General features: G+C 39.1%; 1 long non-coding RNA gene and 1 pseudogene across 1 annotated transcript; both read right to left on the bottom strand.

The window, feature by feature from the left end:
* Window positions 1-36,993: 36,993 nt before the first annotated feature.
* On the bottom strand, window positions 36,994-91,517 carry LOC129144019 (uncharacterized). Its single transcript, XR_008548086.2, has 3 exons — window positions 91,316-91,517; window positions 37,757-37,856; window positions 36,994-37,283 (listed from the first exon to the last, which is right to left on the bottom strand). It is a non-coding gene; the product is annotated as an uncharacterized LOC129144019 (long non-coding RNA).
* Window positions 91,518-128,059: 36,542 nt separating this feature from the next.
* LOC462084 (heterogeneous nuclear ribonucleoprotein A1-like) lies at window positions 128,060-134,257 on the bottom strand (annotated as a pseudogene).
* Window positions 134,258-139,649: the final 5,392 nt, after the last annotated feature.

Genomic DNA, 139,649 nt, shown 5'->3' with positions numbered 1-139,649 from the left:
AACCAGGAGGGACTTCTCCCTGTGGGTAAAAGATAAACAGATCCCAGCAGCCCCCATTAATACCTGGGACACCTACAGTCCTTACCACTAGGGACCCCTGCAGTTCTCACAGTCACTAAGGCCAGCTGAGGGATCTGCCTAGAGCCACACAGCTGTGTTTCTCCAAGGGAAGGAGCTGACACTGTGCCCCAACCCTGTGTGGCCCATGTGGCTACTGCACTATGCCATCTTGGAACTGGAACTACTGCTGGAGTGTGTTCTCCTCCAGGAGTGAATGGCCACAACACCATTCCATTCCTGCGTTTTAGTCACCACTGAACCTCCCCTGTCTGGTGGCTCACCATCTCTCAGCCAAGCTGCCGCTACATCCTAGCCCATGGTGGCACGTGGCCTTGAAGCTGCCTCATCTACCCTTCCTAGTCACTGCTGTGCCTTGCCCCTCAGGGCCTGAGCTGAAGCCGTGCACTCTCTCCTGGAGAAACATGCCTTGGCTGAGTTGCTCCATCTACCTGACCCCTGCCACCCAGTAACTTCTGCACCTTATTTCTTGGGACTAGAGCTGAAGCTGTTCACTGTCTCCCAAGGAAACAGCTCCTTGGCAGAACTGCTCCATCTACTCCTCCTAGTCGCTGTATGTCTTGTCTTTCTGTGTCTGAGCTGAAGTGGTGCCTGCCTCCTGGGAAGATGGTACCTTGGCTTCCCAGAGAAGTCATGTCCCCAAGGCCTGGGCTGAAGTGGCCCATTGCCTCTTGGAGATGAGGCCAAGAGGCTTGCTGAGCCAAGCAGTCAGGCATCCCAGGACTGAGATGATGTGGTACCCCTCATCCAGGGAAACAGAGAAGTGGCTGAGCTGAGACACTGGTCCTCAGGCCAAACAACTCTAGTGCCCTGCTTCCTTGAACTTGAATTAGTCTTCTAGAGTCTGAGCTGAGACACCCTCCTCCATGGGGAGTGAAGTCATCACTGTGCTCACTGCCCTCCACAGCTCAAGTGACGGCTGTGTTCTGCCATTCTGGGATCCTTGTTGCTACCGTACCTACCTCAGAAAGTCTAGGGTACTTCCAAGTCATATCATGCCTGGGTGATGAGGTATTGTATAGGGTCCAGAGTGATCAGTATACAATAACTCATCCCTCAGGATCTGAATTGCCACAGTGCCCTATTGGCTCTGGTTCCTGAATTGTAGCTGTAGCTTTCTGGGCCCAAACCTCCAAACCACTCATTTTTCCCCAAAGTTTGGCCAGTGCTGTGCCCCACCCCATATGGTCAGATTCACAGCTATAACCCAGCCCCAGTGCCCAGGCTGCTTTAAGGGGCCTCAGAGTCATAGCTAACTAGCACTATAGACAATCTACATTCAGCCCTGCCTCTAAGAGTGAACCTGAACCTTAAGTCCCAAGTACCACAATAGGTTCATGAGGCCCTGAGCCTAAGACCCTTCAGTTAAATCTTCCCATTGCAGGGAAAACAAGAATAGGAGGGTCCCAAAAGCCCTTGCCACTGTGGACCCTAACAATCTATGCTGCTGCCATTGCTGCCATAAACTCCTACAGCCTAGGCCACTAAGACACTCACAGTCCTCACTGATATTGGTTTCAGTTGAAGAAACTGCATGGAGGCTATACCACTGCATCTACTCAAAAATAGAACCACTACACCCTTCCCAACCAGCACACTAAGACCTTTCTCCATGTGAAAGTCTTTCTTGAAAAAATCCACCCTGTAAAGTTCCGAAGAGATAACTGTTCCATTGGATGGGGAGACATCAATGCTGGGACACAAGAAACATCAAAAATCAAGGGAATATAAGAACACCAAAAGTACATAATTATGCTCTAGGAATTGACCTCAAAGAAAAAGAAATCTATGAAGTGCCTGAAGAGAAACTCAAAATAATGATTTTAAGGAAACTCAGCAAGATACAAGAGAAGACAGACAATTCAACAAAATCAGAAAAAAAAATCATGATCTGAATGAAAAACTTAAAAGTTACATGTCATAAAAAGGAATCAAACAGAAATCTTTTATTTAAACAATTCATTGAATGAAATAAAAAAATATGATAGAGACCTTCAACAGCAGACTGGATCAAGCAGAAGAATCTCTGAACTTGAAGATAAATCTTTTGAAGTTACCCAGTTAGAAGGAAAAAAAAACGAATGAAAAAGATTGAAGAGATCCTACAGGATTTATGGAACACCGCTGAGCAAACAAACATTCATAGGAATTCAAGAAGGAGGAAAGACAAACATAGGAACAGAAAGCTTACTTAATGAAATAATTGTTGAAAAGTTTCTAAGTTTTGGAAGAGATGTGGACAGCCAGATGCATAAAACTCAAGGATTCCCAAACAGACTTAACACAAAGAAGTCCTCACTGAGGCACATTTAATTAAATTGCCAAAAGTCAAAGACAAACAGACAATTTTAAAAGCAGCAAGAGAAAAGCATCAAATCATGTATAAGGGAATCTCTATTAAACTATCAGCTGATTTCTCAGCAGAAATCCTCCAGGCCAGGAAAGAATGGGATGATGCATTTAAATGCCAAAAGAAAAAAAAATTGCTAGTGAAGAATACTATACCCAGCAAGGAGGTACTTCAGAAATAAAGGGGAAAAAAAAAGTATTTTCCAGATAAGCAAAAGTTGAGAGACTATATCATCACTAAACCTATCCTATAAGAAATGCGTAAGGGAGTTCTTAAAGTAGAAATGAAAAGATACTAATCACTAACATGAAAACATATGAAAGTAAAAAGTTCACTGATAAAGGTAAATATATAGTGAAGTCCAAAATAGACCAATACTGTTATGACGTTTTATAATTCACACATATATCTAGTGTGAAGGTTAAAAGTCAAAACAGTCAAAAGTAATAATAGTTGCAACAAATTGTTAAGAAATATGTAATATAAAATATAAATTGTGACATCGAAATTATAAATTGTGGGGAGAAGGGTAAAAGCATAGAGTTTTTGTATGTGACTGAAGTTATCAATGTCAAATTGTCTATTATTAACTATAAGATGTTCTATGATATCCTCATGATGTTTATGAGGCAATAAAACTATAGCAAATACATGTATAATAAAAAAATCAAAATTAACACTGAAGAAAATCAGCAAATCACAAAGATAAACAAGAGAGGAAAAAAGGAACAAAGCATTTACAAAACAACCAGTAGGAAATTAACAACCTGACAGTAGTAAGTTCTTACCTATTAATAATTACTTTGAACGTAAATTAACTAAATTCTCCAATCCAAGGACACAGAGGGGCTAAATGCATTTTACAAAAAGAAGATCCAAATATATTCTGCCTTTGAGAGATTCACACCTAAACCTTAAGGACACACATAGGCTGAAAGTAAATGGGAGGAAGAAGATATTTCATGAAAATGGTAACCAAAATAGAGCAGAGGTGACTATATTTATGTCATGTAAAATAGACTTCAAGTCAAAAACTGCCACAAGAGACAAACGTCATCATTTAATGATGAAGCACCGGCTTATCAAGAAGACATAACAATTGTAAATATATATGCACACAATATTGGAGCACCTAATGAAGCAAACGTTAATGAACATGAAGGGAGAAACAGATAGCAAAACAATAATAGTTGTGGACTTCAATACCCTACTTCCAACAATGGACAGATTAAGCAGACAGAAAATTAAGAAACTACTGAAATTGAGCTATACTTAAGACAAAATGGACCTAAGGATATATACAGAACTTTCCATCCAACATTAGTAGAATATACATTATTCTCTAGGGCACGTGTAACATCATCCAAGATAAACCATTTAGTGGGCCACAAAATAAGTCTCAACAAATTGTAAAAAATTGAAATTGTATTAAGAATTGGTGCTTACTACAATGGTATGGAAGTAGAAATCAATAACAAGAGGAACTTTGCAAACCATACAGATACATGGAAATTTTAAAAAACATGCTCCTGAACAACGAATGAATTATAAAAATATTAAAAGCGAAATTTTAAAAACTTCTAGAAACAAAAGAGAATGGAAGCACACATACCAAAACCTATGGGATACAGCAAAAGTAGTACTCAGAGGGAAAATTTATAGCAATGCATTTACATCAAAGAAGAAGAAAAGTCTCAAATATAAAATCTAATATTGCACCTCAAGGAGTAAGAAAAACAAGGACAAACAAAACCCTTACTTAGTAGAAGGAAATAAGTCATAAAGATAAAACAAATCAATAAAACTAAGAATTAAAAGTGCAAAAGTTAATGAAGAGTTGCTTTTTAAAAAAATAAACAAAACACATAAACTTTTAGACAGACTAATTGGGGAAAAAAAGAAAAGACTCAGATAAATAAAATCAAAGACTAAAAGGAGATGTTATGACTAATTCCACAGAAATACAAAGGATCATCTGAGGCTATTATTAACAACTATATGCCAGAAAATTAGAGAACCTATCAGAAATGGATAAATTCCTGAACAAATACAACTTACCAAGATTGAATCATGAAGAAACAGAAAATCTGAACAGACTAATAATGAGTTACAAGATTGAATTATTAATAAAAAAAAATTCTATCAAAGAAAAGCCCAGGACCTGATGGCTTCATTGCTGAATTCTAACACTTGAAGAACTAATACCAGTTATTCTCAATCTACTCCAGAAAATTAAAGAGGACAGAATTCTTCCAAAATCATTCTATACGGCTGGCATTATCCTTATTCCAGCTATACAAGGGCACAACAATCACAAAAAAGAAATCTGTAGGCCAATATCTCTGATAAATACAGAGGCAAAAGTCCTCAACAAAATAGCAAACTGAATTCTATAGCACATTAAAAAAATAATTCACCATGATTAAGTATGGTTCATCCTATGGAAGCAAGGATGGTCCAACATTTGCAAATCAATAAATATTATTCATCATATTAACAAAACGAAGAGCAAAAATTATACTATTATTTCAATAAATGCAGACAAAACAATTGACAAAATTCAACATCCCTTCATGATAAAAAGTCTCAACAAATTAGGCACAGAAGATATGTGCCTGAAAATGATAAAAGCCATATATGACATATCCATAGCTAATATCTCAGTGAATAATGAAAGGTTGAAAGTTTTTCTTCTAAGGTCTATAAGTGTCAGGCCTCTGAGCCCAAGCCAAGCCATCGCATCCCCTGTGACCTGCATGTATACGCCCAGATGGCCTGAAGTAACTGAAGAATCACAAAAGAAGTGAATATGCCCTGCCCCACCTTAACTGATGACATTCCACCACAAAAGAAGTGTAAATGGCTGGTCCTTGCCTTAACTGATGATATTACCTTGCGAAAATCCTTTTCCTGCCTCATCCTGGCTCAAAAAGCACCCCCACTGAACACCTTGCGACCCCCACTCCTGCCCACCAGAGAACAAACCCCCTTTGACTGTAATTTTCCTTTACCTACCCAAATCCTATAAAACAGCCCCACACTTATCTCCCTTCGCTGACTCTCTTTTCGGACTCAGCCCGCCTGCACCCAGGTGAAATAAACAGCCATGTTGCTCACACAAAGCCTGTTTGGTGGTCTCTTCACGCGGACGCGCATGAAATTTGGTGCCGTTTTTTGTTGCTCACACAAAGCCTGTTTGGTGGTCTCTTCACAGGGGCGCGCATGAAATTTGGTGCCGAAACATCTGGTTGTCAAAATAACCTCATGTGCTGGCTACTACAGATATTTCTAACCTCATTTTACAAACTTAAGGAACTTAGCCCCAGAGATGTTAATCTGTCTGTTTTTTTTTTTTTTTTTCACTCAACAAATACTTACTGAAAACCTACTAAGTGCTGTATGTTGCCCTAAGAGTTGTAGGGTGACAAACCATCCCAGCTTGCCCAGAACTAGGGAGATTCCTGGGATGCAGATTTTTCGTGCTAAAACGGGACTGTCCCGAGCAAACTGGGATGGTTGGTCAGCTTAACTCAATCTGGCCACCCTAACAGCACATCACAGTTCAAGTCACAAAATAAACCATACCAGATGGAGAGCTCTGTCTCTCTCTCTCTCTCATTATTTTTGCCTCACTTGGGACTTTTATTTCTGGACCCTACTCCCAGCATTAGACTAAAAGTTCTCCTTAATGTTGCCAGTGATCACCCAAGCACGAAAAATAGTTTGCTGCCCACTTATCTGCAAAATTTGACATTCTGACCACCTGATACTCTTTGGCCTTTACTCTTTCCCTTGCTTTTCTCTCTCTTCCATAATGCCCAATATCTTCCCATCTCAACTTTCATCATTAAGTGCATGGCACCCAAATGTATACCCATAGCTGCAATGTGATGGCTTTGACATGTGGATGTGTATGACTAAAAGGTATCTCCTTAACTCCTGGCTATCCCAAGTAGTCAAATAAACTAAATCTCAACAAAAATGTTGTTTTCTCCACCCCCAATTCTTCCTCAGCCTCCGCTCCTTCACCCTATAATCCTTCTACCACCTCCCCTCCTCACACCCAGTCTGGCTTACAGTTTAGTTCCGCGACTAGCTCTTCCCCACCTGCCCAACAATTTCCTCTTAGAGAGGTGGCTGGAGCTGAAGGCACAGTCAGGGTACATGTACCTTTTTCTCTATCAGACCTCTCTCAGATCAGTCAATGTTTGGGCTCTTTCTCATCAGACCCCACTAAATATATATAGGAATTCCAATATCTAACTCTGTCCTACAACTTAACCTGGAGTGACTTAAATGTCATCCTGATGTCTACCCTCTCCTCAGATGCACGGGAAAGAATTTTTTCTCTGGCCCAATCTCATGCTGATAACTGCCGGCTTCATGAGCCAGACCTCCAGGAAGGCATTAGAGCAGTTCCCCGAGAGGACCCCCAATGGAACTACCAGGCAAATTCCCCAGGTATAGCTAGGCGAGATTACATGGTTTCCTCCCTAGTTGAAGAGCTTAAAAAAGCAGCGTACAAAGCTGTTAATTATGACAAACTTAAAGAAACTACCCAAGGTAAAGATGAAAACCCAGCCCAGTTCATGGCCCACTTAGGAGCAACCCTTAGACGCTATACCGCCCTAGACCCAGAGGGACCAGAAGGCCACCTTATTCTTAAAATGCATTTTATCACCCAATCCACTCCTGACATTAGGAAAAAACTTCAAAAATTAGAATCTGGCCCTCAAACCCCACAACAGGAATTAATCAACCTCACCTTCAAGGTGTACAATAATAGAGAGGAAGCAGCCAGACGGCAACGCGTTTCTGAGTTACAATTACTTGCCTCTGCTGTGAGACAAAACCCAGCCACACCTCTTGCATATGAGAACTTCAAAATGCCTAAGCCGCAGCAGTCAAGCATTCCTACAAGACTTCCTCCATCAGGATCTTGCTTCAAGTGCCAGAAATCTGGTCACTGGGCCAAGGAATGCCCACAGCCTGGGATTCCTCCCAAGCCATGTCCCATCTGTGCAGGGACCCACTGGAAATCAGACTGCCCAGCTCGCCCGGCAGCCATTCCTAGAGCCCCTAAAGCTCTAGCCCAAGGCTCTCCGACTCCTTCCCAGATCTTCTTGGCTTAGCGGCTGAAGACTGACACTGCCCGATTGCGTCGGAAGCCCCCTAGACCATCACGGACGCCAAGCTTCAGGTAACTCTCACAGTGGAAGGTAAGCCCATCCCCTTCTTAATCAATACGGAGGCTACCCACTCCACATTACCTTCTTTTCAAGGGCCTGTTTCCCTTGCCTCCATAACTGTTGTGGGTATTGACAGCCAGACTTCTAAACCTCTTAAAACTCCCCAACTCTGGTGCCAACTTAGACAATACTCTTTTAAGCACTCCTTTTTAGTTATCCCCACCTGCCCAGTTCCCTTACTAGGCTGAGACACTTTAACTAAACTATCTGCTTCCCTGACTATTCCTGGACTACAGCTGTATCTCATTGCCGCCCTTCTTCCCAATCCAAAGTCTCCTTTGCGTCCTCCTCTTGTATCCCCCCACCTTAACCCACAAGTATAAGATACCTCTACTCCCTCCTTGGGGACCGATCATGCACCCCTTACCATCTCATTAAAACCTAATCACCCTTACCTCACTCAATGCCAATATCCCACCCCACAGCATGCTTTAAAAAGATTAAAGCCTGTTATCACTCACCTGCTACAGCATGGCCTTTTAAAGCCTATAAACTCTCCTTACAATTCCCCCATCTTACGTGTTCTAAAACCAGACAAGCCTTACAAGTTAGTTCAGGATCTGCACCTTATCAACCAAATTGTTTTGCCTATCTACCCTGTGGTTCCCAACCCGTACACTCTTTTGTCCTCAATACCTTCCTCCACAACTCACTATTCCATGCTTGATCTTAAAGATGCTTTTTTCACTATTCCCCTGCACCCCTCATCCCAGCCTCTCTTTGCTTTCACTTAGACTGACCCTGAGACCCATTACGCTCAGCAAATTACTGAGGCTGTACTGCTGCAAGGCTTCATAGACAGCCCCCTACTTCAGTCAAGCCCAAATTTTATCCTCATCTGTTACCTATCTCGGCATAATTCTCATAAAAACATATGTGCTTTCCCTGCTGATCGTGTCCAATTAATCTCCCAAACCTCAATCCCTTACAAAACAACAACTCCTTTCCTTCCTAGGCATAGTGAGTGTGGTCAGAATTTTTACACAGGAGCCAGGACTGCACCCTGTAGCCTTTCTGTGCAAACAACTTGACCTTACTGTTTCAGCCTAGCCCTCATGTCTGCATGCAGCGGCTGCCACTGTTTTAATACTTTTAGAGGACCTCAAAATCACAAACTATGTTCAACTCACTCTCTACAGTTCTCATAACTTCCAAAATCTATTTTCTTCTTCATACCTGATGCATATACTTTCTGCTTCCTGGCTCCTTCAGCTATACTCACTCTTTGTTGAGTCTCCCACAATTACCATTGTTCCTGGCCTGGACTTCAATCCGGCCTCCCACATTATTCCTGATACCACACCTGACCCCCATGACTGTATCTCTCTGATCCACCTGACATTCACCCCATTTCCCCAAATTTCCTTCTTTCCTGTTCCTCACCCTGATCACGCTTGATTTATTGATGGCAGTTCCACCAGGCCTAATTGCCACACACCAGCAAAGGCAGGTTATGCTATAGTACAAGCCACTAGCCCACCTCTTAGAACCTCTCATTTCCTTTCCATAGTGGAAATCTATCCTCAAGGAAATAACATCTCAGTGTTCCATCTGCTATTCTACTACTCTTCAGGGATTATTCAGGCCCCCTCCCTTCCCTACACATCAAGGTCAAGGATTTGCCCCCACCCAGGACTGGCAAATTAGCTTTACTCAACATGCCCGAGTCAGGAAACTAAAATACCTTAGTCTAAATAGACACTTTCACTGAATAAGTAAAGCCTTTCCTACAGGGTCTGAGAAGGCCACCGCAGTCATTTCTTCCCTTCTGTCAGACATAATTCCTCAGTTTAGCCTTCCCACCTCAATACAGTCTGATAACAGATGAGCCTTTATTAGTCAAATCAGCCAAGCAGTTTTTCAGGCTCTTAGTATTCAGTGAAACCTTTATATCCCTTATGGTCCTCCATCTTCAAGAAAAGTAGAATGGACTAAAGGTCTTTTAAAAACACACCTCACCAAGCTCAGCCACCAACTTAAAAAGGACTGGACAATACTTCTACCACTTTCCCTTCTCAGAATTCAGGCCTGTCAGAATGCTACAGGGTACAGCCCATTTAAACTCCTGTATAGACACTCCTTTTTATTAGGCCCCAGTCTTACTCCAGACATCAGACCAACTTAGACTGTGCCCCCCCCAAAAAAAACTTGTCATCCCTACTATTTTCTGTCTAGTCATACTCCTATTACCGTTCTCAACTACTCATACATGCCCTGCTCTTGTTTACACTGCCGGTTTACACTGTTTTTCCAAGCCATCACAGCTGATATCTCCTGGTGCTATCCCCAAACTGCCACTCTTAACTCTTGAAGTAAATAAATAATCTTTGCTGGCAGAACTCTGCCGAATCTCCTTAAGCACTCTCTAATCAGATATCCTGAGTTGTCCCAATTCTTAGACCTTTTATACCTGTTTTTCTCCTTCTGTTATTCCATTTAGTTTCTCAATTCATACAAAACCGTATCCAGGCCATCACCAATCATTCTATATGACAAATGTTTCTTCTAACATCCCCACAATATCACCCCTTACCACAAGACCTCCCTTCAGCTTAATCTCTCCCACCCTAGGTTCCCACGCTGCCCCTAATCCCACTTGAAGCAGCCCTGAGAAACATCTCCCATTCTCTCTCCATACCACCCCTCAAAAATTTTCACCACCCCAACACTTCACTATTTTGTTTTATTTTTCTTATTAATATTAGAAGGCAGGAATATCAGGCCTCTGAGCCCAATCCAAGCCATCGCATCCCGTGACTTGCACGTATATGCCCAGATGGCCTGAAGTACCTGAAGAATCACAAAAGAAGTGAAAAGGCCCTACCCTGTGTTAACTGATGACATTCCACCATTGTGATTTGTTCCTGCCCCACCTTAACTGAATGATTAACCCTGTGAATTTCCTTCTCCTGGCTTGGAAGCTCCCCCACTGAGCACCTTGTGACCCCTGCCCCTGCCCACCAGAGAACAACCCCCTTTTACTGTAATTTTCCATTTCCTTCCCAAATCCTATAAAATGGCCCCACCCCTATCTCCCTTTGCTGACTCTCTTTTCGGACTCAGCCCACCTGCACACAGGTGATTAAAAGCTTTATTGCTCACACAAAGCCTGTTTGGTGGTCTCTTCACACAGATGCACATGAAAATAAGGATGCCCATATTCATCATTTCTATTCAACATAGTACCAGAAGTCCTAGCCAGAGCAACAAGACAAGAGAAAGAGATAAAAGGCATCCAAATTGAAGAGAAAAACGTCAAAACGTTCCTGTTTGCAGACAACATGATCTTAGAGACGGAAAACCCTAAAGACTCCACCAAAACCTGTTATAATTAATAAACAAATTTAGTAAAGTAGCAGGACACAAAATCAACTTATGATAATCAGTAGTATTTTTAGATGGCATTAGTAAACTATCTTTAAAAATCAAGAAGAAAATCTCATTTACAGTACAATAGCACAAAAAATAAGATTCCTAAGAATAAACCTAACACAGAAGGTGAAAAATATCTACAACAAAAACTATAAAACATTGATGAAAAATGGAAGAGGACACAAATAAATAGAAGAATACAGAAAAATACCCCCATGTTCATTGATTTAAAGAATTGGAATTGTTAAAGTGTCCATACTAACCAAAACAATCTACAGATTCAATGTAATACCTATCAAAATATCCATGATATTCTTCATAGAAATAGAAAGAAAAAGCCTAAAATGTGTATGGAACCACAAAAGACCCCAAATAGCCAAATCAATCTTAAGCAAACAGAACCAAGCTAGAGGGATCACATACCTGGCTTCAAAATGTACTACAAAGCTGTAATAACCAAAATAGCATGGTAGTGGCATAAAAACAGGCATATACACCAAGGGACTAGAATACAGTTAGAAATAAATCCACAGACTTACAACCAACTGATTTTCAACATAGATGCCAAAAATACACGTTGGGGAAAGGGCAATTCCTTCAATAAATAGTGTGGAGGAAACTGAGTATGTACATGCAGACATGGAACTAGACCCCTATCTCTCACCATATGCAAAAATTAACTCAAAATGGATTAAAACTTAAATATAATGTCAAGCCTCTGAGCCCAAGCCAAGCCATCGCATCCCCTGTGACTTGCATGTATACGCCCAGGTGGCCTGAAGTAACTGAAGAATCACAAAAGAAGTGAAAAGGTCCTGCCCCACCTTAACTGATGACATTCCACCATTGTGATTTGTTCCTGCCCCACCTTAACTGAGTGATTAACCCTGTGAATCATTCTCCTGGCTCAGAAGCTCCCCAACTGAGCACCTTGTGACCCCCGCCCCTGCCCACCACAGAACAACCCCCTTTGACTGTAATTTTCCTTTACCTACCCAAATCCTATAAAACAGCCCCACCCTTAACTCCCTTTGCTGACTCTCTTTTCGGACTCAGCCCACCTGTACCCAGGTGAAATAAACAGCCATGTTGCTCACACAAAGCCTGTTTGGTGGTCTTTTCACATGGACGTGCATGAAATTTGGTGCCATGACTCGGATCGGGGGACCTCCCTTGGGAGATCAATACCCTGTCCTCTTGTTCTTTGCTCCATGAGAAAGATCCACCTATGACCTCAGGTCCTCAGAACAACCAGCCCAAGAAACATCTCACCAATTTCAAATCTGGTAAGCAGCCTCTTTTTACTCTCTTCTCCAACCTCCCTCACTATCCCTCAACCTCTTTCACCTTTCAATCTTGGCGCCACATTTCTATCTCTCCCTTCTCTTAATTTCAATTCCTTTCAATTCTTTTGGTAGAGACAAAGGAGACACGTTTTATCCGTGGACCCAAAACTCTGGCACCGGTCACGGACTGGGAAGGCAGCCTTCCCTTGGTGTTTAATCATTGCAGGGACACCTCTCTGATTATTCACATATGTTTCAAAGGTGTCAGACCACGCAGGGACGCCTGCCTTGGTCCTACACCCTTAGCAGCAAGTCCCATTTTTCTGGGGCAGGGGCAAGTAACCCTCAACCCCTTCTCCTTCACCCTTAGTGGCAAGTCCCACTTTCCTGGGGCAGGGGCAAGTACCCCTCAACCCCTTCTCCTTCGCCCTTAGCAGCAAGTCCTGCTTTCCTGGGGCAGGGGCAAGTACCCCTCAACCCCTTCTCCTTCACCCTTAGCAGCAAGTCCTGCTTTCCTGGGGCAGAGGCAAGTACCCTTCAACCCCTTCTCCTTCACCCTTAGCAGCAAGTCCCATTTTCCTGGGGCAGGGGCAAGTATCCCTCAACCCCTTCTCCTTCACCCTTAGTGGCAAGTCCCACTTTCCTAGGGGGCAAGAACCCCCCAATCACTTATTTCCACACCCCAACCTCTTATCTTTGTGCCCCAATCCCTTATTTCCATGCCCCAACCTCCTATATCTCTGCGCCCCAATCCCTTATTTCCGCACCCTGATCTATCTCTGTGCCCCAACCCCTTTTCTGGAAGGTGAGAACCCCTGAACCCCTTCCCTCCGTTTCTCTACTCTCTCTTTTCTCTAGGTTTGCTTCCTTCACTATGGGCAAACTTCCACCCTCCATTCCTCCTTCTACTCCCTTGGCCTGTGTTCTCAAAAACTTAAAACCTCTTCAATTCACACCTGACCTAAAACCTAAATGCCTTATTTTCTTCTGCAATGCTGCTTGACCCCAATACAAACTCAACAGTAGTTCCAAATAGCCAGAAAATGGCACTTTGAATTTTTCCATCCTGCAAAATCTAAATAATTCTTGTCATAAAATAGGCAAACGGTCTGAGATGCCTGACGTCCAGGCATTCTTTTACTCATCAGTCCCTTCTTAGTCTCTGTGCCCAGTGCAACTCGTCCCAAATCTTCCTTCTTTCCCTCCCGCCTGTCCCCTCAGTACCAACCCCAAGCATCGCTGAGTCTTTCTAATCTTCCTTTTCTACAGACCCATCTGACCTCTCCCTTCTTCCCCAGGCTGCTCCTCGCCAGGCCGAGCTAGGTCCCAATTCTTCCTTAGCCTCTGCTCCTCCACCCTATAATCTTTTTACCACCTCTCCCCTCCTCACACCTGGTCCGGCTTATAGTTTCATTCCCTGACTAGCCCTTCCCCACCTGCCCAGCAATTTACTCTTAAAAAGGTGGCTGGAGCTAAAGGCATAGTCAAGGTTAATGCTCCTTTTTCTTTATCCCAAATCAGAAGTGTTTAGGCTCTTTTTCATCAAATATAAAAATCCAGCCCAGTTCATGGCTCATTTGGCAGCAACCCTGAGACACTCTACAGCCCTAGACCCTAAAAGGTCAAAAGGCCGTCTTATTCTCAAAATACATTTTATTACCCAATCTGCTCCCGACATTAAATAAAACTCCAAAAATTAAATTCTGGCCTTCAAACCCCACAACAGGATTTAATTAACCTCGCCTTCAAGGTGTACAATAATAGAAAAAAGTTGCAATTCCTTGCCTCCACTGTGAGATAAACCCCAGCCACATCTCCAGCACACAAGAACTTCCAAACGCCTGAACCGCAGTGGCCACGCGTTCCTCCAGAACCTCCTCCCATAGGAGCTTGCTTCATGTGCCAGAAATCTGGCCACTGGGCCAAGGAATGCCCGCCGCCCGGGATTCCTCCCAAGCCACGTCCCATCTGTGTGGGACCCCACTGAAAATCGGACTGTTCAACTCACCTGGAAGCCACTCCCAGAGCCCCTGGAACACTGGCCCAAGGCTCTGTGACTGACTCCTTCCCAGATCTTCTCGGCTTAGCAGCTGAAGACTGACACTGTCCGATCGCCTCGGAAGCACCCTAGACCAACACGGACGCCGAGCTATGGGTAACTCTCACAGTGGAAGGTAAGCCTGTCCCCTTCTTAATCAATACGGAGGCTACCCATGCCACATTACCTTCTTTTCAAGGGCCTGTTTCCCTTGCCTCCATAACTGTTGTGGGTATTGACAGCCAGGCTTCTAAACCTCTTAAAACTCCCCAACTCTGGTGCCAACTTAGACAATACTCTTTTAAGCACTCCTTTTTAGTTATCCCCACCTGCCCAGTTCCCTTACTAGGCTGAGACACTTTAACTAAATTAGCTGCTTCCCTGACTATTCCTGGACTACAGCTGTATCTCATTGCCACCCTTCTTCCCAATCCAAAGCCTCCTTTGTGTCCTCCTCTTGTATACCCCCACCTTAACCTACAAGTATAAGATATCTCTACTCCCTCCTTGATGACCGATCATGCACCACTTGCCATCTCATTAAAACCTAATCACCCTTACCCCACTTAATGCCAGTATCCCATTCCGCAGCAGCTTTAAAAAGATTAAAGCCTGTTATCACTCACCTGTTACAGCATGGCCTTTTAAACCCTATAAACTCTCCTTACAATTCCCCCATTTTACCTGTCCTAAAACGAGACAAGGCTTACCAGTTAGTTCAAGATCTGCACCTTATCAACCAAATTGTTTTGCCTATCCACCCCGTGGTGCCAAACCCATATAATCTCCTATCCTCAATACCTCCCTCTACTACCCATTATTCTGTTCTGGATCTCAGACATGCTTTCTTTACTATTCCTTTGCACCCTTCATCCCAGCCTCTCTTTGCCTTCACTTAGACTGACCGTGACACCCATTAGGCTCAACAAATTACCTGGGCTGCACTGCCGCAAGGCTTCACAGACAGCCCCCATTATTTCATTCAAGCCCAAATTTCATCCTCATCTGTTAGTCATACTCCTGTTCACCATTCTCAACTACTCATACACGCCCTGCTCTTGTTTACACTGCTGGTTTACACTGTTTCTCCAAGACATCACAGCTGATATCTCCTGGTGCTATCCCCAAACTGCCACTCTAAACTCTTGAAGTAAATAAATAATCTTTGCTGGCAGGACTATGCTGAATCTCCTTAGGCACTCTCTAATCAGATGTCCTAGGTCCTCCCAATTCTTAGACCTTTTATACCTGTTTTTCTTCTTCTGTTATTCCACTTAGTTTCTCAATTCATCCAAAACCATATCCAGGCCATCACCAATCATTCTATATGACAAATGTTTCTTCTTACATCCCCACAATATCACCCCTTACCACAAGACCTCCCTTCAGCTTAATCTCTCCCACTCTAGGTCCCCACGCTGCCCCTAATCCCACTTGAGGCAGCCCTGAGAAACATCGCCCATTCTCTCTCCATACCACCCCTCAAAAATTTTCACCGCCCCAACACTTCAACACTATTTTGTTTTATTTTTCTTATTAATATAAGAAAGCAGGAATGTCAGGCCTCTGAGCGCAAGCCAAGCCATCACATCCCCTGTGACTTGCACGTATACGCCCAGATGGCCTGACGTAACTGAAGAATCACAAAAGAAGTGAAAAGGTCCTGCCCCGACTTAACTGATGATATTCCACCATTGTGATTTGTTCCTGCCCCACCTTAACTGAGTGATTAACCCTGTGAATCATTCTCCTGGCTCAGAAGCTCCCCAACTGAGCACCTTGTGACCCCCACCCCTACCCACCAGAGAACAACCCCCTTTTACTGTAATTTTCCTTTACCAACCCAAATCCTATAAAACAGCCCCACCCTTATCTCCCTTTGCTGACTCTCTTTTCGGACTCAGCCCGCCTGCACCCAGGTGAAATAAACAGCCATGTTGCTCACACAAAGCCTGTTTGGTGGTCTCTTCACATGGATGTGCATGAAATGTAAGACCTAAAATTACTAGAAAGAAGAAAGCTGCTAGAAGAAAACATTTGGGGAAATACTTTAGGATATTGATCTTAGCAAAGATATTTTGTATGGAACCTCAAAAGCACAGGAAACTAAAGCAAAAATAGGCAATTGAGACTAAATCAACCCGAAAAGCTTTTGAACAGCAAAGAAAGCAATCGACAGAGTGAAGAGATATCTCACAGAATGGAATAATATATTTAAACTATCCATCTGACAAGGGATCAGTAATCAGAATATATAAGGAATGCAAACAATTCAATAGCAAAACACAAAAACAAAACAAATAATCAAATTTCAAAGATGGGCAAATGACATAAATAGACATTTCTTAAGTTACAATTAGACAAGAGGAATAAGTTCTGGTGTTCTATCACATAGTAGGGTGACTATAATTAAAAACAATATATTGTATGTTTCAAAATAGCTAGAAGAGAGAATTGTTAAGGTTTTCACTACAAAAAAAGATACATGTTTGAGGTGATATATTTGCAAATTACCTTAATTTGATCTTTCACAATGTGCACATGCATCAAAACATCAAATGGTACCCGATAAATATGTACAAGCATTGTGTGTGAATTAAAAGTAGAAGAAACAAAAATACATTTGACTTTTATGTATTGAAAACAAGCCGTGATTACTCATACCTTTTTCCAAATTTCTGTGGACATCAGAGCTAAGGTACAGTCTGCAACTTAGAAAGTATTCACTTATTTCTAGCTATTGATATTATTACCAAAAGAGTTATAACCGATTGTAGGTACATCTGAGTGTTGTTGATAAAAGTATACCATTCCGTGAGTACTAATTATTCAATCGGATGGGCCACATTATACAAATGCAAATGTCATTAAATATTAGGTAGAAAGCACTACCGGAGACACAAAAACAATTCAGTCAAACTTTTTCTTTACTAGAAGCCCATAGTCAAGTGGATAAGACAGACATAGTAACAAGTACACCTAGCACAATGCCTGACACACAAAAATGTTGAACTATATTTATTGAATGATTTTCTCTATCATTTTTCTATTCTCCATTTTATTTCTGCCTTATCCTTTATTTCCTTATTTCTTATTTGAGGTTTAATTTGCTTTTTATTTTCTAGTTTCTTAAGATGAAAGACTAGGTTCTTTATTTGAGATCTCTTTTTTTAACTTTTATTTTAGGTTCAGGGTACATGTGCAGGTTTGTTATACAGGTAAATTGCATGTTGCGGAGGTTTGATGTACAGATTATTTCATCACCCAGGTAATAAGCATAGTACCCCAATAGGTAGTTTTTCAATCCTCATCCTCTTTTCACCCTTCCCCCTTCAAGTAGGTTCTAATGTCTGTTTTTCTCTTCTTTGTGTCCATGTGTGTTCAACGTTTATATGTGAAAACATGTAGCATTTGGTTTTCTATTGCTGCTAATCACTTAGAATAATGGCTTCTAGCTCCTTCCATTTTGCTGCAAAAACATGATTTTGTTCTCTTTTATGTCTGTATAGTATTCCATGATGTATATGTACCATATTTTCCTTTATCTAGTCTACTGTTGACAGGCATTTAGGTTGATGCCATATTTTTGCTATAGTGAATAGTGCTGTGATGAACATATACTTGCATGTGTCTTTATGGTAGAATGTTTTATATTCCTTTGGGTATATACCTAATAATGGGAATGCTGGGTCACATGGCAATCATGTTTTAAATTCTTTCAGAAATTGTCAAATGCTTTCCACAATGGCTGAACTACATTCCCATCAGGAGTATATAAACATTCCCTTTTCTCCACAACCTTGCCAGCATCTGTTTTAGGGTTTTTTTTGTTTTGTTTTGTTTTGTTTTTTTGACTTTTTAATGGTAGCTATTCTGACTGGTATGAGATGGTATCTCATTTCAGCTTTGATTTGCATTTTTCAAATGATTAGTAATTTTGGCCATTTAGTATATGCTTGTTAGCCGTGTGTATGCCTTCTTTTGAAAAGTGTCTGTTCATGTTCTTTGCCCACTTTTTAATGGGGTTGCTTGTTGTCTTGCTTATGAATTTGTTTAAGTTCCTTACAGATGCTGAATAGTAGACCTTTGTCAGATGCATAGTTTGCAAATATTTTCTCTCATTCTGTAGGTTATCTGTTTACACAAGCAAGTGGAAAAACATTCCATGCTCATGAATAGGAAGATAAATGTTGTTAAAATGACCAACTGCCCAAAGCAATTTATAGATTTACTGCTATTCCTACCAACCTACCAAAGATGTTCTTCACAGAATTAGAAAAAAACTATTTTAAAATTCATTCGGAACCAAGAAAGAGCCTGAATAGCCAAGGCAATCCTAATTAAAAATAACAGAGCCAGAGGCATCACATTACTTGACTTCAAACTATGTTACAAGACTACAGTAACCAAACAGCACAGTACTGGTAAAACAGACACATAGAATAGAACAGAATAGGAGCCCAGAAATGATGACACACACTTACAACCATCTGATCTTTGACAAAGTTGACAAAAACAGGCAATGGGAAAATGACAGCCTATTCAATAAACGGTGCTGGAATAACTGGCTAGCCATATGCAAATGATTGAAACTGGACTCAATTCTTAAACCATATACAAAAAATCAACTCGAGATGGATTAAAAACTTAAATGTAAAACCTTAAAGTGTAAAAATCCTGGATGATAACCTAGGAAATACCACTCTGGACATAGGACCAGGCAAAGATTTCATGAAAGAGACATAGAAAACCAAATGCAACAAAAACAAAAATTGACAATGGGATCTAATTAAACAAAAAGCTTCTGGACAGCAAAAGAAAATATCAACAGCAATCTTTCTCCTTTTTTAAAAAATATAAGCACTGATAGCAGTACATTTCTCTCTAAGCACAGCATTAGCTGTATTCCGTACGTTTTGGTATGTCATGTTTTGATTTTTATTAATCTCAAAGTATTTTCTAATTTTATATTTTTGACCCATTGGTTATTTAGGAGTGTGTTGTTTAATTTTACATATTTACAACTTCTCCAAATCTCATCATGTTACTGACTTCTAATTTAATTTATTTGTGTTTGTAGCACCAAAGCTGTATGATTTCAATTGTTTCAAATTTAGTGAGATTTGTTTTATAGCCTAATATATGGCCAATCTAGACAATGTAACATGAGAAGAATGGGTTTCTGCTGTTGTTGGGTAGAGCATTCTATAGATACCTGTTAGGTTTCGTTGCTTAATATACGTATTTAAGTCTTCTGTTTCCTTGTTTGTCTCTGTCTAGTTGTTCTATCCACTATTGAAAATGGGTCATTGAAGTATCTAACTGTTATTATTGAATTGTCTATTTCTCCCTTTAATTCAAAGTCAATTTTTGCTTCATGCAGCTCTTTTGTTAGATGAATATGGATTTACAAATGTATTTGTCTCTAGCATTAATTTTTGTATTAAAGCTTATTTTTTTCTGATTTTAGTGTAGCCATCCAGCTCTGTTTTGATTACTGTTTTCATGATATATCTTTTTCCATTTTTTTTACTTTCAACTTGTTTGTGTCTTTGAATCAAAAGTATGTCTCCAGTAGACAGTTCATGGTTCCCTGTTTTCTTTTGTTGACTCTACCACATGTCTCTGAGGCCTGTTCACTTTTCTTTGTTGTTTTTTCTTTCTTTACCTAAGAACATAAAACTCAATTAGCCCATAGTTATTCTGAATATGTGATATTGTGACCTTGATCATAATTTCTGCTTAGTTTTAGAGATTTTTAAGAAAGCCATAAATAACTTACCTCTGAAATCTTCAACCTAAGTTTTTTAAGTTCTTTTCCTAGCAATGTTTTGTTTTGGGTCTATTTTCTAAGGCACTTTGTTATATAAGAAAAAAAAATTACCTAGAGCTCAGCTTTATAAAGACTAACATAGTATCCATTAGTTGCAAAGAATAGAGCTTTTGAAGGTTGGCAAGAAAGTATTTGCCAACTCTCACCCCCATTTTTCTTGATATTTCTTCCCCCAGAAAATCTATGTCTATCTTTGCACATCTTAGTGGTTTCATTACTGCCTCTGCAACTGTGCTCAGAGTGGCTGATAAGTTTTCACGAGCCCTTTAATCTAATAGGCTGCTTACTCCCTCTCATTTCTTAGTAATCGGATTTCCAAACAAGGCTTAATTCTACTCAGTGATCTTCAGCTTCCTTCCCACAAACCTTCTTTCATTTCAGCAACAATCAAATGCTGTTTCTATGTGTTCTGTTATTTTGTTATTCTCATTTGATAGTGGGTTTGTGGACCATGGAATTTTGGCCACTCTCATCCAACATCCTTTGAATTATTACTTTTTTCATAAACCATTTTCTCAGATGGGTCTATTCACATCTGTATGATGATAAATATCTTCAGCAGAGATGACCTGAAGGGGTCCTATCTTTGTACCAACCCATTGTGTGAAGCTCTCAAGCACTAAGCTTGCTATTATTGAGCAGTTACAATATATAATTGCAGGGTTATTTTGTCCTGCAAATTCTATGAGAGGATAGTAATCAAAGAAAATAGTAGAAAGGAGGAGGCAGGGTGTAACTTAGGGGAAAAATCAAAAGAAGTACTCGAAGAACTATATAAAAAATACACAAATGAATTTTTTGAAAAGTTAGTTTATAAGAATTTAAAATAAAATTTTCCTTATGCTTTAGGAAAAAAAATGCACATTTATACTAACCAGACACTGACCAAATCTAGAAGGAATCTCCCACAACTACCACAACATGCCTAAAGAGAAAGAAAATCCTAATATAAGATTATAAATATGTGTATATATAGTCATATTCAGATTATATAAGAAATACACATATGTTTATGGGTGTGCATATATATATAGAGAAAGTAATAGAGATCATCTATATAGATCTCTGAATATAACCTCATTTATAGAGTCTCTCTCCTGTTTTATGTGTCCCCAAATAACGTCTCACTAAGACATTTTTGCAATATTTTTTTCTCCCAATTGGGATAGAGCCCAGCTACCACTGATACATTAAAAGTTCTCTTCTCTCAGCTTTCTAAACCAATGGCAAATACTCTGGCTTCTGCAGGTCACAGATAACTTTCTGACCAGGGCCTAGTTATAGTCACTTCCATCATAAATTTAGTATTTCTGCTGAGCACAGCGTAAAGAGAAGACATATTTCTCCAGGATACTTAAAGATAGATCTGAATCCTGTGCTCATCTCTTACAATACCAGTAATGCCAGACTATGACTTCAGAGGATATAGCATCCTCAAAAGGGCCACCCTTTGCTCCTCCCAAACTGTAGCAAAATGTATGGAACATTTAACTCAAATTTGATACCATCTATACCTCCCAAAAATGGCATCTGAGTGTTTTCCTCTAGCCAAGCATTTACAGGAGAAGAATGTAGATGTGCATATCGACTCCACTGTTGTGACAGTTGTCATTTAATGGAGAAATCTATCAGCAGCCACATTAAATTGTTTGGGGGCTTTCTTCACCTTTTAACTCAATGGAGAGAAAAGAGTTTTAGGCCAACTTCTATTGGTTGGGCATTACTTCTATTTTTTAAACTTTATTTTGAGTTAATTGTAGATTCAGAGAGATCCCATGTACCCTTTATTCATTTTCCCCCAGTAGTAATATTTTACTACACCCAGATATGGACATTGATATAGTCAAGATAAGGGAACCCTTTTATCACTATAAGGATCCCTCATATGGCCCTTTTATAGCCATATTCGTACTCTTCCCCCTACTTTTTCCTGACTTCTATTCTGATGCTCATGCAGAATTGTATTTATTCATCTATCCCTTTGTTCACGTATTCATCTAACAAATATTGGCTGGATGCGGTGGCTCACACCTGTAATCCCAGCACTTTGGGAGGCCAAGGCGGGCAGATCACCTGAGGTCAGGAGTTTGAGATCAGCCTGGGCAACATGATGAAACCCCGTCTCTACTAAAAATACCAAAATTAGCCGGGCATGGTGGCACATGCCTGTAATCCTGGCTACTCAAGAGGCTGAGGCAGGTGAATCACTTGAACTCAGGAGGCAGAGGTTGCAGTGAGCCGAGATCAAGCCACTGCACTCCAGCCTGGGAAACAGAGCAATACTGTCTCAAACAAACAAACAAACAAACAAAAAATATCTACTAAGCCCCTATATACAAGCACTGAAGATACAGTAATTGTGCAAAAATCAGACATGATTGATCTTCACAATTTAGTAGATGAAGCAGATACTAACCAAGTAAGCATTCAAATAAATGTAAAGCTTCAAATATGATAATTCTCATAATCGAGCCATAAATATTATGAAACCCACAATGAAGTTTAATGGAGAGAAGGAAAACATAAGCTTCCTAGAGGAAGGAAAGACTGAGCTGATATTTGAAGGGCAAGTTAGAGTAGCTAGGCAGAAAGAGTGTATGTACTGAGCATCCAGGCAGAGAGAATAGAGGCAGCATCCTGCAGGAAGGAAGGAGGGCCCTGGATAACTGTAACAGCCTCTGACAGTTTCCTATCTTCCTTTTATTTTTTAATTATTACTATTATTTATTTATTTATTTTTTGAGAGAGAGAGAGAGAGGGTCTTACTCTATCATCCAGGCTGGAGTTCAGTGGTACAATCATGGCTCACTACAACTTTGATCTCCTGGGCTCAAGAGATCCTCCCACATCAGTCTTCCAGATAGCTGAGACTACGGGCACAGACCACCATGCCCAGCTAATTTTTTTGTAGTGATAGGGTCTCACTGTGTTTTTCAGATTGGTCTCAAACTCCTGGCCTCAAGCGACCTTCCTGCCTCAGCCTCCCAAAATACTAGTATTACAGGTGTGAGCCACCACACCTGGCTCACCCTCTTTTTCGTTCTCATAATAATGTATTTTGTGGAATTGAAGTTTTAATTTCAATAAAGCTCAACTTATCTATCTCTTGCATTTCATTTAAGATTTTTTGTTCCTACTAGGTCATGGAGATATTTTCCCATGTTTTCATTTAGAGGATTTAATCTAGGTTCACTACTGTTTTCTTCAGGACTTTTCCTTCAATGTATGTTAGTGAGACTGGCTTATAAAATCTCCTTTTCCCTAATGTCTTTGTCGGGTTTGGTTATCAAGGTTATTCTGCATTAATAAATTAAAGCTACTCCCTCTTGACCGGGTACAGTGGTTCATGCCTGTAATCTCAGCACTTTGAGAGGCTGAGGCGAACAGATTTCTGCAGCCCAGGAATTCGAGACCAACCTAAGCAACATAGTGACACCCTGTCTCAATACAAAATTTTTAAAATTTTTTAAAAAGCTACACCCTCTTTTTTGATCTCTTATTTTGTAAAAGTATGGCATTATTTTTTAACTATTTTATAAAAATCACAAATGAAGTAGTCTCTGGAGTTTTCTTTCTTGGAAGGTTTTAAGTTATGGATTTAATGTCTTCAATTTTCTATTTTTTGTTCTTTGTATAAAGTTTTTTAAGAAATTGGCCAATTCATCTGAAGTTTTAATTTTATTGGCATAACTCTTTCATAATTTCCTTTATTTTTAAATATCTGAATAATATGAAGTCATATCTCCTTTTTATTGCTGACATCTTGGTTCATTTTGCCAGAGGTTTGTCAGTTTTATTCATCTTTAAAGAAACTTTTAACTTTGTGTATCCTAGCTATTGCATATTTCTTTTCTTGTTCACTAATTTCCGATCCTCCTTCTATGATTCCCCTCTTTCACTTCCTTTGGATTTAATTTGTTTTATATTTATCTTCTATTCAAGAGGATATTAGCCCATTGTTATTCCATCTTCTTCACACATGTGCATTTAAAGCTATAAATTGGTCTTAGGTTCACTTTAGTTTCCTCTTATAGGTTTTTATAACTTTATGTGAAGTATAACATATAAATATGTTCAACTTATATAGTTTAAATAATTATCACAAAGTCAACATACCCACAGAATTGGGTAGTATAATATATTACCAGTACCCCAGAAGTCACTTACATATCTCCTTCCAATCATCACTGCATGCCTTCTAAAAGGCAACTCTATTCAGACATTTAACTTAATAGACTACTTTTTCCTATGTTTGAATTGGACTTATACAGCATGCATTGTTTTGTGCCTGTATTCTTTCACTCAGTATTATATTTGTCTGATTCATTCCTATTGCTGCAAGTAGGTTTAGTTCACTGATTTTTACTGCTGAATGATATTTTGTTGCATGACTGTGAATTTATTGATGCACTCTAGAGATCACGAACGTTTGGGTTATTTCTAGTTTGAAGCTTTTATAGGCATTGGAGGTGAGGGAATATATACCTAGGAATGAAATTATTGATCATACAAAATGTATATACTCAACTTCAATGGAGAAATAGTATTGAAAGTGCTTTCACCAATAGCAGTTGAAAGAATTCCAGGTCCTTCACATCCTTGCTAAATATTTGGTGTATTGGTCAGTATTCTCTAGAAAGACAGAAACAATGTGATGTATATAGAGATGTATGAGAGGAGATTTATTAGGAGAATTGGCTTACATGATTATGGAGACAACAGGCCAGGCCCATCTACAAGCTGGAGACCCTGTGATACCAGCAGTGTGGCTCAGTTCAAGTCCAAAGGCCTCAAACTCAGGGAAGCCAATGATAAAATTCTATGTCCAAGGCAGAAGTCTCTCAGAACTTGAGGGAATGAGGCAGAGTCACTAGTATAAGTCCTGGAGTCTAAAAACCAGCGAACCTGGAGTTCTGATATCCATGAAGATGAGAAAAGTGTATCCCAGTTCCAGAAGAGGGAGAAAATTGTCTTTTTGTTCTATCCAGGCTCCTAGCTGATTGCATGGTGCTCACACACATTCAGGGCAGATCTTCCCCACTAGGCCCCCTGACTTATATGCCAATCTCCTCTAGAAACATCCTCATAGACATGCCTAGAAATAATCCTTTACCAGATCTATAGATAATCCTTAATTCAGTAAAGCTGACATCTAAAATTCACCATCACATTTGGCATTGCCAGTCTTTGCAATTTTATCATTCTAGTGGACAGGGAGTGTTAGCTCATTATGGTTTTTATTTGTGGAATCAGCTTTTGATCTTCCGCAAATAGTATTCTGAAATATTGACTAGTATTCTATTGAAATATAAGATCAAGTAAGGGAGATTACTTCTTTATAATATTGAGTTTTTCAGTCCATGAAAATAGTATATCCACCTATTTATTTAGTTATTTTAAAATTTCTCTTGATGACATGATTCTCAACATAGGAAAGCATTAACATTCTACTATGAAGTATGCTTGCAGTAGGTTTTTTTTTATAGTTATCCTTTCCCAGTTTAAGAAAGTGTCCTTATATTTCAAATTTCCTGAGAATTTTTTTAAATCATAAATGAAAATTTAAATTCCTCCTGGCTTGAAATTCTTCTTCCTACATGACCATTTCACTTCCCTTTATCCACTTTGGTCTGGCTAGTTTATTGTTACCTTTCAAGTTTCAACATAAATCCCATTTCTATGTGGAGGCCTTTGCAGGCCACTTGACTAGGTTCTGATCCTCCACTATATCCAATTACTCACCAAACTTTGTTTTAATTAATTATCTATCACCTTCACTAATTTGTAAGCTCCCAGAGCATAAGCTCTATGTCTGTTATTCACCTCTCTGTCCTCAGAGTCCAGAACACAACTTGACACACAGTATTGACCTAACAAATAAATAACGACCTACTTTGAAAAGAGAAATGATAAAAGAGAAGAAGGGAAAGAGGAGTCGTCTAAGGATACAAACTATAGAGAAGACTTTATTATAAAGCAGTCTCTGTCTCTTCCTACCCTCACTGATCTCTTGCCTTTCTCCAATCTAGATAAAGTGAAGAATTTTTCCTCTTTTGAAAACTAAGAGCAGATGGCTGAAATCCCAGAGTGAACTATTATTAATAGTTATGTAGTTTTACAGTAGAAAATATACAGACAATGTTATTTCTCAAAAACCAGTCTAACAGAGTAGTGAGCAAAGAAATGAATTATGGAATAGCAGAGAGAGTGTGTTTAGTGTAACAATGATCTGCCTTAACAGATTCTCATCAAGTCAACCAGGTAACAGCAAGATCCTAGAACAAGGACAATGAGAGGAGGATATTTGGTCTGGATATTTGTCCCCTCCAAATCTCATGTTAAAATGTGATCTCCGGTGTTGGAGGTAGGGCCTGGTGGGAGGTGTTTTGGTCATGGGGACAGATCCCTCATGAATAGTTTGGTGCCCTCCCCATGGTAATGAGTGAGTCCTCACTCTATTAATTCACATGAGAGCTGGTTGTTTAAAAGAGCCTGGCATCTGTCTTGCTCTTTCTCTCTCCATGTGACAAACTTGCTTCCCCTTTGCCTTATGCCATGATTGTAAGCTTCCTGAGACCTCAACAGAAGCAGATGCCAGCCCTATGCTTCTTGTATAGCCTGCAGAAGCATGAGCCAAAATAAACCTCTTTCCTTTATAAATTACCCACTCTCAGATATTCCTTTATAGCAATGAAAAATGAGCTAATACAGAGAGCAAAGCCCATTAAAGAAGTTATTACCAATCTTTATGGAGAGTCTATATGTGAGACCCTTGATTGCCACATTCATTGAATATGTGTCTAATTCTCCTACAAGAGAATTTCCAGAGGAAAGAACTCTGTTGTTGGTTGAGATATTGTCTTGCACAGCCTGCATTTCACTTGAACTTATTAGGCAGATTTAATATGTCAGCAATGTTAAGTGCCTTAACAATCATAATGGCTTTTGACCCTGTAATCCCATAAGTCTGTGACCTAAGGAAAAACCCAAAAATATAAAAGATTTACATGTAAACATTTCCATCTCATTGTTATTTACTGGAGCAAAAAGTAAGACATTACCTAAGTGCCACACAATAGGTCATTGATTAAATAAATTATGGAATAATCATATGACATAATGTCATTGCAACATTTTACAGTTGTATGTTCAAAGATTCTGTAATAACATGAAAAAATACTCTTGATCTAAGGTTAATCAAAGCAACCAACCAACAAACAAAACATTGGATAAAAATGTGTATACACATATAATTCCACTAATATTGAAGACAAAGGAAATGGAGCCAATTGTTAACTGTCATCATTTCTGGGTGGTGGAATTTTAGAAACTTTTTACTTTCTTATTTAGACTTTTCTTTATATATACATTATTTATTTTATTTCCCCTTTGCTTTATGCTATGATTGTAAGCTTCCTAAGGCCTTCACCAGAAACAGATGCCAACCCTATGCTTTTTGTATAGCCTGCAGAACCATGGGCCAAAATAAACCCCTTTCCTTTATAAATTACTCAGGTATTCCTTTATAGCAATGCAAAATGGACTAACACATATATATGTATTATATATGTATTAACATATGCCAGCAATATGATCAGTGGAATAAGTCATAATATGGGTTTAAGACTCACTTTTGGCTTGACTAATTTTGTTATTTTAGAGTAGCCTATTAGCTTCTCAGAGTCTCTGTTTCCTCACTTGCACATTGGAGAAATTGCCCTGGCTCTCTCTAAGAGTTGAGAATAAAAAGAGGAATTATAAGCAAGAAATCAAGCTCACTTGATAAAAATGCAAAGCCTCAAAAGCCACATCAATGACAGTATTACACTAAGCACCAAATGCTGCCCTCTGATTCTTTGACGTCTAAGATGAAAAAGAATGGAGGAAGCACAGAAATAACAGTAAGTAAATAAATAATGTACCAGCATAGTCATTTTAAGACTGACTCACATTCCTTTTTAGTTGGTGATAATGATCTCTAATTTCTTCACATATTCTTGAACTTTTATTCCAGTGTAGATGCTCAGCTCCATGATTCAATTTATGTAGATTTCATTTTAAAGCATTTTCTTAGTAAATTCTCAAAATTCTCAAAGAGTTTGGGGAAAGTTGTTCTCTCTTTCTTTTTAGATGAGTATTTGACAGCTTAAATATGTTTCCAGCTGAATACAAAACCTTAAGTTGTGCTAGATAAAACATGGCATGCATACCTCATTTAATGGAAAAGCTAGATACTGTAGATTTCTGAAGGGAAGGGGTTTGGAGAATTTCACCCTGTATGCTTAGAAGCCATAAAATTTCCCTATCTGCTGCTACTTTTATTTGTGAGATTACTCTGTTTGCTTTTCTTTTGTGAGAAATAACAGATGTATATACTTTTACTCCCAGTAAAGCCAGTCTAGTTACTGGTATAAACCAGCCTTTTGGGAAGCATGTCTGGAATTTGTAAGCGTGGCTATGGGTTAGGGGCAAGAGCATCTCAGACAAGCAGCGTGCTCCTTTTCAATAGTATCTCTGAGCCAGCAAGCTTAAGCCTTGGGGAAAAATTGCTTCAATTCTGATCCAAACCTTGATGATAATTAAGCAGATCAGCCTCTCTTGAAATAAACAAAGTTATTTATAAGAAGAGTGTAGAGGACATGGATAGGACTTAAGGTCGTTTTATAGCTGGGATCCTGGGTAAGTCACTAGACTCTCTGGGCATCCAAACCGTTATCTGAAAACAGGAAGTGACATACTTCAAAAGCTTATTATATGGATAAATAAAATAATGAATATGAAACATTTTGTTAATTCACAACTACTAATCAAATAATGAAAGGCTGGTTAGGGCCAGAGGAAGGTGATTATTTTAGGATCAGAGGACTTTATGCTTAATTAGTCTTTTATAAAATAATTAATTTAGGATTTCCTGCTGTGGTAGATTGAAAATAGCCAAATTCTTTGAAGCTTGTCCCATCAAGAGGTGGCATCTATTTCTCCACTCGTTGAGTCTGGACTGGTCTTATGACTTGCTTTAACCAAAAGAATATGGCAGGGATGACAATGTGGGACTTCTGAGTGTGGGTGTCAAGTGGCCTTATAACTTCCATTCTCTTGGAACCTTGTATCCATGGGAAGAAGGCTAAGCTGGCCTCCTGTAGAAAGAGAGACCATGAGGTGAGAGAAGACCAGACTTCCCTGCTATCCCAGGTGTCCCAGGTGAAATATCCAACTGACACCAAATGGAGCACAAATAAGGTACCCTTGCTGAATCTGGTCCTAATTTCTGACCCAGAAAATTCTAAACAAATAAACAAAGATTATCCTTTTAAACTTCTAGATTTTAGGATGGCTTGTTACATAACAAAAGCTAACCGATACATATTTCACGCCTCCTTTCTGACAAGAATAGCCTCTAATGTGCACGACTAAGCAAAAACAGCCTGTTTACAACTCGGTGATTTCTTTTGAATGGTGTTGAGATGGTTAGCAGTTCACAGGAAGGGAGGAAAGCAGCTGAGAAAGTTAAGCAAGATATGAGAGAAGTAAAATTCATTTACCACCATAGTGGGATCTCCTGTGTCAAGTCCAGTTCTAACAACCTCATCATTTTGAAATACAACAGAAAACTCTTTTAGAAGGAAGGGATGCCACAAAGTCGATGCAGTGAGATTTATGTATGTTACCCTCCAGGAAAGCCCTCTTCGTGTTTGTTTTACATCAGTTTTCACCAACTTAATATTCTGGTTTCTAAGCCAATAGAAAATTAAGAGAGGGATATAACAAGCAGACATGAATTTGGTGATGAGAAATGAAAGATGACTATTGAAAAGGAGGAAAAAGGGGATCTCTAAAATGCACAGAGGCAATTAAGTAGCGGAGGAATTAGTATAGAATTAAACATTTTTATTTGTGCCAAGACATAGGTGTTGAGGGGACCATCACATTATAGTTTGATGCAAAAATTTAAAACATATCCATAAATTCTGGAAAAACTTCCAACCCAGAAGCCTTAATACAGTTTGGATGCTTAGGTTGGTGAGACTTCAGAGATCCGGTCAGCTCAGCCCACACATTCCTACAAGGTTCCAGCCAGCTTGAGCTGCTCCAGAGACCTCCAGGGAGTGCAGACTGCTCCTCAAAATGCTCACAGCCGGTGCCCTGGCTGATTCACTCATGGGAGTCTTTTGTTTCTTTCTACTTATCTGGGCAATGCTCCTATGCCTGGAAGCTTTCTTGGAAGGGGAATAGAAAGAATGGACATGATGTATGTAGAAATGCCAAAGAAAAATGACTCCTTTTCGGATATCCATCAGGTTGGAGAGAGTCTGAGTTTGGGTTCTTCAGTTGAAAACCATAGCAACCTACTCTGGCAAACTTCTGCAGTAAGGGGATTTTCTGGAAGACTATGGGAATGCTTGCAGGATCAAAGTAAAGGGAAAAGTCTTGGTCTGGAATATTCAACAGTAAAATGGGAGAACATATGCCCTGGATTTGCCACCACATTCTTGACTGCACATCTTGGGAAGGATAATTCCCCTAGAAGAAACTGAGGTACTCTTACGAACAGATTATGAATTGGGGGAACCCATGAAAAGCCCCACATACTCAAGACTGTATATCTGGGCCTCACTGTGTCCAGTGTGGAATTCTGAGGGGTGCTGGCAGTGCCCACCTACTTCCAGGACTGGAAATAAATGAAGCCTGACTCTCTCTACTCTATCTGTCATGCTGTTGAGTTCACATCGCAGCTCAACTGTATGCCTGAAAACGCTGTAATTGTAAAAGGCATTTTTTCCCTTAAATCTGATAACTTGGATTAGACGCAGTTTTTCTATGTTTTTGTCTCTGTTATGCCTCAGCCCTCATCTCCCCAGCTGGATCTCCCACCGTCACCGTAGGAGGTGGTCTGATCAGATACTGCAGGACTGTGGTAGAGGGATTGGTGGCAAAGGCATCCAATTCCAGTGAAATGAGAGGCCTTTATCTCCTCTGCTTTGCTATGACAGGAATCCAGACACTTGGACAGGATGGGGTCCCCAACAGATGTGCCTCAAGTCAGGTTGCTCACAACCGCCAGGGATGCTGATACTCCCTTGTGAATTCTCAGTCTTAGCAGCAGGTAAGAAAATCACACATCATGCACGTGAGTTTCCCTGGGGTGGCCTACAAAAGGGGGCCTATTCACAATAAATCCTGTTCCAGCATTGCTTCCACTAAGAAAGCCCTAACCACACCAGCACAGCTGTCAGGATGCCCTCAGCCACTGTGGCTCACTTTAACTCACAGGAGAAGCTTTGAGATGAAGGGAAACATCTGCAACAGTGGCAGGATTAGCAGCAGAGCACCTCGGAAGGGGCAAAGGTTTGCTGGATTACACAGTGCAATTATGCATACTTGCAGTTTTAGAGAGCTCAAAACAAATCCCTCTGTTATTGACCTAGTATCTGGGGCTTAACAGCTTTAATGAAGCTTCCCATTCCCTCTGCCAGATGGTCCTTCTCTCATATCCCAGACTGATTTATTCCTCATTTATTACTCATACCGCTATTCCTCAATAGCACTGATGGATACATACTTTTCCAAATTTTATTTAGGTTGAGCTATTCAAATAAATGGATATATTGCCTTGTAACTTTTATGTATTTGAATAAAAATACTAAGGTTATATCTGTGAACCTAATCTTATTCCTTTGGATACACTTTTTCATTATTTTGAGTTTCCAAAACATTTGCTCCATAAAAGACTTGAGGCTACTTAAATATTAAGGTGGAGTATAACAGTATAAGAATTCCATTGGACAAATGTTTATTACACCCATAGAGTGTGAGGGGTTATGAAAAACAGTGTGGAAGATTTGAACAATGAACTTAAGCTGTTTCTTCCATTGGGGAGCTCATGGTATAATGTACAGAATAATAAGAATGATGAAAATGATCTCAGACATTTGTCAAACACTCACTGTAGCCCAGACATTCTGCTAAATGCAGCAAATCAGTGAGTGCTCTAAAGACCACCTGATGAGGGAGGTAATTTTGGTTTCCCTACTTTACAGATAAGGAAACTGAGGCTTATAAAGAGGCTTCCCATTAACAAATGTGAGAAGCAGAATTGGGATCCAGGCAGTGTGCCTGCACTCTTGACCATGATGCTACACAGCCTCCCTACAAATAGCCATGAGGAGGAGAAGAGCTGGAATATAAGGGAAACAATAACTAAATAACCTCAGAAGAGGGGAGGAACACTTCTTGCTGGAACAATCAAAGCAATCTTCAAGAAAGAAAGCAATTTCTCTCCACCCTTGGAGGAAGAGTAAGAATCCAAAAGGTGGAGATGGAAAAGGGTACTCTAGGCACAGTGCAAGATACACAGAAGCCCACAGAGATAGCTGCAGAGGCCTGTGACAGACAGTGAGTCCTTAGGTGTGGTGAAGCGGGGGCAGACGAGGCTCGAAGGGGAAGCTGAGAGGAGGTTATAGAGGTGTTCAAGTGCTGGCTAGCAAGGTAGGAGCCTCCTGAATGCAACATGGATTATTGAAGTTTAGAGGGCCATAATCTCAACAGCACAGTGAGGAGATCAACCTAGCAACTTGTGTAAACCGGGCAGGCTGGGACTGCCAATTAGGACAGTAATGAGGGTCCCCATCAATGAGTACAGACAATGTGGGAGGGACTTAGAGAACAGAAAGAGTCAGCAATAAGTCTGAGCACCCCTCAGGAATCCACACTGGATACAGTAAGGCCCAGGTATACAGTCTTGAGTGTGTGGGGCTTTCGATGGCTGGAGAGGTGGGATCTCAAGGTGATTGCAACCTGGGATGACATTCCTCAAGAGGTGCAGCAGGTCTGCTGGGGAAGACGTGATGAGTCAGGTCAGGGGTGCCAGTAGGAAGTGTCAAAGAGTTGTCTTTCCTGCAGCTGGTCATGTAGGGATGCATGAATCTTAGAAGTGCTGATAAGGGATTCATTCCAGCGAGGAGATAACTGAAGCTGGGAGTGGGTTTGGATGCCCAGTGATATAGTTTGGTTCTGTGTCCCCAACCAAATCTCATCTCAAATTGTAATCCCCACAAGTCGAGGGAGGAACCTGGTGGGAGGTGATTGGATCATGGAGGCAATTTCCCCCATGCTGTTCTCATGATAGTGAGGGCTTTCTCACAAGATCTGATGGTTTTAAAAGTGGCAGTTTCCCTTGAATGCACTCTCTCTCTCTCTCTCCCCTCTCTCTCTCTCCTGCTGCCTTGTGAAGAAGGTGTTTGTTTCCCCTTTGCCTTCTGCCATGACTGTAAGTTTCCTGAGGACTCCCTAGCCATGAGGAACTGTGAGTCAATTAAACCTCTTTTGTTTATAAATTACCCAGTCTCAGGAAATATCTTTATAGCAGTGTGAAAATGGACTAATACACTCAGTGAAATTTTTGTCCTGTAGCTGGAATCCACAGTCTCTTGTTCACAATTCTGAAGTGCAAATAGTTCTGGAAAGGAGCCTATTTATTTATGCACTTATTTATTTATCCACTTACTTGTTGGGAGTGTCAGGGAAACTCACCAGACCACAAAAACTGACATGAAGCTTCTTAGTTTCTCTATTAATCTCACTTAGAGTAAAAAGCCATACTCTTTGGTGCAGAAATAATCCTGTGTACTGACCTAGACCGTACTGAGGAAGTTTCATCATAGGGTGTCCATAGTACAGATTCCCTTTACCTTCTAAAATCCCCCAAATTTCCCATTCCAAAGCACACCTGGCAACAAGAATTTTAGATAAGGGATTTGGGGACTGCACTTACCTTCTGAAAACAGCAAGCTGAGAAATAATCTTAACAGCTAATGATTGCTGGGGGCTTATACTTAGAAGTATGCCCAGCATACCTCTACGTGCTTTAATTCCGTTTTCACAACAGTCATATAAATTGAGAACTATAGTTATCTTTACTTTACAAATGAAGGACCTGACGTTCAGGCAGGTTAGCGGTAGGAGGTGGGGTTGCTACCTGTTCCAGGCAGGCTGACCCAAGGTCGTGTTCTTTACCACTAAGACACATTGCCTCCAAATTAATCTGTGAAACTATTTAGAAATGAATTGACTCAATCCTTGTATTAGATTAGTGAATAGCAGGGAACACATACCGTTCACCACATTTCCACAAATGATACAAGTGCATGGTTCACCCAGGGTATTCTCTCATTCACATTCTGGCAAAGCAGAGGGAGCAATATTAAAGCACAGCCCAGGAAAATTGTTTCTGTGTGAGCCCTAGAGAAGTTGCCAGCTAGAGCAGCCAGGGTATTTTCCTTCCCAATTCCATGTCAAAAGACAGATTGGCTGATGGGTCTATCTGTGAGTATTATGTCCCTGACTTGGAAGGATACTTTTAGCTTGGTTTTTCTCCAGCATTTTCTCTGGTTGTGTAGTCGATTGAATATGTGTCTGTTGCTGTTCATGTGTCCATGCTGGCATTTTGAACACATCCCTGTGGAGTGCGCCAACATGAACCTGTCTGAAGCATCAGACTGAGTTTGATGTATGTTGGGTCCCCTTACAAATGTATACAAATATAAATAATTTCAAATTATTACAAATATAAATAATTATTACAAATATAAATAATTTCAGGGCAGGGGAATAGAATTACCTTTTTTCCCAAACTTATCTCTAAGGTACATTTTGAATTGAAAGAGGTGGTAGAGTTTTATCCAAATTCTATTCAGTAATGATAAGGTTCACTACAGACTTTGCACATAGTAGGCATTCAGTGAGTGTAAGATGGCACATGATGTGACCAATGACCATCAAATGGGACTGATTCAGATGCTCTTCTTTTACCTTCCAGTTAGCAGGGTGGCTACTTGGCTTGTGATGCTTGCCTTGACTCTGACATAGAGAAGGAAGAGCCAGGGGAGGAAAACAGACTCAGAGACTATCAATTTTCCCTGAAGTAGAACAACCTATTCTTATCAGAGAAGATGTGCATCACTTAACATTTGACAAACCACTGTCCCCAGAGTGCATTACCATGGTAATCCAGGGCTGCAGAGAATAAAGCAGCCAGGGTATTTTTCCAGGGTGTGTGACCACATTAAGGCAGCTAAGCAGAGCTGATAAGAGGATAGGCTCTGGGGCCAGCCTGCTTGGATCTACCACCTCACAGCAGTGTGACCCTGCTCAAGTTAATTAACCCCTCTAAGCCTCAGTTTTCCCTTTTTAAAATGGGATTAGTTACGAACTATATCACAAAGTTGTTGGATGGTTTAAGTTAGATCATTCTTATAAAGTTTTCAGCAGAGTGTCAGGTTGATAGGGAATCCTCAAAAAACATTGAATATTAATATCTGGCAAGACTCTCATAGGTCTAGAGCTCCTGCTGAGAATTTCTGATGATGGAGGATGAGTCAGAACCCAAAAGCTGGAGATGAGGAAGGGTAATCTAGGCACAGTTCTGTGCATTTATCTGAAAGTAGGGTTATTGTTTGCCAATTGTCATCCTGTTCTTTTCCAGGTTTTTTTGAGGTTTGTGGCATGTATCCAATTTCAGTTTCCTTCCCAATTCCATGTCAAAAGACAGATTGGCTGATGGGTCTATCTGTGAGTATTATGTCCCTGACTTGGAAGGATACTTTTAGCTTGGTTTTTCTCCAGCATTTTCTCTGGTTGTGTAGTCGATTGAATATGTGTCTGTTGCTGTTCATGTGTCCATGCTGGCATTTTGAACACATCCCTGTGGAGTGCGCCAACATGAACCTGTCTGAAGCATCAGACTGAGTTTGATGTATGTTGGGTCCCCTTACAAATGTATACAAATATAAATAATTTCAGGGCAGGGGAATAGAATTACCTTTTTTCCCAAACTTATCTCTAAGGTACATTTTGAATTGAAAGAGGTGGTAGAGTTTTATCCAAATTCTATTCAGTAATGATAAGCTTCACTACAGACTTTGCACATAGTAGGCATTCAGTGAGTGTAAGATGGCACATGATGTGACCAATGACCATCAAATGGGACTGATTCAGATGCTTTATTCTCTGCAGCCCTGGATTACCATGGTAATGCACTCTGGGGACAGTGGTTTGTCAAATGTTAAGTGATGCACATCTTCTCTGATAAGAATAGGTTGTTCTAGTTCAGGGAAAATTGATAGTCTCTGGGTCTGTTTCCCTCCCCTGGCTCTTCTTTTACCTTCCAGTTAGCAGGGTGGCTACTTGGCTTGTGATGCTTGCCTTGACTCTGACATAGAGAAGGAAAATAGAAAAATCCAGCAAACATTTAATGGGATGCTTGCAAAGTAAAACTAGGGCTTATTCATGCAATAGAGTAGCTGGTAATTGTTTTTATTATTCTAGGCTAGATTGAGGTCATTGTCTGGTGAAATTGGACAATTTAGGAAATGGAAAAGAATGAACACAACAGTTAAGTCTGTTTATACACAAATTCTATCTTTAATTCCACTTTCTTATCAACTTTTGGGTTTTAATAAGAGGCAAGAAGAAAGAAAGAGGAGATGAGGGAGAGTGAGAAATAGGAAGTTGTGTATTGAGGAAAATAATCTTTGACAAGTTAATTGTTCATTTGAAGTGGCAAGTGGTGGAGAAGCAGATAAATATAAAGAATTTTGAGTCAGTAAGAATACACACTACAGTTGATCCTGGAACCACGGGGGTTAGGAGTGACAACTTACCCATGCACTCAAAAATCCACATAGAACTTTTAAATTTTAAATTTTAAAAAAATGTTTTGTAACTTTTTATTTTCCAAATTTTAAATAAACACAATAATTGTACATATTTATGGGGCACATAGTGATGTTGTGATATACATAATGTATAGTGATCAGATCCATGTAATTAGCCTTTGATTTGCCAAAAATGTAGCTACTATTAGCCTACTTTTGACTGGAAGCCTTATCAATAACATAAATAGTCGATCAACACATATTTTGTGTGCTATATGTATTATATACTGTATTTTTATAATAAAGTAAGCTAGAGAAAATACCATTAATAAAATCATGAGTAAGAGAAAAAATATTTATTCTTAATTAAGTGGAGATGGATCATTATAAAGGTCTTCATCCTTGTGGTGTTCACGTTGAGAAGGCTGAGGAGGAGAAGAAAGAGGAGGGGTTGGTCTTGCTGTATCAGGGATGGCAGAAGTGGATGAAAATCTGCATGTAAGTGGACCCAGGCACTTCAAATCTGTGTTGTTCAAGGATCAACTATATTTTATTTCTAGAACCTAGCACAGTGATGGCTTATGACATTGCCATTCTGCTGTCACATACTGCATTTCTAATCCTAGCTTCTCAGACTCCATGAATATCCACTTTTGGTATTGAAAAACAAAACCCGAAAACAAAACAATAAATAAAACAGTACATGGCTCACAGCTCTTCCCACTATGAGTAAGCCTCAGTCAACTAGAATTCAGTCAATCCCCTTCTCTCCTCCCCACCTGAATTAATTATTTTGGCTAAAGTCATCATTAATTTCACCATCCCTTTTATCTTATTTCATCAATACTAAAATCTTGTCAATTCTACCTCAAATATATCAAGTTTAAAAAAAACAAACTTTGACAGTAGCTTCTCGAGAGCAGAGTTCATGACAGCTTCATCTTCGTATCCCTCATGGCACATACTGGAGTCCATGTCACCCAACCATCCATCAATACCTAGGTTATTAAATAAATATTTTTGAGAAGGTCAGTGTATATTTAACCCGCTTCTCTGCATTTGGGAGGTCTGCCTTCTGACTGAATTTTTCCAACACCTGTGCAATCCCGGGAAGGCCCTGTCTCCTCTCTGGTCCTCAGGACAGCCTTCTGTGCTGCTCATGGTTGTTAAACCCTCCCACCTGCTGCTGGTGGCCAAGAAGCCCTGTTCTTTGGTGTTTGAGCTCTTTAGCCATCTCTGTTGTCGTCAGAACTATTTCAAAACCAAAGGTCATAACCAACTCAAACAGTCTTAAGAGGGAGAAAAAGGAAGTTATTTTCTCAGGTAATTGAAAAGCCTGATTAACGCTTTTCTGAATTCAAGTGCTGAAGCCATGTTGCCAAACTCGGTGTCTCTCTGTCTTTGTCTCTGTGTTTGTGCCTCTTTGTTTTTATCTCTCTCTGTGTCTCTTTCCCTCCAGTTTCTCCAAGTGTCTTCTCTCCAAGTGAAGGCGAGGATAGCCACCAGCCTCTCAAGGCCTATATTCAGTAGCTCCGGGAGAAAGAGACTCTCTTTCCCAAAACTCCCATTGGTTGGAGAAGTCATCTGTTTGTCCTTTACCCAATCACTATGGTCAGGAGCATTTGGTCCTGCTCCCTTTCCTAGGGTTGAGGGGAGGGTTAGCTCCATCAGAACCACGTGGACTGAAAGTGGGTTTGGGGAGATTCCTGATGTGAAAGAGGATTATTGGCATGGCACTACAGAAGTCATCACCTACAGGAACCTTTGTGTCATTACCAGCTAATGAACAGGGTCCTCCTTGGTTTCCTTTGGCCACAGCCTCTATACTTTTCCCCCAGTCCCACCACCAGTGTTCTAAAGCTGAATATGCCTCAGGCCTCAGACAATGACTTTTCCCAGCTAGTCCTTAGAAAGGGAGCCAAAACTCATCAGAAAGGTAGAATTATCCTAACAGGACTAAAGACAGGCAAGAATTTGGACCTGTGCTGGATTCATGATGTCAGTTCCCGGAAAAGCTGTTGTGGAGTTTTCAGTGGTGGTTATGCTGTGCTGCCCAGACCCTCCTTCAGTACCCAGGCGCTCATTCCCCCGGCTTCTGGGGGAGTCCCTGCATGACAGCTCACAGCTGAGTCTCTGGGAATTCTCTTTGGCTTAATGGAGCTGACTCACCTGAAGTTAAGCCGTGATCTGGCACAGCTCACATTCAATCAGTTGCAAAGGTCCAGACTTCTTGCCCCAGCACAGGACACTCGAATTGCCACCCCAGCTGCAAGATTCACTGTGGAATTGACTTCAGGCTTTGCCACAGCTGCTTTGCTATTCAACTTCTCCCTCTGCCCATCTGGCTTTTCTGCCCCTGCCCCCACCTATAGGGCTATTTTCAAGAGCACTCCCCAGTAATCCTCCTGCATGTCAATCTCAAAATCTCAGAGTCCCTTTCTGGGGAACCAACCTAAGGTAGAAGTTATATAGCATCTGCAAACTTAAAGTTTTAGGATGTAGCCACTACTGAAGCAGATGATTTTGTCAGTAAAAACTCAAGTGTTGAAATTAGACAATCCTGGTTTCACTTTCTACTTATTAGTTGTGAGAGTTTGGGTAAGTTACTTAATCATCCTTATCTTCATATTCTCATCTGAAAAAAAAGATAATATAACACCACCTCCTACAATTATTGGGAGTTTTAAGAAAGAGGGTTATGTGTAAAGTGCACACCATAGGATCTGGCCTTAGGAAGGGCTCAGTGTATAGCTGTTATTATTTTATAACTCATGAGTATGATGTCATCAATATAGCTTCAATAAGAACTTGAAATGTACTAATAGTCAATATTTAGTGTTGGCAAAGGCTCAGTGGACAGGCATTACTCACACTGCTTTTGAGTCTGGAGAGTAATTAGACAATACACATCAGAATCCGCTAAAATGCTCTTACTCTTTGACTCAGAAAGTTCAGTTTATAGGCATTTTCTCTAAGGAAATCATTACAGTTGTAACCTCAAGTTGATGGATTGGGATATTTATATCAGGATTTTTTAAACAAAATCTGAGAATTGGCTAATATAAAATAACAGAGAACTGTTCAATCAATTGTAATGTATCTTTAGTATAAAATAAAATATACCTATTAGATAATATACTACAGAAGACAAAGTTAATGATATGAAAAAGAATTCATGACAATGTTAAGTGGAAAAACCCCAGCTCACAAAATAATAGTATGTAGGATGTGATCTCAATTTTTATAGCCATGGAAGAAGTACACACACACACACACCCACACATCTATACACACACTCACTCACCTGCACTGTGGAAGAAAAGACTAGGTTACAAATAGAAATCCAAAATGTTACTAGTCATTATTCTTGAGTAGATTACTGGTAATATTTATTTTCTCCTTTGTCCTATATGTTGAAAATTTTCTACAATAACCATTTATTCATTCTGTAAAAGTTTTTTTTAATGTTACCCTTTAAATGGCATCTACTGGATTAAAATTAAAACCAAAACCACCCAATAGCTAAATGCCAGTAATTGCCCAATCTGATTAGATACCTGACTTCGACAATAGTACCAGCATTTTACAAATGCCAGCTAAATACAGCACACACAGTACCCCGCCACCCCCAACCCTGAAAAAAAAAAACACGTGAATAAAACAAAAGTTAGTTCCAAGAAATCCCTGCTGGCCATGATTAATTCAGAGAAGCAATCACTAAAGCTAATACTGTTTATTGTAATGTACATACCTCATTGCTCTCAATAATAGGCTACATTCAATATGCTTACCAGGATCAGAAGTTGATTGTTAAATATGTCTGTAAAGCTCATGTAATTTGGAGGGCATTTATTTGTATGTACTTTCCTCAGGATGGCTACTTTTCTGAATCTAAATTGAAGATCCACAGTCTGACAATAAGGAACATGATATGAAATCAAACTTTTCCTGGAAAATGAGGGCAGAGATCCCTATGTCCATTTAATTTAGGAGTCCAGACAAGCTAAGGCTACAGCCACAGACTGTAGCCTTCCCTAAACACACATCTTTTTCTCCTCTCCTTTTCCTCCCTTTTCTCTGTTCTTACTCTTATTTTCCATGCCCTCCTTTTTTCTCTGCATTTCTTTTCCTCTTTTCCTCTCCATGCAGCTGCTCCTGGACATGGATTTTCTCTGCTAGGAACTTCTGAGGTTGTGGAAAGCCCTTCATAAGCCTGTTTGGTTTCTCAGAGAAGCTATGATAAGCCTGAGATATCATTACTAATCAGATCAAGCGACACACTCCTCATAGCAACCACAAAGCCCCATCACGCACAGCTTCTTCCTTCCTCATTAGCACTGGGAAAGCAAATTATTGAGCAACACCAGTGCATGGTTATTCCTAGCCATTCTGATGCCTGCTGTGGATGGACCCTAGAAACACTCTCCATACAACATTCTGTGCCAACCTTTATATCTCTATTACGCCATGCATGAGCATGCAGGAACAATGAGTCCATGGGCTCCTCTGTTATTCTCTCAGCTCAGGAGCATCTGTGGTTGCAACAAGGGAGTGGTGTTTGGGCTTTAGCCTAGGATAGGTAGGAAAGAATACTGACACTCAATTTTAGCCACAAAAACAGAGTTTTCTGGAGTTGTTAAGCTAACTTAGAATTAGATTGAGACAGAATATACTGGAAAGCAGAGAAGTCATGAGTACCTGAATATTTCACTCTCTCCACCAGACCAGAACCAGGGTGATGGGAAACTGACCAGTGCTTATGGCCTGTGTTCCTTGGCTGGAATGAATCTCGGGGGAGGGGGTGCTTATTCACAAGGATGTTTAAATGAAGCTGTGAGCAAATCCTGTTATCATTTTTGCTGTGATTAAAACCGCAATGGGCTACATTACACGCACTTTTTATTTTCCGGGAGAAACCAAAATATCTTAATAAAGACAGAGAGTCGTGCGTGTTGAGTCTGGGATAATGAAACCAATGGAGGAAAAAGGCTACAAGGATCCAGAGGTATTTAACTTTATGTGAAAATGACATCAAAAATTGCATCTGTGTAGGCAGGTCCAAAACCCAGACAATCTTGGATGTCTGTTGGAAGCAACAGGCAAGGGGAAGATGTAAATACAGGTACAGATCAAACAGCTTAGAAAGTAGATTGGTCATTTTATAATTAGAATGGAATGTACATTAGAGGCCAAATGTTTTTATCTGGGTTTGTCGTGATTGATTAAAAAAATGTAAATTGTAAATGTTTGAGAAATAACTTTTTCAATAGGGTTCCACACTGTCACTTTGCATTTAATTTCTTTACCTATCTTATTTGAAAATGTAGCGATAGCTATGGAATATTAATACAATTCTGCAAACAATTGGTATTGCAACAGGCAAACCCTCTGCTTGGCCTTCTGCAAGTTTCTGTAATAGCATCCTTGATTGCTTGAAGTGAGAAAAGGCAATCTTCTCTTTTATGCTGTTGATCCTATTTGTAGGACCCTAGAGGAGGAAGAATGCAGCCTCATTTCTGACAAGAAAAGTCCAGCTGAACCCTTTTACCCAACTGTTCTCGGGTATTTAAGTATGTAAGCACCCACCTCCAATTGCCACTTTCTACTTCTCAGTCAATTTCTTTCTGCGTTAAGTTGGAGTGCCAGCCAGCTGCCTTGGATGGCTCTTTTTCCCTAGGCCTATGAAAGCATACTGCCTGACTCCCCACAATCTTGCAAAGTGCTCGCCTCTCTCTGGCCAAGTGGTCTCCCTGTGGTCCCTACATACATCTCTGCGGCTGCTGCTTTTCTCAGCTGGAGTCACCCCACCCCTTCACCTATCCTGGAAATTGGCCAGCATTCACTGCCAACTTGCCATCTCTCATGAGTGCTAGGCACTATGTTTTATCTCATTTAATCTTCACGAGGACTTGCCCTGTAAGATTATTACATAAGAAAACCAAGGAGCCTACAAAACTTTACAAGATTTGGACTACTCTTAAAAGCTCATGCTTGTCAGCCCAGCTCATATTGATCCCATCCATCCTATTGTTCAGAACTACAGAGCCAAGAACTGAAATGTTATCTGATTTCTCTGTATATGTCTTTCTCATTTTCCAATTGAATTTCACTCCTTAAGGGAAGGGATTGCCTCCTATAAGACCCCTTCACACACACACACCAAGCTCCTAAGTGATTAATGTGCATTTTAGTAAGGATCTAGGAATGCTCTCCGAGGAGGGTAAATATTATCTTCCTTCCCTCAATACTCTCTTCCTTTTGATTCCTCTAAGATGAGGGAATAATAATCTGATTGCATTGCTTTCCAAGAATCTGATTAGGTCATGCTCTCTAAAATGGGTGGTGTCAGCGTAAACATCCTGATGGATGACCTCTTTCCTTCCTCCTGTGGCTTAGGTGGTCAGGTAAGCCAGAGTTCATTCCCACATGGGAAGAGACCCACCATCTTAATCTCTCTTGTCTTCAAACACACAGGCTTAGGTATTCTTTTGCCTTTGACCTCTGTCCCATGTGTCTGGCTGAGGGTAGGTAGATTCTGGAATTTAGGTTTGAGTTAAAGATTTTGAAGAGCCTACTAGGCCTTTGGGCTAGGTTGGGTGCTCAAGCCTGGCCTAACCCAGCTCAGCCTAGCCAAGCTTACTAGAAAACTCTTCATTAGGTTTGAGCCAGCCAATAATAAATACAATAAATAATCAAGTGGTATATTATTACTCACTTGCTGCTATTTCCTGTATAGATTCTTCTCTTAAAGGCCTCTAGGAATAGAATTCGGGTTCCCCTGATTACCCTACGGAAATAACACTTAAAAGGGGCCCAAGCCCCTTGATCTCTCCAACATCCCAATTCTCAGCTTCTTGGTTGCTAAGTCCCCTTTCTTATTTCATAGAAATTTTAAGGGAAGACTTATTAGAGCTGACCTTTGTGGAAATTAGTGATGTGTTAATGTTGTATTCATTGCAAGTGATAGTTCACAGGATAATATTAAGCCTGAACTTTTGTTAGTCTGGATCTTCTAAGAAGAAGAGGCAAAGAGGGATGTGCAGAGATTTTATTAGGAAAATGCCCACATACAAGGAAACAGGGAAGAATCCAAGATAAGCTGAGAGAGCCATTGGATCATGGCTTGTAATGCAAGTTGGATCCCAGGTGAAAGAGAGGGAGAGCAGGTTGGGTAGAAGTGTCTTTGACTGCCATAAAGTCAAAGGAAAGTTGTGCAAACCCAGTGAGGAATGCTTCAGCTAAAGGTGGCTGTCAGAAGCAGAGAGCTGCCTATGGGAAGTGTAGCTTCAGAAAAATACAAATATGAGTTTCAAGTTATGCTCAGTCAGTTATGCTCCATGGAATAAGGAAAGGGTAAAATGCATTCTCATGCCATTGCAGCTTTCATCCTTCATCAATAATTACTGTCTGCCTTGATCTTTCATTACCAAACCATTCTCATTTCTTCTTTAGGCTTCTATTTTTAAGCAGTGGGAAAAAAACACGTCTGAGACAAGAAGTACTTTGAAAGAAGACACATAGTTTATTCAGGAAAACTGCAGCTGAGCACGTGCATACTGCCCAGAGGCTATTACATCAGGAAGTCTTAGGAAAACTCCAGAGACATTATACCTTCTTCTAATGTTTTTTTTTTCTTTTTTCTTTCTTTCTTTTTTTTTTTTTTTTTTTTTTTTTTTTTGACAGAGTCTTGCTCTGTCACCAGCCTGGAGTGCAGTGGTGCGATCTCGGCTCACACAACCTGCACCTCCTGGGTTCAAGCAATTCTCCTGCCTCAGTCTCCAGAGTAGCTGGGACTAAAGGCACGTGCCAACATGCCCAGTTAATTTTTGTATTTTTAGTAGAGACAGGGTTTCACCATGTTGGCCAGAATGGTCTCGATCTCCCCACCTCGTGATCCACCTGCCTCAGCCTCCCAAAGTGCTGGGATTACAGGCATGAGCCACCACACCCGGCCACCTTATTCTAATGTTTTATACTCTGCAGACAGGTTGGGTTCTCACATTCCTCATGCCAAACACCTAATAACTTTAATTGCAGTTGGAAAGGTGCAACTCAGTGCTCAAAAGCTGTGCCATACCAGAAGCCGAGATTTTCCAGAGAGGAACCGGCTGTGTTCCTGTTGAATCCAGGTCCTGCCCTATTGTAGTGGAAGCCTGGAACAGGATGTCATGGTCTCTAGAGAATTATCATAATGATACATGCCATGGGCTCAGACTCCTCCAGCACAGGGCCCTGCTGGAGTTGGGAAAGTTTTGCCATGCAGGTGCCTTTTGGTGAAACCTGAGTAGAGAAAGCTTGTGCTCACCAACATCCATGAATGCTTCACTTTTTTGGCATAAAGCTGGATATGAAGTTAGCTGGCCAGGAGGGTAAGTGTTGGCCATTAGAAAGTGAGCGGAAGTGATGTGTCAACTCTTGACCCAACCCTTACTTCCAACTGTGTGTCTCTCTGTTCTCCATTGGCTAGTAGACTAGAGAGAACTCCTTGGACGCAGAGGAGAGTAGAACCTGGGCCACTAGATGACCAGCTCTCCTTACCCCATATCTAACTATGACACAAGAAGAAAATAAATTGTCTTGTGTAAAGTGTCTGAGAATTCAGGGTTTTCAGTTGCAGCAGCCAATGTCATCTACCTTTAATAATACAGCCCCAAATAGCATTTTCTCTGGAGAGCCATGGCCTCTCCAAGTTAGGTTTTTCTGACTATGTGATGGTTGCATATGAAACAACGTAGATGTAAATACTCTAAAATTTATGGAAAGCAATTATATATATTCCAAAAAATATTTATGTGTACAAAAGGATTCTAAATGAGGTTTCTTTAAATATTCTATTCCCCAGGAATCCTGAACTCATTCACAGCTATTTGAGACCATAACTATTTTCTGGAGTGAATTTTCTCTGTAGCTGAAAGACATGACAAATTTCTCCCAGGTATGCCTTATATTCTTTCTCACCACCACCTTCTAAATAAATGCAGCTCATGGCTTGACCCATACATATATATTGCATTATTTTGTGGAGGTAGGAGAAGGAGACATGATTTGCAGTCGTAGTTCTGTCACTAATGAGCTGTGTGCTTCAAGCAAACCTCACTCTGTTTCTGGGCCTCATTGTTCTCATTGGTAACAATGTTCTCCCATTGGTAACCAATGGGTTAATCAAAACTGTTAGACATTCTCTGAGGGCTCTCCTATTCTAAAATGCTGTGGAAACCCATGACATGGCCCCAGGTATCTGACCTTGGCTTTCCAGCCTAGCATGCTCTCATGCTACCTCTCTAGGATAGTGAATTTGAGGTTAAGCATTCTGCTAACCCTACACAGTGATCTCTATGCAGATGTAGCCACTGCAATGATTAGGATTGGTTCTACTTGCCTGGGGGCGGGGGGGGGGGGGGGCATTTTCAGTTTAATTAACAAGGTATTTAGATTTCCAAATCAGTAAAAACAAACTAGAGTCAAAGAAGAGGTAGTGAAAAGATGTCCAATTTAATGAGATGTTTTGTGTAATAAAACCCACATGGAAAGAGCTTATGGAAATTAAGAGAAGGAAACAATGTTCACTGACAAGAAACATAAGGAATCTTTCCCAGAAGGCTTAGACTATTCTGTGGCCTCTTCCATGGGCATCATCCTTGTACCCCACAATTGCACAAGGCTACCAGTGGGTTTCTAATTGCTCATAGGATGCTAGATGACCAGCTCTGGGGATTAAGAGATTGGTGCTGGGAGGTAAAGAAGAAAAGGATTATAGATATTCCCACCCCAAGTAACAGCAGATTGCAAAACTGCTGGTCTTGTGAGCAGTTCACATCCTCTTCCAATATATGACTCTCCACGGGCCAGCTGAGAATAGACACTAGTTCTTGTGTGGTGTAGCCTGTATGCCAACTTAACTCCTGACCACTATCAATACCTTCCCTCTCTCCACACCTCCCAGTAGCACCGATTGTTGATGAGTCATCCACTTCTTTCTTCATTTTAGTGAAGTACTTAGCGTGTTTGACACCCAGAGTAGAACTTTTTATATTGTTTTTAAACAAAGATATAATTTATATACAGTAAAATTTACCCTTTTTGGTGTACAATCTTGAGTTTTAACAAATGCATTGGATCATTTTAAATACATTCCTTTTCTATCTGAGAAAATCATTTTAATAGTAATCAAGGATAATCAGAAATTACCATTATTTTCTTGGCATGTGATGTTTTAAGACAATTTTAAATACATTCCAATTTTTAAATTACTCTTCAAATTCAGTCAAATTCTGAATACAAACTAAAATTTTAAATAGCTAAACAAAAATATTGCACCCCTCAATTTATACTGTTTTACTGATTTAAATTTTTAAACATAAAAACTTCAAGTGACCACATAGGAATGGCAGGATTGAAGAAATTTACAGTCACTGACTGGGTCAGTATTGTTTATTTCAAATCCACTGTTTAAATGCATGAATATGTAGACCACAGGATTGGAGACATAAACCAGACCCCAAACAAGCACCAGCCAATGATTTCAAACCATCATAAACTTCTAACTATGAACTTGAACTATGTTGTTCTTGAAATAAATAAGTACAGTTGAATCCACAAATGTTGGAGGCTAACTGTATAAGCAGGGGTTCTTCAAATTATTTTGTGTTCAATACAATGTTTATTAAAGGAAAAGTAATAACAATGTCCTCGTTTGAAGCATACATATGTATTATTAAAATTTAACCATAGCTGCAATAATTATTTAAAACTTGGACTAACCACAGATTTTTTTGGAATGGAGTATTTTATCAGTGATGTTCAGAATTGCTGGCACCTGGTGATAATCAAAAGCAGACTGGATTTCAATTGGTTGTATTGATTTATTTATTTTTTTGAGATGCAGTCTCACTCTGTTGCCCAGCCTGCAGTGCAGTGGCGTGATCTCTGCTCACTGCAACCTCTGCCTCCCGAGTTCAAGTGATTCTCCTGCCTCAGTCTCCTGAGTAGCTGGGATTACAGGCTACTGGTCTGCCACCATGCCAGCTAATTTTTGTATTTTTAGTAGAGATGGGGTTTCACCATGTCGGCCAGGCTGATCTCGAACCCCTGACCTCAGGTGATCTGCTTGCCTCGGCCTCCCAAAGTGTTGGAGGTATACGCATGATTACCATGCCCAGAGGGTTTTGCTGATGTTTTTATATTCACTAAAGTCAACGCACCTCTTATTACCTGCACCTACAGCAGACCACTTCCACCACCCTGCTACTGGCACACAGGTCAACACTGTAAGTGAAGTGTCTGTCAATTAACGAAAAGAGTAAAACCAAGAGCTTTTTAAGACTGATAAACAAAAAAGATAAACACAATTAAGAGTCCTAAAAAGAAGGAGAACTTGATGCTGGTTTGACTTGTCAGGGAAGGCTTCCTAAAGGAAGAAAAATGTATCTTGGCCTTGAATGAAGTATATCTCAACTAGAGCCGTGTTTCCAAAGCCTCAGTTATCCACATGACCAACTGGGGCCATGTGTGAACAACACACATACTATTATATACTTATGTATATAATATACATTTTTATTAACATGCATTCATGAATAAAATATTATATTACTACTGTCATTAGACAAACTATAATACAAACCTGTAGTACAAATAGAGCAAAATAACATTATTGAATTTAAAAATTAAATCCAAACTAAAAGTTAAGTAGTAAAATGAGCAATATTCGGTATAATCGATTTGTAGAAATGCATACCTAAATATAATTTCTAACAGAAAAGAATAAAGTCAATCAAGAATAAAGCATATAATAGGCTCAGTCACTTAGTTTCAGATGAAAAGAAATTTTTATAAAATAGTTTCAGTGATTAGTTATGATTTAACTGAATTCCAACTGACAAGAGTATAGAATGAGAATAGAAAAAAAAATCACTATATTCTCTGAAAGAACTGAATCCTGATAATTAATTTTGAATCAAAATAAAATAGGAAGTTTTTTCTGATAAATATTTATTTCAAAAACTGAAGCAAGCTTCAAACTTTTTCTGAATATATTAATATTATCTGCTAATGTCCTTAAGGGAAAATATTTTTGGTTTTTCTTTCTTTTATTTTAATCCATTTACTCCATTTGGAAAAATAATTTCAAAGAATACATATCAAGTTTTTCCAACTGCTTTTCATAATATTCAAAATATTTTTAGCGGATATTCATCAGAGTTAATAATCAAGTTGTTTGCACAATGAAAAAAATCACAATTTTCATTATTTGAGTCATGAGGCCTACAGATCTGGTTTGCAGTCACTGTGTTCACTTTGTTGTACGCTTGATGTATTGGTATAAACTTCTTTTGTAAGGGTATATTTAAGTTGATCAAATGAATAAAAATATGCCAGTTAGCAAAGCCATTTCCAATCAAGTATATGATCTTACAGATAGAAAATTCTCTTAGGAAAGTGTTGATATTCTTCTCAAAACCCCAGTAGATGTTCAGGGCCTTTCTATCTGAAGCCAGGGGCATCTGAATAAAATAGAAATCGTTTTAGTGTTTGCCCAGCTTTTCATAAAGCATGCCAGAGCATAGTGATCAGTACATTTAACTTCTCATGCAACCATTAGAATGCCATTCACTACTAGTGCTCACATTTCCAACACAGCTCACTTTTACATTGTAAAACTCTTATTTTTAACCATTGCTCTTGAATGGGCCCAATGTAAGAGAAAAACAAAGAGCAAAAGCCGAACTCTAACATGTTTATACTTAACCTACTAAATGAGTTACTGCTTCCACAAGTGATGTTTTTACACATTTCTGAAAAGAAAGAACCATAGACATGGATTTTCTAAAGCAGAGCCTCCCAGTCACTGGGCTCTCACACTTACCACAAATGGATTACAAGTTCTGAGATACTGACCCCCAGCTTTCTGTGAAGCTGATGCAGCCAAAGGCCCCAGAGTGCTTCACCTTTGATCACAAGCAATATTATCCATTTACACCACTGTGTTACAACTACTACCATTTTTCTACTATGAACATCAGGTAAAAAAAAAATGTGGGAAGCATGGATTTATGTTAGCAACTCATATCATCCAAACTGAAGCAGCCATGATGCTTTAGACTGAAGTGGCGGAGAAACTAACTTGAACTGGCTTCAACAGTAGGAAAATGCCTTGGCTCATGGAACGGAAAGTCCAACTAGAATTGGTTTAATCTGGTTTAATATAGAGCTCTCTGAACATGTCTCAACTCGGTGTTGTGGGCTGACTTGGTCCTCAGGCTGCCTTCTTTTATGGTACCAAAGTAACTATAGCAGTTTCAGTCTTTGTATCTGCAGCTTCTACATCCAGAAAAAGAGAGGAGAGGATATCCTTTCTAATGGCTCTTAAGAGTGATTAAACGTCTTTCTCAATTCTCTAGTAGACCTTTCCTCTTTGGACTGAATCAAACCAAATGCCCATTCTTGAGCCAATCTATCTGGCCAAGGTATGGGGCCACTCCATTTATATCCTGATAATGTGGAAGACTATAATTTTATACTTTGTAAAAGTGGGATAATGCAGCGTTTTCTACTCTAGCCCATTCTGAGCAGTGATATCTATGAAGTCATGGGTGTGATGTGACTTTTTAAATTCCCCACTATATATTGACTAAGACCCTACATATTAAAATTTCCTTTAAAAAAGTTTGGTCAGCTGAGTGCTGTGGCTCAAGCCTATAATCCCAGCACTTTGGGAGGCCGAGGTGGGAAGATCACTTGAGGTCAGGGGTGCGAGACCAGTCTGGCCAGTGTGGCAAAACCCCATCTCTACTAAAAATACAAAAAATTAGCCACGCATGGTGGTGAGTGTCTGTGGTCCCAGCTACTAAAGAGGCTGAGGCATGAGAATGGCTTGAACCTGGGAAGCAGAGGTAGCAATGAGCCAAGATAGCGCCACTGCACTTGAGCCTGGGTGACAGAGTGAGACTCTGTCTCAAAATAAATAAATAAAAAATAATTTGGTCTACTACCCAATTATATTATGTTATACCAGAGGTACACACACCACACATTGGCAATACTAGGCAAGATGGAAGAAGAAGGGAAGAAAGCAAGTTGTGTCAGAGGGTGAGCCATGGAAGAGCAGAGGGGGTAGCATGTTACAGGGACAATGAGTCCTAACAGGATTCATTGGAAAAATAGTGGGAAATGAGAATTAAAAAATAGTGGATAAGGAAGGGCCTTGAGCTCCAGGCTGAGGAATTTTGGTATTACCTATGAGGCAACTGGGAACCTTTTTGAGCAGGAAAGGATATGATGAAAACATTATTTGAATAATATTAAGTTGACAGGTCTATGAAGAATTGATTAGAATGAGAGATATTTGCAATGACAAAGGAATGATTGTAATAAGACAAAGTAAGAAGAAGGAGAAACATAGGTGGGAAGCATTTTAAAGAGAAATTGACTAGAGTGGGGAAAACGTGATGCACAGCATGGAAATAATGAGTAATCTAGAATGATTTCAAGCTTTATTAGAACAGGTTTTCTCTGGTACAAGAATCAATTTAGCCTATTTAGAACAACAAATATACGCATGTGTGTGATTAACCCAGACTCCAGGTCCCTAGCCGGTAGACTTTTAAGTCTTTTCTAATACATCACTCCTCTCAAAGAAAAAAGTCACAAGTAAGAAAGCTTGACCTTGAAAGGACAATGATATCACTGAATAAGTGGCCTCACCAAATCAATCCTGAAAATCAGACCCCATAATCCACTCTGAACCTCCTTCCCCTATCAAAAGCAGGCCTGGACATCTCCTTGCAGACAAAGAACCTGCCTCACTTCTGCCCCCTGCCCATTAGGTGTCATACCTCACAATCCTCTAGGAGTTTTAGCCCAGGGCCTGCACCTTGGAATCTAAATGGGTCTTTTATTTTGAGGACCGTCAGAGCCCTGTTTCTAGAACAGGCAATCTTCCTAATGCCTGTTGGGCATCTTCCTGGAAGAGTGGACAAAAGGAGCAGGTGCTAGAGAGAAGATGCTGAGAGATCAGTCACACTCAGCACAGAACTGCACTGGTGGCCTTCCCGCTCACTCACTGTAGGGTATTTTACAGTAATTTCTACCTTGTATCCTGGATTCTGTGACTTTTATTTCTCAGTGTTGCTGGCTACTAGCCACCACAGTCCTCTGGGAACAGCTCCTGGCAGCTGCATCCCAGAGCGACGGTAAGCAGAGGGCCCAAATGGCTTCCATGTTGCTCCTGCAGCTGCAGTCTCAGGAGTCAGGGACATGCCAGGTGGCTGCTCCTGGAATGAGGGAGCAGAGCACTTGGGCTCCCTGGACAGGTGGTGGTGGAGAGCTCAGGGTTCCAATTATTTTTTCTCTGAGGGGCCAGGAGGTATAGAACTGTCAGGGTGACTAGGAAAACACTCTTGACAAGTGTTGCTCATCTGGCTGATGCCACTTAAACAAAACTGAGTTCTGGTTTGTAAATATCCTCTTGATTATCCTTTTCTAAGACAATTTCCTGAGGTTGGAGGTTACTGAAAAATATGCATGTACAGATGGCCAAGGTTAACTTTTGCCTCCCAATCTTTCTCGCCGCTGTGGTTAGAAAGGAAATCCTGAGTGCAAATAGTAATAGTAAAAATAATAATAATGTAATAGCACCTATTATATTTAGGTTTCCAATGTGCCAGACAATGTACTAGGCATTTTGAATGTGTTACTAAATTAACACAATTGTGTGAATTTTGTATTATGGTTACCCTTGTTTTACAAACAAGAAAGCAGAATTTAAAATGTTAACTGTCTTGTCTAATGGCATATAGTGAATAAGTGGCAGGGCCAGGACTCGAATCCAGGTCTATTAGAGTCCAGAGTAAGAGCACTTGCTGAGCACACCACTCAGACCACCTATAGGAGCTTAGTCCATGAAACTCTAAATGTATGGATTTCATGTAGTTAAATATATTTTAACATAATGAAAAGCCTTCTTTCCTCTCTTAAAAGTTAAGTGGAAAATTGTCATATACTGTTGGCAAGAATGCAGATTAGGACAACCACTGTGGAAAACCATTGGCATTATATACTAAAGTTAAAGATTTGCATATTATATGATCCAGCGATTCTAGTCCTGAGTATATGCCCAAAATAAACATGTGCACATGTGCATCAGAATAAATGTACAAGCATGTTCATAGCAGCAATATTTGTAATAGCACTAAACTGAAAACAACCCAAAAGTCTATCAACAAGAGCAGGTACATAATTGGGGTATATTAATTCAATGGAATACCACACAGCAACAACAACAAACAAATGAAACCAGTTACATGCAACAATATGGATGAATGTTGTGTTAAAGAAGCCAGACACATAGAATGCATGTTGTAAGATTCAGTTTATTTAAACCTCACAGAGAGAATTCAACTATAATGTTTAGAGATTCATTCCTAAAGGATAAAATTATAAGGTAAAGCAGATAAGTGCTTACCATAGAAGTAAGGAAGGTGGAGAGTGTGGGGGAAGTGGTCATATGGGAAGAGGCTGGGTGGTTCCTGGGGTTCTGGCAACATTCAATTTCTTGGCCTGAGAAAGCAATTACATGCAGCTTGCTTTATAATAATTTTAACCAAACATATATATTTTATGCACTGTCTGTATGTGTGTCTTATTTTACAATAGAAATAGCTTTAAATAAGTTTAGATGAAAAAAAGGCAAAAAGAATAAAGACACCAAGACAAGATTGGGTCTTTGTTTTAAAATTCAGGCTAAAATGTCTTGGTAAGTAGTTCATTTTAGGGCAGATTTTAATTAGCAGAATCTGCCACCTCTGGAGTCACTTCTACCCTCCTTGCTGATCTGAAGCTCCACCACTCCCACACTTTTTTTATCATTAATGTTTTTCTTGTTAAAGAAAGGTTTCCTTGTTCACATTATAGGTGACTACACTCGAGTGTTGTTTCTCTACAAAGGGACTGATTGATTTTTGTGGTCTGCTCATTAGAAGTAATCATGAACTCCTTGAGTCACCCTTGATTCAAGAACACTTTTGCAATTGGAAAATGGGAACAGCAAGGTTTATTGTTTTAATTAACACATCTGAATAAAAGCTTGTCAGGGCTAGAAACAAAGGCAACCATGATACCAGGCAAGGCATGTGAATAGAGCTGGGGATGGGGATGAGGCAGGAGGAAGGACTGGGTCCAATCCCAACAGGTGGTCAGCTCAGGTGTCTTAGGCCAGAGCAGGGAGGAGGTTGACATCCAATTCCTATGGGGGTTAAAGGTCTATGTAAGCAGCATTGAGTTCTGATAATCAGTTGCAATGTCTCTAAACTCTGAATTCTGAAAGTCATGGCCTTCTAAGCTAAGAGAATTCAGGACATGTTGAGACGTTCAGGACATGTCCACGTTCAATGACAAGGAGAAGTAAGTGGTAGTAAGAAACCCTGTCTCATGTTCTTCAAAATAGTAAGTTATCTTGACTGTGATTTGTACTTTCTTCATCTGTCAGCAGCCAGCTTTATATTCATATGCACTGGGCTGCAGCTAGCAGAAATAAAAGCCAAGGAAAGAGTCAGAGGGGAAGGCGGAGGCAAGAGGGTACTACTATTCATTTGTGCACCAAATGGCAAATATACTCAAACAATGCCATGGGTTGGAATGTGGCTCTCCATCTAATGGAGGCAACTCTGGAAGTACAGGTCCAGTGCCCTGGAATGCTGCTACGCCAAGGGCGGTCCACTGGCTGTTACTATCTAAAGCAAGGTAAGTTCAGAAATGGAGGATGGGAATTCAGAAATCTATACAGCAATTTGACAGAGAAATTTTATGCCTATTGAACCAAACAATAAAAAATTAGTACTTTTAAATGTCTTTTCTACTTTATTTTTCTAGTATTTATTTTTATTATATTTTATAACAGTGTTAGTCTACAATGGACTGAAAATTTTTAAAATCAGGTGCTTCATCACAGATTGTTTAAGAAGTTACCACCCCTAAGAAATAGTCTCTGAGGGATATGCCTGATTAAACTAAGCTGGGTTCCATTTTTCTCATTGCTGGGGGACAGGAAAGAATGAAACTCCTGCACAGTTTTATGTGGCAGGTATCTGCAGTTCATAAATGGACACAGATTTATGAATAAATGCTTTACTCTTGCTGTATAATAGAAGTCCAGGTAATAAACATTGACTGGATCTTACTGTATTTCATATACCGTTCTAAGTTATTTAGATATAGCATTTCACTTAATCTTCACAATAACTCTGTGAAGTTGGTTCTGTTTTTATTGTCCCATTTTATCAAAGAGAAAACTGAATAAGGCATAAGGAGGTTAAGTAGTTTACCCTATTATAAACCACAGTAGAATCCTGTTGGGGAGAATGTAGTGTGCAAATTAAAATTAATCTCTGGGTTTTTCTTTCTTTCCTTTACTTCTCTGAATTTGACTTAGCTTTCAAGGCTCACCTAAAATTCCACTTTCTTCATGAAGCATTCATTGATAGGCTTATTCTTTACCAAATTATATAATATCTTCTCAAATTATGCATTTTGACATTATTACTATTATTTGTGATCCCATTTATATTTTATTTCTATCTAATGGAGGCAGCTCTAGAACAACCTATATGAGCCCATTGAAGACAAGTGCGACAGCACATACATCCCTACACCCTCATCCTGCTTCACTTCCCAAATGTCTGCATGCTTGCACACACATGCTGTGGGCTTTCATTGTTGACTAGAACTGAGTCACCTAATTAAAGCTTATTTTTGTTATTTTCATAAGGATGAAACGCAGGACGATACACATATATTAAAATTTTCACATGTGGGGAATCAAAGAGAGATGTTAATTTTTACTCTGTGTGTTTATGTGTTATTTAGATTTTTACAGGGGAGGCAGATCATGGTGGATGGAAGACAGGACTAGATTGCAGCTCTCACTCGGACAGACAGGGCAGCCTGTGGAGGCTCACATCATGAACTTTTGCTCCAGAAAGGCTGCAGGAATAATTCAGGAAAGCCAGGAGAACCCACAGACCCTCTGAAGGAGGCAGATTACTCCTGCAGGACTCAGAAGACACTCCAAATACTGCGAGTGCCCAAACTGTGGAAGTCGAAAAGAGGGATCATCTGCCTCCCAAACACACACCCTCACAGAGGAACCTGAAGGTCTAGATCACAGGAAAAGATTCTGGCCTTACCTTCAGCTGAGTCAATTTAGAGAGCCAAGTGAAACACAGGAGTAGAGGAAGCAGCAGGAAAAGCCCTGTGAGCTCACTGGGTCCCCTAGCAAGCCATTTCCACCTTGCCTCACAGGGGTCCTTGGGGAGGGCTGCCAGAGGCACTGGAAAAGGCCATAGGGAGAAGGAAACATTTAGCTGAACTTTGTAAACATTTTAACTGATCAGTAAGTCTCCTGGCCAGAACTTGTGGGAGGGCATGAATCCTGTGTGCAGACTGCACAGGTGAGGAAAGCACAAAAGCCCTACTTCACAACTGGGAGGTGGTGGGACAAGTTCTAAACCGTACTTGCCCACTGCCTGGAAACAGACTCCACACTATTGGGAGGGGACATGGTGGGAGTGTGACTGGCCCTCTGGGTTGCATGGGAGCTAGATGAGGCCTGTGACTGCTGGCTTTCCCACACTTTCCTGACAACCTGCATGACACAGTAGAGGCAACCATAATCCTCCTAAAAACATAACTCCATTGACCTGGGAACCACAGTCCCATCCCCCACAGGAGCCACAGCAAGACCTGCCCAAGGAGTCTGAGCTCAGACATGCCTAGCCCTGCCCCCACCTAATGGTCCTTCCCTACACACCCTGGTAGCTGGAAGACAAAGGGCATATACTCTTGGGAATTATTGGGCCCTGCATGCTGCCTGATCCTCCTTATACTACCATAGCCAATACTTTCTGGAAAGCATCACTTCCCAGCAGGAAGCCAACCAGCACAAAAGTAGTGCATTAAACAACCAAAGCTAAGAATGCTTACAGAGTCATTTCACCCCCCTGCCACTTCCACCAGAGCAGGTACTGGTATCCATGGCTGAGAGATGCACAGAGGGTTCACATCACAGGACTCTGGGCAGACAACCCCCAGTACCATCCCAGAGCCCAGTAGACTTGCTGTGTGGCTAGATCCAGAAGAGAGATAACAATCACTACCGCTCAACTCTCAGGAACATACAACCCTAGGAAAAAAGGGAGAGTACTACATCAAGAGAATGCCCTGTGGGATAAAAAAAAAAAAAAATCTAAACAACAACCTTGAGCCCTAGACCTTCCCTCTGACAGAGGCTACCCAAATGTGAAGGAACCAGAAAACCAACTCTGGTAATATGACAAATCGAGGTTCTTTAACACCCCCCAAAAATCACACTAGCTTACCAGAAATGGATCAAAACCAAGAAAAAAAATCTCTTATTTACCTGAGAAAGAATTCAGAGGGTTAGTTACTAAGTTAATCAGGGAGGCACCAGAAAAAAGACAAAGTCCAATTTAAGGAGGTCAAAAAAAGACAAGAAATGAGGAGAGAAATTTTCAGTGAAATAGATAGCATAAATAAAAAACAATCAAAACATCAGGAAACAATGGACGCACTTATAGAAATGCAAAACGTTCTGGAAAGTCTCAGCAATAGAATTGAACAAGCAGAAAAAAGAACTTCAGAGCTTGAAGACAAGGTTTTAGCATTAGCCCAATTCAACAAAGACAAAGAAAAAAGAATAACAAAATGTGAACAGGCCAGGTGCAGTGGCTCACACCTGTAATCCCAGCACTTTGGGAGGCCAAGGAGGGTGGATCACAAGGTCAGGAGTTTGATACCAGCCTGACCAAAATGGTGAAACCCCGTCTCTACTAAAAATACAAAAATTAGCTGGACGTGGTGGTGCACACCTGTAATCCCAGCTACTCAGGAGGCTGAGGCAGAATAATTGCTTGAATCCGGGAGGCGGAGGTTGCAGTGAGCCAAGATTGCACCACAGCACTCTAGCCTGGGCAACAGAGTGAGACTCTGTCTCAAAAAAAAAAGAAAAAAAAAAAAGATGAACAAAGCCTCCAAGAAGTCTGGGATTATCTTAAATGACCAAACCTAAGAATAATCAGTGTTCCTGAGGAAGAAGAGAAATCTAACAGTTTTGAAAATGTACTTGGGGAAATAATCAAGGGAAACTTCCCTGGTCTTGCTAGAGACCTAAACATCCAAATACAAGAAGCTCAAACAACACCTGGGAAATTCATCAGAAAAAGATCATCACCTAGGCACATTGTTGTCAGGTTATCTAAAGTTAAGACAAAGAAAAGAATCTTAAGTGTTGGTGGAAGTCAGGGACCCCAAATGGAGGGACCAGCTGAAGCCATGGCAGAAGAACGTCGATTGTGAAGATTTCATGGACATTTATTAGTTCCCCAAATTAATACTTTTATAATTTCTTATGCCTGTCTTTACTGCAATCTCTAAACATAAATTGTAAAGATTTCATGGACACTTATCACCTCCCCATTCAATACCCTTGTGATTTCCTATGCCTGTCTTTCCTTTAATCTCTTAATCCTGTCAGCTGAGGAGGATGTATATCGCCTCAGGACCCTGTAATAATTGCATTAACTACACAAATTGTACAGCATGTGTGTTTGAGCAATATGAAATCTGGGCACCTTGAAAAAAGAACAGGATAACAGCAATGTTTAGGAAACAAGAGAGATAACCTTAAACACTGACTGCCAGTGAGCCGAGCGGAACAGAGCTGTATTTTTCTTCTTTCAAAAGCAAATGGGAGAAATATTGCTGAATTCTTTTTCTCAGCAAGGAACATCCTTGAGAAAGAGAATGCGCATCTGGAGGTGGGTCTCTGAACTGGCCTCCCTGGGTGTGGCCGTCTCTTATGGTTGAGACTGCAGGGGTGAAATAGACTCCAGTCTCCCATAGCACTCCCAGGCTTATTAGTAAGAGGAAATTCCCGCCTCATAAATTTTGGTCAGACCGGTTGATCTCAAAACCCTGTCTCCTGATAAGATGTTATCAATGACAATGGTGCCCGAAACTTCATTAGCAATTTTAATTTCACCCCCATACTGTGGTCCGGTGATCTCACCCTGCCTCCACTTGCCTTGTGATATTCTATTACCTTGTAAAGTACTTGATGTCTGTGACCCACACCTATTCGCGCACTCCCTCCCCGTTTGAAACTCCCTAATAAAAACTTGCTGATTTTTGCAGCTTGTGGGGCATCACAAAACCTACCGACATGTGATGTCTCTCCTGGATGCCCAGCTTTAAAATTTCTCTCTTTTGTACTCTGTCCCTTTATTTCTCAAGCTTGCCAACGCTTAAGGAAAATAGAAAAGAACCTATGTGAATATTGGGGCAGATTCCCCGATACTTAAGCAAAAACACCAGGTAGCCTATGAAGGAAAACCTATCAGATTAACAGCAGATTTCTCAGCAGAAACCCTACAAGCTAGAAGGGATCGGGGCCCTATTTTCAGCCTCCTTAAACCAAACAGTTATCAGCCAAGAATTTGTATCCAGCAAAACTAAGCTTCATAAATGAACGAAAGACAGAGTCTTTTTCAGACAAACAAATGCTGAGAGAATTTGCCGCCATCAAGCCAGCACTACAAGAACTGCTAAAAGGAGCTCTAAATCTTGAAACAAACCCTAGGAACATAACAAAATGGAACCTCTTTAAAGCACAAATTTCACAGGACCTATACAACAAAAATACCAATTTTTAAATAGGAATATAAGCAACAAATAGCACAATGAATGGAATGGCACCTCACATCTCAATAGTAACATTGAATGTAAATGACCTAAATGCTTCACTTAAAAGATACAGAATTGCAGAATGGATAAGAATTCACCAACCAACTGTCTGCTGCCTTCAAGAGACCCACCTAGCACATAAGGACTCAGACACATTTAAGGTAAAGGTGAGGAAAAAGACTTTCCATGCAAATGGACACCAAAAGTGAGCAGAAGTAGCTATTCTTATATCAGACAAAATAAACATTAAAGCAACAGCAGTTAAAAAAGATAAATAGGGACAAATAATGATGAAAGGCCTTGTCCAAAAGGAAAACATCACAATTCTAAATATATATGCCCTAACACTGGAGCTCCCAAATTTATAAAACAATTACTAATAGACATAAGAAATGAGGTAGACAGCAACACAATAATAGTGGTGGACTTCAATACACCACTGACAGCACTAGACAGGTCATCAAGACAGAAAGTCAACAAAGAAACAGTGGATTTACACTATACCCTGGAACAAATGGATAACAGATATTTACAGAACATTCTACCCAACAACCACAGAACATACATTTTATTCATAAGCACATGGAACTTTCCAAGATAGACCATATGATAGGTCATAAAACAAGCTTCAATAAATTCAGGAAAATTGAAATTATATCAAGCACTCTTTCAGGCCACATTGGAATAAATCTAAAAATCAAATCCAGAAAGAACCTCCAAAACCATGCAAATACATGGAAATTAAATAACGTGCTCCTGAATGATCATTGGGTCAAAATGAAATCAAGATGGAAATTAAAAATTATTTGAACTGAACCACAATAGTGACATAACCTATCAAAACCTCTGGGATACAGCAAAGGTGGTCCTAAGAGGAAAGTTCATAGCCCTAAACAGTGACATCAAAAAGTCTGAAAGAGCACAAACAGACAATCTAAGGTTATGCCTCAAGGAACTAGAGAAGCAAGAACAAACCAAACCCCAAACCCAGGAGAAGAAAGAAAATAACCAAGATCAGCACAAGTAAATGAAATTGAAACAAACAAAAAAAAATACAAAAGATAAACGAAGCAAAAATCTGGTGCTTTGAAAAGATAAATAAAATTTATAGACCATTAGCAAGATTAATGAGGAAAAGAAGAGAGAAAATCCAAATAAGCTCACTTTGAAATGAAACAGGGGATACTACAACTGACACCACAGAAATACAAAACATCATTCAAGGCTACTATGAACCCCTTTACAAATATAAACGAGAAAACCTAGAGGGGATGGATAAATTCCTGGAAAGATACAACCCTCTCAGCTTAAATCAGGGAGAATTAGATACCCTGAACAGGCCAATAACAAGCAGTGAGATTGAAATGGTAATTTAAAAATTACCAAAAATGAAAAGTCCAGGACCAGACAGATTCATGGCACAATTCTACCAGATATTCCAAGAAGAATTTGTACCAATCCTATTGACACTATTCCACAAGATAGAGAAAGAGGGAATCCTCCCTAAATCATTCTATGAAACCAATATCTCCCTAATACCAAAACCAGGAAAGGACATAACTAAAAAAGAAAACTACAGGCCAATATTCCTGATGAACATAGATGCAAAAATCCTTAAGAAAATACTAGCTAACGGAATCCAACAACATATCAAAAAGATAATCCACAATGATCAAGTGGGTTTCATACCAGGGATGCAGGGGTAATCTACTATATGCAAGTCAATAAATATGATACACTACATAAACAGAATTAAAAACAAAAATCACATGATCATCTCAATAGATGCAGAAAAAGCATTCCACAAAATCCAGCATTGCTTTATGATTAAAACTCTCAGCAAAATCAGCATACATACCTCAGTGTAATAAAAGCCATCTATGACAAACCCACAGCCAACATAACACTGGATGGGGAAAAGTTGAAAACATTCCCTCTAAGAACTGGAGCAAGACAAAGATGCCCACTCTCACCACTTCTCTTCAACATAAAGTATTGGAAGTCCTAGCCAGAGCAATCAGACAAGAGAAAAAAAAAATAAAGGGCATCCAAATTGGTAAAAAGGAAGTCAAACTGTCACTGTTTGCTGATGATATGATTGTTTACCTAGAAAACCCTAAAAACTCATCCAAAAAGCTCCTAGAATGGATAGATGAATTCATCAAAGTTTCTGGATACAAAATTAATGTACATAAATCAGTAGCTATTCCATATACCCACAGTGACCAAGCTGAGAATCAAATCAAGAACTCAACCCTTTTTACAACAGCTGCAAAAAATAAAATAAAATACTTAGGAATATACCTAACCAAGGAGTTGAAAGACCTCTTCAAGGAAAACTACAAAACACTGCAAAAGAAATCAGAGATGGGCTGGGCACAGTGGCTCACGCCTGTAATCCCAGCACTTTGGGAGGTCGAGGTGGGTGGATCACGAGGTCAGGTGATTGAGACCAACCTGGCTAACACAGTGAAACCCCATCTCTACTAAAAATACAAAAAAATTAACTGGGCATGGTGACGGGTGCCTGTAGTCCCAGCTGCTTGGGAGGCTGAGGCAGGAAAATGGTGTGAACCCAGGAGGCGGAGCTTGCAGTGAGCTGAGATTGCACCACTGCACTCCAGCCTGGGCGACAGAGCAAGACTCTGTCTCAAAAAAAAAAAAAAAAAAAAAAATCAGAGATGACACAAACAAATGGAAATGCCTCCCATGCTCATGGATGGGTAGAATCAATATTTTGAAAGTGACTATACTACCAAAAGCAATCTACAAATTCAACACAATTCCCATCAAAATACCACCATCATTCTTCACAGAATTAGAAAAAAAAATCCTAAAATTCATATGGAACTAAAAAAAGAATCCGCAAAGCCAAAGGAAGACTAAGCAAAAAGAACAAATCTAGAGGCATCACACTACCTGATTTCAAACTATACTATAAGGTCATAGTCACCAAAACAGTGTGGTACTGATATATAAATAGGTGGATAGACCAATGGAACAGAATAGAGAACCCAGAAATAAACCCAAGTACTTAAGCCAACTGATCTTTGACAAAGCAAACAAAAATATAAAGTGGGGAAAGGATATCCTTTTCAACAAATGGTGCTGGGATAATTGGCTAGCCACAGGTAGGAGAATGAAACTGGATCCTCATCTCTCACCTTATACAAATATCAACTCAAGATAGATTAAGGACTTAAACCTAAGACCTGAAACTATAAACATTCTAGAAGGTAACATTGGAAAAACCCTTCTAGACATTGGCTTAGGCAAGGATTTCATGATCAAGAACCCAAAAGCAAACGCAATAAAAACAAAGATAAATAGCTGGGACCTAATTAAACTAAAGAGCTTTTGCACAGCAAAAGGAACAGTCAGCAGAGTAAACAGACAACCCATAGAGTGGGAGAAAATCTACACAATCTATCCATCTGACGAAGGACTAATATCCAGAATCTACAACAAACTCAAACAAATTCTCAAGGAAAAAACAAACAAACCACAAACTAAAACAAATTAGCAAGAAAAAAACAAACAATCCCAACAAAAAGTGGGCTGAGGACATGAATAGACAATTCTTAAAAGAGGATAGGCTGGGTGCAATGGCTCACGCCTGTAATCCCAGCACTTTGGGAGGCCTAAGTGGATGAATCACTTGAGGTCAGGAGTTCAAGGCCAGCCTGACCAACGTGGTGAAACCCTGTCTCTACTAAATAATACAAAAATTAGCCAGGCATGGTGAACGGGCATCTGTAATCCCAGCTACTTGGGAGGCTGAGGCAGGAGAATCACTTGAACCTGGGAAGCGGGGATGCAGTGAGCTGAGATCATGCCACTGCCCTCCAGCTTGGGTGACAGAGGGAGACTCTGTCTCAAAAAAATACATAAATAAAAATAAATAAATAAATAAATATACACACACAAATGGCCAACAAACATATGAAAAAATGCTCAATATTCCTAATGTTAGGGAGATGCAAATTAAAACCACAAGGCAATATCACCTTACTCCTGCAAGAATGGCCATAATCAAAAAATAATAGATGGAGTGGATGCATTGAACAGGGACCAATTCTACACTGCTGGTGGGAATGTAAACTAGTACAACCACTATGGAAAACAGTGTGGAGATTCCTTCCTTGAAGAACTAAAAATAGAACTACGATTTGATCCAGCAATCCCACTACTGGGTATATACCCAGAAGAAAAGAAGCCTTATACAAAAAAGATACTTGCACACACATGTTTATAGCAGCACAATTCGCAATTCCAAAAACGTGGAACCAACCCAAATGCCCATCAATCAATGGGTGTATAAAAAAACTGTGGTGTACATATATATACACACACACACGTATATATAATATATACACTTATATATAATATATACACATATATATTATATATACACGTATATATATTATATATACGTACATAATATATGTGTATATATTATATATACGTATAAATATATATTATATAATATACTATATATTGTATATATATAAAATATATATTATAATATATAGTATACTATATAATATATTGTATTATATTGTATATAATATATGGTATTATATTGTATTATATTATATTATAATATATAATATATTGTAATGTATTGTATATTATAATTGTATACTATATTTATATATAGTATATATAATATATATTATATATTATAGTATATATAATATATATTATATATTATAGTATATATAATATATATTATATATTATAGTATATATAATATATATTATATATTATAGTATATATAATATATATTATATATTATAGTATATATAATATACATTATATATTATAGTATATATAATGTATATTATATATTATAGTATATATAATGTATATTATATATTATAGTATATATAATATATGTATATTATATATTACATATTATATATGTATATTATATATCTTGTGTATATATAATATATATTATATATCTTGTGTATATATTATATATTATATATCTTGTGTATATATAATATATATTATATATCTTGTGTATATATAATATATATTATATATCTTGCATATATATAATATGTATTATATATCTTGAGTATATATAATATATATATTATATATCCTAATATATATATATAGTAACTCAGGAATGGAATATATATATGAAGTAACTCAGGAATGGAAAACCAAATATTGTATGTTGTCACTCATAAGTGGGAGCTAAGCTACGAGGACACAAAGCCATAAGAATGATCGCAATGGATTTTGGGGACTCGGGGGAAAGGATATAAAGGGGGTGAGGAATAAAAGACTACAAATTGTGTGCAGTGTATACTGCTTGGGTGATGGCTGCACCAAAATCTTACGAATCACCACTAAAGAATTTACTCATGTAATCAAACACCACCTGTTTCCCAATAACCTATGGAAATAAAAAATTTTTTAAAAATTTACAGTAGATGTTTTACTTACTTATTAAAATTCATTTTAATTCTGAACTGAAAGTTTCTGACAGGAAGGGTGAGTGAGGCAGTGAGTTGGAAGAGCATGAACTGGAAGAAGGCGATATTGATTTCCAGTGTTGGTTCTACCTTGGACTAGACTTAGGACTTCCCTGAGACCAAGAGAGGGACTATAAAGCCCTGCCCCTGTGCCATGACCTTAATTCTTATAAATTTAAGTTTTCAAAAATTTCACTATTCAATCATATATATTTAGATGACATAATCCTATAACTTTACATTTTTTGTTTTTCACATGTGTTATCAGTGTCATTCCATGTGTGCACATGTGTGTTTGTATGAGTATGTTTCCTCATATGTGTGGTTAGGAGGAGATAAGATTGTTTAGGGCCTGAGAGCAGATGTGTTACTGGAATTTAGGGCACCAAAATTTTTCTGAGCTTTCTGAGGGTCAAAACCAAAATATATTAAGCCATAACTGTTTATAATTATTATTTTCATTTCAAGGAATATTAACACACAGCATTTTCTTCTTACAAAGGAACTGGTTCTGTGGGATGTGTTACTCCATTCTGCAATCTTTCCTGGCCAAATGTTTGAGCTTATTTAATTGAGAACCATGATCATCCATCAGTCACTCTGCAATGCAAGTCTGAGTTCATAACACATACAAGTGTAGGAGTGTAAAGGAAATCAGCCATGTTAGGGGTTTTGAAACTGTCAAAGACTTATGTCCACAGAACACTATCATTAGCATTTTATTCATGTAAACTCATCCAATGATTGATAAAAAGAAAATGTGGATGTGAGTGTACACAATATAATTATTTCAGAATCAATATGCTTTTTCTATTAGCTTTTAAAATCTGTTTGCATAAAAAGTTTCTTTTCCAACCCAGCTCCTCTGAGGGTTCTTGTGGAGAGAAGTGACTGGGGACATGATCTTTGCAATATTTCATTTCGTTATCTCTTATTATTACATGGTGGCCCAGAGCATGGCATGAATAAAGCTGTCTTGTCATCAAAATGCATTCATTCATTTAACAAGTTTCTGAAAATAAAGGAATGGTTGCTAAGCAATGGGGAAATTATACATTCCCAGGGATCTGTGAAGATTCTAAAAGCAAAAGTAGTTCTGGGAATTGGCATTAGTGTCTGTGGAACCCATCTAAACAAAGCCAAGAAAGTGACATGCTCTACCCAATAGCCAGGAAGCAGCATCTTTTTATTTTTTTTCCTCATTCTGACCCAGATTTTCAAAGTAATGATGTAGGGAGAAAGTTTCCTATTAAACAGCAATCTATGACTCTTTATGAACTACCGATACCTGGAAATTCTATATCACATTTATCTTACATGAACTGTGGTATGAAAGAACATATTCTTTTAACTAGAAAGTACATTTTATTTTAAATAAAATAATATGTTAATTGCAAAAATACATGCTTAATATGAAATACTTAAATAACACATGGACGTGCATTTTTAAAAAATTAAAAATTTTTTGAAAACTAAATCACCCATATTCCTACCCTTCCTGAAATAGCCAATATTAACATTTGGGATATGTTTATCTTCCACATTTCCAGAGGTATGTAAAGTTATTATTTATTATTATTTAACATGTTATACATGCACACTACACATATACAATCACTATAAAAGATACACATATATTATCTTTTAAATGATTTTTGAAAATTTAGGTTGTTCCTAGTTGATCACTATTATAAATAACTCCTAATTATCCTGCACAAACATTTAAAAATTTAAGAGCTTTTTTACTGCAAAATTAATGCATGTAGAGAAGCATTTCTGAAATGGCAAAGTAAGAAACTGAAAATCTAATTCTCCAATCAACAAAAACACTGGGGAAAAAATGTCCAATAAAAATTTTTTTTTAAAGTTCTGGAAATTAACCAAAAACTTGGAACAATACAAGTGATCATTCAAGAAAAAAGGATGAATCTCAGTGAGGATCTCAGCAAATTTTGTGGAATTTTAACTAGCACTATCCCTATCTCCTTCTCCTGAGATCTATGGTAAACTTGAAAACTAGCAGTCTCACAACCACAGATGCTAAAAAAAACAGTATTGTAGCAGCCACTGGAGGGAGAAAAATGGTTTTGGAGCTCTCCAAAAGCCCCGTTTACAAAGATTGTCACTATTTGACCTATCTGGCAGCTCATTAAAAAGTCCCCCATTCATAGTGTTTTTCTTTATTTGAACTTACTCAGGGCTTGCTCAATAAGAAAAGTCCTGTCCCCAAGGTGTTTGTAAAAACAATCAGTAGAAATTATTTAGCACCACTGCTGTCTCAGTCAGCAATATCATTTGGATCAAAGAAAATCTGTCCAAATAACTTAAAAGAAAATCTGGAAATAAGATGTTCATAGTGCATTTTGAAAAGATGAAGTATGTTCCTGGGGACCTAAAAGGCCATGCACATATGCTGGGTAGTACAAATGCTTAGGAAACAACAGAGAAGGTCCCAATAGTTCACCTCTATGTAACCTTGAAGTGCTATGCAAGCAGAAAGTAAAGCCTAAGGCAGAATTGTAAACTGTTAGAGCATTAAAGGTGTTCCTCGTAACAAATACAGAGCCTACCAGAAGAGGGTGGGAGACTCACTAGTTCAAGTCATATAAAGAAATCTCTGTCAAATCTTTAGCAGTAAGCTAGCAAATCAGAGACTTCAGTGGCTATACAGGGTGATTACAAAGTTTACAAATTAGTACAGGAAAGCCAATAAACAAACAAACAAACAAACAGAAAATAAAAACAACAAATATCAACAACAAACTCAGGGAAGGGAAAAAAATCTGATTTTCAAAGCAGCCATATATTATTATTTAAAATGTAGAGTTTTAACAAAAAATGTAAGACATGAAAAAATGGCAAAGTGTGGCCCATACGTAGGAAAAAATTGAGTCAATAGAACCTGTCTTGAAAGAAGCTGTTAACATTGAACTTCCTAGACAAAGTCTTTAAATAAACAATTATAAGTATATTCAAAGCACTAAAGAAAACAATGTCTACATAACTAAAGTATGAGAACAATGTCATATGAAATAGAGAATATTGACAAAGAAACTATAAAGATAACTAAATTAAAATTCTGGACTTGAAAAGTAAAAAAAAAAATAAAAATTTTACTAGAGTGACTCAACAGCATCTTTGAACATGGTGAAGAAATAATCAACAAACTGAAAGATAGGTCAATTGAGACTACCCATTCCTTTAATTTTAAGAAAAATTAGGTCAAAAGAAAAGATAGGTTAATTGAGACTATCCATTTCCTTTAATTTTTCTTAAAATTAAAAAATGGACAGAGCCCTAGATACTCTAGAACACCATTAAATGTAACAACATATACATGGTGGGAGTCACAGAAGAAGAAGAAAAAGAGAAAGACGAATTTAAAAAAATACTTGATGAAACAATGCCTGGAAATATTGATCTCCTTAGCTAAGAAGCTCAACAAACCCCAGGTAGGATAAACTCAAAGAGATCCATACCTAACTATATCATAGCCTATTTGTCAAAAGACAAAACAAATAATTTTGAAGGCAACGAGAGAGAAATGACTCATTACATACAAAGGATCCTCAATAAAATTAACAGCTAAATTCTCCTCAAAAACCATGGAGACCAGAAGGCAGTGGGATGATATATTTAAAGTGTTGTGTGTGTGTGTGTTGGCAGGGGTGTGGAGGGGGGTGAAGCTAACTGAGAATTCTATACCCTGTAATTTTTTTTCAAAAGATTAACAAGAAATTAAGATACAACAGGGAATTCATCAATAGCAAATTCCCTCTACAAGAAATACTACAGGAAATCCTTCAGAATGAAATGTAAGGACACTAGATAGCAACTCAAATTCACGTGAAGAACTAAAGAACACTGGTAACTATTATTGGTAAATATAAAAGATGGTATAAATGTATTTTGATTCTATTTGATTGAAAAAAAAAAGACCACTTTAAAAAATCATAAAGATGTTTTAATGGGCTTATAATATATAATAATATAATTCATATAAAAAATAATAGCATAAAAAGGGTAAGGGTATAGAGCTTTACTGGAGCAGTTTTTGCATACTATTAAAATTAAATTGGTATTAACCCAAACTAGATTGTTTTAAGTTAAGATGTTAAGTACAATCATGTGTCACATAGTATTTTAGTTAACAACAGATGGCATACATAATGGTGGTTCCATAAGACTATAATGCCATATTTTTAGTGTACTTTTTCTATATTTAAATATGTTTAGATACACAAATACATACCATTGTATCACAACTGGCTACAGTATTCAGAACAGTAAGATGTTGTACAGGTTTGTAGCATAGAAATAACCAGCTGTACTGTACAGCCTAGGTGTGTAGTAAGCTATACCATCTATTTATGAAAGTACACTCTTTCAACCTGAAGTTAAGCCCTATCACAAATGTCATATGCATCTGGGTCATTTTATATTTTAACTATGGATATATGTGTTAATTAACAATATATATTTTACATAAACCATACAATATACATGGTATTTAATATTTGTTTTTTAAAGCCAATATTGTTTTTGAGATCTACTACTTATAGTAATCAAATACATCTATTTTTTCTCTTTTACTGCATCATGAATATGCCACAGCTAACTTCTCCTGCCCTCTGCTGAAGAACATTTGGGTCTTTATCAGCTTTTTCCTGAACCAAACAATTTTCCAATGAATAGTTCCTCATCCTGTTCTCTTGGTGCATATGTGGAAGAATTTCTTTAAGATATATACCCAAAAGTGGAGTGGCTAGCTTGTAGCTTTTCCTGGTCTTTAATTTTACTACCTATTACCAAATTGCTTGTACAAATTCACAGTGCCACTTGAACAGATGAGGCCCCTGACCTTATGGAATTTGCATTCTGGTATGCGTCCAGAGGAGGGTGAGAGATTGATAAGCCCTATCTCATTGCATCCTTGACCGCCTTAGCTTTGTCAGACTCTTTAAGCCATCTCATTATTGTTTTAATTTATTTTGTAATTACTGGTAAGATTAAAGGTCTCTTCACGTATTTACCAGTGAATTTTATTGATTTTAAAACATAACTCCCATTTTTAAACATATATCTTTATGATTTGACACCCTTCTAAAAGAGCCAGATGCATGGATCCAACTACAGGAGAAATATATATTTTATAATAGTATGAAATAATATGAAATACTTTGTCATAAACCAAGAGTAATTTTTTTAACATCTGGCCTTATGAAATAGTAACAACTGATAAAAATAAAGAACCAAAGTTTCTGACTAGGAAACAATTTAGGAAATTGATTTCCAAAGAGAGTGGCCTACACTTTGGTTCCTCTTTGATTGAGTGGATTTTTTAAATCAAATAAATTAGTCTATTTAATTCTGAAAATGTTCTTCCAGAGGACTTTCTGCATTAAAAATTCTTGTTATTGAGAATTAGAGTAGCCTGGGTAAGAGTTACTTGGGTACAGCTGGGGATGTGTAATGCACAGTCTACATAATGCAAGAACTACTGAGCATGTCCTGGGTCCTCATGTCTATTATAGGAGATGGAGAAGAGAAAAATTTCCAGATAAAACCCCTCAGACTCAATTTCATCTAGAAGGCATTTTCTCATTTGAGCACTAAACAGAATTCTGCCCAAAGCCACTTAACTAGCATTCAGAAGGATCTTTAATTTTAATCTATTTCAAATAAATGGACCAATAAATTAGTGGGACTCAGTGCATAGTCCAGGACACTATTCACATCTTATCAATTGTGACTTAGTCATGATTTCTTAGAATTTTTTATGACAAAATTAAACTGATGGATTACAGCAATTATAAAGCAGTGATCACAAAACGTAGCACTGTGTTTTAAATGAATACTTGCAAGCTTCTTCAGTGTGGCTTCTTTATGTCTGGCTATTACCTTCTGATAGGTGATATACACACTCCACTGAAGTTTTTAAGATTAAACCCACATTAGAGCTGTTGTACAATTGCCTTGGAGCATGTAGATATTGCTATTGGACTTTGACCTGCAGCTCTTCCATTATAAAATAATAGATACTCTGAATTTCCTCAACCAGCACTTCCAGACCTTTGAGGGCACTGCTTTCTACTCTTTCTTACTTAAAGACTTGCTCCCAGAAGCTCTGCTGAAACTATTTGTCTTCCCCCTATGCTGTCAACTGCCTGATTGAAGATCAAGGCTCTGAGAGGATAGAAGTCACTTCTTCTCTTATTCCTCCCAAGAAGTACATACAGACAGCAACTTATTCTGTCTCACAACCAAACTAGGTGTTTTTTGGTTTTTCCTTAACCCTTGGTATGACTGGAATCTCTCATTCTCACTTTGTGACTTGCCCATGAGTCCTAACTATCCCACAGCTTGCTGCCAGTCAGGAACATTTTTGCACTGAAGGCAGCCAAACTCCCCTGCCAATATGCTATGGCCAGGTCTCTGGAATATCATCCTAGTTCTGCTGTAGTGGATGCTTTTGGAGCCACCCAAATCTCCTCAGATGCCCTTACTGGTTGGGTGGAATCGTTCCTCAGCTTCTACAGTGTTTGCTCCTAGCAGCTCATGCCTTCTGGAAACCTCATCAGAGAACTACCTGCTGGTTACTGGAACTGCTTCACCCAGCTACTGAGAGCCTAAAATCCTGGGAGTTAATATGCTCCTGGAGTAAACCCTAGCACATGGCTGACTTGTTGCAGGAGGATGAGAGCCCAGGTATGTGCAGGAGGGAGAGACTGCTCCCAATCTCCTAAGGAGATCAGGCTTGGCTGAGTTTCAACCTGGCATTTCCCCCTTGCTTAGTTTCTTTCTGTCTCTCCCTCCCTTACTTGTTCATCTTGGAAGAACTTCCTTTAAAAAATTATATGCATGAAAATCCTCATCTTGGTGTCTGCATTTGAAGGGCCCAACTTAAGAAACTTGCTTTCAAGAATGATTATCTTTACTTACCATGATTAATTCATTTAAATATCTACAGAGATCCTACCTTCTACCAGGCCCTGCTCTACATGCTGCAGATATGTTGGTGGGTAAGGCAGATACAGCCAGAAACCTCATGAAGTTTGCTTTATTCAGGAAGGAGGTGATACATTTACTAAAGCACATAAACAAACAAGACAATTTGAATAGTAAAAGATGTTATAAAGAAAATAAAAGAGTGTGATAGAAAGTAACCAATGAGGAGTGATGGCAGCTATCTTAGACTGAGTTGTCAAGGAAGAAGTCTCTGATGGGATATGTGAGCAGTGACCACAGAAATTGAAGGAGCACGCCATACAAACTTTGGAGGAAAAGCACTCCAGGTGGAGGAACAGCAGACGCAAATGGGTAGTGGCAAGCTTGTCGTGCTCTGAGAACAATGAGAAGTTACTGTAACCGGAGTGAGAGTCATGGAGAAAGGGACAGAGAAATCAGTAAGGCAAGGCAGAGCCAGGTCAGGTGAGGGTTTACATGGATGCCTCCTTTAAATTTTGATAGCAATCCACTAATGAGTTTTAAGGAGAAGAGTAGCATAATTTGATGTATGTTTTAGAATGATCATTGAGGTAGCTGAGTGAGACCAGTTTGTGTATCACAAACTTGGAAGTTGGAGGATCCAGTAAAAGGCTCTATTGCAGTGACCAAGCCACCTGCCTTGAGCAGAGACACTTTGAGCACATGAGCATAGCTGTGAAGATCTAACAGCGGACTGTATCACAGAGTCTTGCTATTAGGCTTGAGATGGGGGTCCAAGTAAGTTGGGTTGCCAGGTAAATTATAGGACACCCAGTTATATCTGAATTTCAGATAAACAACAAATAATTTTTTGAGATAATTATGTTCCAAATGTTGCATGGAGGAAAATAACATGAGACATAAAAAAAATTCATTGCTTATCTGAAATTAAAATTCAACTGGGCATCCTGCCGTTATTTCCTAAGTCTGGCGCTCTACAAGTAAGTGTTGCCATATAAATAGCCTGAGTTAGCTAACAAGAAATTAGTTGGAATGTGCAGACATCTCTTAAATCTCAGCATCTGGTTTTGTTTTTGTTTTTGTTTGTGGTCTGAGTCTGTAGGCTAAAGTCAAAATGAAAGTATCATCTAGCTAAAATTAGGCATAATTTACAATCATACTGCTTTATGGGAAGATTTCAGCTGCTAAATTAAAACAAAACAAAACAAAACAAAACAACACACACACACACACACAAGAAAAGCACTGATGATCCAGATTCTATACTATCCAAATATGTTTCCTCCCTGACTTTCTGTCCAACAGAAAGTTTCATCATATTTTCTTTATTCTACAAAATGTGATGAGCTGAAAACAAGGGTAGTCCTTTAAAGGGAACTTGTGGAGATGTGAAAATGATCAAACACAGCCTTGGCTGGCCAGTGCACATGCACCTTAGAATGTGCCCAGGAATGCCCAGGTGTCCCAAGAAGGCTGTGTGTCCAGAACGGTTTCTGAATCTGCCACAGGAATCATTCAGCCTCTTCTGGGGCAAGATAGCATTGTGGTTACAGAGCTTGGGCTCTAGGGTCTCCTAGCCTTGAGTTTGAATTCCATTTCAGCCATTGAGAATCTACGTGAACATAAACAAATTAAGCTTAGTTTCCTCATCAGAGAAAAATCATATTCTCTATAATTTGTAGATGAGATGAAATGTCACATGAGAAAGTGCTTAGCATAGTGTCAGATTCATAGTATAAACTCAAAATTGTTAATTACTGTAGATATTATTAGCCATTAGCATTTACAACATGCAGGGAACTTTCCTGACATAAAACTGTCAGTTCTAAATATTGATATATGTGCCTTAGGGCACATTCCCCAGAAGCAAACCCAACAATGAGGATTTTTATGAAAGTGAGAGAGGGAGGGCGGGAGTGGTGAAGAAAAGAGGTCAAGCTAGGATGTGATGTCAAGCAAAGTTCCATGGAGGATGACTGTTGCTTGGTCCCACAGGAGCTCCAAAGACAAGACAGGTCACAACTCAGAGTTGTCCATCTCAGGACAAGAGGGCTGTGCAGTCAGTCACTGTTTATTAAGGGATTCCCCTAGGTGGGCGTAAGGTCCCATCAGGGGAAGTGGGTTATGGCAGCACAAGGGCAGCCCTTCCACAAAGAAGCAGGTGCTGGAGTTGGGAGTGAAAATGAATTGGGAGCTATTGTCCAACAGCAACAACAACAAAAAGATAAAAGCATCTTGGTGGGAGAAGCGCTGACAGCGTCCAACACTCATCCCCCTGTTCAGCTTGAAAGTAGAGTCCTGTATGGGAGAGGAAGAAAAAAGATCTACAGTTCTCCTTCACATTAGTACAGTATGTGTGCTGAAAAAAACAGATGAGAAGGCCCAGATATTTTCTGGGATGGTAAGCTGTGCAGAACTATTTGCAAACTTTGCATAATAAATGGCAGTTATTAAAATGTAAGTATTAATATAAGCATCTTTGGCGCTTATTAACTATGAGTCTGGGATGGCTGCTCACATGGTTTCCTCTTTATAATTTATCTCAACTACTAAAAAAAATTACATAGAATACCACCCTGTTATTGATAGCCCCCTAAATGATGACCATTTCAATAAGAAAAAGATAAATACACCAATTTTTAAAAACTGACAAAGGGCATGAACAGTCAATTTACAGAACAAGCAAAAATGGCCAGTAAACACAAAAGTATTGCTAAAAGTCACCAGTAACAAAAAAAAATTTAAATTATGAAATACTAGTTTTAGTCTGTCAGATTGGCAAGGATTTTTAAAGTCAGACTCTTACCCAATGCTAAGTTACTATGAGCATAAATTGATATAAATTTCCTAGTAGACAATTTGATAGTATATACCAAAATACATAAAATATGCATACCTTTTGACAAAGCAATTGAATTTTAAGAAATATTTTATTTAAGCAATAAGAGTGGGAGGGTGGAAGGAGAGTGAGAAATGAAAAATTATTTAATGGGTACAATGTACACTATTTGGGTGATGGTTACACTAAAAGCCCAGACTTCACCATTGTGAAATATGTCAGTGTAACAAAACCACACTTTTATTCCCTAAATTTATACAAATTTTTAAAATCCTCAAAAAAAGAAATAATCACTAAAGTGCATGCAAATTAGTTTCAATAATGTTTACTGAAACTTGTAATATTTAACTTATAATATTTAAAACTGGAAATACTACAAATGTCTACCAGTAGAGTATCTGAGTAAATGAACAGGGGTAAATAAATTACTGTAACTAAACACATAGTGATTTTTAAATGTTACAAAGTTGTATTTATTGACAGATGATGACTTTATTGATATATAATTAAGTCAAAAAATTATATTATAAAATATTACCAGTGTAATCCAATCTAAACAATTAACATATATGCATAGAAACAAGTCTGAAAGGAAATATACTAAACTGTTCCTAATGGCTATTTTTAGGTATCAAAGATGACTTTTAATTTCTTCTTTTTGCTTATCTGTACTTTTCTAATTTTTATACAGTAAACATATGTTGCTTGAGTAATTAAAAATGTTATAAAACAATAAAATATTCCCTCTTTGTGCTTAAGTGAAGTACTCTCAGAGACTGAGCAACAATAGATATTTTTCCATTTTATTAATTTCCCGGTCCATTAAGTGTATGTAATGAACAGTCTGCCATGACTTCAGCTGGTTGGAGGACAGCCAAGTGCTGTCCGACAAGCAAGGCAATAGCAACCATCCATCCCTAGCTCTCACCTTAGCTGGCAAACCATGGTCCCAGTATTGAATCCATCAGGCTTCATGTTTAGAAAAAAACCTTTAGTCATGTAAAGGGTTTATGCCACCTAAAGCAATCCACAGAGAGGCACTTTTTCTAGCAGTTGCTGCCTCACTGAATTTGGAATGTAAGCAGCGACTTCACAGTTGTTAAAACCTACCAAAATGCCCTACCTGTGGTGGACGCTAAAGAAATGTTTAGACTGCAACATAATGAGTTTTGTTTTAGGAGTGACAGGGTTGAATGTAAAGCTAAGACGATAAAATATTTGGCATGTACCACCAAGGAAGCCATTAAGTAGTCCTATTAGTAATGGTTTTATTTTTGTCTAGATTCAAAAAGTGTAAGGCAGGTCCTGACTTACAAACTCCTGACTGTCCATTGCTACTGGTTATCCACTCAGGACTGCTTACTTAAACCAACAACATCAACAAAATCTTAGTGCATTCGAAAAGCTTTAGGCTGAGAAGCAGAGGAAGAAACAAGGCTTTGAAGGTCAGAAACAACCACAAACCATATCCCATGGGCAGAGTCTGAACTGGTCTGTCTATGTGGTCGCCTCCTTTGTCCAAAGTTCCCATCTTCCCATCCCCAACATGACACGTGGAGATAGACTGGACACTTAGCCATCTCAGAGTCTTTTCTGTCTGCTATTTTTCTCTTTATTAAATAGGTGACCTTTCATCAATTTCCCTGCCAGGGTCTTTGTAAAATTTATATCTAGAATAAATTGGAGTTGTATTTTGCCTACTAAATAGTGGATCTCAGAAATAATATCCTCTCCAGCCTATGTGTAATTACATAAGTTTTGCTTTGAAAAGTGTTTTGTTTACCTAGGGAATCATAATGGAACCCATTAGAGAAAATTTGTATTCCTCTGTAGTGGCTTAACTAATAAATCCCATCACAGAAATATTCTGTAAATGAGGCATCTCATTTTAGCCCCCTCTTTTCCATTTCAATAACCTGCAGCAGTGAAATAGTCCATTAGCAGGGTGTCTATATGTGGGTGGCTCAGAATGAGTTTTGGAATTTCAGTGATCAATTTTCAGATGGAAAAGCAAACAGAGGTAGACTGTATTACCACCTGCTATACAATTCAACTGTGACTGTCCAGAAATCTAGGTTGGCAGCCTGATGTGACATTGTGGACACATACTTAGAAATAAATAACGGGCATGTTCCATCCCCAAAAATATGAGTGGGAAAATGTAGATGACAGGGGAACCCACCACCAAAAACACCACATGAGAGAGTATGTGGAAATGTGTCCATAAACATACAGAATTTTTGAAAGTACATGAAGTCAACTTTGGATACTATGTAGCATTGGTTCAAGTTTCATTTGATCTGTGGCAGTGCAAAACTGCTCCTCCTTCCTCTTCCATAACCACCTCTTCTCTTACCTGGTTCAAGATCCCTTAGAGAGACTGAACAGAAGTCAAAAGATCCCAGAATGAAGCGGTGCTTCAGAGGCAGACACAGGCACACAACTGCCTCAAGAAATTTTAGCCATGCCAAGCTGCAGTCTACTAGTGCTATCGCCTCCAGTTTATGAATTTGGTTCTCTTACGTTCTCCTAACTGTCATTTTTAAAGGAATTGCACATATTTGTAAAGTCTGAATATCTGCAGTGAATACTTTACCCTCCATGGCTGAGTTAGCTTTTCCTGCTAGAAGAGGGCTATAAATCTGTTGGTAGAAATGTAAATTGGTGCAACCGGTGTGGAAAACTATGGAAGCTCCTGAAAAAATTGAAAATAGAACTACTATATGACCCAGCAGTTTCACTTTAGGGTATACATCCAAAAGAATTGAAATCAGAATCTCAAAGAGATATCTTCACTTTCATATTTACTACAGTATTATTCATAATAGCCAAGGCACTAAAGCAACATAAATGTCCATTGATGAATGAACAATGAATAAAAACTATGTGGTATTTACATAAAATGAGATATTCTTTAGCCTTTACCAAGAAGAAAATCCTACCATTTGTAACAATATGGATGAACCTGGAGGTTGTTATCCTAAGTGATATAAGTCAAACACAGAAGAACACTACATGACACCACTTATATAAGGAATCTAAAATAGTCAAACTCATAGGAACAGGGAGTGTAATGATGGTTGCCAGGTGTTCGGTGAATGGGGGCGGGAAACTGGAGGTATTAGTCAAAAGTGCAGTTTCATTTATGCAAGAAGAATAAGTCCTAGAGATCCACTATACAGCATAGTGCCTATAGTTAACAATACTGTATTGTCACTTAAATTTTGCTAAGAGGGTGGATCTTATGTTAAGTGTTCTTGTCACAAAAATAATAATAATAATAAATAAAGGTGGGGAGAAAACTTTGGAGGTGATGAATGTGTTAAGGGCATAGACTGTGATGTTTTCATGGGGGTATATTTGTCTCCAACTCACCATATTGTATTCGTTAAATATTTACAGGGATTTTTTTTGTATGCCAATCATACTGTAAGATGGTTAAAAAATAAAATAAAATAAAATCGCACCAAACATTTCAGCAGAAAAAAATAGTGCTGTAAATTAAGAACTTTCATTCTGTAATATGTCCGTTTATCACATAAAACAGTGGAATATGTAGAAACTCAGTAAACAATAATCTCTTTAAATTAAAACCATCCCCTCTCCTCAATACCACATCAACCTTCTTCATTGTATATGTCAAGTGGTCTGTCGGCCTTCAGGCTCCAAATCACTTGCTCAAATTCAGTTCCCTCAAATTTAGGGCCTGGTTTCCAGTACAATACTCTCTAGAAACATGCATAGAGGCTACTCTCACTTTAATCCCACCAAGAGGCTCAGGAACAACTGCTGCTTGGTGGAGTCTCACCAATAGGAACTGGAGTCTGGCTGATACACCAGGCAGAAAGGCAGCTCCCTCATTGGCTCCCACCTCACTTCCTGCAGGAACCTTCCTCTCTGGCAGGTATCTCAGTAGTCCCTGCCTCATGTGTCATTTACTTTATTAGTGTGAATATCCAGAAACTTCATCTCCCTGGAGAAAGAGAATAGAGTCTGTGTTATCAGGAGTGGACCATTTTTTACCTGATTATCATGTAACTGTCTTCTTGTTCTAGGCAGGACTCTTTTTTTCTACCAGAACTATTTGGCTTATTTAAAGTTCCTTATCTCTAGGCTTTGTGTTTCCAAAAATAGAGAGAAATGAATACCACAACTTAGAAACTGAAATTTCTTTAATTAAGGGAACCATTCTTTCATATATGTTAATGCAGGGGACCACAAAAAGGGATGACATCAGCAGGCAATATATAATATTCTTCACACTGTATTATGCCTAGCTTATTTTTTTTAGATATATAACTAAGTATATTATGTATTCTGGTACTTTCGTTAATGGTAGCTTTTTTAAATTTTTCAGTTGTTCATTGATGATATATATACAATTTATTTTTGTATATTGACCTTGTATCTTGTGAACTTGTAAACTCACAATGAGTTCTGGGAGATGTTTTGTAGATTCCTTGGAATTATCTCGGTATGCATTTATGCCATCTGTGAATACAGATAATTTTGTTTTCTTCTTTATATTCAAAATGCTTTTTAGTTCTTTTTCTTGCCTTTTGTGTTGACTACAACTTCCAGTACAATGTTAAATAGAAGAGGTAAGAGAAGACACACTCACTTTGTTCCTGATTGTAAGGGACAGACTATTCAATCTTTCACCATGAGGTATGGTAGATGCGCTTTATCACACTGAAGAAGTGCCTCTCTATTCCTAGTTTGTTAAGAGTTTTTATCAGAATTTAGTGTTAAAACTTATCAAATGCTTGTTCTGTATCTATTTCTATGACTATAAGCTTTTTCTTTTGTTTGTTGATATGATGAATTAATTTATTGATTTTTAAGTGCTAATCCAGGCTATCATCCACGGTAAAAAAAAAAAAAAAAAAAATCCATCTGGTCATTTGGTTTTATTTTTTCATTTGTCCCGAAAACCTCACTCTTTATTGGTATGTTTAGATGACTTTTATTTTATTCAGTTTTATAATTTCAACTGTTATTTCAGATTCATGGGCTACATGTGCACGTTTGTTACATGGGTATATTGTATGATGCTGAGGTTTGGAGTATGAATGATCCCACCACACATGTAGTGAACATAGCACCCAATAAGTTGTTTTTCAGCTCTTGTCCCCCTCCCTCTTTCTATCCTTTAGTAGCCCCCATTGTCTATTGTTCTCATCTTTATGTATATGTATACACAATGTTTAGCTCCCACTTATAAGTGAGAACAGGCAGTATTTGGTTTTCTGTTCCTGCATTAATTCATTTAGGATAATGACCTCTAGCTGCATCCATGTTGCTGGAAAGAGCATGCTTTCATTCTTTTTTCATGGCTGTGTAGTATTTCATAGTGCATATGTTCCAGACTTTCTTTATCCAGTCCACCATTGATGGATACCTAGGTTGATTCTATGTCTTTGATATTGTGAATAGTTCTGTAATGAACATACAAGTGCATGTATCTCTTCGGCAGAATAAATGCTTTTCTTTGGGGTATATAAGTAGTAAAATCTCCACATTGCTTTCCACAGTGGCTGAACAAATTTACATTCCCACTAACAGTGTATAAATGTTCCCCTTTCTCTGCAACCTTGCCATCATCTGTTATTATTTTACTCTTTTTTAGATATCACCAAGATTTTCGTTTATTTTTTATTTCAATAGGTTTTTGGGGAACAGGTGATGTTTGGTTACATAAATAAGTTATTTAGTGGCGATTTCTGAGATTTCGGTCCATCCATCACTCAACACTCTTCCCAGTGTGTAGTCTTTTATCCTTCACCCCCTCCCACCCTTTCCCTCAAGTCTCCAAAGTCCATTCTGTCATTTTTTTTTTTGAGACGGAGTCTTGCTCTTATGCCTTTGTATCCTCATAGCTTAATTCCCATTTATGAGTGATAACATATGATGTTGGTTTTTCCATTCCTGAGTTACTTCGCTTAGAATAATGGTCTCCAATTTCATCCAGGTTGCTGTGAATGCCATTATTTCATTCCTTTCTATGGCTAAGCAGTATTCCATTATATATATATACATATATATATGTGTATATATATATGTATATATGTATACGTATATACATATATACAAGTGTATACGTATATGCATATATACACGTATGTGTGTATATACGTATGTATATATACACGTATGTGTGTATATATGTATATATACACGTATATGTGTGTATATACACGTATGTGTATATATACACATATACGTGTATATATACACGTATATGTGTATATATATATGTGTGTGTATATATATATTGTGTATATATATATATCCCACAACTCCTTTATCTACTCTGATTGATGGGCATTTGGGCAGGTTCCATATTTTTGCAATTGCGAATTGTGCTGCTATAAACATGAATATGCAAGTGTCTTTTCTGTATAATGACTTATTTTCCTCTGGATAGATACACAGCAGTGGGATTGCTGGATCAAATGTTCTACTTTTAGTTCTTTAAGGAATCTCCACACTGTTTTCCATAGTGGTTGTACTAGTTTACATTCCCATCAGCAGTGTAAAAGTGTTCCCTTTTGACCACATCCATGCCAACATCTATTATTTTTTTACTTTTTTGATATGGCCATGCTTGAAGAAGAAAGATGGTATCACTTTGTGGTTTTCATTTTGATTTCCCTGATCATTAGTGATGCTGAGCATTTTTTCATCTTTGTTGGCCATATGTATAGCTTCTTTTGAGAATTGTCTACTCATGTCCTTACCACTTTTTGATGGAATTGTTTGTTTTTGTTTTTTCCTGCTGATTTGTTTGATGGATTCACAGCTGAATTCTATCAGGGATTCACAGCTGAATTCTATCAGACATTCAAATAGAATTTGTACCAATCCCATTGGCACTATTCCATAAGATAGAGAAAGAGGGAATCCTCCCTAAATCATTTTACGAAGCCAGTATCACCCGAATACCAAAACCAGGAAAAGATATAACAAAAAAGGAAAACTACAGACCAATATCCCTGATAAATAAACAAATATCCTGAATAAATTGCTAGCTAACTGAACCCAACAGCATATCAAAAAGATAATCTACTATGATCAAGTGGATTTCATAAGAGGGATGCAGGGATGGTTTAACATATGAAAGTCAATAAGTATGATACACCACATAAACAGAATTAAAAACAAAAATCACATGATTATCTCAAAAGATGCAGAAAAGGCATTCAAGAAAATCCAGCATCCCTTTATGATTAAAACCCTCAGCAAAATCAGCATAGAAGGGACATACTTTAATGTAATAAAAGCCTTCTACATCAAATCCACAGCCAACATAATACTGAATGGGGAAAAGTTAAAAGCATTCCACCTGAGAGCTGGAACAAGGCAATGATGCCCACTCTCACCACTTCTATTCAGCATGGTACTATAAGTCCTAGCCAGAGCAATCAGACAAGCGAATGAAATAAAGGGCATCCAAATCAGTAAAGAGGAAGTCAAACTGTCGCTGTTTGCCAATGATATAATTGTATACCTAGAAAACCCTAAAGACTCATCCAAAAAGCTCTTTGAACTGATAGATGAATTCAGTGATGTTCCAGGATACAAAATTAATGTACATAAATAAATAGCTCCGCTATACACTAACAGCGACCAAGCTGAGAATCAAATCAAGAACTCAATCTGTTTTACAATAGCTGCAAAAATAAACAAATAAATAAAATACCTGGAAATATGCCTAACCAGAGAGGTGAAAGACCTCTACAAGTAAAACTACAAAACACTGCTGAAAGAAATCATAGATGGCACAAACTGGATGTGTAAAATGGATATTGTGAAAATGACCATACTGCCAAAAGCTATCTTCAAATTCAATGCAATTCCCATCAAAATACCATTATTCTTCACAGAATTAGAAAAAAATTCTAAAATTCACATGGAACCAAAAAGAGCCCAAATAGCCAAAGCAAAACTAAGCAGAAAGAACAAGTCTGGAGGGATCTCATTATGGGACTTCAAACTATACTATAAGGCCATAGTCACCAAAATAGCATGGTGCTGGTATAAAAATAGGAACATGGACCAATGGAACAGAATAGAGAACACAGAAATAAACCCAAATACTTACAGCCAACTGATCTTCAACAAAGCAAACAAAAGCATAAAGTGGGAAAAGGACACCCTATTCAACAAATGGTGATGGGATAATTGGCAAGCCACATGTAGAAGAATGCAAATGGATCCTCATCTCACCTTGTAGGAAAATCAACTCAAGATGGGTCAAGGACTTAAATCTAAGACATGAATCCATAAAAATTCTAGAGGATAACATCGGAAAAACCCTTGTAGACATTATCTTAGGCAAAGACTTCATGATCAAGAACCCAAAAACAAATGCAACAAAAACAAAGATAAATAGATGGAACTTAGTTAAGCTAAAAAGCTTCTGTACAGCAAAAGAAACAATTAGCAGAGTAAACAGACAACCCATAGAGTGGGAAAAAATCTTCGCAATCTATACATCTAACAAAGGACTGTTATTTTTTTACTTTTTAATAATAACCATTCTGACTTGTGTAAGAGGATATCTCGTGGCTTTGATTTGCATTTTTCTGCTGATTAGTGATGTGGAACATTTTTTCATATTTTTTGGTTGCTTGGATATCTTCTTTTGAGAAGTGCCTGTTCACGTCCCTTGCCCATTTTTAATGGGGTTATTTATTTTGTGCTTGTTCAATTGTTTAAGCTCCTTAAAGATTCCGGATATTAGATCTCTGTTGGATGCATAGATTATAAATATTTTCTTCTATTCTGGAGGCTGCCTATTTAATCTGTTGATAGTTTCTTTTGATGTGCAGAGCTCTTTAGTTTACTTTGGTTCCACTTGTCAATTTTGGGTTTTGTTGCAATTGTTTTTGAGGACTTGGTCATAAATTCTTTGCCAAGACTGATGGGAATTTTCTAGGTTTTCTTCTAGGATTTTAGAGTTTACATTTAAATTTGTAATCCATCTTAATTTTTTATATGGTGAATGAAAGGATTCCAGTTTCATTCTTCTGCATATGGCTAGCCAATTATCTCAGCACCATTTGTTGAATAGGGAGTCCTCTCCCCATTGCTTATTTTTGTCAACTTTGTCAAAGATCAGATGGTTGTAGGTGTGTGGCTTTATTTCTGTGTTCTCTCTTCTGTTTCATTGGTTCATGTGTCTGTTTTTGTCCCAGAATCATGCTATTTTGGTTACTGTGGCCTTATAGTATAGTTTGAAGTCAGGCAGTGTGATACCTCTGGCTTTATTCTTTTTGGTTAGGATTTCTTTAGCTATTTGGGCTCTTTTTGGTTCTGTATGAATTTTAGGACAGCTTTTTCTTATTCTGTGAAAAATGACATTGGTAGTTTGATAGGAATAGCCTTGAATCTATACATTGTTTGGGGTAGTGTGGCCATTTTAACAGTATTGATTCTTTCAATCCATGAACATGGAATCTTTTTTTCCATTTCTTTGTGTTGTCTATGATTTCTTTCAGCAATGATGACTTACATTTCATATAATTATTGATGTGATTAGATTTAGGTATAACATTTTATTATTTGTTTCTGTGTTTCCTATCTGCCTTTTGTTTCTATGTTCCACACTTTCTGACTTGCTTTGGATTTTTGCACCTTTTGTATTACATTTTTATATTAATTTTGTGTTAAAATTGTAAAATTTTGTAAATTTTGTATTAATTTTTGTTTGGCTCTTTGACTATATATCTTTCCATTATTTTTATTTTTAGTGTTTTCTCCAGAAATTAAATACATACACTTAAACTTACACAGTTCTACTTAGGGTTTATGTTTTACCACTGTAAGGAAACTATGGAAGACTTTCAACCTTGTAGGTTCCTTTATTCTTTTCCCTTATCTTATGGATGCCAGATACATTACATGTATCAAAACCCCCACTAGACAATGTTATACTTTGAATTTTCCATAGACATATTATTTTAAAGAACTTATGAAGATAAAAAATAATATTTTATATTTACCAGATATTTGCTATTTCTGTTGCTATTTCTTTGTTCCTGAAGTTTCAAGCTTCCTTCTGATATAATTTTTCTTCAGCCTGAAGAAGTTCCTTTAGTGTAATTTATGTGTCTTCACTGGAACTATTTTAATAAAATTAGCTATAAGCTTTTAACATAGTCCGGAGAACGAGAACAAAGAGTGATTTCACTGGCCCACTGGAAATCAGTATTGGACAATTCTATTCCTCAGGTCTTTTGGGTCCATACCAGCCCCACCATGCACCCTGACAATGGTTTTTCTTACCCATTTCTTAGCTTAAATTTTTACCTTTTCCCCATGATCAAATGAGTACTTTCTATTCAAAGATGAGGAAAAATGGTAAAAGCTATGCCTTGCATTAAGGTTGACTTTCCATAGTCTTTAATTATTCAATTTGTTAAGCTTGTTAATATCAGTTATAGGAATAGAAGGATTGCTTCAGTAAATATTAACAAACATATGAATCTCTGTCCAAGACATCCTAGAGCTCTTAACCGAAGTTAAATAAGGCTGAAAGACACGTTTTCCTCGAAGTAGGGCATACATTAGCTATTTCAACAAAATCATTGTCCATTATTTGGTGTTGTAGTAAACTAGAGAAAGTATCACAAGCCCGGGGGGCATTCAGGGAGAGTTACTTTTAATATGGGAGAAACCAGGACTTGTGGGGGGAGTTTTTATGGCAAAGATAAAATTCAGTGTTTTTTTTTTTTCCAGGTAAAGATGAAAGGAAGGATGAAAGAAGATAAAGAAGAATCAAAAGGAGATGGGATAAAGAAGGAAGAAAGACTGGAGGAAGGAAGGAAGGAATGAAGGAAGGGGGGAGGGAGGGAGGGAAGGGAAGAAGGAAGGGAAGGAAGGAAGGAAGACAGGCAGGGAGGGAGGGAGGGAGGGAAGGAGGAAGGGAAAGAAAGGCAATTTCCACATGTTTTGAAATATGCCTAAGAAAATGACTAATAAAGTGGTTAAATGAATTTTTAAGTAATTCAAGAACTCAAACTGCCATGATTTATTATGGTTTTTGATTGATTTTAAAGCTCATATAAAGCTCATACTTGGCCTTATTACTTCTCTTTATGCATCCCATTCGTCTGACAATACAGCTTTTTTTACACAGTAGCCTATGTCGTATATTATTATAGCTTTGTTTCATATGGCTTTTAAAAGATTTCGAGCCATAGGCACTTTGGTGGAAAGATGATGGTCCAAAAACTAAAGGCCATTAAATCATTAAAGAAGAGTCATATTTTATTAATTAAATTCTAATATGTTAGCATGTGGGGGGGGATTTAGTGTCAGAGTCACTTCTTTTTCCCTGGTCCTATATTAGGTATAGGATAAAGGGTAATTAGATATTTAAATTCTTAACCATAATTCAATACATTGAATACATTGTAATTTTAAAATATAAATGAGCATATTTTTACTCTCCTAACTACAAGGACCTTTTACTTTGGCATGCTTTTATTAAGGAAGTATATCAGGTTATATTGATGAGCAAATCAAGGAAAGCATTTTAAGAAGAAACAGGATACCCACTGCAAAAGAGTTATAATTGCAGGGGGATAAAAAGCTGGCACCAATGGATGCGTTTTTCTTTTCCTTCATCATTAGAGCTGTGTTTAGATCCTGATGACATAAAAAGCCAAGAGGACTACAGTGATTTCTATTTCTTTTCACTTCTTCTACTCAAATCTAGGGACAACTGTGCAGTAGCCATGCATTTCTGCACTTAGGGTTTTTTTAATGTAGGGTAAGAAGATGACATATATGAGAGATGTTAGGTTTTTAAATTTAATATACTATAGTTTCTAGATATTCTAGTTATGTAGAATGCCTTGGTGTTTCAGTGGTGAGTTTCAATATGAGAGAAGCCACTTTTGACAAGCAACGACTTCATTAAGCTTTAAGTTCTTCATCTGTAAAAGTGGGCTGAAAATACTGATCTTTGGAGATATTTACAAAGCCTTAAGTTGCTTAGCCCAATGTCTAGCACCTGATGAGCACTCAGTAAATGTGGCATCTTAGCAAGGATGAGAAGGAGATTCGAGGAGCTTGTATCTATCTTTTATTAAGTTGTCTAATAACAATTTGGCAGGTTCTCCCTTCCTGGCTTCTCCAAGTATTTAGGATTCTCAATTGAAATAACAAGGATGCCTCTGGCTTCTCAGTTCTGCAGCTTAAACCTGATGGACTCTAGACATTAATCCATCTCTTAGATGTAAATAATCCCTAATACATTTTCCTACTGGTGATTAAAAGAGCAAAATAAAATTAGCATTGATGAGACTGAGCCTGCTTTCCTATGCCACATTGCTGATTTCCATTTCAATTCAAACCTTGAGCTACCCCCCATCTTGGCAAGACTGACAATATCCTAATATGCAAAATATTTTTCAATTTACAAAGCACTTTTGAGTTATTACATCACAACAGCTTTGGGAGGTACCTGGGATGGCTGTTATCAAAACAATCAAAGCAATGAGAAATTTGAGTCCTGGAACTGAAGAACTAGCTTAGAATCCCAAATCTGAGTGGCAGGGCCAGGATCCAATCTCAAGATTCCCAAAGATAAGTTTTCTAATTTCTTGTACACTGCCTCTCTGCTTTTGCACTTTAATCTTAAGTAAACATTTTGGCCAGCAGTTCTCAGATTTGGGGTTGTACAGGGTCACCTGGGAAGCCTCTGAAAATGCAGTTTCACAACGCCTACTTTCAAAGATTCAGGTTCACTAATTCTGGAGTGAGGCCTGGAAATGTGCATGTTTCACAAGCTCCTAGGTAATTCTGACGTGGCAATCCACCTGGAGAAACTTTGAATTCTTAGAACTCTCCGATGTTCTCTAAGTTATGTTATCACTCCTCTGAGAAGACCAGACTGTTTTCTCAATACCCTTCACAAATCTAAAATCAATATAGGTCAGCTGAGAATAAGTTGTGCAGCAATAACAAAAGACTCCCAGAATTAGTGTCTTGCAAAAGCAGTGTGATTCGCTGACTTAGGTTTATGTCTGCATGAATAGGCTATGACTCTACTATGTGTTCTTTTCATTTTGGGACCTGGGCTGAAGAATAGTCCCTATCTAGAATATGCTGGTCACGTAGCAGAGGGAAAAGAAAGATGGCAGAATTGCATGATGCTTCTTCAATCTTTTCCTAGGAATTGTCATATGTCACTTCCACTAACATTTTATTGGCCAAAGAAAATCACAGGCACACCTTTGCCATCAAGGGAGCAGGAAGTAGTCTTATCTCTTAGAAATGTACTGAGAGGTAATGCTAATGATTAATATGATTACCTTCATGTTAATACAATGAAACATAAAAACCTTACCTGCAGTCTGGAATAGGTTTACTTCTCCATTTTTCCTATACTAACCTCGAGATTTCTTCTTCCAAGTAATTATTTGCTGGCTAAGCTTAATAGTTTGCCACCATAATTGCCTTCCATTCTTTATTTTACTATGTTTTTCAGGTAATTGTGTTTTCTACCTTAGACTGTGTTTTAAAACCTGAATAATTCTGGTTACTTAAACATAGAAGAGCCCAAGTCCTAAATTCCAAGCTTTTATAGTGTTGTTATTATTTCTCCATGTTCAAAAATGTGCTCTAAAATATTTCAAGGGAACTCTGGGTCACACAATGATCCTCTGTGTCTTATAATGTCTATTTCTGCTTTTGGAGCATGCTGGTGGCTGCTGGCCACATGCTTCAATCAAAGGCAATTTTCCTGTCTCTGTTTAGCTCTGGTTCCCAACCAGCAGAGAGAATAACTTTGAAGCTTTCTCATTTTTGTAATAAACAGAAACTTCAAATGTCAATGTCCTGCTCATGATTAAAATTCATCTTACATTTTGCCCCCTTCTTGCTCCCTCCCAGGTGATGATTGGTTCGTGGTGGAACTGAAGTGTCTGTTTTGTCTCTGGATCTACAAAGAACGAATTTGCCAAGTGTAACCTTATTTTCTCTGCCGAGTAAATGGTTGTTAGATTATATATGAATCCAATATGTCTACAAAGAGGAGAATATGATTAATACAGCCAGGACTTAAGAGACACAGCATCAAATGCATTCTCTCACTGCAGAGTAACCGACAACAAACTAGAAAGGGAGCTGATGGGGAGTCGATATGACTTTTCATGATAAGCTACCTTTATTCACAATTTTCTCTTCTTTTGGGGAGGAACTGCAAATTTTATTGTAGCTTTAACATAATAAGTTACATGTAAACTCTGTAAAATCAATGTGAAATGGGAGTGAGCTCTGAAATATCAATACTTTTTCCCTCTCATTCTTTCTCTCTTTCTTCCTTTCCTCTCTTCTCTTTAAAAACCTATTTTCCTAATAGTTTTATTTTATCGTATTTCTTTTTTTTTTTTTTTTTTGAGACAGAGTCTCACTCTTGTCGCCCAGGCTGGAGTGCAATGGCGCAACCTCAGCTCACTGCAACCTCCGCCTCCTGGGTTCAAGCAATTCTTGTGTCTCAGCCTCCCGAGTAGCTGGGATTACAGGCACATGCCACCATGCCTAGCTAATTTTTGTATTTTTAGTAGAGACAGGGTTTCACCGCATTGGCCAGGCTGGTCTCAACTCCTGACCTCAGGTGATCTGCCCACCTCAGCCTCCCAAAGTGCTGGGATTACAAGCATGAGCCACCACACCCAGTGTTCAATAGTTTTATTAATGAGCGCTGACCTATCCATTCAATCCATAAATATACATTGAATGTCTATGATGTAACAGGCCCTCTCCAGGAGACTGGAGACACTGAGAGAGACAAAACTCAGTGCCTGCCTCCACAGAAAACACTTCTTATGAGTATATATGTCATTAGGGTTTTCTATTGATAATACATATTTATTTATAATATATTTAATGAACTTTGACCAAACCCTTACTATGTGCCAGGCACAGTTCCAGATGCTGGAATACAGTGATGAATAAAACCAATAAAACTTCTATGTTCATGAAGCCTACATTTAATGAGAAAAAATGATAAAGAACAAATTAACAAAACATAAAATATGCCAAAGGTATATAAGTGCTGTGGAGATAAATAAACCATAGAAGAATAAATATCAAGTGCTGGGGGTTACAATTTTAATAAGATGCCTGAAAGTGATGAGGCAGGGAGTTATGCAAGTATCTGGGATGAGAGATTTCAGGGAGAGGTAACAGCAAGTGCAAAGACCCTGAAGCAGGAGAGTGCCTGTATTTTCAAGGGGCAACAAGAGAGTCCTGATAAAGGTAAGAACTTATGTATATAGCAATGACATGTCTAACCCAGCTTCTATTTGTGGTCTAATAAACACTGGATCATCAGCTGGAGTAAAGCAGAAGTGGGCTGATAGCACAGGATTGTAACTGAAATGATTTTGGTATTATTCCTACCAACTAAAGTAGACACCTGATGATGATAAGGAGATTAAAAGAAAATGACATCATATTTGCATGTCACATATTTGCAAACCATACATATAATAAAGGGTTAATATCCAAACCATATTAGGAACCAAAACTCAGTAGCAATAAAAATAAAGTACTCAATTAAAAAAAATGGGCAAAAGACCTGAATAAACATTTCTCAAAAGAAGACATATGAATGGCCAAAAGGTATAAGAAAAAGGACTCAATATCACTAATCATCAGGGAAACGCAAATCACAACCACAATGAGATGTCATCTCACTCCTGTTAGAATGGCTATTACCATTCTTATACTAAGTCAAAAGACAATAAGTGTTGGCAAGGATGTGGAGGAAAGGAAACCCTTCTACACTGTTGGTGGGAATGTAAATTGACATAGGCATTATGAAAACTTTAAAAATAATATTTCATAGAATTTTACATTCCCACCAACAGTGTACAGTATGGAAGTTCCTCAAAAAATTAAAGATAGAACTACCATGTTATCCAACAATCCCACTTTTGGGAATATAGACAAAGGAAATGAAAACAGTATCTTAAAGAGATATCTGCAAGCCCCATGTTCATTGCAGCATTATTCATAAGAGTCAAGATACGTAAATAACCTAGGTGTCCATCAATGAATCAGTGGATAAAGAAACTTTGCTCTATATACACAATAGAATTATTCAGCCATAAAAGAAGAAGAAAATCCTTCTATTTGCAACAACATAGATGAATCTGGAAGACATTATGCTTAGTGAAATAAGCCAGACATAGAAAGACAAATATTGCATGATATCACTTACATGTGGCATCTAAAAAACCCAAACTCATAGAAGCAGAGAGATTAATGGTGGTTGCCAGGAGTTGCAGCATGTGGGAAAAGAGACGTTAATCAAAGAGCACAAACTTTCAGTTATGAGATGAATAAGTTCTGGGCATTTAACATATAGCACAGTGACTATGGTTTATATTAATCTATTACTTACTTAAAATTTGCTGCCGGGCGCGGTGGCTCACGCCTGTAATCCTAGCACTTTGGGAGGCCGAGGCGGGCAGATCACGAGGTCAGAAGATCGAGACCATCCTGGCTAACACGGTGAAACCCCATCTCTACTAAAAATACAAAAAATTAGCCTGGCGTGGTGGCGGGCACCTATAGTCCCAGCTACTCGGAAGGCTGAGGCAGGAGAATGGCGAGAACCCGGGAGGCGGAGCTTGCAGTGAGCCGAGATGGCGCCACTGCACTCCAGCCTGAGTGACAGAGCGAGACTCCGCCTCAGAGAAAAAAAAAAAAAATTTGCTAAGAACGTTGATCTTGTGTCCTTACCACATTCACACACACATACACACACACACACACACACACACAGGCAACAATGTGTGGTGAAGAGTATGTTCGTCAATTTGATTGTGGTGATTACAGGATGAATGCATACATTAAATCATGATGTTGTACACCTTGAATATATAGACTTTTTATTTGTCAGTTATACTTCAATAAAGCTGAGGGGAAAAAAAGTAAAAGAAAATGACATAAAGAAATGTGTTTGCAACCTGTCTTTCCCTGAATAGCATCCTCTTTTTAAAAAAATATTGCATCCAGATGTTGAATTACAAGATAATTAAAAGCTTTGCCCATTTCAATCCAGATGTTGAAAGTATTTAGCTTAAGAAAGACAAGCACCCTATTTCTGGAAACAACCAACTTATGTGTTCAGTATTGAAAAAGTAAAATGAACTGACTCTCTTTTCTTTCTTTTTACAAAAGCTATAATTCTCAACGAGCTCTGTAATTTCCTAGGTGGCTTCTTCCTAAACTTCTTCCTGTTTTTCTCCATCATTTGTGAAATGATAGAAACAATTACTTGCAACAATGTCCTGAAAGAGAGCTGATTTTATAGCAAATGCTATAATTTCAAATACTATAAAATCATAACTGTAAATATAATTTCTAGCCCTAACAATGACCACACATTATTATTTTACTGCTGGAATTCTGTATCAGTGCTTTGTGCTGTCTTGTAATAAATATACAGTTTTCATCATGATGTTGCTAGGAACCCAAGTCTTGCATTAAATAAACTCCTTTCGACTGTCTTCTTAAAAAGCGTTTTTTCTCTCAGGGCTTTTGGGACTGAGGATGAGCAATGGAATTCTTATAGTTTTTGCAAAGAAGGTAATACAAATATCAGGAGACCACATTAAATTGTTAAAAGTGTGTACTTTGAAGATGGACTAGTATTTGGGTGTGGCTACTCACACTTACTAGCTGAAGTTTAACCGTGAACAAATTACTAAACCCCTCTTGTTTATTTTTGTTATTTGTTTTATTATTGATCATGTATAAAACAAGAAAAATAATTATACCTGCTCCATGGAGCTATTTAGAGGAAAAGGCAACGTCACCTGTGAGATCCTTCACACCGTCCCCATACTCAGTGATTGTTAGCTAATATTATGAATAAACAATTGGTACATATCTGTGCATTTATACAAAAATCTGTTCAAAAGTCATATATGAGAGATATTCTTTTTACATATATGCCTTCTTGTTTCTTATCAGGGCCAGAAGGCAAGGAAGTCTTCTGGGTTTCACGAACAGGACAATGAGCCCTGTATTAATTTCGCCTTGGGCTGTGATCACCTGAGTCCCACCCTCCATATCTGTCTCTTGGTTTTGTCCTCCCAGTAGGAAAACTTGGGAAAAATGAGATTTACCCTTTGTTAATAAAAATCTACTTTATCTCAAATCAGAATTCTAAAGTGTATTAGTTTTAAAATAGTTAAATAATTTATTCAATAGTTTCACTTCTTTTACGCAGAGAGCATCCAAGAGGAGAATCATTATTAAACACTCAAAAGAAAATAAAAGTCTCTCAAAGCAGGACGGGCTGTTTAATAAATAATCCATTGAATTCTTGCAGCCGTTTCTTTCAGATAAAAAGCAATAGCAAGGCCTGTTAAAGAAACCCATCACGGCAAAATCCACACCCCACAGAAAATGTCTAATAGAGTGGGATGACAGCACAAAGAGCTAAAAGATGTTTGTCTTTGTAGAGGGAACAAAGATGTCTCTGGTAATTAGAAGCATGTTCACCTGTTCTAGCTAAGCTGAAAGGAAAGCCTGGGGAAACCGTAGCATTTGGGATACCTCTGGGGTGCCCTTCCTCTAAGACATGTGGCAGGAACACATTAGTGGTTACACAAAATAATAATCAAATCCGTTGATTTGATATGGGACTAGTTTAAATACACAATAGCATCATTGCAGTCTCATTATTTTTATTACCCACCTGCCCTAATGCGACGTCTATTATATGCATATGTGTGGTCATGTGGAGATAAGCCACATTCTAAGTAGAAGTCTACAGCAAAGCCATCTCCCAGGGGTCATCATTTACCTGGCAGGCAAGGCCTTTCAGATCTGGGACTTGCCCTCATTTTAGAGCCACCAGTCTCTGCTTTCACATCTGTACCCTCTGCTGTGGCCAGACTGACTGAGTTGGGGGATTCAACTAAGATTAGCAGCTGTTTCCTCCTGCTCACCCACCGGGGTGCCTTCTGGCCTGGCACACTTCTACTACCGGGGAGGCCATTCTTACCTCCCCATGCGAAGTTTCTTGCTCTCTGTTTTGTACCCACGTTGCCCAATGCCACACTCTCTTCAGAGCTCAGAACCCTGCACAGCCCTATAACCATTTGCTCGTGTGTCTCCCCGTTAGACTGAAGACAGTCAGCTCCATGTGCAAGATTCAGCACAACCCTTGACACAGAGAGGGCCTCGATCAATATTTAAATGGATGAATAGAAATGAGTGAATGAAATCCATCTTCATAAAATAATAGGGTGCTTTTGGTTTGTCTTTAGCTTTCCTAGCCTTTACCCTAGAGTTTCTTAGAGGTAAAAATATAGTAGGATGTTGAGTTTGGGCTATTAAAAGTGTTGACAATTCCACTGTATCTAACCAATCTCCTGGGGACCAGCCAGACCATGTTAGAAGCTGCTCTCAGGGGGGTTTTGTGACAGCAGGGGCAAAGCTAGTCCTTTCATTTCTGAATAGCAATGAAAAAGCTGATTTGTAAAACAGAATGGAAATCAATCTGGGGTAACTGAGTAATCCCGTTTGGTTTGCTGGGAGAGGTGGGGTGGTATATTCAAGTCTTCAATAAATTGATATGAATTACCAAATACACACAAAAACCCCCCAGAATTTTAAATGTTGCACTGTTACAATGAATAATTCTGAAGTTATTTTATTTCAAGAATAAAGTCATGAAAAACAAATGATACAGGCATTCATCTAACCCATCTGTACCTCCCAAGCCCCAGCATCTGAGAGCATGTGGTGGCTGGTGATCAGATGCTGAGCACAGTGATTGGAGGTCAGAGGGAACCCATCCTAAGAACCTGCACTAAAACTGGGAAAGCCATAGATTGCTCTGGTAAACAGGGACTTTCTTCACATAATCCTTCCTCATTCCAGAGAAAATTATCGGAAAAAGGGACAAGGTTTAAGATGTTAGCGCTATGACCATTCTGTTCTTCAGTCCACACAAGCAACTTAATGATTTGATATTTCACATTAAAAATATTTATGGCTGGGCACGGTGGCTCACGCCTGTAATCCCAGCACTTTGGGAGGCTGAGGCCGGCGGATCACGAGGTCAGGAGGTGGAGACCATCCTGGCTAACACGGTGAAACCCCGTCTCTACTAAAAATACAAAAAATTAGCCGGGGGTGGTGGCGGGCTCCTGTAGTCCCAGCTTCTAGGGAGGCTGAGGCAGGAGGATGGCGTGAACCTGGGAGGCGGAGCTTGCAGTGAGCCGAGATGGCGCCACTGCACTCCAGCCTGGGCGACGGAACGAGACTCCATCTCAAAAAAATAAAACATAAATTTATCAGCTATTTAGTCAATATTTGCCCAAATCCAAGGCCTTGTGATGCCACCACCCATGTGAGTTGTCTTCTGCCCAGGAGGGGTAGTCATCTAATAAGGAGCGACTGACCAGTAAACAAATAAATGCAGCCATGTGCCTTGGAAATCAATATAGAGTGGGTTTAGGTTGCTGTGGGGTTATTAGTGAAAACTCAGATAGTCAGTGGGGGTGGTCGAGAGGATCAGGAAAGGGTTCAAAGAGGAGGTAGCTCTAGAACTGAGGTCAGAGAAATGATAATGATGGTTGCTATGGAACAGGGTTCAGGTGGGAGTACAGAGTGGATGAGGGGCCCAAGAGGGCAAGGTGTGTTCTCCAGGAGAATATGTTTGGGAGACTTCTTACGGTGGATGGGGCTATAGCACAGAGCAGTAGAAAGGTCCTTGGGGAGTTGGGGCCGGTAGGGTCCTGGGTAGGTAAATGGGGTCTGATTGATAATGCTTTGACATGTGAGACTGAGGAGTCTGGATTTTATCCTATAGGTGATGGAAGCCTCAAAAGGGCTCAGAAAGGGCAAGACGACCCAGAAATGAAGCAATTTCTTTACACTTTAATTCACATATGTTATCTATCCGCCCTCAGACTCTCTTTTGTAACAAGAATTCTAAGTAAGCAAGCATTCATGCTAAGCACCAAAATCTTTTAATACCTGTAATTCATTACCCACGCACTTGCTCCTGTCATATTTAACCTACTAGAGATTTGTATATTTTCAATTGTCTGAGACGTTCGGTTAGCTCAGAACCAAAACTGTCCCTTTCTGCGTGATGAGATGCTCCCCTGCAAAAAAATTTGGTCATAGAATATGGAGGTTTATTACCCTTGTTTTGCCTGAGCACTCACCTAACCACATGACTTAAGGATCGTTATGCTAAAATCCTACATAATTTCCAAACCCTCACATTTCACCAAATGTAAGTCTAACTTTCTCTGTAATGTGTCTGAAGTCATGCACCAGGCCCAGACATTTTATCTCTAGAGAGCACCTGCATCAGAATTACCTAGGCCCCAGCCCAGACCTCCTGAATGAAGTTGATGGATAAGTAGGGCCGGAGATTCTGCATATCCGCAAGGTCCCTAGGAAGTTTTTAACCTCATTCATGTATACAACATACTGGTTCAAATTTAGGCAACCTCATGGGAAAACATCACCTCAGGAGTATTTTGAAGGACAGTGGCTCTAATTTAATTAAAAGTGATTTAGGGGTTTTAGGAAAATAAATGTTTATAGTTCCCCACAATATAACGCTCCTAAGCTGAGAACATATTTTAGTGGCTGCTCTGCAGGTTTGTGTCATTTTTCTAAAGTAAATGATCCTTTGGCATAGTACTTCCCCCGTCTCACTATTATCACTTCTGATGCTGAGGCTACTGACTTCACACCTCTTCTTTCCAAGGTCAAATCTTTTGCCCAGAGCCTTACTTGAAAGCATCAGGAAAATATGTTGTTCTCTATTCTCTCACCACAAAAGCTATATTCAGGACACTGCCATGAACTCAATCATGTACTCTTGGCACCTTTAAATAAGCATGGATGGGTATTAAAGGGTGTTTAGGATCTGTGAGAGACTGGAGGAGAGAAAAAAAGACCTATATCTTAGGATAGTGAGCTGGAGTTACCCAAGAATGTCAAAGGACTCAGAGCTAGTGCAGTAAAAGGCACAGTGGCCAGGGATGAATTTGGCAGAGGCAGGGAGAAATACTGACCTTAAAACAGAATCTGGCATAATTGGAGTTAACAGCAAATTTAATATTGTTCAGTCTTCAAGGGAGCCTTTTTCTTTGTGGAGTAAAAATGAAGCAATTTTACTGGCTATAAAAAAAATGGCAATATTTCTGACTGTCCTTGTGTATTTTTAGCTGCTGAGATGAGATGACTATCTTATAACCATAGTTAATGTATGATTTTCAATGGTTCAGATTTTCCATGTTGCAGATTTGAGTATGACATTTTGGGATCTCTTTGTGTTGAGGGAAGATAGATTTCTTTCTTTGTTAATGATTTTGAATAATTTTTATCTGAGTTCTGACAGATTTTGTTCTTTTTGAAGACCCTTTTTTCTTTTAAAAATGACAAAGGAGGAGAAAAAAGTAGGGCTAGAAGGCATTTCAAAGCCATCTTGTCCAGTCTCCTGGCCCATGTGGGAGTATATTTTCATTTGAGCCATTTCAGACACTAATTTGTTTGGACACAAATGCAGTGACATTCAGACAGAACAAGTCTGGGTTGCTCCAGACACCATAGATGCTAAAACAAGGAACACATGAGGTTTTAAGCATAAAACATATATGAAGTTGAGACATAAAAACATGAGTTCATTGATTTTAAGGAGTCCATGATCACTTTCAAGAACTTTGGTAAAAGGCATCATTTTGCAAGTATCCATCCCAATGCACTGATCATAATCCGTTACGGCATTTTACAAAAAATGATGTTAAAACATTGGGAACATTTTTATTTTGAAATACAACAAATGTAAAAATTCACATTTTTGAAGGCACTTTGGAAGGAGCCAACTCATAGTAGGTATACCCTCACAGGTGAAGGACGACGCTCATTCTCTGTTGGCAGGAGACTCAAAGGGACAACCTCATGATACTGTAAGCCTAGCAAACGTGGAGGCTGTGTGCCTTTTTCACATGATTTTTCTCCAGTGGCCATTGCTGCCTAAAAATTATTAGGTGCTTAAGATATTGTTAAATGTATGCGTGAATCTATAAGAATTTGGCTGTATTATTGGACCTATCATTTTGCCTTTAGAAAGTTATCCTAAAGAAATAAAATGGATGAGATCAAAGGTGTAGCTACATAGCTTCTCACTGTGATGTTGTTAGTGATGGCCAAAAATGTGTGGAAATAAGTCTAAAAGATGAGGCTGGGAGAGAGTGGTTGGTTAAATTATGGTAATCCATATAACAGCATATTGTGAAGCTATTAAAATGTTATATAAAATGTCTAATGACAAGGGGAAGTGAAAAAGATTGATAAGGAAGTAGATTACCAATCTTTAATAACTATAGTATTTCTCAAAAATGACTATGACCTTTATCACAGGGTCTTGGAATTAAAAACTATTTTATTTCCTTATTTGTATTGTCTGTTTTCTGTCATGTGCATGCACTATATAGTGCATTTGTAGCAGTAAGACATTGTTAAAAATATAACACAATAAAAACTCCTATCACCTGAAAGTTACATAATGATACCTGAAATTCTCAAAAAAATTTTATTCTGTATAATCCTCTATTGATTAAGCTACACAGGAGGTCATTAGTAAATTTCTTGGTCATTGTTAGTTTTTGTTTAGTTTAGACAAAAACTCAAAGAAGGAAAAAAATGGAAACAAAGCCTCAGAGTGTTAAAAATGTACAAAGGGGTAGATGTTTTAACTTATATGAAAAAATGATATTCTGGAAGTGAGTTAGAATTTTGGGTGCCATTAGAAAACATAATAATAAACCACAACATAATCAAATAGAAGGAAGTTTGACAGTAGCAGAGAACTCTGGGAAGGAAAAACTTCACTTTGTGTGGCATGACCTGAGAGTATCATCTGTGGTCTTCTGGGGCTTTAAGTTCCTACCCACTGAGAGATACCTTCAGATGTGAGACGTGGCTGCAGAGATTCCCAAGAAGATGCCAAGCGATTATCAGGGAGGAACCCTGTGCTCAAACCATCAAAATGGATGGCTCAGCACCAATGGCCATCCTTTCTTTTCAGTTGATGTCAAGCTCACTGTCTTAGTCACCTCAGGCTACCCTAACAAGATCCCATAGACTGACTGGCTTAAACAGCAGACATTGCTCTCTCACAGTTCTGGAGGTTGGAAAGCCCAGGAGCAAAGTGCTGACAGATTTGATGTCTGGCAAAGCCCTCTTCCTAGTTATCCACATAACCTTTTAGCCTTTTAGCCATTATCCTCATATGGCTAAAGAGAAGGGCTCTGGTATCTTCTTCTTTTTATAAGTGGAAAATCCCAGCATGGGGGACCCACCTTCATGAGTTCATCTAAAACTAATTACCTCCCAAAGGCCCCACCTTCTAATACCAGTACAGTGGGGATTAGAGCTTCAACATATGAGTGGGGTGAGAGGAGGAAGGGGTGCCCATACATTCAGTCCAAAGCATTCGCCCTTGATTTTTGCTAGATTCTGGTCAATTGTAGCTAGAAATATCACTCTAAGGATAGAGTGGATGCATTTTGATGTCACAGCAGGCACAGGACAAAGTCCATGGTGTGTAGCTGGCCTGTTTCCAGCAAGGAATATGGCCATGTGTTGGGAAGGAAACCACTGCCAGGATAAAGCAGAAAGAGGTGGTATTTACTTAGAACCTTTCAAGTTCCAAGCACTGCTTCCCCCATTATGTGTTTCAAACCTCACAGCATTTCTGTGAGCTGGAATTGTGGTCCACATTTTACCCATGAGAAAAGAGAAGGTCAGCCAAATTAAGGCATGCAGCTAAGAAGTGGGGAAGTTGACTTTAGAGCCCAGAGCTGTCTGGCTCCAAGACTAGTGCTCTTTCCACTTAATTATGTAGATTACTGGAATTTCATTTCTATAAGAGCAGGGATCTTTGTTTTGTTCACTGATGTATCTCAAGGAATCTACAAGAGTTATATACATGTAATGAGCATTCAGAAAATATTTGTTGAATTAATGAATAAATGAATTAATCAAGATGAAACTACAAGGTGCATGGAAACCTCAAAAGTCTTAAATCTTTTTTTCTTGAGCTGAGTCTTCACAGACATTGCAGACTGAACCCATTAAAACTGGGTTGCTGTGTCTTAGTTTGCAGGGTGTTCAGAGTGACAAGGCACATGTCTCAATATTGTTCACAAATGTAATTAATTGCTAAAAGATGACATTACTAAGAAATATTTACTCTGGTTGGTGGGGTGATTTCCAGCTGACAGCAATAAATTGCCACCTTTGCAGGATCTTTGTCTCCTGAGGCTGCCCATTCAGACCTTCACCTGTCCTCACTGTAGCTGCCCATTGGGACTGGAGAGCTGCCAAGTTGAGTTGAGACCAGGGCAAGCTGCCATCAGCTGATGCAGGCAACCTGATGTCTTTCCCCTTTGCAGCTGGCTTTACAATTTTTTTTTCAGCCCTGTCCTTGAACATAGTTCAAGTGAAGTGGTTTAACATTTTAGTCAGTCCCCAATTCAGCACATTCCCAATTCAATTTAAATGATGCCAAACAGCATTTATAGTCATGGCACATAGGCATTCCTTGGAGCAGTTTCACTGGAAATCCTCCCCCATGCAATTTCTGTTACAGACTTTATTTCAAAACACCACCCAAAGACTGTAGAAACGATCAGAATTGGCTGGACTCTGATAGATTTGTTCTTACATGTGGGTGTCTAGGACAGGGTTAGACCTTTCAGCCTGTGTACATTTGGTTTTTGGTGCCTGAAATCAACACCAAGAGCCAATTTTCTTTATGCTTATGGGTGCAAAACTACAACTTAATTTTGAACAAAGCATTTGAACTCTGTAAGCTTCAGTTCCCTGTTCTGTAAAATGTGACCAATGTAACCCCATAAAATTATTGTGAGTAGTAAATAAAATAAAGCAGTGCCTGGAGCCCCTTTGTTTACAGGAACAGGCATCGAGACCCTGAAAGGCCATGTCACTTCCTCCATTCACACAACTAGTATGAGGCACCTCTGGAATCAGTACCCAATCTCCCAATTCTGTGCTCATTAGTCATGCTGTCACACCTGCTGTATACTTCCCGATTTAGACAGGAATTGAAGCACATTTGGTATCATAACCTAGCAACGATTTTAAGTCCAAAAAGACAACCTGGTACTTTTTTAAAGGGAAGAACATTATATAAATTATATTTAAAATGGTTTCTAGTTCTTCACTCTTAGGTTTTTGAGATACTTTATTCTCCATTTGAATCATTTTGTTGGTCGTAATATGAGTTCGGAGTACAATTATTACTAGTTATTTATGGACTAGGAACTTTCCCTTAACTCAAAAAGTAGGTGTGTAGAATTTTTTTAAAATTTTTTTACAGAAAAACTAAACTTTGATTTTAAAAAAAATTAAATAAATGATTCCCAAATTTGATCCTGCATCAAGGTGAATTTGTACTGCCAGATACTTTAGTAAATATTTAGCTTCAGTTAAAATATTACTCCAATACATTCACAGGAAATGCATGATAGTTAGTAATAAAAATAATCTATTGAAGGCTATTCAGTCTCATTCATGTCCAACTTCATTGCATAATTCCCAAATGGAGTATCCAGTCACTTGATGTTTGAAATCACCGGGAGATCTCAAGTAACATGGAAACAAGACAACCATGAAGGCAGTTGCCAAGGTGCCTTGTACCTTATATCACCTATCCTGACCCCTTAATACTGTTCACAGTTCAGCTGAGTGTCTAAATACTAGATTAACTAGGCATTTGACTCTCTAAATAGTGTCTTCTATGACATTTCTTCATCCTTAAATGAATGTCAATCTTTGAACCAGCAAAGGAGTGCAAGCATCATGACTCTCTCATTCTGACTTTTGTCACAATATTAGGGATAAAGAATGTGTTGCCTTCTTATTTTGGGTATAAGAAGTGCATCATTATTGTATAATGCCTTACAACTAGCCTATTCTGGACATGCTGGAGAGGGGCTGTCAGAGTCTCTGGTACTTTCAGAACCAATTTAGCACCAGAATGCATCCCCCACAGTGTAGGGACTTGGGACTGGCTGAACTCATCAGAAATGGTACTTAAAAGAAGCAAATGCAATCATTTTCTAGGGCCCTGGAAATCAGCCAGACTTCCTCTCAAAATTGTTTAGCATTTAGAAAAAATGATAATAATGAAAAGGAAATATCTTCCTTCTACTGTGCAAAAATGCTATTATCTATCCCTGTTGAGGAATAGTAAGGCCTTACGCTACGTAAAAGATGTTCCAGTGGGTAGCTTGCTTCAATTTGGAGCCCAGCAGTGTCTGTTTTGACCACAGGAGTTTTCCCCAACTCTTTTCCCCAGGAAGAAGGTAAAAATATTTGAAAAAACATATTGTATTGATATTTTTCTTGATATATTAGACTGAAATGTCTTACTGAATTTTACAACTCCATAAAACCTGAATTAAAGTGTGAGTACTACATGCTCACTATGTGATCCATCTTCCTGGAGAAACACAATATTTTCTCTGGTGATTTAAAAAGTCTGGTATTTTGCCTACAATCTAATTTGGAAGCAGTGATTGCAAACAATCAGTAAGAATTGGGCCTTTGTGATTCTGGGTCCAGCCACACAGCCATTGCTCACTCTGACAACTCAGCATCCATCAAACGGAAGCTTGTGGAAGGGTGACCATTAATCTCCACAGGGCTTCCTTTTCCATAAACTTTCAGTCCTAGCACTAATGTCTTAGTTCAGGATATGGTATGCAGCCAGCTGGAGCTACCAGACTAACCCCTGCAGGGTGAGTTCACATTATGTCTTTGTAAAATACACTCCCCATTAAGGTGGAATAAAATATTACCAAGCAGAGCTGCAAATTTTATGAAATTTAACAAATATTTGATTATTTCTTTCTAGCTCTACTCTGTTACCTATTGGATGTGAGAGCATTTGGGAAAGTTACCCAAATATCCCAAGCCTCAGTTTCCTTATCTACACAATGGAGACAATAACAGATATCTTCATAAGGTTCTTGTGTGGTTTAAATAAGATAATACATGTATATGGATCAATATTTATTAGTGCTTAGAATAATGCTTGGCACAGGGTAAATGACACATAAATGTTTGTTCATTAAATAAAATTCTTTTGCCTAGCGCCTGGCACATAGAAAGTACTCAATAAGTGCTTGATGTAATTGTAATATTACTGTTGCCATCATCATCATCACGTCAGGCACTACGCTAGGCACAATGGCACAGAAACAAAGTTCTAAAATGTGTAGTCTTTTCTCTCAAGGAGCTTACCTTTAGTGGGGGAGAAAAACGTGCAGTATGTGGGAAAGTGTCGTGCTGGTCTCTGATCTTGAAAGCAGACCCACAAACTCTGATAGTCTCTCCTTAATCCTGTCACTCCAGAAAAGACCAGCTTTTAAGTGTAATACAATGAAGGCATCCTTCAAAGCACCAGTCCAAGGGGCAGGAATACCATTCGTGGCTCATTGTGATAAAAGAAATACAAAATGCCATAGAAATGGAAGGGAGAAAGAGATTAATTCTGGCTACAGTTATCAAGAAGTACTTCATAGAAGAGGTAGCATTTAAAAGGGTCCTTGAAAAATAAGAAAGTTTAACACAAAAAAATACTAGGACTTCTATGGAGTAATTGGCCCTGGATTAGACCTTTCACCAAAAATTACCAAAATATATGACGTAATTGTTTTCAGACACTGGTTAAAAGGCAGTACAATTCTGTGAACCCATAGGGAAGGGAAACTCATGAGGTGAGTCTCATGATTATCCCAGACGTCTGCTTGGGGACAATTTCCTGACCACTACACAGTGATCTAGAGTCCAAGCAGAGCATGGCAATCCCACTGAGCTGATGAGAAAGAAATCACAGTTCCTAGATGTACAGGAAACACCCCCCTCTGACCCCCAGAAGCCTGTTTGAGAGTTTCCAACAAGCCTTTGCCTGAGGATGGGGTTGCAATTGGGTAGCATAGACAATATGATGAGGCTTACTAGCTGCCACAGAGTTGATATCAGAGCAAAGGTAAGAGAGGTTTCAGCAGTGTTGGGGGCATTGGAGTTTCAGGCTAGCCAGAGAGGATGAAACTCATTAATGCCTCATTAACATCCCAGACATCCATCTAAGATACCAGAAAATCTGAGCCTGAGGAATAGAGACCACACCATAAAATAAGGCATAAGCCTACTACAGTAACAAAGCCCAACACCAATCCCTGAAAGATCAGGAAGTGGGAGACAAAGGGAGGGGAGACAAAGTTTGGAAGCTGAGTGCCACCACGTTACAGTGGCTGGGGAAACAACTGGACTTTCCATGAATCCGCCCTAAATAACTCATAAAACCAAGTCTACCCAGGGTGAAGGTGGTCCATCAATAAGTGAGCTGCCTACTAGAAAAAAAATTCACAGTCTTCAGCAGAAGATAATAGATTCTTGAGTTTCTTAAATATATATTTGACAATTTAATATACAATCAAAAATTACTGAAGAGACAGAGAAGAAAAAAATGAAAATGTGTGACCCATACTCAACTCTAGATGTTGGATTTACTAAAGATATTAAAGCATTTATGATAAATATGTTTGAAGAATTAAGTGAAAATATGCTTAAAAAATTAAAGAATTGTATCTTCATGAGTGAACAGGTAGGAAATCTACTTAAAGAAATAAAACTTACACCAAAAAAAATCTAGAACTAAAGAGTATACTAATCAAATGAATTTTTGACTGGGTGAACTTATCAGTACATTAAAGATGGCAAGAAAAAAATACTCAGTGAACTTGAAGATAGAACAATCAAAATTACCAATTTGTTTTCGTCTTTTGTTTTTTGCTTTTTTTTTTTTTGTCTGCTACTGAACTTTATTTAAATGGAATCAGACAGTCTATACATATTCTCTCATGTCTGGCTTCTTTGGCTCAAGATTATGAGATTCTTTCATGTTGAGTGTAATGGCAGGTCATTAATTCTCACTGCTGTGTAGTATTCTTTTATGTGAATATGCCACTTTTGATTTATCTATTTTACTCTTGGCAGACAACTTTATTCATGTAGTTTCCAGTTTGGAGGTATTAAATATAATGCTTCTATGAATATTCTAGCACCTATCTTTCAGAGAATCATGTTGACACACTTCTATTGGTGTATTATACCTATGAGTAGAAATATTGGGCCATAGGATGTACTTTGGTAGAAATTTCCAAACAAAGTGGCTTTATAAATGTATTATCACAGTAGCTATATAGAAGAGTTCAGTTGCTCCACATCCTCCTCAGCACTCAGTATTTTTCATCTCCTTTACTTTGGTCTTCCTGATGAATGTGTAGTAACATCCCACTGTGGTTTTAACATGCATTTTCCTACAGACTAATGATGTTGAGCACCTTTTCATGTTTGTTGGCCACTTGGTTATTCATTTTCAAGTAATGTATAAGGCTTTTCTTCACTTTTCTCTTGAATTGTCTTTTTCTTATTAATACACTGTAATATAAACACAGGGGCCTGATAACCCTCTACCCACTCACCCCCACACACCCCAATCTACTTAACAAGGGAGTATGAAAACAAGTCCGAGATGAGCAAAGAATGCTCCCTAGATGTGGGGTGCTTCCAGTAGGAGCTGAAGTCCCCTCCTCTTCTCAAAGCCAGACTCTACTCACTGAGACAGAGTGAGAAGAGATGTCATTTCCACACAGTGAGTCAAGACTACACTATGTTCTGAGCACTGCTGTGGGGGGTAGAAATTCTGCAGTGAACAAGACAAGACAGACCAGTCCTTGGGAACCCAGATGGTCACTTGAACATGAGAATGGCGCTCTACCCTTTCTCTTCTGGAGCTGGGCTGAACTTCCTCACGCAAGACTCTAGAAGTGATGAGTGCCCTTGCTAATAACAACAATAATAAGCTACTGACACTTACTGAGCACTTCCTATGTCCCAGGTGTTATGCTAAGTACTTCCATGTGTTAAGCCCATGGTTCTCAAACATTAATGCAAATCAGCATTGTCACATTGTCTAGGGGGTGTTTAAACACAGACTGACGCTGGGCCTTCCAGTTTCTGACTCAGGAAGCCTGGAAATTTTCTTTTCTAGCAGATTCCCAGATAATGCTAATGGTACCACCATTAAGTCATTACCTCAGAGCAACCCTATGGGGTGGGGACTATAATAATCTCGTTACCCTATGATGCCACTGAGGCACAAACAGGCTAAGCAATATCTATGCCTCTGGCCACACTGCTAATAATTGGTGGAACTGGTATTAGAACCAAAGCAGCATGACTTCTCAGTGCGCACACTTGTCTATTAACTACACCACACTATGCCCCAAGGAGCTTGCTTTTAAAAGCGCTCATAGCCTAGCTTAACAGCTGAAATAAGAGCCAGGTATAGCCTGTAGCCTCTATTCCCATTAGATAAATCTGTCATTCTTTTTTTTTTTTTAATTCTTCCATAAGTTGTGGGGGTACAGATAGTATTTGTTACACGAGTAAGTTCTTTAGTGGTGATTTGTGAGATTTTTGTGCACCCATCACCCAAGCAATATACACTGCACCGTTTGTAGTCTTCTATCCCTCACTCCCCTCCCACTCTTCCCCCCAAGTCCCCAAAGTCCATTTTGTTATTCTTATGTCTTTGAGACCTCATAGCTTAGCTCCCAGGTATCAGTGAGAACATATGATGTTTGGTTTTTTATTTCTGAATTACTTCATTTAGAATAATAGTCTTCAGCCAGGCTCAGTGGCTCACGCCTGTAATCCCAGCACTTTGGGAGGCTGAGGCGGGCGGATTACCTGAGGTCAGGAGTTCAAGACCAGCCTGGCCAACATGGCGAAACCCCACCTCTAGTAAAAAAAAAAATACAAAAATTAGCTGGGCGTGGAGGCACACGCTTGTAATCCCAGCTACTCAGGAGGCTGAGGCAAGAGAATTGCTTGAGCCTGGGAGGCAGAGGTTGCAGTGAGCCAAGATCGTGCCACTGTACTCCAATCTGGCCGACAGAGCGGGACTCTGTCTCAGAAAAAAAAGAATAATAGTCTCCAATCTCATCCAGGTCACCGCAAATGCTGTTAATTCATTCATTTTTTATGACTGCATAGTATTCCATCATATACCACAGTTTCTTTTTCCACTCATTAATTGATGGACATTTGGGTTGGTTCCACGATTTTGCAACTGTGAATTGTGCTACTATAAACATGCATATGCAAGTATCTTTTTTCGAATAATGACTTCTTTTCCTCCAGATAGATACCCAGTAGTGAGGTTGCTGGATCAAATGGTAGTTCTACTTTTAGTTCTTTAAGGAATCTCCACACTGTTTTCCATAGTGACTGTACTAGTTTACATTCCCACCAGCAGTGTAGAAGTGTCCCCTGTTCACTGCATCCACGCCAACATCTACTGTTTTTTGATTTTTTGATTATGGCCATTCTTGCAGGGGTGAGGTGGTATCACATTGTGGTTTTGATTTATATTTCCCTGATTATTAGTGATGTCGAGCACTTTTTCATATGTTTGTTGGCCATTTGTATATCTTCTTTTGAGAATTGTCTATTCATGTCCTTAGCCCATTTTTTGATGGGATTGTTTGTTTTTTCTTCTTACTGATTTGAGTTCGTTGTAGATTCTAGATATTAGTCCTTCATCAGATGTATGGATTATGAAGATTTTCTCCCACTCTGTGGGTTGCCTGTTTACTCTGCTGACTGTTCCTTTTGCTGTGAAAAAGCTCTTTAGTTTAATCAGGTCCCAGATATTTATCTTTGCTTTTATTGCATTTGCTTTTGGGTTCTTGGTCATGAAGTCCTTGCCTAAGCCAATGTCTAGAAGGGTTTTTCCAATGTTATCTTGTAGAATTTTTGTAGTTTCAGGTCTTAGGTTTAAGTCCTTAATCCATCTTGAGTTGATTTTTGTATAAGACAAGAAATGAGGGTCCAGTTTCATTCTCCTACATGTGGCTAGCCAATTATCCCAGCATCATTTGTTGAAAGGGGTGTCCTTTCCCCACTTTATGTTTTTGTTTGCTTTGTCAAAGGTCAGTTGGCTGTTAAGTATTTAGGTTTATTTCTGGGTTCTCTATTCTGTTCCATTGGTCTATGTGCCTATTTTTGTACCAGTACCACACTGTTTTGGTGACTACGGTCTTACAGTATAGCTTGAAATTAGTGTGATGCCTCTGGTTTTCTTCTTTTTGTTTAATCTTTCTTACTTTGGCTATGCAGGCTCTTTTTGGGTTCCATGTGAATTTTAGAATTTTTTTTTCTAATTCTGTGAAGAATGATGGTGGTATTTTGATGGGGATTGCAATGAGTTTGTAGATTGCTTTTGGCAGTATAGTCACTTTCAAAATGTTGATTCTACCCATCCGTGAGCATAAGATGCGTTTCCATTTGTTTGTGTCATCTATGATTTCTTTCAGCAGTGTTTTGTAGCTTTCCTTGAAGAGGTCTTTTGACTCCTTGGTTAGGTATATTTCTAAATTTTTTTTTGCAGCTATTATAAAAGTGATTGAGTTCTTGATTTTCTTCTCCACTTGGTCACTCTTGGTTTATAGAAGCGTTACTGATTTGTGTACATTAATCTTGGACCCAGAAACTTTGCTGATTCTTTTATCAGTCCTAGGAGATTTCTGGAGGAGTCCTTAGGGTTTTCAAGATAAACAATCATATCATCAGCAAACAGTGACAGTTTGACTTCTTCTTTACTGATTTGGATGCCCTTTAATTTTCTGTTCTCTTTAATTTTCTGTTTTCTGATTTAAGCTAGGAGGGTTGTATTTTTTCAGGAATTTATCCATCTCTTCTAGGTTTTCTAGTTTCTGTAAAGGTGTTCATAGTTGAATGATCTTTTGTATTTCAGTGGTGTCAGTTGTAATATCTCCTGTTTCATTTCTTAGTAATGTTATTGGATTTTCTCTCTTCTTTTCTTGGTTAATCTTGCCAGTGGTCTATCAATTTCACTTATCTTTTCAAAGAACCAGCTTTTTGTTTCATTTATCTTTTGTATTTTTTTTGTTTCAATTTCATTTAGTTCTGCTCTGGTCTTTGTTATTTCCTTTCTCTTGTTGGGTTTGGGTTTGGTTTGTTCTTGTGTCTTTAGTTCCTTGAGGTGTGATGTTAGAGTGTCAGTTTGTACTCGTTTAGTCTTTTTGATGTAGGTATTCGGGATAAAAACTCTCCTCTTAGCACCACCTTAGCTGTATCCCAGAGGTTTTGATAGGTTGTGTCACTATTGTCTTTCAGTTGGAAGAATTTTTTAATTTCCATCTTGATTTCATTTTTGACCCAATGTTTATTCAGGAGCAGATTATTTAATTTCCATGTATTTGCATGCTTTAGGAGTTGATTTTCAGTTTTATTTCACTGTGGTCTGAGAGTGCTTGATATCATTTCAATTTTCTTAAATTTATTGAGCCAGTCTATCTTGGAGAAAGTTTCATGTGCTGTTGAATAGAATGTGTATTCTGTGGTTGTTGCATGAAATGTTCTGTATATATCTGTTAAGTCCATTTGTTCCAAAGTATAGTTTAAATCCATTGTTTCTTTGTTGACTTTCTGTCTTGATGACTTATCTAGTGCTGTCAGTGGAGTATTGAAATCCTCCACAATTATTGTGTTGCTGTCTATCTCATTTCTTAGGTCTATTAGTAATTGTTTTATAAATTTAGGAGCTCCAGTGTTAGGTGCATACATGTTTAGAAATGTGATATTTTCCTGTTGGACAAGGTCTTTTACCATTATATAGTGTTCCTCTTTGTCTTATTTAACAGCTTTTGCTTTAAAGTTGTTTTGTCTGACATAAGAATAGCTACCCCTGCTCACTTTTGGTGTCCATTTGCATGAAATTCCTTTTTCCACTTCTTCACTTTATGTGAGTCCTCAGGTGCTAGGTGAGTCTCCTGAAGGCAGCAGGTAGTTGGTTGGTGAGTTCTTATCCATTTTCCAGCTCTGTATTTTCTAAGTGGAGCATTTAGCCCATTTGCATTCAATGTTAGTATTGAAATGTGAGGTAATGTTGCATTCATTGTGCTCTTTGTTGCCTGTGTCCTTTGTTTTTGTTTGGTTTTTGTTTTTGCCTTTTAACTTGTATTTTTGTTTTATAGGTCCTGTGTGATTTATGCTTTAAAGAGGTTCTGTTTTGATGTGTTTTCAGGGTTTGTTTTAAGATTTAGAAACAGTTCTTGTGGTGGTGGCTTGGTAATGGCAAATTCTCTCAGCGTTTGTTTGTCTGAAAAAGACTGTGTATTTCCTTCATATATGATGCTTAGTTTTCTTAGATACAAAATTCCTGGCTGATAATTGTTTTGTTTGAGGAGGCTGAAGATAGGGCATCAATCCCTTCTAGCTTCTAGAGTTTCTGCTGAGAAATCTGCTGTTAATCTGATAGATTTTCCTTTATAGGTTACCTGGTGTTTTTGCCTCACAGGTCTTAAAATTCTTTCCTTTATCTTAACTTTGGATAGCCTGCTAACAATGTGCCCAGGCAAAGATCTTTTTGCAATGAATTTCCCAGGTGTTATTTGTTCTTCTTGTATTTGGATGTTTAGGTCTCTAGCAAGGCTGTGGAAGTTTTCCTCAATTATTCCTCCAAATATGTTTTCCAAGCTTTTAGAATTCTCTTCTTCCTCAGGAATACCAGTTATTCTTAGGTTTGGTCGTTTAACACAATCCAAGACTTCTTGGAGGCTTTGTTTATATTTTCTTATTCTTTTTTCTTTGTCTTTGTTGAATTGTGTTAATTCAAAGACCTTGTCCTCGAGCTCTGAATTTCTTTCTTCTACTTGTTCAATTCTATTGCTGAGACTTTCCAGAGCATCTAAAATTTCTAAAAGCATATCAAAAGTTTCCTGAATTTTTTATTGTTTTTTCTTTAAGCTATCAATTTCCTTGAATATTTCTCCCTTCACTTCTTGTATCGTATTTTGAATTTCCTTGCATTGGACTTCGCCTTTCTCTTGTGCCTCCCTAATTAGCTTACTAACTAACCTCCTGAATTCTTTTTCAGGTAAGTCAGGGATTTCTCCTTGGTTTGGATCCATTGCTGGTGAACTAGTGTGATTTTAGGGGGGTGTTGAAGAGCTTTGTTTTGTCATATTACTAGGGTTGTTTTTCTGGTTCTTTCTCATTTGGGCAGACTCTGTCAGAGGGGAGGTCTAGGGCCGAAGGCTCTTCAGATTCTTTTGTCCCATGGGATGTTCCCCTGATGTAGTACTCTCCCCCTTTTCCTTTGGATGTGGCTTTCTGTGAGCCAAACTGCAGTGATTGTTGTCTCTTCTGGGCCTAGCCACCCAGTGACTCTACTTGGCTCTGGGCTGGTACTGGGGGTTGTCTGCGCTGAGTGCTGTGATGTGAACCATCTATGAGCCTCTCAGCTGCGGATACCAGTGCCTGTTCCAGTGGAGGTGGCAGGGAATGCAATGAACTACATGGGGTTCTTAGCTTTGGTGGTTTAACGTTCTGTTTTTGTGCTGGTTGTCCTACTGCCAGGAGGTGGCGCTTTCCAGAGGGCATCAGCTGTGGTATAATGGGGAGGAACCAGCGGTGGGCAGGGCCCTAGAACTCTCAAGATTATATGCCCTTTGTCTTCTGCTACCAGGGTGGGTAGGAAAGGACCATCAGGTGGGGGCGGGGCTAGGCATGTCTGATCTCAGACTCTCCTTGGGTGGGTCTTGCTGCAGATTCAGTGGGGGATGAGGGTGAGATTCCCAGGTCACTGGAGTTGTGTACCTAAAAGGATTATGTCTGCCTCTGCTGAGTCATGCAGGTTGTCAAGGAAATGGGGGAAAGCTGGCAGTCATAGGCCTCATCCGGCTCCCACACAAACCAAAGGGCTGGTCTCACTCCCACTGTCCCCCGCCAACAGCCCCCAGATGGTTTCCAGGTGGAGAACTATACCACCGGCTTGAAAACCTGTCCCAGGCTATCCACCTCCCAGTTTTGAAAGAAAAGGACTTGGTTCTTCCACCACCTGTGGAGTCCTCCCCTGAGTTCTGTCCAGCAGGCTTCTCACCCTGTTCAAATTGTTACAAAGTTCAGCTAGAGATTTACTTCTCCCTGTGTAATTTTACCCCCTGTTCCTCTCCTGTTTCCCTGTGGTGCCAGGCAGAGATGGCCTGCTAGGGGACGCAGTGAGCACCCAGGGCCTTTCTGCTGCTTCCTCTACCCCTGTATTTCGCTGACTCTCCAAATTGACTCAGCTCCAGGTAAAGTCAGAAACGTCTCCTGCAAAGAGACCTTCATCTTCTCCAGTGAGGGGTGTGTTCGGGAGAGGAGGAAGGTCTCCCTTTCCCACTTCCGCAGTTGGGGCACTCACAGTTTTGGGGGTGGGGGCTCTCCTGGGTCCTGTAAGAGCGGTCCACTTCCTTCAGAGGGTCTGTGAGTCCTCTCAGGATTGCTGGTTTGTTCTTGCAGTTGATCTGGAGCTAAAATTCACAGTGTGAGCCTCTGCCCACTGCTGTGTATGGAGCTGCAATCTAGTCCTGCCTCCTATCCACCATGATCTCTGCTCAATCCATCTCAAAATTACCCAATTTGAAGAATAAAGGGGTAAAACTTAGGGAAAAGTAATAATAGACCCAGGGACCTGTGAGAAATCATCGAACTGTGTCTGGAATTGGTGGGTTCTTTGTCTCACTGACTTTAAGAATGAAGCCGCGGACCCTCGCGGTGAGTGTTACAGTTCTTAAAGGTGGCGTGTCCGGAGTTTGTTCCTTCTGATGTTCAGATGTGTTCAGAGTTTCTTCCTTCTGGTGGGTTCGCAGTCTCGCTGGCTCAGCAGTGAAGCTGCAGACCTTCGCAGTGAGTGTTACAGCTCATAAAGGCAGTGTGGACCCAAAGAGTGAGCAGTAGCAAGATTTATTGCAAAGAGCGAAAGAACTACACTTCCACAGTGTGGAAGGGGACCCGAGCAGTTTACCACTGCTGGCTCGGGCAGCCTGCTTTTATTCTCTTATCCGGCTTCACCCACATCCTGCTGATTGGTAGAGCTGAGTGGTCTGTTTTGACAGGGCGCTGATTGGTGCGTTTACAGTCCCTGAGCTAGACGCAAAGGTTCTCCATGTCCCCACCAGATTAGCTAGATACAGAGCGTCCACACAAAGGTTCTCCAAGGCCCCACCAGAGTAGCTAGATACAGAGTGTCGATTGGTGCATTCACAAACCCTGAGCTAGACACAGGGTGCTGATTGGTATGTTTACAAACCTTGAGCTAGATACAGAGTGCTGATTGGTGTATTTACAATCCCTGAGCTAGACATAAGTTTCTCCAAGGCCCTACCAGAGTAGCTAGATACAGAGTGTCAATTGGTGCATTCACAAACCCTGGTGCATTCAATTGGTGCTAGACACAGGGTGCTGATTGGTGTGTTTACAAACCTTGAGCTAGATACAGAATGCCGATTGGTGTATTTACAATCCCTGGGCTAGACATAAAGGTTCTCCACGTCCCCACCAGACTCAGGAGCCCAGCTGGCTTCACCCAGTGGATCCCGCACCGGGGCTGCAGGTGGAGCTGCCTGCTAGTCCCTTGCCGTGCGCCCGCACTCCTCGGCCCTTGGGTGGTCGATGGGACTGGGTGCCATGGAGCAGGGGGCGGTGCTCATCAGGGAGGCTTGGGCCGCACGGGGAGCCCATGGAGTGGGTGGGAGGCTCAGGCATGATGGGCTGCAGGTCCCAAGCCCTGCCCAATGGGAAGGCAGCTAAGGCCCAGTGAGAAATCGAAGGCAGTGCTGGTGGTCTGGCACTGCTGTGGGACCCAGTACACCCTCTGCAGCCGCTGGCCCGGGTGCTAAGCCCCTCATTGCCCAGGGCTGGTAGGGCCTGCCGGCTGCTCCGAGCGTGGGGCCCACCAAGCCCACACCCACCCGGAACTCCAGCTGGCCCTCAAGTGCCATGTGCAGCCCCAGTTCCCGCTCGCGCCTCTACCTCCACACCTCCCTGCAAGCTGAGGGAGCTGGCTCCGGCCTTGGCCAGCCCAGAAAGGGGCTCCCACAGTGCAGTGGTGGGCTGAAGGGCTCCTCAAGTGCCACCGAAGTGGGAGCCCAGGCAGAGGAGGTGCCGAGAGAGAGCAAGGGCTGTGAGGACTGCCAGCACGCTGTCACCTCTCAAAACTTATTAGTAATAAGGGTCCAAAAGTAGATGAGAGTAAAAAATGGGGCAGAAAAAATATTTTTAAAAGTAATAGCTGAAATATTCCCAAATGTGATTTTTAAAGTAAACTTATAGATCTGAGAAATTTAAGCAACCCCAAGAGGTATAAACACAAAAACAAATCACATCTAAGTACATTGTGGTAGAAATATTAGAAACAAAAATAAGGAGAAAATATTGAAAACAGCCAGAGAGAGGGAATAAAAACATGCATAAGGGAAAAAATCAAAATGTGAATGATCACTGACTTCTCAGAAACAGTGGAGGCCAGGAGTCAAAGAACAACATCATTAAAGTAATTTTTAAAAAATGCAACTCAGAATTCTATATCCAGCTAAAATAGCCCATCAAACAAGAGTAAAATAAAGACTTCTCAGGGAAATGGAAACTTATCATTCAGCACCAGCAAAGCCGTACTGTGGGAAACACTAAAGGATGTTCTTCAGGGTAAATGGAAAGGATACTAGATGGGAACTTGAAAGTGCAGGAAACAAAGAACACCAGAAGTTGTGAATAAGTGTGTAAATATAAAAGCTATGACTGTTTTTCCTCTAACAATTTTCTTGCAAAACAGCTAAGTGTCTAAAGCAAAAAAATAAAAAATGAAACACTGTAAGGTGAGGTTTATAACCTATATAGAAGTAAACAATATGAGAATAGTAGCAAAAAGGACAGCAGCATTAGTAAATGGAATTATACTGTTGTAAGGTTATTACACTTATAAAGCAGGAAGTGGGAAATCAGAAGTGTCTGATGAAGTAGGAAGTACAAAGTATAAAGCAAAAAATGTTAGACATCAGGTTTAAGCTGTGAAGTAGTTCTATGGTGATTTGAAATTAGTAATATATTAAATATCTATATTACAATCCTAAAATAAACCACTAAAAGCTGAAAGTAAAACTAAAAAGACATACAATTAATCAAATAGAAAAAATACAATGGAATTTAAAGAATATTCAAAAGAAAGGAATAAAGGAGAAACAGAAGAACAAAAACAGAAGAAACAAGTGAGGAAAAATGGCATGATGCTAAACTTAAACCAACTATACCAGTAACAATATTTACATAGAATGTAAGTAAACTAAACTCCTTAAATTAAAGGTAGAAAATGTCAGACTGGCTCAAAGATTATGGCCCGTGCATTGTAAATGAAAAGATACATATAGATTGAAAATAAAAGGATGGGAAAAAATATGCCATGCAAATAGTAATCAAAGAAAACTAGAGTGCCTATAAAACAAAAATTTCAATATCAAGAGTATGTTGCAAAAACTATGATACATTTATGCAAAATAGATTATCAATCACAAGAGACATAAAAACAATAAAAGGGGGCAATTTATCAGAAAGATAAACAATCCTAAACACATACACATCTAATAATAGAGCATCAAAGTTTGTGAAACAAAAATGAATAGAACTAAAAGGGGAAAAAGAGAAATTGACAATTATAGAGATTTTAGCACCTGCCAATAATTGATAACAATAGGTATACAAAAATATCATTAAAGATATAAAAGACATGAAAAACATTATTAACCAATTTGACTTAATATAGAACACTTCTCCCAACCACTTGAAAATACAAATTTTTCAGGTGCACACATGGAATATTCACCAAGATAGACTATAACCTGGACCAAAAAGAAATATTAATGAATTTCAAAAGATAGTACATAATATGGCCTCAAACCACAGTAGTACTAAATTAAAAATTAGGAAACTTAATCTGATAAAGGGCATCTACTAAAATCTCATGGCTAACTTCATACTTAATGGTGAAAGACTGAAAGCTTTTCCCATAGAATTAGGAAAAGGACAAAGGTGTAGTCTCTTGTCTTTTATATTCAACATTGTAATTAATGGGAGTTCTGGCTATGACATTTAGGCAAGAAAAAGAAATAAAAGACACCCGGATCATAAGGAAGAAGTAAAATAATTTTATGTAGGTGGAAACCGTAAAGCCATCACCAAAAAAAGAATAACTATTAGAGCTAGTAAATGAGTTTGGCAAAGTTATAGGATATAAGATTAATATACAAAGTCAGTTGTACTTTTACACACTAACATTAATGCAAAAAGCGAAATGAAAAAATTTAATTTACAATAGCATCAAAAAGAATAAAATGCTTAGGAATAAATTTAACCAACAGAGTGCAAGACTTGTCCACAGAAAACTACAAAACACTGCTGTAATTAAAGACCTAAATAAGTGAAAAGATAACCTGTATTTATAGGTTGGAAGACTTAATATTGTTAAGATGGTAATAGTTCCCAAAGTGGTCTACCAATTCAGTGTAATCTCTATTAAAATTCCAACTGCCCTTTTTGCAGAAATAGATAAACTGATTCTCAAATTCATATGAAATTACATGGGGCCCTGAATATTGAAAAAGGAGAACAAAGTTGGAAGATTCACATTTCCAAATTTAAAACTTACTAGCAAACTACCATAATCAAAGCAGTGTGGTATTGGCATTGGCATAATGATAAACATATAAATCAGCAGAATAAAATTAAGAGTCTAGAAATAAACCCATACCCTCATATTTATGGCCAATTCATTTTAAATAAGAGTGTCAAGACCATACAATGGGGAAAGAATAGTACCTTCAACAAATGGTGTTGGGACAACTGGATATCCACATCAAAATAATGAAATTAAACATCTACTTTACATCATATACAAAAATTAAGTAAAAATGAATTATAGACCTAAATGTAAAATTTTTAGGAGAAAATATAGAGGTAAATTGTTATGACCTAGATTTGTCAATGGTATCTTACGATACCATTGTAAGAACAGAATCATATAGACCAAAAGAAAAAAATAGATAAATCCAACTTTATCAAAATAAAAAACTGCTCATCAGAAAACAAAACAATATCAAGCAAGTTAAAAGAAAATATTTGAAAATTATATATCTGATAAGGGCCTAGTATCTAGCAATATTTTTAAAATCTTAAACTCTACAACAAAAGACAGAGAATTCAATTCTTTTAAAAATAAACAAAAGCCTTAAATAGACATTTCTCCAAGGAAGATGAACAAATGGCCAAGAAGCATATTATAAAAATGTTTAACATCATTAGTCATTAGGGAAATGCAAATCAAAAACCACAGTTGAAACAGTGTTGGTATTGGCAAAAGAATAAACACAAAGACCAAGCAAACAGAATAGAGAGCCTAGAAATAGACCCACACAAATAAGTCAGTGGAGAAAGTATAATCTTTTCAGTAAATGGTGGGGGAAAAAATGTATATCCACATGCAAACAAATGAACCTAGACATAGAGTTTATATTTTTCACACAAATTAACTTAAAATAAATCATAGACCTAAATTGCGAAACTACAAAATATCTACCAGAAAACAGGAGAAAATCTAGATAATCTTGAGTTTAGTCATGAGTTTTTAGAGATAACACCAAAAGTCTGATTCATTAAAGAAAAAAGTCAGTAAGTTGGACTTTATTAGAATTAAATTTTTTGTTTGCTGTGAAAGTCGCTATTAAGAGAATAAAGGCCAGGTCCAGTGGCTCAAGCCTATAATCCCAGCTACTCAGGAGGCTGAGGTGAGATGATTGCTTCAGGTCAGAAGTTTGATGTTGCAGTGAGCTATGATTATATCAGTGCACTCCATCCTGAGCAACAGAGTGAAACCTCATTGAAAAAAAAAGACAGAGAGAGATAGAATTAAAAGACAAAGCAAAAATTAGGGGGAAATTTTTCAAAATACAAAATTTGATAAAGGATTTTTATCCAAAGTATACAGAAGACTCTTAAAGCATAACAATAAGAAAACAAACAACCAAAAAAGATATACAGAGGGCAAATAACCATAAAAAAAGACCTCACCAAAAAAGATATACAGATGGCAAATAACCATGAAAAAAGATGTTTGACATCATATGTCATTAAGGAATTGAAAATTAGAACAACAATGGGATACCACTACACACTTATTAGAGTGGCAAAAATCCAAGAAACAAAACACAAAAAACAACAACAAAAACCCTGACAATACCAATGGCTGCCAAGAATGTGGAATAAAAGGAATTCTCATCTATTGTACAGCGTGGTAACTATATTAAATAATGATGTATTGTATACTTGAAAATTGCTAAAAGTGTAGATACTAAATGTTCCCACAATAGCAACCAAAAAATAACTGTGTGACATATGGATATGTTAGTTAGCTTGAATGGGATTATCATTTCATAACATATATCAAAACATCACATGGTACAGTGTAAAGATATACAATGTTTATTGTCAGTTATACTTCAATAAAGCTGGGGGGAAAATAGACCATGATGTGGCTCTGAAAGTGATCTTTTTTTTTTTATTGAATTAAAATTTGAAAGTTCTGGTTTAAAGAGAAAGGAACCCTCATTCATTATCAGTGAAAATCTAAATGACACAGCACTTTAGAAGACAGTTTGGCAGTTTCTTACACAACTAAACATAGTTTTATGTACAATCTAGCAATTGTACTTTTAAGAGTTTACCAAACTAATTTGGAAACTTATATCCACACAAAAATTGTGCACAAATGTTTATAGTAGCTTTGTTTGTAATCAGACAAAATTGGAAGCAACCAAAATGTCCTTCAATATGTGAATATATAAACAAATTGGTACCCCCATACAATGGAATGTTATTCAACAATAAAAACAAATGAGTTATCAAGTTATAAGAAGACATAAATGAATCTTAAGTGGGTATTGATAAGTGAAAGGAGCCAGTCTGAAAAGGCACATACACAATGATTTCAATTACAGTATAAGATATTCTGGATAAGACAAAATGACAGCGATAATAACCCTATCAGTGGTTGTGTGGGGTTCAAGAGTAGGGTTTAGGGCTAAACAGGTGAAGCACAGGGGGTATTTTCGGGGTAGTGAAATGATTCTATATGACACAGTTATGGTGAATATATGACACAATACATTTGTCAAAACAAATGTTACAGCCCAAAGAGTGAATCTTAATGTATGCAAATTGTTTAATTATCTAGGAAATTGGGAGATCCCAAGATAAAATGTAGAATATAACAAAATAATTAACTGTATTACAAATGAATGAAACAACCTTGCTGAAGGAGTTGGGGGTAAAAGATGCTGACCTAAGTAACTTCAAAATGAGTTAAATCTGTAAGACTAAAGGCAAAACAAATTGTACATAAGAACTGTGCTGTAGTTGATAAAGTCATTTCTAATGGGAGTATGGGCCAGTTCTGATAGGGTTTTACACGGATACTGGAATTTAATAATTAAGTAAATGGTTTGGTGGATGGCGGGATCCAGGTTTCTTATTGCTGGAGTGGGAAGTTACAGATGAGCAAGGGGAAGAGGCTAGAAGGATTTGGGTGGTAAAGAATTAGAGTTGGAGACATCAGTGTGAACTCATGTTTAGCTTCATATAGTTATAGATGGCTACACACAAAAAAATAATGATAGGTTACACAAGTTAGTCGGTTAGTATACACACATATATTTCTTCTGTCTGCTGAGATATAGGAAAAGCACCTTGTAGTACCAACAAGCACACCTAGCATTCAGATCTTAGTTTTTAACATTATTCTCCATTAAAAGGAGCCAGTGTTCTTTGGAGAAATGACTGATTCTATGTCTTAGTCAGAAAATACACAAGATGAACCTTGAGTATCTTGTGGTGCCAGAATGTAAGAACATGCTTTTTTAAAAAAACAACAAAAAAGTACACAATGATGGAGGTATTTCAAAAGGTCAAAGAAACCAAATGAAAGAGCTCCCAATGCCCCAAGGCTGGAAAATTTTGAGCAGCGAGATAAATGAAGTAGTATTGGATAATTACCCAAAGTATAAAATAAATATCTATGAGTCCTTACTGAAATAAAATAAAAACATAAACAAATAAATCAATGGGACAAGAGACAAATGTACTGTGCAATCGAATTCCACATAACGCACACAAATACTTCACTTTCAAGGAAGGGGAGCATACATTCCCACCTCTTAAGTGTGGGCTGCACATAGTGACTTAATTTCAAAAAATATGGCCTGGAAATAGGGAAAAAAAGATAGCTTTATAGTAAAGAATCCTGACACACACTACCTCAGCCTGGTGATCAAGATGAACACCAACAGTGATAAATCATGTTGCTGGTATATACGCTTGAAAAGATGTGATTAATATGGCAGTTTACCTCTGTGATCTTCCTTCCAAGAACACATAATTCCAGTCTAATCTTTAGTAAAACAGCAGACAAATCCCAAATGAAGGACATTCTACAAACTATTTGACCAATACTCATGAAAACTGTCAAAGGTGCTAAAAATGAGGTAAGTCTGAGAAACTGTCACAGGCATGAGGAGTTAAGGAGACATGACTACTAAATGTAATATGGCTTCCTGTATTGGATCTTGGACAGACAAAGGACATTAGATAAAACAAAGGAAATCTGAATAATGTGTGGACTTTAGTTAATAATAATGTATCAAAATTCTTTTATCAATTGTAAACAATGTACCACACTAATGTAAGATGTTGATAATAGAGGAAATTGGGTGTGAGGTATATGGAAACTCTTTGTACTATTTTTGTAGTATTTCTGTAAATCTAAAACTGTTCTAAAATAAAATGTTTATTTTTAAAATGTAGTACAATTTATAATCACATCAAAACTACAAGATTCTTAGAAATAAGTTCAACAAAAGATGTGTAAGACCTATATGCTAAAAACTAAAACTCATTTCTGACAGAAATTGACCTATGCAATCAATATCATCCCAATCAAAATCTTAGCAGGATTTTTAAAAATAGAAATGGTCTATCTCATTTGTCTAAAGTTTATATGCAAATTTAAAGAACATAGGATTCTTTAACTATTTTGAAAAGGAAGAACAAAATTAGAGGACTTTTACTATCAGATTTTAAGACTTATTATAAATCCACAATAATCATGAGAATGTGGCATTAGTGTAAATACAGACACATAGATCAGTGGAGCCAAGTATGTAGTTCAGAAATAGACCTACATATATGATAAATTACTTTTTTAACACAAGTGCCAAGGTAATTCAATAGGTAAGTGATAGTCTTTTTGTAAAACGGTGCTGGAGTATTTATATATTCATATGGAAAAAATGAATGCCAATTCTTACCTTATGCCATACACAAAAATTAATTCAAAATGAATTGTATACATAAACATACAAGCCAACCCTATAAAACTTCTGGAAGAAAACAAGAGACAAAGTATTCATGACTTTGACATAGTCAAAAATATTTTATACAGGACACAAAACATTAATGAGAAGACAAACAATCCAATATGGGTAAATGGTTTGAAGAAGACACATCAAAAAAAAGATATACAAATGGACAATAAATACATAAAAAGATTCTCAGCGACGTGGGGAAAAGCAAACTACAATCACAATGAGATACCATGACACACCCACTTGAATGACTACAGTTAAGACCGAGGCCTGATGCAGTGGCTCATGCCTGTAACCTCAGTGCTTTCGGAGGCCAAGGTGGGATGGTCACTTGAGGCCAGGAGTTCAAGGCTGCAGTGAGTTATGAATGCACCACTGCACTTCAGCATGGGTGACAGAATAAGACCCTGGCTCTAAAAAAAAGAAGAAGACTGATAATTGCAAGCGTCGGCAAAATTATGGAGCAACTGTACCTCTCATATATTGCTAGTGGGCATATAAAATGAAACCATCACTTTAGGGAACAATTTAATTGCTTCTTAGAAAGTTAAACATACATTTACCCTATGACCAAGCCATTCTTCTCCAAGGTATTTTGTCTAAGAAACACAAAAATATGTGCGCCAAAAGACTTTTGCAATATTCATAGCAGCTTCATTTGTAATAGCTCCAAACCAGAAGCCACCCAAATGTCTGTCAACAGGTGGATGAATAAACAAACTGCAGAATACAGGTTGAAAATTTGAAATCCAAAATGCTACAACATCTGAAACCTTTTGAGCACCAGTATGACACCACAAGTAGAAAATGACACATCTGACCTCATGTTGTGCACATGAGATCAAAATGCATGTGCACAATACATTTCATTCAACGTCCCCAAGGCAGGAATAACCCTCCCAGCCATTTTAAAAAGCCATCCAGCAGAATGCCTCCTCATTCCTAGGAGACCCACTTCCTGGTCCTTCACTTGCTTCTGATGCTTCTTCTCACCAAAAAACAAAATAAAATGCAGTATACAGTAACCTTTTAATTAAAACACAGCATCCGAGATAGGGATTGAGAGCCTGGCATTGTTTGTTTTTGCTAACAGCTGATACAGGCATTCCATTGATGCTTCTGCGCTGCTTAGTTACACTGAACACATTGTTTTTTCACTCTGTGAATGGTAGATCATATTTCTACTCTTAAGTAGTAATGTGTGAATAAATGTAAGAAAATAACTGCTTATTGATAGCATATAAATTCAGAGCCAGCTAGTATATAAATTCATCAATGATAGTGATGCCAAACACCACCAATTGTCCAAATAGATGGGTGAGATAGTGATACCTTTGCTTTCTGATGATTCAACATACACAAACTTTGTTTCTTGCACAAAATTATTAAAAATATTTTACAAAATTATCTTCAGGCTATGTGTATAAGATGCACATGAAACATAAATGAATTCCGTGTGTAGACCTGGGTCCCATCTCCAAGATATCACATGTATTTGCAAATATTCCAAAATCTGAAAAAATCTGAAATCTGAAACACTTATGGTCCCCAGCAATTCAGGTAAGGGATACTCAACCTGTATGTATGCAATGGAATAATACTCAGAAAAAAAAACTAAAAACCTATTGACATACACAGCATAGATAACCTCACAAATATTCTGAACATAAGAAGACAGACACAAACAGTACATACTGTGTCATTTCACTTCCACCAAGTTCTAGAACTGGCAAAACTAACTCCTTATGCTAGATAACAGATCTGTGTTTGTCTGATAAGGGGAACAACCTGTTGGCTGGAAAAGACCTGAGGAAACTTGCTGGAATGATTATAATGTCCTATGTCTTAATCAGAGTGACGGTTACATTGGTGTGTGCATTTTTCAAAACTTGCGCACTTACAAGACTCCACTTTATTGTATGTCAGTTATACCTGCAACACTGATACATAAATGTTTAAAAGTTCCATGTGGTGTTAGGAGAGGGATGTCGGTGGCACACCAGCAGATGAAGGGAAACACATGGAGAGAGCAGTCTTTATCTCCCTTTATGTCCCATGTCCTCTGGCAGAAAAGGAGAATCCTGTGTCAGGCAATCAAATCTGAGGTCTGCCCACATGGACACACTAGGTAGTGAAGGGTGCAAATAATTAAACACAATAAAGAAAATGCTCTGATACGACTTATGTAAGTGTTAGGAGAACACAAGAGGGGCGACCTACTCTGCCAATAAGGGGACTTCCACGGGGAGGTGCCAACCAGAGAGGTGAAGGGAAAATCAGATATGCTAGAAGAAGAAATCCTAAGTGGTTGTAATGAAGAAAAGATAGGCAGAGGCAAAGGAGCAGAGAAGAGCAGAGCTTGGTTCGGGAATAAGTTCAAAATGGATGAAGGATGCGGCACCATGGAAGGAAAATGTGGATGCGGGTGTGTGACGTCAGGCCCCATACATCAGAGAATTCGGATGTGTCCTTTGGAGGTGATTGGGAGGCATTAACTTGAGAAGACCGTGGCCAGATTTTGATCTCAGAAAGCTCACTGTGGGAGCCATGGGACATAGAATAGAGGAGGAACAGGAAGAGATGCTAGAGATCATAGGAGTCTAAGACAGCGACTGAGGCAAGAGATAATATCCTGGAGCAGCGGGAGTAGGGGGCGCTAAGGAGGTGATAAGAAGAGAAGGGGCAGAGTTCAGCACCTGCCAAAATCCCTGAAGCAGGCACAAGTCCAAGTCCATTATCTCTCTCAAAATGAAACTCACCCTAACATCTCAACCCCTTCAGCCATCATAAAACTAATTCAGTAGATCCAGTTATAGATCCACTGAGTTCTTCATTACCACCACTTAGGATTCCTTCTTCTAGCATATCTGATTTTCCCTCCACAGCTCCGGTTGGCACCTCCCCGTGGAAGTCCTCCTATTGGCAGAGTTGATCGCCCCTCTTGGGTTCCCCTAACACTTACATAAGTCCTACCAGAGTATTTTCTTCATTGTATTTAACCTCGCTGTGGTTAGAAAGGAAGGGATACACCACCTCTGAGCATTGGCGCATTATAATTTCTCTTTAAGTCAACAGGCCTGGCAAGAATTTCAAAATAGTGGTCACTGCCATGTTTTTAGGTACTGATTGCCTTTCTAAAGCATGTTGGATGGGAAACTTGTTTTTGACCTTGCCCTTTAGTCTTGCTTCAAGGTTGATTGAAATTCCTGTGCACACTGTAGTGTCTGTAAATCTGGAGTTTACATTTAATCTTGCCATTCATTTTTCTCCCACATACCCAGGATGAGGATAATTCTCTTTATCCTAATGAGATCTGGATTGCAGAACCATGCCACTCTATTTAGTGTCTGGTGGTACCTTGCACAAGAGGTTATCCCCTCATGTCATGGCATGTTTACTCAGATGAAAACAGAAACAGCAGACTGGGCACTTACTCTTTGAATATTCAGTGAGGATGGAAATGGTCCAAGCTGTCCCTCCACTGAGAGTTCCGAGAATGAAGAAACAATCTACTACACCTGACATGGGAATTGTGGTAATGACTCCACCTCCAAGTTTCAAGTAGTTATTCTTCCATAAGTTGTTATTGAGCCCTACAATGTTCTGGGCCCTGTGCTGTATACTGGGGGCTACCAGAAAGGGGGATCCTGAGGGGTCATGAGGGGACAGGAGAAGGTGGTTCACATGTTCCCATCAGAGCTCTCTGGAGACACCTCAGGTGCTTCTTGGCTCTTGTGGAATGTGGGGCTGGATTGGAGCTGTAGACATACTAGAGCAGAGCCTGGGAGATGCTCCTGGCACTCAGGGCATGGGAGTCCTCAGCTCAGAGACTCTGATTACACCGTATGTAGACATATGGGGCAGAAAGACTCTTCTTCTGTTGGGGAGCTGCAGAGGTCACCACCCCCTGAGGCTCTGACCTGGTGGACTCTGGGAGCAGGCCAACAAGAGTGTTGATATCTCTTTCCCTTCACCTGAGCCTCTTCACCTGCAGGAGTGTCCCCACTTCCTCCTAGAGACTCCTTTCTCCTTCTTTGCAGCCTCTTTGTTCACGCAGACCCAACTCCAATGGCATCTCCTCCATGAAGGCTTTCAGATAACTTAGGGCAGAGTTGATACTCCATCTTTAGTGCTCTCACAATTCTTGTATGTCACAGAGGAGGTGGCACTGTAGCTGGGCTCAAAGAATAGGTAGGATTCTGGAGGCATTGTGTGTAAAAAATATATGCATGGGCCAGTCACAGCGTGATGTCTTGGAAGGGTGAATGCATTCAGTCACTTATTCACTCACTCACTCATTCATTCTATGTATATTGTTGAGTTCTTACAAGGTGCCAAGTCAGTGCTCAGTGGTGAGAATCCAACTGGGACTCTGGTAGACCTGGTCCAGGCCTGCACAGAGAGATAGGTTAGTCTCTCTCTCATGTGAACACACACACTTGCTTTCAAAAACTGACATGCTGCATTGACAACTGCAGTCTGTGTTGTCCTGACCTGCTAGTTCCGTCTCAGGAAGAGTTGAGAGTTTATAGCAGATTAATAGCAAAATGCTACAGAGATCTGCATATGGAAGAGAGAACCACAATCTTCATCCAATTTTTAAGTACAAATAAGGCTTTTTCTTTTTCTGTTCTTGCTATACCCTGGGCAAGAATCTTCTTAGAAATTGTATATCTCTGAAGCTAATTGCAGGATGTATTTTTCTGGATTTTTTCCCATTTATTTCCCCACAGAAAGAAATATTTGTTTCTAAATGTAAAGAAAATCTTCTGATCAGTTATGTATCCTCTGGAAATAAAAATGAACTGAATTATTCTAAGTTGAATGCCATAGTATTTACCACAGTGGAAGAAAAAAGATGGGATATAATTTCTTTTTGAGAACCAGTCAGAAAACTCAAAGGGATTTTCATATACTCATACCAATTATTGGGGCTGTATGTATTCCCCCAAATTTGGGTGGTTTTGACCTCAGCCTGATTTTTGTTATAACTGTGTTCAACCTCCTGTTCAGTGAGTTATAAATGAGTTAAATGGTTTATTACTCTTCAAATAAGTGAGCTAAATGAAGTTTTATTTGGAAGGAATGTATGATACCTTTTGAAATAACAGATGGTTCACAAGAGGGTCAGAGATGGTCAGAGGGTCAGGGGATATAGGTTTATGGGCCCAGAAGTCCAAACTTGCACCACTGTTGAGGGTAGAATTCAGCAACCACTGCCAGTCACCAGGTCAGGCTCAGATTGTAGAGCAACCAGCAAGAGATTCTCAGCCTTCATTCATCCAACAAACCCATTCTGAGAGATCCAGGTAGCCTGTAGTGCAAACGGGGAACAATAAGTACCCTGCAGAAAAGAACCTGGAGAAACTCCAATGGGCAGGAAGTCATGACATAAATGATCATGGAGGACAGAGGAGAAAAGCACCTCCCCCAGCCCCAGGGAGGAGGGAGAGGTGTGATGAAAGGAAGAAGGAAAAGGTGATACATAAAGAAAACTCAAAGGGCAAATAGAAGTGAGCCAGCTGAACAGGGCTCATGACATGCCAGAGAGAAGCAGCAGCATGTGCAAAAATGTGGGTGTGAAGTGTGACCAGACATGTTGCAAACTGCAGGTCACTTCATTTGGCTGGAGTAGCAAGGGCATGAAAAATATGGGGAGGAAAGGGGCCTGACTGTATTGTGGACACCTGTTAAACACTATGTTTAATCATTGCTAGGACCCAACCAACAACCAACTCTGGAGTCTTTCTGGGGGAGCCTCAGCAAGTTACTTCAACTCCCTGAACCTCGATTTTCTCGTCTGTAAAAGGGGCATAATAGCAGCACTTCCATATAGAGCTATAAATGAACTAGTAATCAACATAATGTACATCGTTTTGCCTTCATGGACTTCACATTCTGGTAAGTAACACATGTAATATGCTTGGCCCAATAAAAAGCATAGTATAAGTCCTTAAAATATTCTAACTGACCTGTCTTTTACTTTTGGTCACTAACATTATTATTACTCTTTGGCTTATCTCAAGAGAGAATGTTCTTCCTACCAATCTTCATTTCCTAGGGATCTCACCCCCAAAAACTCCATGTAAAAGCCAATCAGATGATTCTCGCTTTCCTAATTTTCACACTTCATGCTCCAATGTGAAAATATTGCCTTATGTGACTATTTCAGTGCTAATTAGAAAATGCATTTATTTATCCCTTTTATTACTTTGTTCAAGATAATTAAATCATTTATTGATTACACATGACAATGGGTGATACACATACTTCATTTCCATCTTTAATTTTATCTGCTACCATTAATCAATTTAGATGTATTCCATAGGATGTGCCAACAATCATCTTTATAACGAATAATTCATGATTTCCCTCTTAATGGCGAACTTCAGGTCACAACAGTAACCATCAGGTCAACTACACCAAGGTTTCTGAAGACAATGGCTTTTCTACCCAGAAGATTGTAAATAAATTCCAAATAGAATCTGTCATCACCCTGAAGGAATCTAACTTCACACTGTTGGGGAAGTTTACCAAGGTGGCTTCAGAGTAGACTAACTTTACACAGAACATTTTTTTAAAAGACACATTTATTCAGCATCATGTCAGACTATTACATTTAGCAATCAATAGCATGGGTGCAAAAACAAAAAAAACTACATTAAAACCCTTTGTTGGAATGCTTTATACTTTCCACAGAACAGAAACTAAAATCACTGGTTATCCAATTAGTCACAAATACAATTCTTGAGTTTTTTGCCCATACACATGAGTATTTGTCTAAAACATGTCTTATTTGTAGCAGCTAGGCCCTGCCACCACTGTGCTTGGCTGAGTTCACAAATCTGTTGTAACCTGTAGCTTTCCTGTCACTTCTCTGACTCTCCTCTCCTGCTAAGCTGTTTCCTGGCAGTAATGAAAATCTTCGGACACTGCCATAGCTACTGCTGCTACTGGAACTGGCAAAGCCACCTTGGTTTTGTACTTTGGCAAAGTATTGGCATCTACCACCACAGGGGCCAGACCTTCTTCCTCCAAAGTTTCCTCTCTTTATGCGTCCAAAATTTGAAGACTGATTGTTGTAATTGCCAAAATCATTGTAGCTTCCACCACCTCCAAAATTGCTTGCATCATTACCAAATCCATTATAGCCATCCCCACTGCCACCATAGCCACCACCACCAGGGCTGCCACCAAAGCCACCACGACCACTGAAGTTCCCTCCATGACCAAAGTTGTCATTCCTGCCAAAACCACCTCCACAACCACCACCAAAGTTTCCAGATCCACTTTGACCTCTTTGGCTGGATAAAGCACTAGCCATCTCTTGCTTTGACAGGGCTTTTCTTACTTCAAAGTTGTAGCCATTCCCACAGGATGGTATTTCTGAATGACAATCTTATCCACAGAGTCATGGTCATCAAAGGTTACAAAGGCAAAACCCCTTTTCTTGCCACAGCTTCTGTCAGTCATGATTTCAATCACTTCAATTTCCCCATACTGTTCGAAATAATCTCTGAGGTGATGTTCTTCAGTGTCGTCTTTAAAGCCACCAGCAAGTATCTTTTTTACAGATAAGTGGGCACCTGGTCTTTGAGAATCTTCTCTTGAGGCAGCTCTCTTTGGTTCCGTGTTTCTTCCATCCACCTTGTGTGCCTTGCATGCATGGCTGCATCCACTCTCCTCTTCCGCAGTGGTATATGTGTCAAACCCAAAGCCCCTGGAGTGCTTGGTGTTTGGATCCCTCACTACCGCACAGTCCGTGAGCGTTCCCCATTGCTCAAAATGGCTCCTCATACATTCATCGGTTGTTTCAAAGCCCAGCTCTTTGATGGAGAGCTTCTGCAGCTGTTCAGCCTCTTTAGGAGACTCTGACTTAGACACAATGACAGTCAGAAGAGGGACTTTAACAATACTTCCTCAGTGTCATCCACAGGCAGAAAGCTGTTTACCTTTTAAACGGTAAATGGTAGACATCCCATGGGGAGAGACATGAACTACATACAGAGTAAAACCATTTATACAAGGAAACTGACCCCTATAAATTAACAAGGAAACTAAATGAACTAGAAAGAACTTCCTATGTTTCCCGAGTTTCAAAAGGAGTCTGTCCATCTGATACTAACCAAAGTCATAAATAAAATATTAGCAAATGGAATCCAGCACTGAGTTTAAATAATGAAAACTGATGTTAATGGCAGAATGTTTCCATATTAGGAAATGCATTAATATAATTAATCACATCAATATATGGAGAGATAAAAGGAAATGACAGTTTTGATCATGGCAGAGTAGCTTCTACTGAGTGACTGAGATAGAAGCTCTGACTGCGGTGAGCCCAAGGGTGAATTAGATGAGGAATTGAGACAGCAGTTATAGAAGACTCTTTCCAGGCTTGTAGGAAATAGCATAGGAAAGAGAGAGATGGGGTAGGAGCTTGAGACAGTGCACAGGGACAAATGATAAGTTAGGGTATGTGCCTTTTCAAGGTTTAAATATTAGAACATATTTATAGCCTGCAAGATAGGTGTCAATGTTGGGGGAATGTGTCAATATTAAAAAAGGGGAGGGGAAGGGAGGGGAGGGGAGGGGAGAGAAGGGAAGGGAAGGAAAGGGGGTGAACCTTCCAACTCTCAGTGAGTCTGATAAGGGGTTAAGAGCACAGACTCTAGAGCCAGACTGATGGGTTTGCATCCTGTCTCCATCATTTACTAGCTGTGTGTGACCTTGGGCAAAATACTTAACCTCTCTCTGCCTCATATACTCCCCTGTAAGGTAAAAATACTAATGATGCCTTCCTCATAGAGTTGCTACAGGAGTAAATGAATTAATATTTTATAAAGTGCTTTAGAACAATGTCTGGCAATATCTGTCAAATAAAACAAATAAAATATCTGTCTTCTACTAATTAATTCTTTGTACTATTTGTTATTAATACTACCAGGTATAAAAAATGTATTATTGTATCTATTGTAGAATAGAAATTATTCCTTTCTGACTGGGTACAGAGAAAAGGATGGCAACAGGAATTGAAAAGATGCCAGATAATTAGAAGAAGAGTTGAGATCAAAGGTTGCCCATGCCACCTATGATCATCGTGGAAGAGAGGCCGGATTCCCCGGAGTGTTGAAGGTGATGAGTCAGCCAGAAATCCCCAGATCCCACTCTGCCCCAGGATCATGTTGGCCATCGTAACAAAACAAGGAAGGAGTGTGAAGGAAGAAGGAGGCAGAGCAGAATAAAGTGGCACCTGGGGTGAAGAGAGAGCCCAGGAGAAGAGCCAGGTGGTTAAAGAAGGACCTCCATGTTTGTTCCTTTATGCTTCCATATCATTTGAATCTTTGATAATGAAAATGTGTCAATATAATATTTAGGCAGCTAAAAGAATGAATAAAGTGCAAGATGTAACTATCCAGGGAAAGTGAGAAAGGGCACACAGGAAGATCTCCCTGTATTGTTTTGTACAACTGTATGTGAATCTATAAGTGCATCAGTAGAAATTTCAATTAAAAAAAAAAAATGATAGTGTGTTCTTGGGGGGAAAAAAATCCCTACACTGTCTTCCTCACTGTAATCTCAACCACCACATCAGAGGGACACAGGAGTATATATTTTATATGTAGAAATTAAAATTATGACAAAAGGCACATTTCTGTCTGTGCATAATATATCATGGACCAGGCAAAGTGACTGAAGCAAAGGATATTCTGACAGGCGCTTGAGGGGGAAAGGCCGGCAATCAGCCTCTCAAGGGCCTGTGAGAATATCCTTTGCTTTGGTCTCTTTGCCTGGTCCATGTGTTTTTTTGGGTTTTGTTTTTGTTTTTTGTTTTTTGTTTTTTGTTTTGTTTTGTTTCGTTTTTTAGCTCAGAATGTTGGTGTTGTCAGTGTGCTAAGAACTGAGCAGCGTGTAAAGGTGGACAAACAGGAGCCCAGTTCACAGTATCGACAGATGAACACATTTGTCATGTGTTCATGACAGCACAACTTAGTCACTAAGAACAGGGGTTTTATTAAAAGGCAACCTTTAGATTCTAATCTTTCTACTGCCACTTACTACCTGTGTGGCTTTGGGCAATTTTCTAAACCTCTCTGGGCCTCTATTTCCTCATCTGTAATAATTAGACTATTACTGTATCACCTTATTTGAAAGAAGAAATGTCGGGAGTCTTCATGATAAGCATGGCAATTAACAAGTATGTTGATATTGACTACTCTCAAAACTTTTTGAAGATAATAGTTAAGGAACAAAGGATGTATTACATGCAAGCCCAAAGAAAACAGAGTAGGCAAAAGGGGAGAGTGGCATCAACAAGATTTTTGGAATATCGAAAATTGCTGAAGTAACAAAGTAACAGACCAGACTGAACAGAGGAAGTTGAAACCTAAAAATGTCTACCCAGACTTTCTTGTAAAATCCAAGTATAAAAGAATTAAAAGGTATTTTGGCAATCAAGGTTCTCTCTTTAAAATGGGACCTAAGACTCAAAGAACAGCAACTTGCTCAGGGAGACATGGTAGCAAGAAGCAGAGCTGGAACGAGACCAGATTAGATCATGACATGCCAGAGAGAAGCAGCAGCATGTGCAAAAATATGGGTGCAAAGTGTGACCAGTCATGCTGCAAACTGCAAGTCACTTCATTTGGCTGGAGTAGCAAGGGCATGAAAAATACGAAGAGGAAAGGGGCCTGACTGTACTGTGGACACCTGTTAAACACTGTTTAACCATTACTAGAACCCAACCAACAACCAGCTCTGGAGTCTTTCTGGGGGAGCCTGAGCAAGATACTGCAACCCCCTGAGCCTTCTTGCTGGTCTGGCTGCTGATGACCTAACTCAAATCCTAATGCTTTGCCATTAGGTATTTCTTCTTCCTTGATATGATATCTAAGCAGGAATGTCCGGTGCACTGACCAAAGTCAGGATCTTCTGTTTTTCCTAGTCTGGGGCTATAGAAGTCTGCAGGAAGATTACTGAGACGGGAAGAAATGAAGAGGGAAGAAAGGAACCAGATGGAGCACTTCAGCATCTCCACAGCCAAATAACCTTGGCAGACTGTTTGATTTTTCCAGAAAGTATCTGCAAAGGCAGAGACGCACTGCAGAAGACAGCGACATGAAGGAGGCCACTTTTGATATCTTGAAACTAGTGGAGGCTCAGAATGAATTTGCTGCTCCTCTGGCCCCAGGTGACAGAGCTGTTGGAAGCCTGAACGGAGTTCAGCAAATTAATCTTGCATATTTTATGGGTCCTGAATGCTGCATTCCTAATGTTGATTACTGACTCCACCAGTGAAGGGGGGATTTGTTTTATGGTGATTTCAATTACAGATAACTGTTATACCCAGAATCACACAGCAGCTGCTTGTAAACCAGAACTTGATATGAACGCAGGCTGTCGAAGGCCAAGGACTGCCCAGAACATGCTTTTAATTTAAAGCTGATGAGAAATAGCTGTTTCTAGAGAAAGAAGTTCTGTTCTTTTCATGTTTCGTGTGCTTTGAATTCAGTATAACACAGAAATGAAATATGACAGCATTCATGCTTAATGCGCCTTTCTGGTTTTCTACTGGGGATAACCGGGATTTTAATATTGTTATCTGGTGGGCAGAGAGAAATGACCTAGCAATCCTGACACCCCCAACTTGGATTCTCTGCGTTATAGAATAGGTTCCTGGCTTCATGCAAGGGACTCGGGAGGATGCCTATGCATGACACCTAGAAACACCAGGGGGCGCTGCAGGGGCAAAGGGCCTTCAGGCATGCAGGCTGTCTAGGCAATGAAGGCCTTTTTCCTTGTCATGCTTGGCGACTGAAAGACAGCCTTCCTCTGCTTAAGCCACCAATGTGTGCATAGCCAAGGGCAGCAGGCTAAGCATCTCCATTTGAGAGACCAAGTCTCAGGCAAGTGGTAGCCCCATCGCAGAGGCCTAGAGCATCACAACTGCAAAGGAGCAGACGTTTAGTATAACCCGGCATTTCACTGAGGGGAAACTGAGGTCCTGGGGGCAGGTCAAGGTAACAGGAAATTGGAATCTCACCTTGGACTAAAATCAGACTTCAGTGCTAAGTTCAGAAACCCATTATTTTCATTTTCTTACTGATTCCTCATACCAGAGTCTGAAAAGGCAAAATGTTTGAACCTTTCATCTCTTACATTTTCCATCAAATCATCTTGAAGAATGCCACACTGTTGGGTTCTCTTTTCTGTTTTAAAAACCTGGTGGTCAGCCCTGTAGGTATCCCGCCCCAGGAACAATGGTTTACAGTAAAGGAGAGTGACTGACTCAGCCCTGTCACCCTCCAGTGCCAGTGTGTGTAAGTGTACAGAACAAATTTATTTCCCTGTGTCTACACTTGCATAGGTTTGACCCTGTGCACATAAGTCCTAACCCCTCCTAGCCTTTTTCTTTCTGGTCCAAAGAGTACTCCCTGCATTTTCCATTCCACAGGCCTGGCATGAATCCCACACACTAATATAATTAATTTTAATTTTTATAAAGAAAAACAATGTATTGTTGAGATATGTGGGTATCCCCATGGAAACCAGGAATCCATATCCTCACCAACCCATGACACACATCAAAGTAACTATTTTTATACCTAAATGATTAGTGTATAAGCCCTGTTTATAGAAATCTCTCCAGCAAATTCCCAGTAATTGCTCCAGGCTCTTCCTCTCAGACCTCCTTGTCTGGCCAGACACAGCTGCTGCTTCTTCCTAGTCTGGCTGCTGATGACCACATCATCCCAGCTTTGGGATGAGGACATTTTGCTTTTCAATTTCTCATTGCACAGATTTAGGGAAGCATACATCTTCCCAAAAGGCAACTCCATTCTCCTGGAGCTGGCCATTGCAAAGGCCCATGGGCTCTGCCTCACACAGAGTGTGTAGAGAGGCTGCTCCTTGTGCACCTCCCATCCTGTCCCCGATGGCGGGACCTGACTCATCGCCTCCACCAGGATGCTCCAGACATCTTCGTGCACATTGTCTCCCAAGCCCCTCTGCACTCTTGGCCCCAGATTAGGAACATAGTCCTTCTATACCCTCTATCCAATGCCAGCAACCCTCCTGCTCTAGAATTAACTTCTTCTCAGGTTGACAATGGAAACCTCTACTTCCTCAGGAAGCCACCTGCAAGTGCACCCTGGAAAAAAAAGTCATAAAACCCAACAGTATCTGGCTTTTTACTACAATAAATAACAGCCCAAAGCTGGGTATGGTGGCTCACGCCTATAATCCCAGCAATTTGGGAGGCCAAGGCAGGCCGATGACCTGAGCTCAGGAGTTCAAGACCAGCCTGGGCAACATGGTGAAACCTGTTTCTACAAAAAATACAAAAAATTAACTGGGCGTGGTGGTGCACACCTGTAGTCCAGCTACTTAGGTGGTTGAGGTGGGAGGATGGTTTGAGCTTGGACGGCAGAAGTTGCAGTGAGCAGAGATCGTGCGCACCACTGCACTCCAGCCTAGGTGACAGAGCCAGATCCTGTCTCAAAAAAATAAATAAATAAAATAACAGCCCAAGAACTATACCAATGGTCCAATCTACCCTGCCTAAGCTTGACCCTGGTCCTGTTCATAGTCTTTCCTCACCGGAAAGAGATGAGTTCAGACAGGTGCCCCTCTCGCCCTCATCTGGTCCTAGCTCCCTTCTTCTGTCAGCAGATGCCAGAGTGAGAAGACACATGTGTTTTCTAACACTGGGCATGGGCAGGTCAAACACAGAGGTAAGAACAAAACAGAATGAAACTGAACAAGCTCCAGCTCAGAGAGGACACACTGCCAGCATTACCAGCTGTCTTTTCAGAACAGAACACTCAGAATCTCAGTTTGTAGGACTTCCATTTTGTTGTTTGGTACATGTGGGAGCTTCTCCAAGAAAAATGAGGTGGTTTTTAATTACCCAACATCTGCATGACTGGAAGCCCCTCCCAACCCCACCGGAGAGAGTGCTTGCGGAAACGTAGGAGGATCTACCCCCAAAGACAAGTTGCAGTGTTCATTCAAAAATGTGGAAATTGCCTTCAACTCCTCAAATGGCAGCATCTCCAACTTCTAAAAAATATATAGTACCTGCCATATAGTGCCAATGCATACCTCTGGTGCATTCAGAGGACCCTCTCAGTGCAGATACCAACATGGATGTTTCTAGGCTTCTTAATCCACAAGGGGTTCTCTGCAAATGCAGCTATGTTTAAAAAAAAATTAAGACAGGGAACAGCATGATCAAGTATTAAAGTACAGTTTTTGGTAAATTGAAGCCTTTAGGGGAAAATGATATAATAAACATGATGGCCCAACTCAGCACATCAGTTCTTTGAAAACGCTTCGATTTTTTCTTTCCAAATAAAGAAGTGGACTTCCGGACCCAAATTAGTAAGAGATAAAAACCTACTATTGTATTATGAACAGCCAAAAAAGGGTGAGTTCTGCATTCAACAATGCTCGAAATATTAAGAGGGCGCTCACCTAGTTTCAGGCACAGGAGAGTAGAATCTCACCATTGAGACCACACTACTCTGTGATTTGAGTCAAAGCCACCCTGTGAGCTCCACCTCTACTTCCCCTGGTGCCATCATTTCTGTGGGCAGCACCATACTACTGGACATATCAGTGGCTCTGAAGGCCCCAGTGCCAAACCCAGATGCTGCTGCTCTCTGAGAGGTCCCTGGGTGCTCAAAATCGCAAAAGATCATGAAGAGGTGTGTGGGGAGTGGCATGGTTTATATGCTCTTGGAGGCGGGGTTCCTATGCTCTCAGAGGGGCCCAGAAGCAATGTTCCTTGGTCACTTCCCTTAGAGCCCCCTCCAGCAGCCTGCTCACCACAGACCTCAGTCATCCATCGGACAGAGCCCAAGATCAGAGATAAACAGGGAAGAAGGTCTTTTCATTGGATAACACTTGACACTTCTCAAGTTTGCCCTGCCTGGTTCCTCTGCCGTTAGGATAAGTTCTCTCCAGGAGGCTCCTTAGTGCCTGGTGCAATGAGAATTTTGACTGGCTCACTTCCTGATCTAACAGATACACCAACTTGTGCCTGATGCCCAGTGGGCATTAAGCTCCATGACCTCCAGACATAGATGACACACCAGCCTGGAGGGCAGAGCTACTGTGTCTGCCCTGTGCAGTCATCCAAAATGTGCCCACACTCACTGGCCTCCTGCTTCTCATTTTAGTACCCATTTCTATCTCAGGGCATGACATCTGTTGGTGGAATTGACTATTGTTTAACGATAAGGTTCAGAACTCAACAACCAGGATGGCGAAGAAGATGGCTGGCTGCTGGGGCATCCCTTCTGCCAGCTGTTGGGACTGCATGCCTTAGGACCCTCTTCAAAGGGAGGATGAGAGCTGCTCATTCTCTTACTCCTCTCTACTGATGCTCTGTGAGCCACAACTTACATTGGTGGCTGCCTCGGGAAGAGTTGAGATCCTACATGGATCCTCACCTATATGGTGAACTGAGCACAGTGCCTGGCACACAACAAGCCCTGACCCAAGCATGCCCACTCTCCAACATGTCCATTCATCCAGAGAGCTCTTGAATTTCTTAAGCCCTCCTGGGTAACATATACATGCAGTCCCAGGCTCAAGGAACTTAGAATATAAGAGATACACAAAGCTGCAGAAACCCTTACTGAGATAAATATCAGAAGACATCTTCAAGGAAAGCAACTTCCAGTGTAGCCAGAATATTCGCCTTAGTGCAAGCATAGCCACGATCCTGGGCATGTGCTTTCAGACCCTGTTTCATCCATTTCTTTGATGAATTTAATTTTGCCGCTTTTATTGATGAGATCTGGGTGCACTTTAGTTTCTGACTGGGTTGACAAGGAAATGAGTTGATGAGGTATAATCTTCCAATAAAGAAAGTACATATGGGAGCATATGTTAGCTCCGTAAACCAACAATCTCCATTGTAACCATTGAATGATTACTTCCTATCTTTCCTCAAATGCTCCATGGGGAAGCTCTCAGCAGGAGGGACAGAGTGAGAGGATGGAAATCAGCCCTGAGCCAAAGCAAACACTCTCTTTCTTTGCTTCTCTTGCCAATGTCACTAAATTTATAGATGGCATAATTGGAAAGCTCGGCTTTTAGCCAAGTGTTGTTTTCTGAAGGGGTCAGGGGTGGGGGAGCAATAAAAATGTTAATTGCTCTACACGCAAGCTCAAGGCCAGCTGCCCCCTGCTCCTATGCCACATCAATCATTGCAGCCCCTAGTCCTACCCAGAGATGAGGCTTCTCTAGTAGAACTCCCAGTAAGAGGAATAATCCACACTGACCTCCTCAGGGGCCTGCAGCTTTTGACTGCAAGATAGACATTTGCAATATGGGCCTTATATTATTTCCAAGGCTCTGGAAACTCCATTCTCCAACTCAGAAACCGAGGGTCACTCTGTTTCTGAGAGTGCAGAATGAAGCAGTGTTGGACCTACTAAAGCAACAGTCCCACAAAGACAGAGACCCCCACCTGTCACTGCTAGATCCCGAGCCCCTGGCACTGAGAGAAGCACAGTAAATATTCATGGTCTCTCCCCTCTGGCTACTACCTTCACTTCTTCCCTCATCCCTCTACCCATAGACAAAGACAGAGAAACACAGATACACCCAAAGACTCAGCCAGACACCTAACAGGACACATGCACACAACATAATACAGGCACACACACACATACACGTTCACATATACCCCTTTCCCCCACTTCCCCATGCACACACACACAGAGACAACTTAACCTTAAAAACAAAATGTAGGGCTAGAATTACCATTACTTATTTCATCAGTTTGATGCTCCACTTTGCTAGTGAAAATACAGCAATTTATACCGTGTAGGGGGGTGAGTATTTTGTTTCATTTATGTCCCAGCTTCATTGGCCATTAGAGTTTTTCTAAGGCCAATCTCTTCATTTTTAAAATGGGAACTCAGAGGCCCAGATAGGAAGGGAGGCTGCTTAAGTGAATTAGAGAGAGTCAGGAATGAATATGGTTCTTTGTTTCTTAAGCTAAGTGATCCCGAGTTCCTTCTTGTGATGTCTCAGCCATTGTGCCCACCTTGGCCAACCTGGTAACAAAAGGGACTACCATTTATTGTGTCTCCCAATTCCCAGACATGGGACTAGGCCCTTGGCACATGTTATCTCTAATCTCAATGTCAACACTTCGGGGTACATGCTATCATCTCCATCTCAGTACTAAAGAAACCAAGGTTCAAGGAGGTAAAATATTTAGATGAACCACATGAATCTGTCAATATTCATCATCATCCAACAAAAATGGCAAATTAATAATTTTCCACAAGCCTCAGAGCAGGTAAGTGGCTGAGCCACATTGTGCCTCCAGAACCCTTTCCCCTCTCTTGCAGCCTCCCTGGTATACAGATCAGCCTCCAGCTCCTCTGACCCCGACACTGGCCTGTGAGCCAGGCCTGCACTGTCTACCTCCTCGCCTTGGCAGACCCTGCTCACTGACCACTCCATCACAGCTGTCTCCTGTCTTTTCTGTTTTTTTTTGTTTTTTGTTTTTTGGAGACAGACTCTTGCTCTGTCACCCAGGCTGCAGTACAATGGTGCAATCTCTGCTCATTGCAGCCTTGACCTCCTGGTCTCAGATGATTCTCCCATCTCAGCCTCCTGAGTAGCTGGGACCTACAGGCATGAGCCACCATGCCTGGTTAACTTTTTAAAATTTTTTGTAGAGATTAAGTTTCACTATGTTGCCTACGCTAGTTTCAAACTCGTGGCCTCTAGTGATCCTGCCTCTTTGGCCTCCCAAAGTGCTGGGATCACAGGCATGAGATAACGTGCCTGGACTTCCCTGTCTTTTCTGATCTCAGCTCCTTCTGCTTTGGAACTTTTCCTCTCTCATCAGGACTCTGACTGTTGCTTTGACTCTTCTTTTATCCATGAGGACAGCTTGTGCCCACACTGACCCTACGCTGTCTACACAGGTCCAGACAGCTTCTCTCCTTTCCTGGACTGTCTCTCCTGGACTGTCGGAGCCTCTTGAGCACTTATGCTTCACATTTTTTTTTGAAGTTTACTTTAAGCTTAGACACTGCCTTGGCTTTAAAAATATGTCCAAATGATTTGATATTCCAGCTTTCAAGAGGTGAAGTTTAACTCCCCTCCTTCTGATTGCAGGCTAAACTGAGTGACTCGCAGGCCCACATGGTGAGAAACTGAAGGTTCTTGCAAAGTCACATGAATGAGCTCGGAAAAGGAATCTTCAGCCTAGTCAAGCCTCAGAGACTGCAGCCCTGGTCAACAGCTTGACTTGAGAGTTTCCAAGTCAGAACCACCCAGCTAAGTTGCTCTTGGATTCTTTACCCACAAAAA

The sequence above is a fragment of the Pan troglodytes genome, chromosome 4, assembly GCF_028858775.2.
Source record: "Pan troglodytes isolate AG18354 chromosome 4, NHGRI_mPanTro3-v2.0_pri, whole genome shotgun sequence".
NCBI lineage: Eukaryota > Metazoa > Chordata > Mammalia > Primates > Hominidae > Pan > Pan troglodytes.
Note: the sequence above shows the minus strand (reverse complement) of the source record. Positions and strands in the feature narration are given on the sequence as shown.